General features: G+C 29.5%; 2 protein-coding genes and 1 pseudogene across 2 annotated transcripts; 2 read left to right on the top strand and 1 right to left on the bottom strand.

Moving 5' to 3' along the window:
* The first annotated feature begins 268 nt into the window (after window positions 1-268).
* LOC142317492 (E3 ubiquitin-protein ligase HERC2-like) lies at window positions 269-78,579 on the top strand (annotated as a pseudogene).
* Window positions 78,580-80,511: 1,932 nt separating this feature from the next.
* On the top strand, window positions 80,512-87,828 carry LOC142317491 (uncharacterized). Its single transcript, XM_075354055.1, has 3 exons — window positions 80,512-80,544; window positions 81,764-81,871; window positions 83,487-87,828. The coding sequence occupies exons 1-3, from the start codon at window positions 80,512-80,514 to the stop codon at window positions 84,093-84,095; spliced, it is 750 nt and encodes a 249-aa protein (XP_075210170.1). The 3' UTR covers window positions 84,096-87,828.
* Window positions 87,829-95,320: 7,492 nt separating this feature from the next.
* On the bottom strand, window positions 95,321-117,762 carry LOC142317490 (fasciculation and elongation protein zeta-2-like). The gene is made up of 4 exons (XM_075354054.1): window positions 117,511-117,762; window positions 112,234-112,309; window positions 105,295-105,363; window positions 95,321-95,884 (listed from the first exon to the last, which is right to left on the bottom strand). Exons 1-4 carry the CDS (start codon window positions 117,760-117,762, stop codon window positions 95,790-95,792), a joined length of 492 nt encoding a protein of 163 aa, XP_075210169.1. The 3' UTR covers window positions 95,321-95,789.
* Window positions 117,763-118,579: the final 817 nt, after the last annotated feature.

Here is a 118,579-nt window from a genome sequence, read left to right as displayed (position 1 = left end):
TTGTATCAGATTGCAAATTGATCCTTAACTTACTGATTGAAATGCTGAGTGATAGACTTTGCCAAGTACAGCTCAAAGGAAAGCCAAGTATTTTCTACAGCCTAGAAAATGGCCTACCACAAGGATCTGTACTGGCACCTCTATTGTTTAATATTTACCAGAATTGTGTGAATATAAAACCAGAATTTGCCCGTAGATGGCCCTAGATGTTAATGTAGTTACCATGGAACCGCATCATTGGCACCATTTTCTTTCTTTGATAGCTGACATGTCGAGTTTTGTACCTAAAAAGTACAATTTGAGGACAGCATTGATTTTACGTTACCTTTTAAAGAAAACTGCCCCAGAATTGCATCGAATGCTTGTCAAAGCTTACAGTGAGCATGCTCTTCGTAAATCACAGTGCTTTGAGTGTCGGTTTAGAAAATTCAAAAGTGGCAATTCTGATGTGAGAAATGAAGAGTGTGGAAGACCACTAAAAAAGTTTGAAGACGGCGAACTGCAAGCATTGTTGGATGAGGATGATGCTCAAATGCAACGATTCGCGGATCAATTAAATGTAAGATGAGAAGCCATCTCCATACGTTTGAAAGCCATGAGAAAATCCAGAAGATGAGAAAATGGGTTCCACATGAACATCAACAGGATTTGCACAAATCATGGTATCTGCAATAAGAGCCTGACCCGATGGGGAGCTGTGGAAAACCCACGATGCAACTGATGTGGAGCTGAAGAGTAAACGATCGCTCACATGGCCCTGGTTTGTCCTTTCATCTTTTAGAGGTTTGCTACAAAACATCCATGATCTTACCCCCAAAGCATTGCAAATGGCTGACCCACTGTGACCTGTGTTTGTAATAAAGATATGCAATAGATATAATACTGTTAAATTATTGTAAAAATTGTGATGTTTGTAAGTTCATTCGAATATATATATATATATATATATTATTTGTAAAATAAAGAATTGTTATTTTTTTTATATTTGTGTATATTTAAAAGGTTTTTAAGTTATATGTATATAAACTTTTTTAATATAATTAATTATATTACTCTCCAAACATATATAAATAATTGTTTTTTAATTATATTTTTATCAATTAGCTTTCACATTTCTTTGTACAAGTTTCAAAAATTTGCAATTGGTACTTTATTTCAGGTTTTAAAAATGATTATAAAAGTATAAATTTAAATAAACATCTAGTTATTAGTAAATCAATAATTTAAATAAAATATTTAATATTGATACATAATGTAACATTTATAATGTTACTCATACAAATAAAATAAATGTAAATGTATATATATATATATATATATTTTTTTTTTTTTTGAAAATTCAAATTCATTAAAATATTAACCACTGTAGTAATATTAAATGAAATTTAAACCACTAAAACACACTAAATAGAAAAATTAAAGTTGATATTAATTAGAAAAATTAATTGATATTTCTGAGAATCAATTTTTGCAGAATCCTGCGTTTTCAGTTGGTATTTAATTCTATAATTACATAAAAATAAATTATTTTTATAATTTTAGAATTTGACAAATTGTTAATCTTTTATAAAATGTTAATTTAATAAAAATAATTATATATATATATAATATAACATATATGAGATTTCCTATATCAGCAGTTATCTCAGTAATATCAATTTTGATCATCCCTGAATCCAGTTTGACTAGTTTTGGTGTGATGTCTGTATGCACATACATATATATCTCACAGAACTCAAAAACGATTTGCTGTAGGATGTTGAAATTTTGGATTTAGAACTGTTGTAACATCAATTGTGCATGCACCTCACCTTTTGATTGTAATTGACCGCACCAAAAGTTTCCAAAAAAGCCCAAAATCCAAAAATTTGGAATATAGACTTTTTCTTAACTGCAGTAATAAGTCCTTATTGAAGGCTTTTCAACGATATAAGCGGTACTTAATTGGTTCCAGAGTTATAGCCAAATACAATTTTAAGGTAATGAAATATTTGTTCTTACAAGGAGAAGGCACATTGGTTTGAATCCGACTTAATTTTCTTTTTCTTTTTAATTTTCTTTCTTTTTTTAATTTAAATATATTTATTTATTAATAATTATTAACCTCTGATTGTAAAAATAGTTTTTGCAATAAATAATAATTCAATAATAACATTAAAAAAAATATGAAAAAAAATCAGAAGTTATTAGTGGAATAAAATTTTTTATATTTTTCATTTAAAAAAATGTGTAAATATAATTTAACAGGCGTACAAGGAAGTCATGTGGTGTCCACATCAGATTTTTTCATTTGCATCTTTATGAATAAAAATGGGCAAATGAATTACTTTGTGATTCTTTGGCCGCTTTATTAGCAGCATGTTTGGATCTGATAATAAGGACTTAGATTAATATCCAGAAATCATGTAAGTCTGTTTTGTTGCCACTGAATTTGTTATATAAAATACATGAACAGCCATTTTTTATACCATTTAAGGTATATGAGAAGAGGAGTAATAAGCTAACATTTGATCTTGTCTATTAACCTTTGTCAAATCGTTTTTATTCTATGAATCATTTCATGGATGATTTTACATTCACCTATATTATTTGAAACTTCACTCCAACTCCTCTAAATTCATGGAAATGGTCCCTCTCCTTTCTTTATTATACAATGCTATTTATTACCTTATTCTTTTTAATTTTGCCTGTTACTTCGAGAAGATTACATTTTCGCTCCGGTAGAATATGTATCAGTGTCTATCAGTTCTTCCACTAAACAGATGCCATTATTTAGTATGATTTCCTTATTTCAGGATTCCCGACTCTTGTAATTGTTTAACCATTCTATTAGGCTTGGCTGCAACTAATAGCTAAATTTCTGTATTTAATAATTTCAATCCTCTTATATAGTTTAATCTCATATAGTTATAATATTATTGTTTGTTTTATAGTTATATTTTGATCTTATAATTTGTTCTCGTATAACTTCATTTCTCTAGTTTTTGATAATAAACTGTCTACAAATCTGTCAACATCTCCAGGTAGCTGTAGATTCATTGAGTTATAAAAATAGATTTTGTTTACTTTGTATTAAATTTAATCAATAGATGAGTTTTTTAATCAGTTGTTTAGTTTCGCTAAATCGCTGTATGTCAGCTAATCACTTTTAATGTATTGGATTGAAATAAAAACGAAACAGTCAGTGCATATTAAATTTAATCTTAACATAAAACAGACACTAAATGATGGTACATGATATTTATCTCAATGACAGTTTTGTTCAACATTGGTCTGTGATATGTGAAGTAAGACATAAGGCATAATAAGCAGTGGAAGAGGTGCTCACGCCATCAGGATTGTTCACTGAGCTCGCTGTGCCAGCTTTGCAACACTCCTGAAACAGTCTTGCTCGCTTGGCACCAGACATTGGAATACTTATACATGGCCCATAATCTCTCCTTTCCAACGATATGCATAATTTATATTTCTGGCTGGCTTTTGTGCAGGCTGAGGCTGACATATTGAATCTTTATAGTGTTTACATGTTTACTTTAATTTTTTTATACATAAATATTGTCCAAAATACACTATTATTACTTAAATTGATCTGTCTCGACAAACTTTAAACACTACACGAATCACCACACTATCACGTCTTAAGTCGTGAGCTACACTGAATGGAGATGAGTGAGAGCGCCAGTTTTGGCCGATTTGTGCTGTGCTCCCTTCCTGCCAACCCACTAGCCAGTGGTGCAAACTCAAAGTCATATCGGCGAGCTGACCATGTAAGTTATTAAATGACACCACATTTACATTTCTGAGACTAATAATTAGGGAGTTATTAAGGCAGGACGATATAGACCTTTTTGTTAATGCTATAAATGTCTGTTCTGGTACCTGTATATTTCGGTGTGATTTTAATCATTTCACGTCAAAATATAGCCTAACTGAGGATGTTCTTATACAAAGCAAAAAAGTAAGAAATAATATATTTAACAGTACTTTTTATAAGTCTTATTTGTACGTATTAATACTTATTTTGGGAATACAATTATATTAAATAATGATGTAAAACAAGTGATGTTTAATTTGTTTTAGATAAGTTTTATTTTTACTTGAAATATGTATATATGATTACGTTGTGCAAATATATAGGTTGTGTTAATAAAATTTGTTAATAATTGCAGATTGTTGATACAAGTGTTACTGCTTCATCACCTCTTTTAGATTGTGAAAGAACCCTTGGGTATCTTCTTGGATTACATGCTCATTGGCTAGCTGTTAGTAGTACTCCTACTCAGGTAATTGTTTTCAGTTGATGTTGATTTAAGTAGTTAGAAAAAAATTAAATCTTCCTTCTTGTCTAATTAAATTTGATAAAGATATTTTCTTCTCTTTGATTTATTTATTTGTAAATATGGTACAGTATTCAGTTTTTTTATAGTTATTATTTTATTTATAATAAAAAAATTATATTATAAATTAAATATTAGAGTTTATAAAAAAGGAAAATTGTATAATGATAAAATTCATTATTGAAGTAGAAGTAGAGAAGAGATCTGATTTTAATTATGTTATTCTTTAAAATGTTATACAGATAGAAGAAAAAAATATTTTCTTCTGAATTTCTTTGTTCTGGTGTTTCCTAATCATTTTTCTGATTTGTAGAATAAATACATTTTTTAAGTCTCAAACCATGTTTCTACTAAATTATATGCAGGAATTGATCTGCAGATAAAAGTTTTATAAATTTATACATAATAGCAGCAGCTCTGCACACTGAATAAATGCTAATATATATCGTACTTTTTTTTTATATTTTTATTTACTTTTAGTTATTATTATGGTTGATGTAATTTCATTTGAAATTATTTTTCTTCCATTACCTGGGATTCAAATATGATGGGTTTATCAAGAAAATATATATTTAAATAGGTTTCAAATTACACATATTAAATTTGTTCACATTAAACAGCAGATGTAAGGGTTCCAGTTCTTATCTTGATTACCAACTTTACAGCCAAATTATAGTTCATAACATTTTTTTAACTAGTGTTGTCAAACTTTGTTATTGTTTTTTAAACATCAAATCCCCCCACACATAACATTTGTCCAGGTCATACTTTCTTGGCATATATATTCACTAACGCTTCACACATGACACAAACTGTAAATCACAAAACGGAATGAAACCACAGTACATGCATGCACAATGAACATTTAAACAATACTGGTGTGTTAATTGTATGATTCCAAAGACTGCTGTATGCTGGCAAGTCAGAACCTATAGTAAATAAATTGTCAAGCATATACAATTACTGCCACATAATGTTTGTACTCTATTATTGTTTGAAATCATTTAAATATTCTTTTATGTACTTAAATTATTGCTAATAAAAATATTTAAAATTTTATAAAAGCAATACTTCAATAATGTTACATAAAAACTACGGATGACGGAAAAATTCTGATTGTATTTTTGTATTTTAAAAGTTAATCAGGAATACAATAAAACTTTTATTTGCCAAAAACTGTTTATTAAGTGTAATGTATAAAAATTCAGAAATTATGAATGCAAGTAAGGAAATATGTACTCGCAGATAAATCTCTGAATCATTGTGTTTGACAGTTTGTTATATGATTGTATAAAAATCATGGATCAGTGTAATAATGCAAATTACGAAACCAATTGGTAATGCATGCTTTTAAAATTGTTTTATAGTTTTCTGAAGAAGAAGCACCACATTGGTTAAAAGCAGAATTTCTCCAAGGTGGTCTCCATATAACAACACCTCCCAGTCCATTTGAAGAGAAAGGAGAAGCTCGAAGTGCTGGATCTACTCCTACTGAACCTATTACACCTCAGGCTCATGTCACTGATCTTTGTGCTTCTGCTATCGATTTGAAAATATCAGTAAGGGACCAATATTTAATTTGTATTTGTTAAAATTATCTGAAAACGTTTTATTATCTGAATTCATATTAAGTAATAATATAATATTTTCTTTTATTATGTGAGGGGCCTTTTAATTTGCTTAAGTTTTTTTTTTTTTTTTTTAAAAAGGAACTTATTAAAAGATATACTTTTATATCTGATTTTCTGAAGTGATTTACACCATACCTTACTTAAATATTATTTGTATACAGTTGGAAGATAATTTATGAAGCGAGATAATTATAACCTGTAGTTGACATTTTTTGTCCTTGGTTCTATCTTAGAGAAACTTAGTGCAAATTGCTTAGTTTATTAATCGATGGATGAAGCCTTTACATGATGAAAAGCCATAATGAAAGGAAATAAACATGTATTTGAGTTTTACAAAATTATGTAAAAAAAACACAACAGCTGTTTCAGTACACAGTACCTTCCTCAGGTGTTACAAATAGAATACAGAATGGGAAGGTACTGTGTATCAAAGCTGCTGTTATGATTTTTTAAATAAGTCTCTGAAAATCAAATATGTATTTGCTTAGTTTATTGATACAAAGTACACAGTACATTATTTAATATTCATACCAATAATAGTGTATTGTGTAGCCCTAGACATGTCGGAGTTTCTCAACTGGTCCATGGGCAGCCTTCCCACCAGTTTGATATAGAAAAAAAGTCATAAATATTTTACTGGAATTTTTTTTGGTGATGGCCTCTGGAGTCAGGGCCTTATTATTAAAAAAAATAAATTATGTTTGTGAACAGACATCTTGCACAGATGTAGTTTGAAAATTGTTACTGTTTAATACACTTACCAACTGCTGTATCTTTTTCAACAGTCCTATGTTAAAATTAGTAAATAATAGAAGTGGTTATTAGTAATTCCAGTAGGTGATTATCGTTTTTGTGGTATCAAATACTTTTGTTATTTACTGCTTAGTGGGAATTGTTTTATTTAATATGTATGGCTTTGAATCTTTCTTGTTTTATATTTCTTATTAACTGTTATAAGGGCTTTTGTTCATAGTAATGGTTAATTGTTCTGAAATATCAATAAAATTTGTGTTATTCTGCAAATTTTTTTTTAGATAGGTCAATTAATTTGCCAAAAACTGATTTAAAATAAAAAATCCTATATTGATTTAATGCCTGAAACTTAAAAAAAACATTTGTAGACGTTCACAGAATTACATTAAAAGTGTTTATTTTATTTTATATTTTAAAAGTGTTTAGTTGGCTATGGGTAGACTTGGTTCAATGAACTCACCAGGTTGGTCTAGTGGTGAATGCGTCTTCCAAATCAGCTGATTTGGAAGCCGAGAGTTCCAGCGTTCAAGTCCTAGTAAAGCCTGTTATTTTTACACAGAGTTGAATACTAGATCATGGATACCGGTTTTCTTTGGTGGTTGGGTTTCAATTAACCACACATCTCAGGAATAGTCGAACTGAGAATGTACAAGACTACACTTCATTTACACTCATACATATCATCCTCATTCATCCTCTGAAGTATTATCTAAATGGTAGTTACCGGAGGCTAAACAGGAGAAAAAGAGAGAGAGACTTGGTTCAATTTATTGATGTAAGTCTGAAAGTACAATATGTAACTATGTTTAACATCATATTAAGTTTAATATGAAAACATTTCTGTAGCTTATTATTCTGTTATGTAAGTGTGACCGTATATCAAAAACTTCTAGATATCCTTAAAAAAGTAAGTAACTGAACATAGTGAAAAAATAAACAATGAAAATCAGTTCTATAGCATTATTACTTACAACTTACAGAGAACTAAATAAATATGTGTAAATATATATAAGAGTACGTTATATATTATATATATATTACACCCACAAGTATATTTATTTAAGTTCTACTCATATTATATTTAAATTCTATTAAATAAACCATAGTGTTGTCAGAGGCCAAAGCAATATATTATTAGACTTTTGTTATGATGTATTGTGTTAATTACTTATAATCTTTTTATTTTATTAATGGAAACAGGTAAAGCATATTTTATAGGATATTAGAACATTTGTCATGTACTGTAATGTATTACATAAGCGATCTACATAGTTTGTTATTTTGTAAAAATAAGTTGATAGGTTACATTTTATTAAGTTTATTAATTTTATCTATGTTATAGTGGTATATTTTCTGATTTAGTTTTTGACATTTTTTATTATATACTTTTAAATTAAAAACAATAAAAGGTTACATTAACATACTCATATACCTACCCAACAATATTATAGAGGAAATTTCTCAGTCAGCAGCTATCAGATTATTTGTAAAATAATCTAATCTGATCAGTATTTTTATATTTGTAAAAATACTAATTACTTGGAATATTACTTTTTCATAAATAGATAAATTATAACAGTAATCAAATACGTCTTTTTCAGCATTTTTTTGAGTCATTCCATATCAGATCACTCAATCTAAAAACACGAAAAAGTTTTGTCAGAAAATATAATTTGTTTAGGTTTGGAATAAGTAACTTTATTAATTTATTAATAAAGCAGTGTTTCTCAACCCGGGGGGGGGGGAGGTGCCTCCCTAAGGGGGTGTGATAACAATAAATGGGAGACATGAGCATATCGAAAAGAAGATATTATTAAAAAAAAATATTAATTTATTGTAAGGAAAGCAAAGCAAAATACATTCTGACATAATAAATAATAAAATATATATTTACACTAAAATAATACACTTATAGTATTGTATCAGTATAGCACAATGTATTAATAATTAACTTATCAATACTAAATTAAAAACAAGTTTAATAATTATTAGTGACTCCCCCATTGGGGGGCCTGTCTTGCAGATCAAAGTTTTTTGAAGGAAGGTTTAATCTTAGAAATAGACACTCAAAATTTGGTTTCGCAAAGGTAGGATGTTGAAAATTGTAATAATGTATGAAATGCTCTTGTTATCAGTGCTTTTCAGTGCAGTTGCTTTTGTTTTTGTTGGGTTTGCTTGGTTTTGTTTTTAGTTATATATTCTCTTGATTGTTATGGTTTAACATTATGTTTAGTTTGGTACAATATTATGTGTTTTTATTTAGTGCTTTATTTTGTTAGAGTTTAAACAGATCAGAGAAGTAAGAGTAGATTTTCTTATGCAATTTTGATAAGTTAGTTTTATTCTGGTTAGTTTCAGGTTTATTTTAGGTTGGTTTAGATTTGTTTTATTGTGTTATTACTGGCTTAGTTTTTATTTCTGTGTTTTGGTTTGTATTAGTATCTGACGATTTTTGCTTAGATTATATTTATTGTTTGCTTGTTTTGTATTAAACAGGTTTTGTTCTCGGATTAGCATTTAGTTTGTATTTTCTTTAGAGTCTTGTTAGGTCTGTTTTATTTTTATTAGTTTAGGTTTATTGTAAGTTTGTTTATTTTATTGATTACCTTTGGCCTGGTTTTTCTGTGTTTTGTTTAGTTTACAATTTTATATTTGTTGTTCATTATTTGTTTTATGATTTCAGTTTTTGAAATATTTAGACTCTGTTTTGCATGTTGGGCTCACCCTCGCTTGGTTAGGATTGTAGGTCAGCTCAGTTGGATGATCCTGTTTAGGACCTATTTAAGACCATTGTTGCTTGGATCCACATTAGGTGTGATGTTGCTTTTGGCATTCACATCGGTGGCATCTTGACAGTGGCCAGACTGGAATATGTCTTGAGGCTTTTGAAGATGACCTCCAGTAAAGCCCCTAAGGGCTAGGTACGGAGGGGGTGGCATGACGGCCAGATCTGTTACATGGTGGTTGTCTTCCCTCTGTGGTCGTGATGATCATAGGCGTGTATCAACTTCGTTCTTCTGGCATAATACCTCTTCAGTCTGTAACCCTGAAGTCCTTTGGTGCTAATGCCTTCCGACCTTAGCAGTGCTAATGTGTATTCCTTAGCAGGAATACACCTTTTGGGAACCCTAGTGTTTCGAGGATGCAATGCATTCTGCTTTCAGGAGGGAATCATGTGTCCTGGCTGGGACATTTGAAAATTTAGATTGGAACAGAATGCAAGGATAGCGGGAGAGTTTATTATCTCCCTATTAATCGAAGAACCTGGACGAATGTTCCTTGCTGCTGTGTCTTTTGTTTATCGAGCAGATCATTATTTATTTAGTTGCAGTTACAGATTTTGTGTTTTATTTATGGACGGAATTGTTATTTGTGTTCCAGTCTTTTAGACCAGTGAGAAATAATTGACTGGGGCTGATCATGGAAGACAAGGCACATAAAAGCTTCGTTCTCTCAGTGTGATTCCCCTTAAGCCTGTCCCTGAAGTCTTTTTGGCCTAAAAGGAATATACCTTCCATGAGTTCTAGTGTTTGGAGGAAGCAATGCACTCCCCTCTCCTGAGGGAGTCGTATGATGATGATGTAAGTTTTGGAAAGGATAATGGGTATTTGGTGAGGTAAAGTTACAGTACTTTTTTCCCTCTGGCTGTCTTTCCTGCTGCAACATGGATGAGGGCTGTCTTTCCTGCTGCCGCCAACATGGACTGTAGTCCATGTTGGCGGGCCACTTTACCATTCTTTGTTAATAAATTACAGTTTGTAAACCTTGTATTGTCCAGTGGCCTTGAAAAGGGCATCATGGGGGGAAAGTACTCTATCATCATGGGCTCTCTCTCTTCTGGCTGGTGACTGCTGAGCTTCTCTTCCTCGTTCATCACTCTCTATCTTCATGAGATGGAGAAGGAAGTTTGGACCTTACAATATTATATAAAACTTTGCATTCGTGAGTGTTGGGGAACAGCGATCGCCTTGTTTTGTTTAATAGTTTCATGAAGTAAGTAGCTCAGTTGAAGATTATTCCTTGAAAATTCTTAATTTTAAAATCATCCAGACACACATGTTTCCAGAAAGGGTTTGGAGGGACTGCGAGGCTGCCGTCATTTTATTCTGCATCACCTGAAACTGATAGAAAACAGAAACAAAAGAAGCATATCCTCAAGTTAGAGAAAAAAATAGACAATTGAAAATTTGTTCTGCCATTTGCACTTTTAAAGGTGCCTGCGACTGGTGGGGCTACAGCGCCATTGTCATGGGAGTGTTGTGCAGCCAGCTTGTGAGAAGTGGTGCGCTTGTGCAGGTGTGTAGGTATAATGTACTCCTGCTGACATATATAAATTCTATTAAATAAACCATCTAGTGCAGAATATTGAAATAAGACACAGCTTACCTTAATTTTTCATGAAAGTACTTTTGTGTGATCCTGCATCCTCATTTATATGCCTTATCTCAATAATTTGTTCTAGAATGTTTATTAATAGAATTTAAATATAATTCACAGTACAAAGGAATAATTTAAAAAATTAATTTCAGTAAAATATATATGTATAAAGCTATTATTTATTATTATATATCAAGCTATTATATTATTTGTTTTATCAGTGGAGTAGGTGTTTTAAAAAAACATTTTTGTTATTGTGAATGTTTTCACTAATACCATTGATGAAATAGATGTCTGATGAGGAATTACTGTCACACCTTTCATGAGTTGGGAACAAAGTACCTGTTGCTAGCATTAGTTGCATGTCGTAGCAAACTATAGTCATGTGCTTCAGCCTTTACTTTTACTTTTTTTCGATCTGCTTTAAATATGAATATGAACACATCTCCAAGGAAAATCAGAGGGAATTCACTCTTGTACTCCTCCACTCCACCATCTTTGTGCAGGTAATTCTGACCATCATCTTAGCCTGTCATGCCTGTTCCATCTGGAGCATATTCCCCATAATGTTATCTGTTAAGCATGCCAAAATCTGTCAGGCATGCTTCTCTGTATGGCAAGAATCAATTGCACTGGGACATCATGTGGTCCGGTGATCTGAAAATGTCAAAATTTATCTAGAAATATAATAAAGGTTAGTTACCAGGCAGTAAATAGGATATATTTTTAAAAAACTTTTATTGCAAGTTTCACATGAGTCTTAAGCCTAGATAGGTTAAAAATTTCTCAGAAAACATATATTTTCTGTAGCTTTTCTTCAGTTTTTGAAAGAAAAATTTATTACAGTAATAAAATGAAGTTGAATAAATATACAGAAGAATGATTGGAGTAGTACATGAAGACCACCCTCTACATTTGACAATTGTTATAAAACTAGCTATTAAGATTTAAACGTACACAGCTCCAAAGACAAAGAATATATGTATAAAGACAAAGAAGGCTAACTGTATTTGCAAAAAAGGAATCATTCAATGAGTGTGTGTGTGTGTGTCTGTGTGTCCATCATATACCTATATGACTGATGCAATCTAGCAGAATGTTATGGAATTTATGCCAGCAAATTCATTCATATTTAAGATCCATCAGAGTTTATTTATCACTGAGGAACAGACACTTTTAAATTTTCCTATCAGAGTGCATAGTATACTGTTTTAGATGCTGCAGCTCTTGAAGGCTCTCACTGAAGAATGCTACTGTATTTTCAAACACACTTGTTTATGTGTACATGGTAGATCTATTCTTTTCTTAATCTATACTTGTACTCAGAATGTGTTAGAGTAAGTTCTATCATCCAAACTTATGCAGTATATCATCCCAAACTCCAAGTATTTCCTTACCTCCTTAAGATATCATTACCAAATTTTCTGCTCCATTATGTGGCATTATGTGAAATTCAGAATTTTATTTAAATGTTCTGGTGGTGAGATATAAAATAATTTAGGGGTGACAGAATTGTTTATCAAATATAATTTTAGTATATATGTTAAACATATATTATAATATAATTTTTTTATTTTCCTCATCTGTAAATACATGTATTAATGAAGTTGTATTTTATACTTAGATTATGGACATTAATGGTGTTGTATTTATAAACCTTATTGTAATGTTTTATTTATAATGTTATTTTATTCTTTTATCGTTTTAGGTTTTTGTTGTATGAAGTACGTCCAGCTACTAGCCATGAAATAAATGCACTAAGAAATCTTAAAATTCTTCATACAGAACATATATGGAAAAGAACTGTGAAGAAAATATTGTATGATGTAAAAAAGAAAAAGTGTTCAGCCAAACCAGATAACTTTGAGAATACCAATATGCAGGTCTGGTGTATATTTATTTTGTTTATGCTGTAATTATTATTTCTTATAATTTCTTGTTAAATGTTTTACTTAGTTGCCCAATTAAAAAAAATAACAAAAAACAATTTTTTTCACATGCATGAACCACTGAAATTTCTTATTAAAAAAAAAAATTGGTTTGTGTGAAACTACGTTTCGCACGAGATTTGAGCATGACAACGTCTTGCAAAGACGAATATCGCAGGTGCTTCGCGCCCATGATATTCGTTGACCTTTGATTGTAATGTCGCAAAAAAAAAACCCTTAATGACCCTTAATCCTTATGAAGCAAACACGTGTTTTTTGAGAAACTGGCGTTGGGCTAGATGAAAATACCAATTAATTAAATTCATCCATGATTTGGATGTTTTAAAAATTACTTGTTTAAACAAATTGAATCGAAGTGATAGTTTAATTAGCTAATGAAACACTTAATATTCCATTTTTCATTTCATTTAATAATAATAATAATAATTAATATTTAATAATTTTTGCAAGTTTAAATTGAATGATTTGTTCAAAAATAATTATGAACAATTTGTTGTAGAAATAAACTTTAATCAAATCAATGATGATAAATTGTCAATTTAAAACGATGAAATTGAAATCATAAATCAAATTCATGAAATTGCTGTTTTTGAAAAGCCCGCCAAAACCTGCTTGACACGATAGTATATTCCATTGCACGACGGTTAAGCGGTTCAACTTGTCATTAAACTTAAGTAAATTTAACTTAAGTAAATCAAAATTCTGGTTAAAAAACAGTAATATTCAATTTTTAAATATTATTTGTAGTTTTTGCAAGTTTAACATAAATAATTTGTTTAAATATAATCATGAATAATTAATTATAGAAATAAACTGAAATCAAATCAATGACAATAAATCGAGTGGAAGAGAGATAGATGCGGCACAAACTGAACGCTTAGGCCGATCGTGCCTCTCTCTTGCTCATATGCTTGGCTCAGGTGGAATGGAACAATGAGTCATGCTCTTTCGTGCGTGCTGCCGGCATTCATTGATTTATAAGACGTCACGTCAAAAATATATATATTTCAGGTTATTCAACACATTTGAATTGAGTGTTTTATGGAAATTTCATTTATTATATGTTCATGAGTCAGTGTGTGACTATTTATCAACTTTTTTAATGAATTTTTTAAAGAATCTGAATATATATTGGCATGTAATTACAATTATTATTCAAAATAACAATAATAGTAATAAATCTAATCCAGCTAAGTCGTTGCAGTTGATAAACAGAAGACAACATCAATTAAGCCTACTTAACAAAAAAGTAAGGAAATAAATATTTTTGAATCAAATGTTTGAAATAGTGCAATAGTCTGGTAGTAAGAACTTTCTCTGGATATACCAGGGTTGTTCGAAAAGTTCTCAGCCTGATAGAGAGATGCCACAAATTTGAGTAAATGATTATGGTATTTGTCAGTTATAGTTGTTTAGATTTCATGCTGCAAAATGTCAGATGATTGTGTTGTTTGTGGCAAAATTCTATTTTACACTAACTTCAGTCATGTGATCAGAGGTTTACAAAGTTTTTTTTTTTTATCTTATACTGAACCAATCACTAAAATAAATAACTGTCTTCACTGAAGCGCTCTCCTTCAACTCTTATTTCAGAATTATTGACAGCAACTGGACAATGTGATTTCATAGCTGATGTTACAATAAATTGTACTGGTCACATCAAGAGTGTCTTAATTCACTTTTTATAATACATAAATTCAGTATGTATCATTAAATATATTTTCAAAAATTAGCATGCAAAGCATCATAAAGTTTAACCTAGCACATACAAACAACTTTTTAAAAATTAAAAAAATTTGGTCTTGAATTCTTGAAGTATGAGAAAGTGAATTTTCAAAAAATTACAAATATCAAAAATGGCCATGCAACCATTTAATTTTAGATTGAGTGATTTGATATGGAATGACCCCAGATAATGCTGAAAAAGACGTGTTTGATTACAGTTGTAATTTATCTATTTATGAAAATGTAATTCCCCAAGTAATTAGTATTTTTACAAATATAAAAATTCTCTGATAGGTGACTGAGAAATTTCCTCTATAATATTGTCAGGTAGGTATATAAGTATGTTAATCTAACCTTTTATCATTTTTAATTTATAAGTATATAATAAAAAATGTCAAAAACTAAATCAGAAAATATACCGCTATAATAACCTAGATAAAATTAATAAACTTAATAAAATGTAACCTATCAACTTATCTTTACAAAATAACAAACTTTAAACTATGTAGATCGCTTAATGTAATACATTACAGTACATGCTTAAATATTTTAATATCCTATAGAATATGATTTACTTCTGTTTCCATTAATAAAATAAAAAGATTATAAGTAATTAACACAATACATCAGAACAAAAGTGTAACAATATAAGCAATCATATATTGCTTTAGCCTCTGACAATACTAAATTAGTCCCTTCCTGTTGCAGCTACAGTAACAACAATATAGTTTTTAACTACATGAAAGAAGGGAACTTTACATTTAATATCCATTGTATTAACTAGAAACAAATAACAAACTTCTAACAGAAACTAATAAGATCGCCAAAAACTAATTGGCAATGAATTATAAAAGCACAAACACCATTAATTCTATTTTGTATATCAACTAACAACATAATCTGAAACACCAAACAGCAAGCAGGCAGCCACAAAATGAAAATTCCCTACAGCAGAACAAAAATTCTCTTTGTTCGGATTAATTTATTCGCTTCTGTATGTATATATATTTAATACTGATTTATTTATTTTATATAGAAGGAGCAGGCTGATGATGCCCTACAGTTTTTTTTATTTAAGTTGATTTTTATAGTGTATGAAAAATACTAATCCTTAGCAGGATTAATATCCAGTAACTTCTATGTAAAAGATAAAGATGCTACAATTCAGTACATTTATAATTATTAGCACTTGTTCATGGGAAGTTTGTATAATCCTTACCAGTGCTTAGATATGATTGGAGGAGTGTATTTAATCCATTGTTAGAGAATAAGATGATTAATTTTACTACTTTACTTCAAAGTAGTAACAGCACTTCGCTGTTATTAAATAATTATTTATTTATTTCACACCATGGTAATTTCATGCTTATGGCCAATTACAGCTACCTGTTAGCTTCTTTTTTATAATGAGTAATTATAAAATAATAAGGCGCAGGTGCTGCCACTTTTCTGTGAAGGTCAGCATGTAGCATATATGCTTATTCGAATAAAAGTGAATTTTAGAAATTATTGTGTAAATCATATTGAGTATTTGTTTATTTTTTGTGCCGATTGAGTATTTGTTTATTCTTCAGAAAAATTTTGACAATATTCTAATTATAAGTCACTAGTTTTTTTTTCCAAATTTCTATTCCTAATGAAATTTAAGGGCTTATAATATAAAGCAATTTATATTGTGTTTCAGAGTCAGCCTCCTGAATCAAAACCAAAAAAGGAAAGTGAAGATAGTGTTGAGAAAAAAGATCATAGTAGTGACCAACTTCCTCTTGGTTCTGGTAAAATTATTTCTTTTTTGATAAATGTTAATGTAAATTGTAATAATTATACCTTAGTTTCTATCTTTTAAAGTAAAATTAATTTGAAGAGTTACTGGTATTAATAATTTATTTTTATGTAACAACATTCTTACTTATCCTACCAAAAACCCATAAAAACAATTTTTAAATTTCATGCCTTAAGTTTTTTATGTCTATATTGATCACAACTTAAATGGAAACTAATTCGCATTTTGGTGGATTATTAATAAGCTAAGAGATATTGATATTTTCGAAAATAGTCTAGTATTTAATCACAAAATATAGTCAGTTGATTGGCCGAGAAATTACTAATGATATATTATTGAAGGTCCTGCATGTGGAATTTCAACAAATGATTTGGGTGTATGTAAAGTAATTTAAATTTTTACCTAATTTGCTCTCAACTGAGGTAAAAAGAATTTCATATTAATGTAGCACAGAACAAGCAGAATGTAACACAGAAATACTGATTATAACTTTTTTCACACTGTAGAAACTAATGATGAAAGTTGAATGTAACCTAAAATCAATGCTCTATGATAACTGTATATTATTGAAAACATTGTAACTCTTGTAGGGCAAAGATAGCAAGGTGGGTTAACAACAGAGTCTGAATAAGCTTTACTTAATTTTTACTTGTACAAAGACCAAATCCATTCAACTGGAAATTTCTTCATGATAAATTTTCTGCCAATTTTTACACCTACACATAAATTTTTTTAACTAAACTCTTTGAATCCCTTGAAGGTTCAGTATCATCTTATTCTGGATTTGGGTATATGTGATTTCTGTTTATTCCTCTTTGTAACCATTATAAATTCTGACATAAAATACAAATTAAATTGAATTGGTGTATTTAAATTGGTGAATTTATTTGTATTTTATTTTATTGTAAATTATTTGTTATATGGATTTCCTAATACGTCAACAAATGATATTTTTTAAAAAAAACGTAAAAATAAAATTAATAGCAGCATGATTCATTAGTTATCAAGTTCCTTCTTAAAATAGAATTTTAAGAAATATGACATGTGAGTAAAAATGAGCAAACTTTTCTATATAAAGAGTATTACGTTTGTATGAGTACACATACTCACACAGACTTGGGCAATTCAGAGAAATAGTGGTGGGATAGACCTTTGACACCATCGAAAAGCGTCAGTTATATGCGGGACATCGTCGTGGTTAGATGAGTCTTGTGAGTATTTAAAAAAAAAAACCATCAGAAAAATCATAGACTGATTTGTGCAGAATACAGGTATGAAAATTTGATATCAAAGGTCACTCCATAAATACATTCATGGATTTATCAGAAGATTTCTTATCCATCGATTTTTTTTATAACATTAAAAAATATTGAAATTATAACATGTTAAAATGATAAATTATGTATAAAATTGAAATTAAAATTAATTTTGGATTGGCCAATTTCTTACTCCCATAAGTATTAATAAGATATTTTGTTAAATTTAGATGTATACAAGTAGTTATGTAATAGTGGTTCTACAAACTTTAGTAGACTAGTTATGGGACTTTATCACCATTTTTCTTTATTTTTATAAGTAACGTGTATTATCCATCGCCATTAGAAATATTCTTTGATGTGTTGAGTTATTTTAATTTTTTGTAAAACTCAAGAAAAGCATAAGCAACATAGCCCTAGTACATTTTTTTGCAAATCCCAATGTAGTAATTTTATTTTATTTGTTTATTAAAAATTTATTGTTATAAAATTATGTTTCTGTGTTTTATTTAAATTTGGTGTTTTACATGAAGCTCACATCTAGTGATAATGTCACTTAGCAGGTTACAATTTGACAAGTGTGTGGATATAAACACAATAAGACAAAATCAAATTTTCAGAAATTATGTGAACAACTGGAAAAGAGGTGGACTGTGTTCAGTGATAGTGTTCACATTTCAAAAGAAAGCTACAACTAAGTGTAAAGAAATATTGTTTTAATGCCCTAAGATTGTGTACATTTTAAATAAACCTTATATTTTCTTCTAATCTTCATATTTATCTTTTAACGTCGTAGTATCTTTTCACTTATTACAATAATTTAACTTATGTAATTTAAAATGTATCTTCTATGGGAAGATCATTTGGTTTTATTTTAAGTATGCTCCTTCTTTGTATAACTCTTTGCCAACTCTATGTATAATTCTTTAGTGCCTATATTTTTCCACCACTTATCCTATGTTGCTGTTATTGCTTTCTTTTTTATATTTGTTCATATTGTCCTTTACTTTTTATGTTACCTTTCTTAATTCATTAATTTTTCTGTAGAGCCTCTTACCTTTTTCACCCTTCCTGTTCTTGTATTTTCTTATGGCTTCAATTTTTTTCAGTCATCATTCCATAATTTGTGACCTTTTTTTCCTCTTCATGAAGTCTATTATTTGTTCTGTTGCTATTTTTGAGACTTTTTCATATTCACCAAAATTCATTTGCATTACATCCTGCATTGCCCTTCTCTTTAATAATTGAGGTAATAAATTTGATCACTATAAAATGTATCAATACACAAAAGCGCACAATAATAATAATGTACTAAATAAACAGACACAATTCAGTTATAAAACAGTTTTAAATTGCACATTAAAGATATATCTGCTTGATTAGGAAAAAAATAACATCAGTAATAACATCTGTATATTCCAGGATGAGAACAATGTCACCAGTTACTGAAGAGGTTCAGAGATAGTTTCCTTGTGTCACTAAAAAGTTAAAAAAAATTTTTTTCCATGACTGACGTAAAAAAAATTACTGAGTGAAAAACTTTCAAATTAAAGATTTAATGATTCCAAATTCTCATTTACTTCTATCAAAATTCCCGTGACATAGTTTTTGAATTGTTCTGAATGGCATAGCATTTTTCAAATCAAGTTTTATCTACAATGTTGCTGAAAAATAGGGTCTGGTTTTTTACATGTTTTTAATTAATTCTATCTTCATTGGATTGCTTATTTTAAGTAAGAATGATAATAATAATAATAATAATAATAATAATAATATTATTATTATTATTATTATTATTATTCTTCATAAATTGTAAGTGCACAATGTAGAACACTGTTAGATTGATTTAAAATATAATATAGCATAATAAATTTACTGTATTTATTTTGTATAAATTTACAATTATACACTAAAGAAACATGATGTAGTCTAGTCAGTACAAAATAAATAGTATCAAAAAATTTTTAATTAGATGATCAAGTTTTAAATTGTACATTTTTTATTTAAAAATGCTCTTGACATACTTCTGAATATTAAGGGTTGGTGAATTAGATTATTACATTTTTTCATCTTAATAAAGGCTTATTATTAAACACTCAATGCCATTCAAGGAAATGTATAGGGTTTTCCCTGCAAAAACATTTTTAAGAAACAAATTTTTTATGATGGATTCTTACTTAAATAAGTATTACCCTACTTTACTGATAAGTCAGTTTTATACAACCAATTTCTGAATGAGTATAAAGTACTTAATTTATGACCATATTATATGCATCCATAAGATAACATGATATGCTCATGAAGATCTGAATTTAGTTGAAATTGATTTCTCTCTTTCATAAAAAGTGTGATACATTCATAAACATAGTAAAGATAATAAACAATTTTTTTAAAATCTGTCTTCAATATCTATTACATTTCAAACCAAAAATCACTTGATTGCCCTTTTTCTGGATGAAATACTTAGTTCTTATACACCTATTAGCAGCTTAACTTCAAAATTCAGTTTTATAAATCAGTTACAGGAATACAGTAACTTTTTTCTATTTTTATAGAAATGCTGTATAAAGACTGTAATTAATATTTCAAGAGGGGTAAGATAGTTTTGCAACAGTGAAATAATGCACTGCATACAAATATATATGAATTTGTTTCACTTTATTAGTGAAATTTGTTACATTAAGTTGAAAAAACAAAGCCTCATAATTATAACATAAGATGTCTTAATTGATAAGAATATTTTTCTGAGATTTTGCCAAAAAAAGGTGTGTCTGTAATTTGGGTAGAACTGAAAAAAAGTAAAATACAATTTTTCATAAAATAAAACTGCATCAAAAAGTAAAAATGCTTTTTAATTTTAGAATTTTTTTTTAATTTAGAGTTTTTAAAGTCATTGCCAAATTGAGTGTTAGCAAGTTATTGGTAATTGTTTTTTTAATAATTTGATTCCAAAACTTAAAATTGGTAAGAGATGAAAAAGTTTTATTTTTTGTGTACTTTTTTAAACGTTTTATGTTTTCAGCCAAATAACATTAAGATTGAGGCCAAGACTCTCCTCAAACTTCCCAATCTGTCTATCCCTAATTGCTGATTTGATAACAATTAATGAGTTTATCATTTATTTCTCAGGTGCTGCGGAACGAATGTGGTGTTTGGAAAAATTAAGAGAGTTGATGTGTTCACCACTTGGAAAACTTCTTGATATACCTGCATTTCTTCAAACAGATCGAGTTGATTCATCTTCAGCAAATTTAGTACATAGTTTACCTCAAGCATTATTACGTCAGTATGAATATGAAGATCCTGCTGTGAAGGATGGAAAACATCTTATGCACAGTCCTTTTTTTAAGGTAAACATGTTATATAAATATTAAAAAGATCTCATGTGGATACCACATGACTTCTTTATACAGCTATAAAATTACATATACACATTTTTTACAATGTGTTTCTTAATCTTTTTACAATCTGAGGTTAATAATTAGTAATAAATCAATACATTTAAATTTAAAAAAGTTAAAAAAAAGGAGATAGTCGAATTTGGACCGACGTGCCTTCCTCTTGTAAGATCTAAATATTTCATTAATTAAAATTTTATTTGGCTATAACTCGGGGAACCAATAAAAATAAGTACCACTATATCATTGAAAAACTCTCAGTGATGGCTTATTGCTACAGTTAAGAAAAAGTCAAAAATCCAAATTGTTTGGATTTTGGGCTAATTTGAACACTTTTGGTCCAGTCGAAAGAGGAGGTGCACAACTAGATATTATAATAGTTACAAAAAACAAAATTTGAATATCCTACGGCTAATTGTTTTTGAGTTATGTAAGATACATTTATACGTACAGACGTCATGCCAAAACTACTCAAATGGATTCAGGGATGGTCAAAATGGATATTTCCATTGAAGTCTGAAAACCAAAATTTTTCAAAATCACAATATTTCCTTTACTGTACAAGGAAGTAAAAAATGTTGATCATTTAGGTTTCAGAAAGGTTTGTGCACGTTGGGTGCCAAACATATTAACGGAACATCACAAAAAAATCTGAACGGGATCTGCTTCAGAATTTTTGATGCACTACACAGAAAAAGGTTATGAGTTGCTTAATTTAATTGTTACTGGCAATGAAACATCCGTTTTGTATTACATGCCAGAGTGAAAATGGCAGTCAAGTGAATGACATCATCCTCAATCACCAACCAAACCAACAAAGGTCAAGCCACAGCCATTTGGACACAAACTGATGGTCACAGTCTTTTGGGATCAGTTTGGCATACTGCTGATTGATTTTATGCCATGTGGAATGACTATAAATGCAGAAGCTTACTGCGAAACTGTACCTAAGTTATAGCACACCATTCAAAATCAGTGATCTGGGCAGCTGACCGATGGCATCGTCCTGCTGCACAATAATGCATGTCCACATTTTGCGGGTCCGACATGTGATTTACTGAGAACATTGGATGAGAAATTTACAATCACCCACCACATAGGCCAGACTTAGCTCCTTCCGATTGTTTGAGAGATTGAAAGAATTTTTTAGAGATTTTTTTACAATGAAACGGTCTTTACTTTAGAGATAACCTCTCGCGTACTATGTGTAACATGAAAAAACCACTTAAAGTTAAAATTAAAATGTGTTAAAGGAAAGTTTTATTCAAAAAGTTGAATCTGTGGTCAAAATGTGTTTAATTCTTTGGCTTACTGTATTGGGTATTTTGTTGTTTTAGGAAAAAACTTTTAGGAAAAAAAATTCACTGTTATGAAAATTTCATTTTTTATGACTTTTTTAGTTCAAGAATGTATTATGAAGAAGACCTGCCTTCTACATTATAATACACTACAGTAGTCTCTTAACCATTTTTCATTCAACTGATCTCTCCGTCAGCCAACTTTTGTCTTTTAAATAGTTAATCAGTGGTACAAAGGAAATAATTTAATTATTCATTCAATCATCTTATATAAATCATACTGACCAACATCACTGATCGTGATTTGTTTTTAAAAAAATTATTAAATTTTATTAGTCAAAGGTCAGCTATGAATTATATTTTCTATATGTTATAGTGTTCAGATTTATAACAAATGGAATGCTTAGATTTAATTTTATTGTTTTAGTTAATGAGCTATTTCATTATATCATTAAATAGAGTGTATTATAAACAAATGGACTGTCTAACCTAACATCAAAAGAATCATTTGCATGTATTTGTTTTTTTGATGTAAAGAAGAATAGTGAATCTGTCTTACATTTTAATTTAAATCTCAGGTGATTAACTGAAAATGAATTCTAAAATTAAATATCCATCAGTCTATTTATTTCTGTTAGTAATTCTACATCGCTGGATCTAGTGGAATAATTAGACTAAAAAGAGATTTAAAGTTTTCTCTTAAATGGATCCTGAATGTAGATAATTAATATTACATTCATTGCATTGAAACAGTGTATATAACATTTAGGTCTAGTCCATATTCATAAATAAATAAATTTTTTAATCTGATTTATTAATCAGTCATATAACATATTCTGGCAACCTGTGAGTAGGGTAAGTTACTGAGATCAGACTATAAGCCCATTGTTTAGAAAAAGCTACCTTTAAAAACTTTAATTACAATTTAAGTTGATGATTAAAATTTCCCTTATCCATGGACCTTTCCTTCCTTTTTGAAAGACATTGTGATTTTTTTTTAAAGAACCTTAAGGAATACAATTATTTAATTTTAAATGCAGATAAAACTTGCACTGTGCTTCTCAAGAAACGAAACATTGTGAATTGCATAGTTAGATATTTCATTAATGGTAATGATTACTTCTGATGCCTGTAGCATGAAATTTCTTGTTATTGTTAGATGATAAATTTTCATAGGATGATCAAATCGTACTGTTTTGTTCTAATGCACATTAATTAAATATTTCATTTTTCAATATTATTTAATTGTATTTATATGTTTATAATAATAATTCACCTCTGAAAAATATCATCTCTTTCAATTTCTTTCAAAAAGGAAGAAGGAAGAATAAGGAAAAAGAATGAAAGGTAAGGAAGATACTATGCCCACAGAGAAACTACAAAACAACTAACAAAAGAAAATACCTCAAGCTTATCTCTAAAGTAAAGACCATTTCTTTATTAAAAAAATCTAATCTGCAAACTTAATAAATATTCTTTATTTCTCTTAGACTACATATCTTACACTACTTCTGTATATAATCACCACATGAATTAAGACATTTATTGTAACAATAAACTAGCTTCAATATACCCTTATCGTGTTTTTCTGTCGTTAGTCCATTTATCCACTGATTTACAGCATTCTTAAGTCTATCGTCACCTGTGAATTGCTTACCTTTTGACAGTGTTCTATCATCCACCTCTTGCAAGGTCAAGAGACATCTTAAGATACTCAGGCTGTGACTTACTGAACAGCAATATTTTATTGACTGGTTTATCTAAATCCTGCAGAATATTGATTTGATTATTTTTTAAATAGCCATCTGATAATCCTTGTTATTACCTGAATTGTATGGAGTTTTACCTATCCAGCTGAATCTTAAATACTGTCAGATCTCTTCCAGAGATTTATTTATTATTATTGTGTACAGTGTAATAAACATATTAATACATATGTTCATTTGTATTCGTTATGATAAAATAAATGAAGGAAAATGAAAATGCATATCATGTCAAAATGTAGCTGTTTACAAGTTAGTAAAAAATTTAATTCATTGGCATAGATAAAATAAACATTTCTTTCCGTGAGAATATTTTATGATTTTGCTGAGTTATCATGGTAATCATTAATATAATCCCTTTGAAAAGTAGCTATACACCTATATAAACACTATTGTATCATGAGGGATTGTATTCCATGTCCCTGTAAGTAGTTTTTTTTTAAGAGGTTGGTAATCCTGTGTTGTGTGCTTTGCTTATGCGGGACAGGATGCCAACCTTGAGATGAGAAGTATGTCTGGTTCTTTGTTGTACATTGTGTGATCATCCCCTTCGATCATAAAAATGTTATTAACTTTAGAACAGTGATTATTTCTCATTGAATAAGTCTTCCATGAGCATAGTGGGTACACATAGATAATGAAAGACCAGTTTTCCTTTAGATTTCCAGGTACACTAGTTTCTAATTGACATAGTGTAAGAACACTAATCAAGAAATTTTAGGAGACAGAATCGGTAAAGGACTGACTGGGTGAAGTAGCAGACTATCAATACTCAAAGAAAAACTTCAAGACCTAGCTGCTATGCAATGTAGTCCCAACGAGTCGTTTGAGAAAGTTGGCCCTACAGAATCTATTAGTGTTGCAACTGCACACAAGGCAGTTCATAAGAAGCTCAGTCTCATCCTATATAAATTAAAAGCGGTTTAAAGTTTATCTGCCACAGTCTTTGGAAAGAGAATTAAATTTGGGTAAATGGTTTCATGTGGTTCTTGAATTTACATGACCAAAAGATTGAGGAGCAGATTGTAATATCTGAAAAAAGAATAGGTAACCCAATATTCTTCATGGAAGCAATACAGTTCATTATTGTGAAGTCATTAATCAGTTGTGGGAGAGCTAACCAAGGACAAAGTTAATGCTCAGATTAAACAAGACAGTGCGACTGAGCATACAGCCAAGGCAGTCCATGAAATTACTGCAAGAGGTTTTCAGAAATAGAATCATTTGTAAGGCCTTATGGCCGCCTTATTCTCAAACTTAAGCTCACCAGATTTTTATTTTTGAGGTTATGCAAAACGTAATGTTTAAAAAGAAAATCCCCATAGCCTTTGAGAATTTCAAAATGCTATTCGTGATTTCACCAAGGTCAACAACTTTTGAAAGTCTTCCAGAACAAGAAGAAACGCTTGCAAGTATGTCTGGGATGTTCATGGTGACCATTTTCAACAACTACTGTAAAGTAAGTTAATGTTTTATATTGTTATACTAGTGCATGACAGGTGTATAGCTACTTCTCGAACACTTTGTACTTTTTAAAATTTGTGAGTCAGATTTTAAGTTATGAAGCAAACTAAGTAAAATCTAGAGATTGAAATTATATAGGGTTCAATGTTTTGCAAATTCAATACATTGTAGCAGAAATAAAAAGAAGCCTTTGATTAGCTATGTACATAGGGGTTTTTCTGGTTTTTTTTTTAAATTGTGTATTTGTAAATGTATGTAAGATTAATTATTTATTTATTTTTTTTAATATCTTTTTTTTCAGGTCCAAAAGAAAATATCAGAAGTTGCTCCAAGAATTGGTGATGTCAAGAATAATCATGAAAATCATAATTTGTTTAAACAGGATCATGATGAACAGCTTTTAATGTGGTTAAATAGGTGTGACAAATTGTTGATGATTTAGTTAAAATATTAATGTAATTATGATGGATTATTATAATCAATAACAATTATAATTGTTATTCATTAACTGTTAATAATTAAAAATAAAAATGTGTTATTACTGTATGAAGTGCATAAAAAATTTTTCATTGTTGGGATATTTTCTTTTGATTAGTGATAAATTCATCTGTAATAGTGTTTATAAATAATGTTCATTATTATAATTATGTTGATCACATAAGTCATATTAAAGATTTATTTATTAGAATAGATCAAGGAAAAGGATCAGAAATAGAATATAAAATGTAGTATGTTAAATGTAGAAAAAAATTGTATTTAAAATTCATTTTATTTAATATAAATACAGGTTTTCTTTTAAAAAAACAAAGCAATTAATTTTAAATTAAGAAATATACATATATAAAGCTGGATTCAAAATTGAATAGTATTGGAATTATCTGCTTATATTTCTTTTCCTATATATATTGCAATTTTCTTGAAGAATCTTGAAATGGCAGCAAAATAACTAAACTGCCCAAAAGAAATCGCAGAGAAAGTGGAGCTAAAAATCGTCAAAAAGATGGAATTCATGGTACATCAAAAATTCCTCTCAAGTCTCTAATTATAAAATGTAGAAAAATCTACAAAGCTAATAAATTTAAATATCTGGGATAAATAATCAAAATCAATGGATTTAATAAAAAAAAACAGTAAATCTTCATCTAAACATTGATTTACTGTTTTTTTTTATTAAATCCATTGATTTTGATTATTTATCCCAGATATTTAAATTTATTAGCTTTGTAGATTTTTCTACATTTTATAATTAGAGACTTGAGAGGAATTTTTGATGTACCATGAATTCCATCTTTTTGACGATTTTTAGCTCCACTTTCTCTGCGATTTCTTTTGGGCAGTTTAGTTATTTTGCTGCCATTCAGAAGCCAATCAAACAAGTATTACAAAAATTGACAAACTAACAAAAGATATTTACAACAAAAAGAACATCTCAATTAAAGCCAAAAACCAGCCATTGCAATACAATAATCAAACTAGAAGATGTGTAACTTATCACAATACATCTATAGTTGAAATCATGTGAAATATTTTAAAAAAAAAACAGGAAAATCTTTAGAAAAATCATAGGACCGATAAAAGTAGGTGAAAATGGGTATAAATTCAGAAGTAATAAAGATCTTTACAAATATAATAAAACTGAGAAAATGTCAGATTCTATCAAAAAAATAAGAACCAAGTTCTCTGGCCACCTCATGAGAATGAATGATAACAGGCTCACAAAACAAATCTTCAATCCCATTTGTAACAAAAAGAATGGAAATCAATGGACCTCAATAATTCAAAAAGACTAAAAGGAATGAAAATTTCTAAAGAAATAGTGCGAGGTAGAACAGAGTTCCGCAAACTTGCACAAGATTTCAAGGATTTCCAAGAGAAGGAAAAAACCATCTAATGTCTGGACAAAAGAGAGAATGCAAAAAACAAAGTAAGAGAATGAACTGTTGAAAAATCATTTAAGAAAACACCCAAAAGAAAAAGAAATTATGAAAAATGTTACTTCATTTGGTTTTCTGATGAAGGAGACTAAAAAAAAATGGTTAACTAACTATAACTTCTGGTGCATGCATAACAGTAAAGTGGACTTCTACATATATGTACATGTTTACACATATAGAATCGTATAAACGTCATATTTCTATAGATTATGTACATGATTATATACATATGTTTTCATCGATTCTCATCTAGTAAATTAGTTAATATTTTATAAATCCACTATTTTAAGCTTTTCAAGTTACCAGCAATATATTTAATTAAAAATAACTTTAAACATGAAATTTTTTACAAGTTCATCTTTTAAGAATTTTGAGTTGCTTAATGTTAAGTGTGATAAATTTTTCTTTTATATTATCATTTTTCACTTCAGACTTATTTGTTTATATATGCATGTTATTGTTAATTTATAGACAACCAGAAGATTGGAGTTTATCATGGGGAGGTAGTGGAGCTATTTATGGTTGGGGTCACAATCATAGAGGACAACTGGGTGGTGTTGAAGGAACAAAAGTTAAGTTGCCTACTCCTTGTGAGGCATTATCTGCATTACATCCAGTTCAACTAGTTGGAGGAGAACAAACTTTGTTGGCCGTCACTTCTGATGGAAAAGTGTACGCTACAGGTAATATTTTTAACCTTAATTCAGATGATTATTTTTTTATTTTGTATCGTGCACTTTTTTGTGGATTTAAGCTACTAAGCTACAAGTGATAAAGTTAATATGTTAACTAACCACAATATTAGAAAAAGAAAGTAATAATAATAATAATAATACTGTACCTTTTCCATTATTGGAAGTTATTATGACTGTTTAATATACCCAAAAAAATAAACTTATTTCCCTGCTGTTCATCAAAAAAAAACCTATACATTAAAATATTTGAAAGTATTTCTTTATGGTGCTTTACAATAAGGCAATAATCAATTTGTTTAACACATTCAGTGCCAAGGATGCACCTGTGGTCTAATTTCATAGTCTAAAATTTCAAATACATGACTTCTGCTACAGTATATATCTGTTGCAGCATGTAATTTATAGTATGAGGAATGTTAAGTAGATGTGCAATTTGAATTTGTGATAAAATTAATATGCTGATTGATAGTATAAATAGGCCCTCCACAACAAAGTGATGGCTAAATGTGAAGAAGAAGACCACCAAGTCAATTAAATAAACAAAATAAATATGGAGACTTAAACCAATGATTGTGATGGTGATATGGTAGGTGATTCATCAAGTAGCTTGGTTTCTTGTAAAATACAAAATACACTGTGACAATAAGTTAGATATTTTTGCTGATGAATTAATTCCATTCATAAGTGTGAGGCTTGTCTCTGGGAATGTGGAAGTGGAATTTTGTAGCATATGAAAAATGCCATGGCTGACCAAGATTCGAACCTAGGACCTCCAAACAAAAGGTCGAGATGCAGCCACTCCACCAAGGAAATTGGCAATCATTATTTTTATCTTTTAGCTAATGATAAATTTTTTGGACTTTCTTAATGTAAAAACAAATTGTTACGTTAAAAATTTGAAGAAGGAAGAATCACTATTTTATTGAGTATTTTTCTGTGATAAATTTTTACTTCAATAATCGTCATATAAGTTTTCACCACTCATCTCATCCATCTGCTAACCCCATGATCCTAGTTTTTATTTGTAGAACCAGTAACATCACTTACGGATCATTGGAAATTTACCTCAAACATGTTCACTTTGAGTTAACATATATGTATCTTAGTAAGAATACAAATCTCATTTGTATTGAAGAGAAATTACCTTGTTAGAAAGAATGTTGATAGAAGCATTTGACAATTGCAAGAAAAATGAAGGTGACATAACATAAATCTTATACTAGCCCTTTTGCATTACCTAAAACTTATAAAAACACTGATATTTTAACTGCACATGAACCCATAATTAGATTCAGTTGTGTAGACTAGTTGAAGGCCTTCTCTTTCAGTGTTGATTCATATTGCTGTATTCAGCAGTTGCATTCTTCAGTTTTAAGCAAGGCCGTAAATTTTTTTGTAATTTCTGGATAAAGTTACACAATTATAAATGTTCTGCAAAAAAAATGTTTCTGACCACTGTTCACAAAATTCCACACTAAACACCAACTTTTTGAAAAAGTATTGGACTTTATGATAAATTTGAGAATTTTCAAAACTTCGTACTCCATTGTTTTTGGCTGTTTATATATCTAAATGAAACCAAGCTTCATTTAATTAAAAAAGATTGAAACACCCACACCAGCTCAAATAAAATATTTGTTTGAACAACTGTGGGATGGGTAGAAAGTTTTGTTACACTGTAATAGAATCCAGCTTAATTGAACTCTACTACTGCCAATTCTTACCAGTGATATTGCTCACTGCTGCTGGGAAAGGTGGGGAGGATAAGCCATCGTGGGGATTGTCCAGTGTGTTCATTCATGGTGAGATAACCTTTATTGTAGTCAAGTGTGGAACAATGGCTGATACAAGTGCTTTCACTGTCTAAGAGCTTTTGTTAGCTTGTGTGTGGCTTCATGAATATTCACACACTGGTAAAACATTGAAGAATATTGTGACTGACTTCTTTGTGCATTTTTCAAATTAATAACCATCACAGCAAATGTTACTGACATGTTAGAAGAAGGTCTTTGTAACAGGAAGTGTTATTGATGCCCCATGCATTGGGAGGCCGAACACTCGAGCTGAGACATGTGCTGCTGTGGAGGCATCAATTCAACAGTCGCTGATGAAATCAATCTGCCAAAATTCTGCAGAGTTAGGGATTCCAAGATCAACAATGTGAGACCATATGCAGAAGGACTTGAAAGTTAAATGTTTTCATCCAGCCACAGTTAATGAGTTAAGTGACAATGACCTTGATCAATGTGTTTATGCATGTTAGTTATTGCTTGAATATTTTCCAAGCAAATTATAAAAAAAAACATCGTGTTCTCAGACGAGTGCAGTTTATCAAAGCTCTCTTAATTGAAATGTTTTTTTTTCTGGGTGAAAGACAATCCTCACTTTTTTGAGGAAATCAAACACCAACTGCTTCATATTATGTTTTTGGCTCAGATGACAGCTAAACATCTCCTTGTGGTCCTTATTTTCTCGATGCCACAGTTATCTGAGAATGATTGACAAGTAGTTGCTACTAAAATTAATGGCAAATGGATTGCTGACATCATTATGTTTAAGCAAGATGGTACTTCAGAGCATTTTGCTTTGAATGTCTCCAGTCACCTCATTAAATTTTTCCAACTTTTTTTTTTTTAATCGCTGGACGTGGATCAGAAGTGTTTCTGGCTCCATTGCCTTGGTCAGCAAGAATTCCTGACCTCACCATACCTGATTTTGTAAAAGAAGGTTTTGTAAAAGAAAAGAAGAGATCTAAAAATGCAGATATATCAACAATGAGCAGCCCCAAGATGCTGTTCAGTCAGCATTTGAAATGATCACTCCTGATATACTGTTTTGGATAATCAAAGAGTCATGGAGGCACACACAGCTGTACTTTGAACATGGTGGAACCCAGACAAACATTTTAGATCCGTAGAAGGTAAGCAGCACCTATCCTAATAATTTCATAACTAGTAAGAAGGGATTTCCCACCCAACCCATACAGTAGAGAAGTCAGGTTCTACAAGTTCTTCCTTATGAGTTTAATTTGAGTATATTTCTATCCTTGTTAACAACCGCAACCAGATGTCCAGTCTATTGAGAAAGTTTCTTTAGCGACTTTCCTAGAGAGTGTAAAAGCAACTGATTAATGTTTTGCATAAAATTATCTTCACGTAATACTGATATATGGCCACTGTTTAAAATCAGCTCATTTTCTGTTTCACAAAATTTAGCCAATAAATGAAAAATATTTGATTTATTTGATACTGCATAATTGGGAAAATTGCTCATTAAATCCTTCTAGCATTCAGAATAAGACTTAATGATTAAATGAGTTACATAATAAATATATGCCAGGCATGAAAATGGTAAATTTGTTGTACTGGTAGAAAACTACTAACACAGATTGAAGGATAATGCATCATGTAGTCTGTGTGTTTTGACCTTGTCTAATACAGCCTCAGCAAAATATCTGCCTTGCTAGGAACATGTAAAATAAACATAAGTGTAGGATCGGCATCTTTTAGACTGTCTGACTTAATGAAGTACTATATATCTATTCTCTAAAAGGTTTTGTTTTAATATATATGTATATGTACGTATATATATATATATATGCATACTTATTTATTGATTTTCATTAGATATTTGTTATTTAATTGTATTTATTCTTTCATAAATTATTACATTATTATAATCATGAACTATGGATGAAGGTACACTAGATATAAAGGAAAAATCAATCAAAACAATGAAATAAAAATAAATCAATCAAATAAAGCAGTAGGTAATTTTTTGCTGTTTATTTATTTTAAAATATCTTGTTTGTTATACAGGCTATGGTGCTGGTGGTCGTTTAGGTATTGGTGGAACTGACACTGTTTTAACACCGACATTGATTGAATCATTACAAAATGTATTTATTAAAAAGGTAAATTTACATAACCAAGATCATTTTTGAATTATTGTACAAGTGGTGTTTTTATGGTTGTATATTTTTCATTGTTTTTTGTTTTGTATCTCCTCTGATTTGAATGATTGATGTTAAAAAATGGAAGATCTTCGTCATACTTTTCTTTAAACTTAACAAACTTGCCGCAGAAAAAAAATCAGATGCTAACTAATGCTTTTGAAAAATAAACTTTCAGTGAGGCAGGAATATTATGTGCTTTAAGTATTTAAAATAGAGGTAAGGATGTAGAAAGAATTGATTAATGTTTAAGTTGATTGTGTACAATTATGTAAATAATTGGGAAAGAGTATGCAGTTGTCCCATCAAGTAAATAGGTGATTTGCTCAGACATCTCCAGAAAACTCACTAATTTCCTGGTTTGTGTAATCAGAGATTATGGTTGTCATTTGCTAATGTTTAATTGTGCTGAAAGTGGAAAAAAGTACAGTTCCAATAAATTACCACCCCAAACTAGATTTGGTTTAATATTCTGTACACATAAATAAAGTATACTTAAAATATGATTTTATCATTCTTGAACTTTTTTTTATCAATCTGGGTTGTATCACAGATTTTACAACTTATTATAATCCACATTATTTTATTTGATGTCTTTATTTATTTGAATTTAGGATTATATTTAATATTCAAATACATAAAGTAAATTTTAGTGTATTTGTCTAGTTAACCTTAGTTGTAAAGAAACCTTATTTATTAATTTGGATCCATGATATTGTGCATCTTGGTGCAACTTGACATTCAGCAACTCTTAAAGCACATTACTATGGAATATTTATCAGTTAAACTGTTATGAATAAAATATTAAATAGCAAAGATTTTAATTAAATTAAAGGTCTGTACAGATTTGGCAAGAAAATTAATTTACAAGAACAGCTTGATATTAAGATTTGTACTTTTATTATTATTACTGTTATGATTTGTTATTATTAATTTTTATATTCCCAATTTTGTACTTTGTTAGAATTCAAGGTTGTTAACATTTTACCAAATTATTTGTTAAGTACCTGCACTCATTATAATCATTGCTTCTAGTTAAATTTAAAGTTTTTTTTTGGATTTCAAAATAATATTGCATCAAAAATATTTTTGTTTACATCTATTACAGAAAGTATATTCATGGCACAAAAAATCACCCCAATAAGTATAGCACTCATGTACTGGTAACAAATGAATAAGTATCAGACTGTGTCTTAAGTACCGTGGTGCTGGTGATAGTTGTCTGACTAATTAAAATTAAATAAACATGAAGAACAAAAAGACAGCAATTACTACTTGGCAGTATGTACCTTTGCCACGCCACATGTTGTACACCAAGCACTGCCAATGTGCACTCACCAAGTCTACTGCCAATTACTGTATATTAAATGACTTGTACCTGTGTTGAAGTTGTAATGTATAACTTTACACTTTTAGTTATTACTTCTGTTTACTAGAAATTACTTTTTCAACATGATCATTGAAAAATTTGAAAAAAAAACATTTAGCCATTGGGTTAAAAATTGAGAACAAGAAACAATATCATTATTAAAAGTATGAAATCATAATCATTACTAATTATAAACAATACGTAATTAATGCTTTTATAACCTTTATTTGTAGTAAATTATTAATTTTTAATAATAAACAAAAGCTTACTTAAATTTCTTCATGCATCTAATTCAAACTTGTAGCAAGTTTACTATCCTCACTAAACGAATCACTATCACTGTCTCTTTCACTATCAGAGTCTACATGTATAATACAATGTTCTGTCATTTCATCTATCAGTGGTTCCATTTTTACGTGCTCTTTTTCAACATTTTTTACATTTTCACAGTAGGGTTTCCAGTCATCTTCATTCATGGAACTAATTTTCTCCGTAGTTAATTTTTTTAACATTTGTGAGAGAAAATGTTGTGTTATGACTCACCACATGTCTTTTAACGGCTGACCATACCACCTCATTCAGATTCAAATCAAGAGTCTAAAAACACGATGCCCATGTTTTTTCAAAAATTCATCCGTGATATTTTTGTACTTTTTTTTTATGTTACTTCACTAATTCATATGATTGTAATTTCAGCATTTTTTAACTGTATGGAATATGGGTTTTTTCATATCTTTTGGATATGGGTCATATCTTTTCTTCTAGTTAGAATTTGGCGCTTTATTAATACCTGTATTGATGTATTCCACCAATGTCTGTTAATACAGATTTGGAATCAATTTTTGATGTGCCCATTTCATGAAATTGTCTGTATTCATGTTGTCATGGCAGTTGCCACTTTTTGAACTGGCTTTACAAGTTTGTAATACATTTGGAATAAAACTGATTTCTCCTACAGCATGAATTGCTATTAAACGTTCACCTTTATTAATCAGCACATGAAGTCCCTCAACAATACCATCAGACCATGACTGTCATACAATGCAAACTTAAAATGTACGTTTCATCCAAATAAACAATTGTAGCATTGCTTTGTCTGCACTTAGCCATTGCCTGCAAATATTCAATTCTTCCACCTGATATTGGATTTCTCAATTAAAAGTGCCCTGTTATTTTCAATTTTACCCCATTTGAAACCTAACTCTTTCAAAATAACAGCTAAAGTTCATTCTCTGCCTTTAAAATCAATAGGTGACTGAAGTTCTTGCTTTTTTTAAAGTAGGTTATTCATTCTTCTTTGAATGAAATTCATTAACTAACTATTCTTTTAACTACACCTAAATCAAAACTGTCCAGTCCACTGACAGGTTTCAAATGTTGTTTATACTTTTTTGCTGAAAGAACATGTTGGGATGATGATTGAAGAATCATGTCTGTTTTTTCTCTTCTGAGTTTTTGAATTTGTGTTCTTGATATTCCACAAGCAGCAGAAGTTCTTTCTTCACATTTTTGAATGTCAGTTATATGTTTGTCATCAGTTAATTTACCTGCTTTTAGAGCTTCTTTTTTCATGAAATCATAAACATTATTGATAATTTCACGTGCTTGACTCCTAAGTTTTTTTTTCTTAACTGTGGATTTAAATTCTACCGTAACAAACTGCACTAATACCACACAAACAAAAAATAATATGTTACAAAAAATTTGCAAAAAACAATGAGCAATTATAAAATAATATGACTGCACAAAAACGCTATCCAAATGCCTTCATTGAACACGATATAAACTAGACTAAAGTTTATTTCTTTATACACACATTGTGTAATATGAATGACAGATCTAAATAAAATCATGACAAAAGACAACATCATTTCTAACTGCATGTATAAATTTTTATAGGCCTGTACATAATACCAATCTGAGCATTAGTCATTGGTTAAGGAATTGTCATTGTTTACAAGATTGATTCATTAAGCATTTTTATACATGTAATCAACTCAAGTGGAAAGAAGTGAACATACAGCAACATAAATGTATTGTTTGTAAGTCAAAAATTAAAAAAATAATAATAATTATGCGCAAAAATAATGTTTTGGAAAACAATAATATAATGAGATGTCAGCACATGACATTTTAAACTCATAGATTCGCTGGGGCAACTATACATATAAATTTTTTTTGTAGGTTGCTGTGAATTCTGGAGGTAATTCTACACATTACACATACTGTACTACATTACGTACTTACACATTCTGTGTAATTCTGGAGGCATTGACTGCAGATGGTGAAGTTTATTCTTGGGGTGAAGGGGATGATGGAAAGTTGGGTCATGGAGATCGTAGGTTTGTTTTATTTTAATTTTCCTATCACATTTTTAATTTCTGTTAACTGTCTGTTTAACATTTATTATTGTTTTTCTTCAAAATGTTGTTAGTTATAAAATTTTTTAAATGAATTGCTTGTAGTAAAAATTATGAATGAATTTATAAATACTGATTTTTGGTGATGTATAATTCTAATTTCCAGAACCATTGACTTTTTTTTACTGTGTTTTAGTATGTGTGACCGTCCTTGCTTGATAGAGACTCTGCGTGGCAAAGAAATTATTGAAATTGCTTGTGGAGGTGCACATTCAGCTGCTATTACATCACATGGTGAACTTTATACTTGGGGTAAAGGTCGCTATGGTCGACTTGGACATGGAGATTCTGAAGATCAGCTTAAACCTAAATTGGTGTGTACATTTTTTCTTCTTGATGACTTGTGTATTTTTTCTCATACTTTGTCTTTTAATTAATAAAAATACAAACATTGGTAACGAAGGTTCTTGTTGATAATGTCTTGTAGTTGTTTCATTATTTTGGTATAACTTGTTTAGAAAAGGTCACCTTCCCTTTCATAGAGTTCTTTCAAATCTCTCCACACTTTGAGTCTTGTTTTCTTGTGTTGTTGCATTAACTCTTTCAGGATGCACTTTGCACTTGTTTTGCTATACTTCAGCTTGTTACCGATAATGTTATGAATTGTGCCAACACTTACTGCAGCTGGTTTTGCTATATGTTATACTCTAATATGTCAGTCTTCATGAATAATGTCGTCACTGCAGATTTCAAGCGAAGGAATTGACACTTCAACTGGCCGGTCAGGATGTTGCTCGTCAGTCATTGAGATTTGACTGTTTTTGAACTGTTCTACCTACTTATAAAAATTTCCGTGGTTCATACAGCTTTCACCATACTGTAAAATCATTTGAGAAAAAATTTTTAGCTGGTTTTTCACCTTCAGAAAGCAAAAAACGGATCACTAAATGTTGTTCAATTAATTTGGAAACTTCAAGCGGACACACCATCGTTAAATGCAAGATTGACATTATAAACAAAGCTGTTCTCAGCTCATCCCAGTGATGCCAACCTAAAGTCATGACAGTACAAAACTCCTACAAACTGTTTCATTTCTACATCAGGTTGTCTCTTGTAATTATAGAATGTTTCCTGTATTTATGTTGTGCCACTGTAACATCTAATTGTTTATAGATTGTTTTTTTTTGTCTTCAATTATTTGAATGGTTTTATGCAGCTGTCCAAGATCCCCTATCTAGTGCCAGATGTTTCATTTCGCTATACCCCTTACATTCTATATCCCTAACAATTTGTTTTACATATTCCAAACATTGCCTGCCTGTACAATTTTTCCCATCTACCTGTCCCTCCAATATCAAAGTGACTGTTCCAGGATGCCTTAATATGTGGCCTAAAGTCTGTCTCTTTTTTTAACTATATTTTTCCAAATGCTTCTTTCTTCTTCAATTTGCCGCAACACCTCTTCATTTGTCATTTTATTCACGCATCTGATTTTTAACATTCTTCTATAGCACCGCATTTCAAAGGCTTCTAATCTTTTTGTCTCAGGTACTCCGTTTAAGTTTCACTTCCATATAAAACTATGCTCCAAACATATACTTTCAAAAATGTTTTGCTAAAGATTAAATTAATTTTTGATGTAAGCAAATTACATTTCTGACTGAAAGCTCGTTTCAGCTGTGCTATTTGGCATTTTATATATCTTGCTTCATGCATCTTTAGTAATTTTACTTCCCAAATAACAGAATTCTTCTACCTACATAATCTTTTCTCTTCCTATTTGTATATTTAGTGGCCCATCTAAATTATTTCTTATAGGTTGTGTAACTTAATAATATATCATAATTTTTTGATTGGATATTTATGACTATTATCTATTAATAAAATAAATAAAGTTTACAGAAGAAAATAAACAGAATTTTTGTATTCCTTGGAATTACTATCATATGACAGCATGCTTGTCCAAGTTTTGTAGTTCTATATGTTTTTGTAAGATATATATATATATATATTTGCACATCATAAATATTTGCATCTTCAGCCTACTCTGTCGAACCATTGAAACTCCTTTACATGAGAACAAAATTGTCCTAGATTTAAAATATTTGTGAATTCTACAAAAAAAAAGGATATTTTAAATTTTAGTTAGCAATTCAAATGATGATCTGAGTATTACAAAATTAAGTGTTACTATTATTTTCTGTTAGCTTGTTTAGTCTTGGAATGTTTGATTAATACTTTTTAGAATATAAAGTTAAAAGAAAATTACTAAACCTTTTTCATTAAAAGAGCATGTCTAAAATTCAAGATATAACCTTTTTTATCACTCTTTTTACTATGTTGCTAACTGATGTCTTTACAAATTTGTTTTTAAATAGTTTTATGAGTAGAGTTAACTTAATGTAGAAAAACTTAGTTAAGTTCTTTTTTTAGTAAAATTCTAAATTAAGTTAATATAAAATTAACTTAGTTTTGAGATAACTTAAGTTTCTTTTTTCTGATTAGATAATTTCCTTGAGTCTTTTAAAAATTCAGTACTCCACATATATTCTGTTTTTATGAACTTCTGTTGGTGCTAAAATTAAAACAAATGTACTAAAAGCTTCATGCTGTCACAATTGACATCACAAGGACAAGAAAATCTCAGTAATGGAGTTTATGTGATAATCACGTAGGATTTATAAATATTGTTCTGGAATGATTTTTATGAACTTCATCAAATCTTATTTGTTTCCCTTTTATTATTTTGTTCAGGTTGAGAGATTATTAGGTTATCGAGTATGGGATGTAGCATGTGGAAGTGGTGATGCTCAAACTCTGTGTATAACAGAGGATGATACTGTATGGTCATGGGGTGATGGTGATTATGGTAAATAGGTCATGGAGGTTCTGATGGTTGCAAGGTAAATATTATTTTTTTTATTATTTTCACTATTATGTGTTAATATTTAATGAAACTTTAAACAAAACTGTATGCGAGTCTTGTAGATTTTCCTGTAAAAAAATTGCATTTGAGCTTGTTAAAAATTTTTATGTTTTGGATTTATAAACAAAAATCTCTGATTTATAATTTGTTTATCATCAAATATGATAGTGATTACCACGCAAAACATACTTAACATAATAGCATAACTTTGATGCAACCAAGACATTGGATAATATAGAAGGACTGGGATAAGTTTTCAGAAACTAATACTTATACTTTGGATCAGGAATATAGCAAGAGCATTGGTGGTACAGAGGTTCACATTACTCAGTCCAAGATTCAAAAATTTACCTTGGATGAGTTACATTGAATCTTTGCAGAAGTATTCTGATACGAAGGCATCAAAAACCATCTATAGTCTTGTTTCGCCATCTTCTATCGTAGGACTACTGGTCTCTGTGTCTTAATACACATTTTTTGGTGATGTTTTCAAAATTATGGAAAATGCATTTGGTTTTCTGCATTAGCTCCTATGGTTTCAGAGGTACTAGTTGTGCAATGTACTAAATAAGTTTTCTGTTAAAAAATCATTAAATGCTTTGTTATATTTATATTAAGAGAATTATAATATGCAATAAAATGTTCATTTGTCAGTACTGCCCCTGGAAATGATAGCATTCTGTTCTGGCCCACCTTGTAAATTTTACTTGAATTTGTACAACATTTTTTAAAACCGTAGTTTTCCAAAGTAACTTGAGTTATATTTGATATCTGTATTAAAGCCTGAAAAGGACATTTTTTAGGCCACAGTTTTATCACCTAATTACATTTACAAATTCATCCAATTACAAGTAAGTTTTAGTTATGTATTGTAAATAACAGCTAGTGGGATACAAACAGACATGTGTGCTTAAATTTGACAGAGCCTTGTTAAGATTTTGATTGAATTATAGTTCACTGGTCTACTCTTCTCCCAGGCAGATAGTTCATACTGTTCATAAAAACTTCCTTCAACTTGCTATCAATGCATTCCAATCTAGCCCAATTGTAAGAATTTATTGGAGTTAGTGAGTATATCTGAAAATGACATCAGTTAATGTTTGATTATCTACATGTGTTATAAAAACATAACTTCAACATCACTTGTATGATATTGTCTACAGCAATAGGCTCAATGACCACTTTTTGGAACATCTACACTAATTGTTCCAATGAGTGTTTAATATGTACAGTATTTTCAATGTTGGCTCTCATCAAATTTGCCACCATTTGTTCTCCAACAGTGTGATTTTCTGTCTTGGACATTTCTACCACTCAATTTTCACCTTCACCTAATTAAATATAAAAAATTGGTACTAATCACTTGATGCAGCAGGAATTTTGCAAACTTCTGTCCATTCTGAATTAGGATATAATATTTACATTGATGGCTCTAAGCTGGATGATTATGTTGAATGTTTGTTTGTGGTTGTTTACATATCAGTCCACCTCACAATGCAGTGTATTTACTGGCAAGCTATGGCCCATCATCATGTCACAGGTAGATTCCACCATATTCTGAAGTGGCTATTTCAGTTTATGGTCTTCATGTACATTAGTTCATGTCTGATATTTTCAATACACATCCAAAAATCTGCTATATCTTAGCTACTATAGTACACATAGTTTCTGCTTTCTTCTTAGCTATACATAATTTGCAAACAAAGAAGAGTTCATTTAACAACTAAAGAAGCTTGCATTCAGCCGTCCTATATAAAACATTTATCATCTGATTATGATTATCACACAAATATATCCATTCTGATTATTATGCATGCTTCCTGAAATACTGGTTGAAGGATAATTAACAGAATGAGCGGTTGAATGAAACTAAGCGATGTCACATTAAAGCTTGTATATTACAAGGAATTAATCAGAGTGAGATAGTCTTTTAAGAAATAGTCATTTATCATTTACATTTGGTGCACATCAGGTTAATACATGAATTCTCATTCATCAAGCATCCACTGTGCCAATTTGATAACTTACAGTTTGTTATATTTTCTTTGTGTGTTATGAGAATTATGTTTAACTAAATAAAAACTAGCTATATGTTTTTCAGATGCCTACAATCTGTTTGACATTTATTTCAATTTTAATTGTTGCTTCTGGTAGTTTTCTCAAATAGTTTTTACTTGTAATATTTGCAAATGTGAATTTTTATATATATATGTATGTGTGTGTGAGTGAGTGATTGAGTGAGTGAGTGTGTTTGTTTGTGTGTGTGTGTGTGTGTGTGTGTGTGTGTGTGTGTGTTTGTGTTTGTTTGTCTTTTTTTGTATGTCTAAATATACATATCCAATTATTATTTCTGTTATTACTTGTATTTATTATATTTAGTTTTTATTTTTACACCAATCGAGATTGATCATTTATTCTTGTTATGTGGGGGTCCATCTCCTTACAACAGAGTATTGTTATTTTCTGATTAAAAATTGATTTTTTTTATCTTTTGTGTTAACTTTGGCACACATTTTCTGAAATTTTATATAATATTAATTGTGACACATCAGTTCATCTATAGAATAACATTTTGTGGTTAGTGGCTTACAGGCAGTAATAACCCATTCTGTTGTTTACCTTTAATAAGAAAATCACTACTTCTGTTTATCTCTATTTCTTCTTCCTCCAGTGTTTGCTTCTATTTTTTTTCCTCTTTCACCTGCACTCCCCTTCACCTGGTCATCTTATCTTCCTGATGGACGAACTGGTCTTTTACGGATACATTTTCTTTTGAATACTATTTGTTCCTCTTCTCCCTAGTCTATTCTGGAATGTCCCAAACTAAGTATTTCTCTGTTTTCCCAGCATGTATTATTTATTTATAGCAATATTTCATACTATATTCCCTTTTTTCTTCCTGCTATTATTTGTATGTTTTCATCTGTTTTACATAAAAGTAAAATCAGCCTTAAAATAAAAACGAATTTTTCATTTGTGCTTCTGACTCAAATATCAAAATACGTTTTAACATACTAAATTGAAAAATCATTGTCAATACTAGATTCTATTTATTTTATTCTTTTTTGTTTGTTTTTTCTCCTAAATATATCAAAAGGTAGTACGATGTTTACATTGTTTTAATTTAATATGAGTATTTTCCAAATATATCAACATTATTTATTCTGTTTTATTTGTTAGCCATCTGATTGTCTAGATTAGGTGTAGTCATTGTGGAAAAACTAGACATTATATGAAAAGAGGTTTTAGTTAGCAATTTTTTGGATTTCATCATTTGTGGAATCAATTTATCTGGTCACCCTTAATAAAAATCCAAAATTGTTAGAATAGATCAAAATGATAATTTTTGATATTTTTCTGTTACATTTAAGGGCAAGGGTTTTATAATACGTAAAAAGAAAATAATTACTTAGTATGTTTTACTAATTTCTTATTTTACAGTAGTTTCTAATTCTCTTTAGGTATAAGAATTTATGATAGTAATATTTATTACTGAATATTCAAGACTTTTTTCTAAAATAACATGTTATTGTTAGATTGTTAAAATAACATGTTATGTGAGAGAATATTTAGGGTTGACAATATTTTATGTTTCGTTTTATATTAATTTTAATTTGAGATCTTTTATTGATTTTTATAGGTGCCTATGAAAATAGATTCTCTTGCTGGACTTGGTGTTATTAAAGTTGAGTGCGGTTCACAATTTTCAGTTGCTTTGATGCGTTCTGGAAGTGTTTATACATGGTTAGCCTTTGTATATTAGTTTTAATAAAATTTAAAAATATGTTATTTAAATTTTATAAGTAATAACATTTTAAAAAATTGACCCATTTTAAAAAAAATCTTACTTTATAATGGCAGAAATTAAAGTAAAACTGCCTCACTTTATCTTTCTTTCCAAAAATTAGCAACATTTACAGTCAAAAGAAGAAACGGTCAAGTAAAAAATACAATTTTATGTTCTTACTTGTGAAGATAATGAAGTAGTAAAGTTAAAATAAACTCTTTAACAGACTATTCAAACCCATCTAATTTAGAATTCAACATAATTGGCAATTTTGAAGTTAATGCAAATAATAAAATTAATTCAAACTACAACTGTATAAGGAAGCTTGGGTTGGAAGTCAGACACTTACACTAAAAAATAACACTAGGTTTCTTGTAAGAGAAATCAGTTTCTTCAAAATGAATAATTCTAGAAAATATTAACTTTGAAAGCACAAATAGTGAATCAGAAAATGAAATTGATTGTATTCTATTTACAAAAGAAAAAATAATTATTATGTCAATGTGTCAGTTATATGCAGATTAATCCAGATAGTGCCCATAGAGTGATACAGTCAAGAAAAAGAAGAAGACAAAACTGGATATTTATAATTATGCTAATTATTATGAAAGAAAATACAACAAAATGTAAAAAGAAGTAAATAATGTAAATTAAATAAGCATAAGAACTGCAAACATAATTAAACATAAGTACGGAGGTATTGAAACGACTTCCAGTGTATTGTATGAATCCTTATTATGAGATGGCGAGTGTAAGAAAAATGAGGATAGATCAAAAACATGCATAAAATATACTGTCTAAAGATAAGAAATTTAAAAAAAATGTCAATTTGATTCTTTTATAAATGGGAAAAAAGATGAACCCATTAAGAAATTGGACAGGTGAAGGAGATCAAGAAATTAGATTTTTTAAGAATGAGTGGTCTGTGTTTAACCTTAATATTCTATAGAAAAGTTCCATCCAAAATTAAAGTCAGAGTATTTTAATCGGCCTTTTTCTGATTATAATTTACAGTCTGAAGATAAGTGTAGGTATTAATCAGCTTGTGAAAATAATAATAGCTTGTGAAAAGTGCCATAAAAATTGATGTGCTGAAAAATGCTGGTTATAACACTAAAGAACATTTCATTTTACACAACTTTTAAATTAATATAATGAAAAAAGTGAATGCTATTAAAGTAGTTTATCGAACTAATGTAAGTATTTAGCTTTTTATCAGAAAATATTAAAGATTAAGATGCTGTGACTTATTTGGTCACAGCAAAAGTAATCATGAAATTACTTTTTTAAATTTGAAAACATACATAAAAAATATATCTTTCCAGGATATTTGAAAACAGATTTAACGTTTTACAATATTCTGTTCAGTGTTATTTAAATGGTTCAAATTCATATCACTAGCATCAGAAAACTAGGAAACTAGAAAAATTATTTTGAGCTAATGCATTGATAGTTAATAACTGATTGCTGTTTCTAAATGTGTGTATTATATTTAAAAAGAACATGCTGATGCACATGCATGTTTCAGTATGTTTCTGTGCATCCTATTAGAAAGCTGAATCAAACATCACAACCTTTAAATATTACTTAGTGCTTTTCATTGCTATATATGATGCTTGTTTTTAAATTAAGGTCTATTTTGAATTTGCCGCCTATATATGGAATGTAAATTTAAATTCCTATGTAACAGAAAAACTCTGACATTGCACTGATTTGTAAAAAGAGATTGTTCTGTTAGTACGTTTATTCTTCATGAAGATGTAATTATTTTATTATAAAGCAGTACTTTATATAGTTATTTTTACATAGATGTTAAAATCTGTTTTGGTAGTAATTTTAAGATTAAAACAAAAGAAAATAATTAGGGATAAACAATTCTACTAGGATTAATGTATAACAGTGTAAAATAGGGAACTATACCTAAAATTAGTAGTTGAGATTATCCAAAATTGTTAAATGCTTCAAAACTTAAAAGCCATTTTGATTAAGTAGATTATCTGTACTATAATGATGACTACAATTTTATAAGTATCTTACTTGGATATTGAATTTCCAAATTAATTTTCAGATTTATTTTGTTATTAAATTTTGATTTTTATAAATTCCATTTTCATTTTTTAATCTTTTCCAGTTAACATCTTATTATTTAAATTTAATTAGATCTTATTATTTAAATTTAATTAGTGATAAGTATTTCACTTTCATTAACATTTAACTTCAAACATTTTCTCATTACTGGATGTCCTTACAACTCTTAAAATTTACTTGCAGGGAAGTGCATGCATTGTGGTATGCAATGGTATTTGAACGCATCCAGTTCATTATTGTTTACACATTTAAAAAGTACTTTATTTTTGTGTTGTATATTTTGAATATTGGTTTTGTTATTCTCCATGCTCATTTCTAAAAGTTTTATTAAGATTTTTCATAGTTGAGAACAGTGTTGTATTTTATTGATCATGTTGTCTGGGGGATAATAACTTGTCTAGTTCTTCACTTAGAAAAATATTCCTTCAATTTTTTGATATTTAAAAACTTTTTCCGTAGGGGAAAAGGAGATTATCACAGATTGGGACATGGTTCAGATGATCACGTAAGAAGACCCCGTAAGGTTGCTGCTTTGCAAGGCAAAAAGATAATCAGCATTGCTACAGGTATACATTTTAATGTTTTCATGAATGTTACTTTCATGATGCTTTTCGTGAAAAGCATCATCAGTTAGATCCCTTCACCCTGTTCTACATTATTTATTTACTTCTTATAGATTTTTTAATCATTTTTCTATTGTAATTATACAAAAAATCTCTTCATTATAAATTTTCACTATTCTGCCAAATATTTGAAACGTTTATCCTCACCATATTTATTTCTAAAGTAAATCAATTATCTTACAAACATATTGTAATGGTAGAAGCTATTAGTAATAGAAAGTACCAGAATAAGAAAGAAAGAGAAAATGAAGAACATAAGGAGACTAATAAATTGAAAAAGAAAAATCCAGAAACAACAACACAGAATTCTTCCTAAAATAGTGTAGAGGGTTCGGACAATAGAAACAGCTTGAAATGCTTGAACAAATAAAAGGTAGATTGGCGGCTGTTAGTACAGGTCAACCCCTAGGCCTGGAGTACCAGCAAACTTTGGTACACTGTGATAAATGTGTGGTCATTTGACTTGGTGTGTGAGAGCATTCAAAGTGTCTATCTCTTGTTAACTTTGTATTCATTTTAATTAGCTGTTGTGAAGTTCACAGTAAAATCAGAATTGTATTTTTAATTTATAATTTACTTATTTTGTTAATAGTAAGTTATCCTCAGTAAAACTCTGTGTGCTATCTCACACCAATAACACACAACAATATCAAACCAATGACATGCAAAATATTATTTAGTAGTATAATTCATTACAACCAATTTAATAAGTTTAAATATAAACTTAAATTTAATAAGATTTTATTTAATAAGCTTATCTTGTTAAAAATCATTTTGGTGGTTTATTAATGACTGTTACTATATTTTTAAATTAAGTATTTTTTCTACTGTTCTTATTTTTCTGTTGTTATTTTTAATTATAAAAAATATAATAAACTCTACCATGTTAGGTATCTTTAAACATCTAATAGATCATTGTATAAAAAAGCAGTCCAGTTTTGAAAAGATATAAAAATACTAAAAATAAATAAGATACATTTCTTTATTTAGTGTACCTACTTATAGAAATATAATTCTTTACCTTAATTATTGGTATTATATATTGATATATTGGTATTATATATAATTTATTTTTTGAAAATTACATTTGGTTTATATAGTCATTGTTGTTCAGTATTTATTGAGATAAACCTTTTACTCTATTCTGTTTTATTTTTTGGTAGTGCAATAATAACATGGTTAATAGTTAAATTGTCACAGAAATCATTCTCTGAACAGAGCATTTCTTGGATAGTTTACTAATTTCTTATGTCAGCTATTTAAAGTAAATTATTTTAATTACTTCTAGTCCATCAAATAATTTATTACTTTTGTCTGATGGTAAAAATATTAACTGAAAAGGAAACTTATACTTTTTATATGAAAAAAATATTTGTAGGCCTATGGTTGTTTCAATAGATTGAAGTTGGTCTTAGCCTGCATTTTCTACATTAAAAATGGCAAATTGTTGCTTATATGTGTTCTAGAAATAAAAATAATGATCATTGTTTGAAGTAGATTATATCTTAGTATTTTATATAGGTTCATTACACTGTGTCGCATGTAGTGAACAAGGTGAAGTGTTTACTTGGGGAGACAATGATGAAGGCCAACTTGGAGATGGATCAACAAATGCTATTCAAAAACCACGCCTTGTTGTTGCCCTACAGGTAAAGACATAACTTGTTTTATTTGATTTAAATTGTAATTATGGTGTAACTTATTTTAAACTAATTTCTAAAATTTGTATCGCATAAATGGGAGTAGCTGTTCAAACTATTCTATTCCCTTATTCAAATTACCAATCCGTTTCTTTAAATTATGATTATATTTTATTTTTTTTATTGTTGAACCTTAATAATTGTTTATTTCATTGTTTGAATTTTTTATATGTGAGCAATGTAACTTTACCAGCAAAATATTTTTTTTTTAGATGTTTGCCATTATTGTTCGTGGTGATGATTTGTTGTGTGATTATCATTTGAAAGAAGTTTTCTGTTTGGGTGGTAATTGACTTAATCCTTTGCACTCCTGTGTCCTGCATTGCAGTCCATGGTGTTCTGCCAATAGGGTCCAATTTGTTTAGGGTGTGTGCTGTCATTGGTATGACAAGTGGGTGCAGACCATACGAGCCATGCGGACACGTAAGAAAAATTTTGTTGGAGTCCAAAGGATTAAGGAAAGTATATGATCTCCGTACTAGAAATGATGGGCCAATATCTTTACTGATGTTTTTGTCATTGTTTTCTTGTCGCTTCAGTGTATTAAGAGATTTTAAAAATAATAAGAGTATTTCACATAAATGATCATCCTCAGTACTAAATTTTTATTTCATAAAAATTAGCTTATTTTTATTACTCATGTTGATTCTGTTAGTGAACACACTTTCTTCTTTCCATAAAGGTGATTAATTAATATTAAATTATTTAATGATAGTAAATTAAATAAAAATAGTGTCATTCACTGAAGTAAGATGGGGAAAGTATTATTTGCTTGGAGAATTTTGTATTTTTGAAGAAGAATTCATATAATAGTAGATCCAGGTTTCTATTGGAGCTGGTATTTATACCAGTTAATTCTTAGTATTTTGTAAATTTGTCAAAATTTCATATTAACAATATATATGATTAATAAGATTTTGTAAAGAAATAAAAATTATTTTTATCTTATTCAAATAAGATTTTCAGGTTGATTCCAATGTCATTACCATTCCAATGCCATTTTTATTAGATTGAAGTGTTTTATTAAATTACAAGTTATTGGGGGTCAAATTGATTTTATTTAAACAGAATCAAGAGATACTAATTTGCTTTTTAGCACCCTTATAAAACACTAAACTTATCGTTATTAAATATTTATTATACCCACATATATTCTCATATAAATTATAATGTCATCTCTTGGGGCTCTCAAAGAAACCTGAATGCATTTTTAAGTTTCAAAAATGGGCTGTCAGATCATTATCTTGTGCTGATAACTATGAATCGTGTTGACCTATGTTTAAATACAATAACTTACCTTTGTGTTTAGATTTATAAATGTGCAATTTTTGCTAAGAAGATTGTTGTTTTTGTGAAATTCAACGCTATACATCAGCTTAAGAGAAAAGTTCTTATTACGTTGTCATTTTTAATAAATTGCCAAACCATTTGAAAAATCTTCCAACCAATTTATACAATTAAAAAATTTACTTTCACAAAAACAATATTATTCTGTTGATGAATTTTTTAATAATACAAATTAAAAATAAAATCTTTCTTTATTCTGTTTTAACTTGTACATAAGTATGTGTTCAGAATAATTTTCATAAGTGCCATTTGAATTGTAGCTTATTTTGTAGTAATTTTTTATATGTATTTTTTATGTATACATGTATGTATGTATTTTTGTTCGACCGTAGCAGCTGAGTGGCTGAACCAGTTTATATATATGACCTTGCATTGGAATCCTTACATTACCAGAAGTGTCATAGGCTCTATATATAAATATACTATTTATGTAACAACAAAATCACAAATAAATTTACTATTTATATAACAACAAAATAACCAATCACCAAACACAGTAACAGAACCTAAAAAAACTAATACCAAAAATCAACTTTCACAGGATCCCGCATTGTCAACCTGTACAAAATTACATCAGATAAAAATGAAAAATAAATAAAGAAGATTTTGTCCTTCAACGAAAATATTTAAATGCAGTCTATGAGGGGAGGGGGAGGGGCTTGAATAGTAATTTTCCTACATTAAAGGAATGATTGGTCACTCATTACTTGATTTAATTAAATACAGCAAACTATGTTTAATCCTTTATTTTCATATCTTATTCTTTTTTTTGGTTCAATTTATTGTTATTTTTTGCATTTAAATAAGTATTTAGACTTTAAAACATTTATTTTTATCTTATAATTTGTTTTTATATTTATAATTTATCTTATGTTGATGTGATCTATACCTCAGTTTATCTTTAGTGTAATAGAGTAACCACATTGGTTTGAACAATTTTTATTCTATTTAAATCGATGTCTCTTATTTTATTTATGATTATGGACTGTCTTTAAACATTTTCATTTGTAACTGATATAATATATGTACTTTATTTTCAAATGTGGCTATAATGAAATAGCAACTGTTTATAAGTGTTGTACTTTTGTACGTTCATAATATAATCTTTTTCTATTTTAAGTTCATTAAATATTTTATAACTTCTATAATCCTTTAAAACTAATTATTGAAATCTCAGTAAAAGATTTTATATATTTTAAATTTAAGTGATAATTAATTATTTTCTGATCACATATAAAACAAGATGCATCTGTACACTTATACAAAATAATGATATCAAGGATCTGTTACACGCTTCTTAAATTTTAGTCCAATTTACATTATTTCAGTTTATTATATTACTATTACACTCTATTCTCTAACTTTGATTTAAATAAAATAAAAAAATTTCTCAAGTAGTTTATTTTTCATAGTAGAATAGGCAACATTTTACATTGGAACAATAAAATAACATTTCCTGTAATGTTATTGTCCAGTTTTATTAAATACTTTTTCCTATGTGGCAATGTAAATCCAAACATTTTATTGCAGAATACTCTAATCAAGGGCAGTTGTGTAGTTGATACTAGAATTTGGTCAGCTACAAAATTGTTTTTACCCTTTGTATTGTCTCTAATTTTATACTTTTTCTTCCTGTTTTAAAAATATATTGTGAACCAAATTTCTGTACTGTTTTAGATTTCTTCTTTAATATCTTCTTTTTTTAAAAATTGTTTATGACTCTCAATCTCTCATTTCAGAATATCATTTAATTAATATTATTAAAAAAAATTTATTATTATAATCAATTTCTTGATGCAAGTTCCAATAAATACTGAAAATTCATTTTGATGTTAATTGTAATAAGTTATTTTAAATGAGTTTAAAAATATCATAACAGTATCTCTAAACCATTCTTTTTTCAGTTAAATTGAAACTTTACTTGACTGTATCACTTTTTTGGAATCAATGATAAATAGTTGAACTGCTTGCAGAAAAAGTAAATATACTCTTAACAAAGTAGTGTGGTATATTTTAGTCTCATTTGTATAAATTTTTACTATATTTTTAGATTAGGTTTCGGAATAAGGTTTCCTTTTTTTAGAGGTATTGACCTATATTTATTAGGTAATAGAAGAAGCCAACAGTGTACAGAAATAATTGCACTTATATTACTAATCTATAAGATCTGGTTTGTTGAATGTGACATCAACTATTCAAATTATTGTTTTTACCTATAAATAAGATATTTTCTTTTGTAAAAATAAGATTGTGTCTTGATCATAATTATGAATATTGTCTAAAAGAGCTTTTCTTCATCAAAATAGTATTGAAAAATTATTTTAATTCATAACTAAATTAAATCATTTATTAGGTCCAATGCATATAATATAATGGTCTCTAATTATTTAAAATGATATTTGTGATTTAATGAGTACATACATGTATTATTGTTTTTTTTTTTTAATTTTTCAATGTAAAGGGAAAAAAAATAACAAGAGTTGCTTGTGGTTCTGCTCATACTTTGGCCTGGAGTACGGATAAACCATTATCAAGTCGTCTTCCACTCCGTGTACCTTTGGAATATGATGTTTTACGAGAATTACCACCCACATTATTACGAAGCAGGCTGGTATTACTTCACCATTTTTCTGATTTGCTTTGTCCTGTTGTCACTATGTTTCCACTTACTGGTGATGTTAGCCTAAATTCATCATTACGAGGTACTCTTGTCTACGCTACCAAAGAAGCGACATTCAGAAAGGTAATTAATAGTCTTTACTTGGTCATCTCTTTCTGTGTAAGTTTTATTTCACTGAATATTATTTATCATGACTACTGATTTATAGTGATGTAGTTTTTTTTTCAAATTGCACTGAATATTGTTAAATAAAGTTAAGTAATGTTAGTTAATAAAGATAGTAATGTTAGATAGAATAACCTAACATGGTTGTTCATAATTTGAGATACGTCATCCCAAAACGCAGAGCTATTCTTAAAATAAACTTCCAGTGTCAGACTTTTTATAAGGAAAGTTAAAAATGTAGTGTTTTTGTTGCCTTTTTCACTGAGACATACTTACTGTTGCCCAACTATAGGTATCAAGCCTAAAAAACTGCAAAAAATTTTCAGCTCTATAAGTGATATCTTGACTCTGTTCACCACAGGAACTAGCTAGTGAACATAATACTGCTTTATATGTCATAACTGTATAAGAAATGCTGAAACAGAAAGTTTAAATCAGCAAAGCACATTGAAGAAACACCCCTTGAAGAAACAAAACATTACTAATTTGTAAAACTTGTTTCTGTTTGATGGAAGAGAACCTTTATTTTATTTTAGTAGATTTCTACAACTAACATCATTTCTCAGCACCCAGTTTCCACTTATCTCGATCTTCTACATTCTCCACTGCCATATTTTTACCCTTCATTCCCTGTTTCACTTTATCCTTTATTCACTGTAAGCTCTTCTGTCAAACTAGTCCCTATCTTTACTCTTAAAGAGTTTTCTTCATGTAATTTCATGCATATACGAAGTTTTAATTTACTCCAATCTCTTAACTTCTTTCATAAATTATTTATGAGAACATTGTCTTATGCCTTTTCTAAGTTTATTGAAGCAATATGAGTCTTCTGCCACTTGCATCCATTTTTCTAGCAACAGTTTATGAGCAAAAAGTCTGTTGTTGATCTCCCTGCTCTAAGATCTACCTGCTTTTCCTTGAATACCAGCAGTTTCCCTCTCAAATAAGGTTTTAAAACTTTATCCGAAAAGTACCCTCTCCAAAAAGTAGAATACCTCCAAACTTCTATAATTCTTAGGGTCATCTGTTTTCACCTTTAAAGTAAAGATTTTGATGTTTCCACTCACTTCCAATTATACTGAGAAAAATTTGGATTAAGAAGACACTATTATTCACCACAGTTTGGATAGTATGAAGATGCATTTGCGTGAGCTAAAGTAAATATGTGAATATATAAAGTGAATATGAAAATTTAGTCACAAAAGCATTGAAACTATTAATCCCTTTCACCACATCTTACCTTTGTGAAAAGGTTTTTTCGTTTATCATTGCACTAAAAACTAAATGTAGGAATTATCTTTTATCACTTGAAAACAATTTGCTTTTGTGTGTTTCTAACATAGTTTCATGTATGGAAAAACTTTTAAATGAAAAAAAAAACATAACCATCTCATTAGTTTATTTTCTTTCATCTGTACTTATAAATGTAAGTAAAATGTTTATACGAGGGCTATTTTTCAAGGTCCAATCAGTCGCGAAATAAAAACCCGTGCAAAAATTGGGTGAACCTTTGCGCATATGTGTTGCGCAGCGTCTCTAGTATGGCCTTCAATCATGCTGCATCACTTCGTTTAGTTCTGAACATGCAGCTAGCACGTAAACATGTCTGCAACAATAGCATCTCCCGCCAAGTGTGAAGTGCGTGCGGTAATTCAGGCTGAGGGGTGTAATGCAGCTGAAATTCATCGACGAATAAGTAATGTGTATGGCGAAACTTCAATTAGTGACAGCAAAGTGCGACAATGGTGCAGGAACTTTAAAGCAGGATGTACAGATGTTCATGATGCAGGCGGTCAGGGAAGGAATCGGGTGTCAACCGATGATCTCGTTGAGCAAGTGGATGAGGCAATTCGAGAAAATCATCGGTTCACAATTTCTGTATTGAGTGATTCGTTTCAAGGTCAGCTCTCTACACTATTGTGAGTGAGAGACTTCAGTACCGCAAACTGTGTGCGAGATGGGTTTCCAAGATGCTGTCCCACTGTCACAAAACAATGAGAGTGGACGCCTCCCTAACGTTTCTCCAGCACCACCACAATGAAGAAGAAGATTTTTTGAACAAAATTGTCACAGGGGACGAGACATGGGTCCATTTCGAAACTGAATAAACAAAAGAACAATCCAAACAGCGGATGCATTCTCATTCTCCCAGTAAACCAAAGAAGTTCAAGCGAACCTTCTCCAACAGAAAATCTATGGCTACTGTGTTCTGGGACCGGAATGGAGTTCTCTTGGTGGAATTCATGCAACGTGGCACGACCATCACTACAGCCTCATACTGCGTGACTCTTCAACATCTATGAAGGGCAATTCAGAATAAGCAGAGAGGAATGTTGTCATCAGGCATGACGAGGGTATTGGAAAGTTTATACCACACTACGACAAATGCCTAAATCGGAGTGGCAACTATGTAAGTTCTTGTTACAAAAAAATTTTTTTTTTCACTGAGGTCTTAATTTCGTGACCGATCGGACTTGAAAAAAAATAACCCTTGTAATAAATGATTTTTTCTTATAAAATGACTTCATTATTGTTTATGTGTAAGGTTGTAGGCTAATTTCACAACCCCCCCCCCCTCATATCATTGTGATCCCCTAGGTTGAGAAATGCTGATTTAGAGTCTTACAGCATCCTGACATGTAGAGATACATCTAAACAGTTTTAAATCATTAGCTTGTAATAAAATCTTTGAATATTTTACACTCAGTAATTTCATTTATGAAATCAGAGAACATTAGTCGAAGGTTAGAACTCTGGAGCATACCTGACTATACTGTAAATTTAATAGAGTATGAACTTCAATACAATATAAATAGAGTCCTACAGACTAAATATAAGTGGTTGAAATATCAGCTTATAAGAAAACTCAGACTACAGTAAAATTGACGATCTACTTTATCAAACTCTTTTGTGAAATAAGTGTGAATAAAATCGATTTGTGAACATAGTTAAAAAAAAATCCAAAACATATTCAGAAAAGTTTATTTATGTTTGACATTTTAGAATGACCCAAAAACAAACCATATTGATGAATTGAAGTTTTATTTTTTGTATGGAAGAATATGAGCCTGTACAAAGTTATTCAAAAATTTGTTATGGGTGTAGAAAGAATGGAAACTCGATAATAATTCTTGATATCTTGTATATCACCCTTCTTGAATAACAGAATAATTTTTGCAATTTTCCATTCTACAGGAAAAATATCAGAACAAAGTTATGAATTACACAAACACATTAGTGATTTATAAAGATAGGTTGTATGCTTTAAATGTCTTGGACAGAATCAAGTCAAAGCCAACAAATCTTTGATACCAACTTATAGTCACTTTCCACTGGATGTTCTGTGACAAATGGAATTATCAGAAAAGAAGGTAATCAAGATAAAGCCTACAATAATGGCTTAGAAGGTACTGGTTAACTCCTCTACAATACTCTGCAAAAGTATTGGCATTATATTAACTCTCATTACACCAATCATTCAATAACCTTACTGCAAAATCAATAGTATAGTCCTTTTATATTTTAAAAATCAAAAGTTTTCTGATATATCAAGGGAAATTAAGTTTTCAATGTTATTTACATACAAATGTTACTTGTTAATCTGAATTTTTAATACTTTTTGAGGAAATAAAATTACTGAGTGTGTAAAATACTCAAAACATTTTATTATAAGCTGATTTTTTACATAAAAATGGCTTTTAAGTAAAATGTGTTGGCCTACTTTTTAAATGTCATTTGAAATTTATATTTTTTTCTGATAATAATAGTTCAGATGAAACAGATAGGACATTTAATTTGAAATCAAAATTTTCTTTTGGGTATAAACCGGTTTATTATTAAGTAAAAAAATTCATAAAAATAGGACTCAACTAAAGCTATTTAACTTGGTTCATATAAAGTATAATTTGATGAAAACCAATAAAAAGTTATACAATTTGCTTTAAAATTGATATTAGTTTAAGAGAAATGAGTATCATGAGATGCAGAATAGCGTTTTATATTAATGATACTAAGAACAGAATGATGAACAACTATATAGACAAATTTTTGACATATTATATCAATGTTACCAATTACCAAATCTAAGGTCTTATTATGAGTAGTATTTCTAATACTATATAATAATTTTAGAAATACTAACATTATTGTGATCTAAAATCTTCTACATGTTGTGATCTAAAACCACAACAGTTAAAAAATTGCAGCAAAGCTGTACAGGAAACATCACTTTAAAAGAGATCATCAACTGAACCAAAAATATACAAATTAAGATCATTTGTTATTATTAAATCTCCTTTACAGTTAGATGAATTGTTGAAATCTTCAAAATCACTGTACAAGCATACAGGTATTCAGCAAGCAGTGATTCAGCAAAATTGATACAACTAAAAAAGTTGACAGTCAGAGATATTTAACCCGCATAAGTTTTCCCCTATCAGCTCTAACTGATAGCAACTTTTGGAATAAAACTGTTATAAGCAGTTAAAATTGCTATTACTTCATCCATTTTTAATTTCTAAGCATACAATACTTCCTAAATACATTAAATTTATAACCCAGGAACAATTCAGATTTCGTAGCCTTATCAATAAGCCATATCTCAGTGGTACAAATAGTATCATTAACCAAAGATAAAATAATCATAGAGAACACTTCTGTCATCATCCTTTGACTTCTAATACTTTGATAGCAAATTAAAAATTTCCTCAAACAAATAAAAAATAATGAATTGCAGAAGGAAAAAATGAATGAAATAAAAGAAATTTAAGCAAAGAAGGTCCATTCTCACTAAATCTCACACAACTCACAATACAAGCATTGAAAATAATTTGTAAAAGTGAAGTCATTGTTTTTTTAAATTGAAAGAATTATATTTAAATTTTCATTAGTCAGAAATAATTGTTACAAACTTAAGTTGCTGTAGGAGTTGAGGTATTTGATTGTTGTATTTTTTTATGTTTTGAATTGTGCAGACATGGTCATTATTACAATGTATTACCCCTTTTGTGATAATAAAATAGCATTTTAGTTTTATAGACATTCATCATAAATAAAACTTTTTTTTCTTTTTTTTTAACCTCTGGGACCACTGTTATGTATTGCTTCAGAGGATGAAATGAATGACAAGTAGCATATGAAAATGCTATGCCTGGTCAAGATTCAAATCCAGGGCCTCCAGATGATGCTACCACTCGTGCCACAGAGGCCAACCATAAATAAAACTTGGATTTATATAAATATATATAATTTTTTTTTTTTTTTGTTCAATTACAGATAAGTCAATCTATACTTATATATTTATAGAAATTTAGAATCATATTTTTTCTTCAAAAAATTTTTTTTCTATTTTTCTCTAGGTTATTCATGCTACAATGGTTTGAGATAGACAGCATGGTCCTGTTATTGAACTGAACTGCATTCAAGTGAAAAGAGCTCGTGGTAAAGGTGGTCTTGCTGGGCCTGATGGTATCAAATCTGTATTTGGTCAGATGGTCAGTAAAGTTTCATTTCTTACTACTGAAGCTCTTTGTTTGCCACACCGTGTTTGGAAAGTGAAGTTTGTTGGTATGTAAATTCTAATTTTGAACTTCTTTTATTTTTTTTAATCTTTATACAAAACTATTTTTTAACATAATATTTTTAAAATCTTAGATCATAATGCTTTCAGTCACTTTTTCAACCATCTTTGTTAAGTATTTAATATTGTTTTTAATTGTTTGTGATTTCTCAGTTGTAAGGGTCTTAGCAGTCTTGACAATAGTATCACTAATTGCTAAACTGAATGTGATGGATTTGATGCACAGCTAGGATCTGGAATTCCATGGTGAAATTAAGCATGTTTCAAGGTCTCCCTTAAAAAAAAAAATGGTTCGCTTGGAATTACCTATTCTTATAATCATATGCTGTTAGTTGTTTCTTACTTTTTAATTTAATTCTTTCGGTTTATTTTTATATAATTTTGAGCAGATTTTAAAATCATTGACAAAGTAACAATTTTGAACGAAATTTTAAAAACTATGCAGTTTCATAGATAATGATTTTTTTTTTAAATCTAAATTTTTTACGTGGAATCTACTGATATACCGTTGTTAGACACTAAACTGTTTTTCACTGTTAAATATTGGCCCACAAAATCATTACCTCTATTGTATTAAATTGCTGAGAGTTCATTGTAACTTCAGATTGCTTGACTTGTTTCATGCTCACTAGTTAGATGACATTAATTACAATATCTTTAACAGTGCATAAAATTTTTCTTTGTTTTTTAAGATTACACATATAATAATTGACCTTACCATCCAGCCAGCTAATCAGTGCCAGGCTGCAATAGCAGCAAATTTAAAGTTCTTTAACATACACAATTCAATAAAATTGTACCCAGTAACCTGCTAAGTTAGTGATCAATGGAAACTAGTTAATTAAAAGGAATTTCAGATCTTTGTATGTGTAATTCTTACCTCACATCCTTAAATTTCTAGAATCCTACACTCAGAACACCCGATTTTTTCATATTGCTCCAAAAATTAAGTTAAATTACTTTAAGAAATAGCTGACACTTCTTTGAATTATGTGGTTATTTGGAGCTTGGTAAATGGCTCTTTTAAGGGAACAATAAAACTAGATTAATTCTCTTCCGTTTTACTTAAATTTTTTTTTGTAAACATTAAATAAATTCAGAATTATTTACATAATTTTCTCATTCGGTGTAACTAGTAAAATTGTTGTATCATTTCGTTTGTCTATTGTTGCCACCATGAAAATATTATAATTAAAATATAAAAAACAGGACTTTCATCCCATAGTTAAGAACATGTATCCAAAATCGAAGTGATCAAACATTTTTTCATATTCTTTTAAATTTTGAGATTGCAATTGTTTTTTAGTTAAATCTATTGATGGAGAGTAACATACTCTTCTCTGCAACACCTTTAATATGCCTTTGACAGTGCCTTCTTCAGAAATTAATGCTTTCACTCTGCATTTTTCACTGATCTCTTTTCCTCCAACTTCTATCTCTCATCACATCTGCATACTTAAACCCCTTCATGTTTATAGCTTCCTCACTTTTGCCAACTCTATGACCTTTTGTAAGTCTAAGACCCAAATATTTCCAATGACCTTCTTGCATTTACTATTAGTTCCAGTGCTGCATGTGGAAGTTGTTCCTCCATTATATAATATGACCAAACCTTTTCAATCTTCTTCACTCATCTGAGTTTCCAAGTCTGAACTCCTGTTTCCTTTCTTATAATATTCCTTATATGATCTACAATAATTAACTACAATTTATTAATATTGGAAATATACAATATTGTCACTACTGTTTGTCTTCATTCTTTTTTATAATAAACAATAATTATTTACATTAAAATTAGTTCATATTATAAGTTTTAAAACCATCACTTTTTTCTTCTTTGGTATTCCTTCATTTTCTGAATGTATTACTTATATACCACAAAATTAAAAACTACAATAAAATTAGGTGCTGTATGTTCTCATACATTTATTTTTATATATTTATTTTCATCCCATATGAGATAAGATAAGACTATATTACCTCAATTCGCAACAAATCTACACTAATATTATAAAGAGGAAAGATTTTTTTGTTTGTTTGTATTGAATAGGCTCCGAAACTACTGGACCGATTTGAAAAATTCTTTTTCCATTAGAAGCCGACATTATCCCTGATGAACATAGGCTACTTTTTACCGCATTATTTAAGCAACATATTTTAATTTTTCTATCTTTGTAATTCATTAACTAGCAACTATCTGTCATCGTTGTCGTGTCTCTCTTGACGCTCGTGTTCCCACCACCGCCTGCCTCTGCTCCCTCGCCCCGCCCACACCCCACTCAGCTAGCTAGGCAGCAGCATGTGACCTAAGCGTCACTGCGGTGCGGGAGGGGAGTTAATGTCACAAAATAAAGTGCCGTGCGGCTCATTCACGCGGTCGGCTTCCTACGCAGCGGTTGTGTGCGATATCGAATATTTTTCCTTGAAAATATTTTGAATTTTTTATAATTTTTTAATCACCACTTCATATACAGGCTAATTCCTGTTCAACGTGTAAGCGAATAATTTAGTATTAGTTGATGTAGTATTTAGTTTTTTTATCATTTCAAAATGCCCAAAAGATTAAGATCTCAACTTTCTAGAAATAGTTTACAGGCTAGGGCAATAAAAATAAGTCGTGATAGAGAATCTCTCATCAAAAACTGAAAATCGTCTTGCAAGTCAGAGAGAATACGCGTCGCAATCGCGTGCAAGAGAGTCAAGTATTGAGCGTTCACAACGGCTTGCTGAACAAAATTTGCGAACGTCTCAAGTCCGCACGCGAGAGTCTAGTATCGAGCGTTCGCAGCGTCTTGAAGAACAAAATATTAGAAATGTACAAGCTCACGCTAGGGAATCGAGCTCTTAGCGTTCCGAACGCCTTCGGAATCAGAGAGAAAGACAACAGACGTCAACGGCTAGAGTTCGCAATCGAGTTTTAGCTCACAGTAACAGATCGGCTTTCAGATACGATCCACAGATTGATTGATTGATTATGCTCAACAGTCTTCCGTCCAAATCGGAGCCATGAATAAGATCTGCTCTAAATGTTCTGCCAAAAAATGGGTCGATGAACCTAATGGTTTGTGCTGTGCTTCTGGAAAAGTCAGTCTCCCCAATATTCAGGAGCCTCCACAGCCAATAAAAAGTCTTTTGACAAATAATCATCCACTATCTAGACATTTTTTAACCAACATATGTAGGTACAATAGCCTATTGCAAATGACTTCGTTTGGCACGAAAGAAATTAGAGAACAAAATTTTATTCCCACTTTTAAAATAGAGGGCCAAGTTTATCATCTTATAAGTAGTCTTTTACCACCATCAGGCCAAAATCCGCAATTCTTGCAGATTTATTTCATTTCAGACGCAGATCAGAAATAATACATAAAACAACAAAAAAAAAAAAAAATACAAAATATACTGAGAGAATGAAAATAGGTGTAAGTATATAGTATATAGTAGCCATAGGTAAGCACAAAAAAATTACAAATATAACAAAAATATTTGTACTGTAGATACGCGCATAACTCTGAACGACTGCAACAAATATCTTATTTTTTTAAATGGGTACACCAACCGTGCAAAGCCGGGCCGGGCAGCTATATTCTATAAATTAAGTGATTCCGACGCGGGCGAAGTTGCAGGTTTCAGTTATGCATCATATAGTTGTTAATTTTTGCAAATCAATTTTCACAATGAAGTACTATTTGTAACTATTGAATAAATCCCACGCGGATGAAGTCGCGGGCCACGGCTAGTTATACATAATCAGGTATTATGGCTCGTCCCAAGTACCTTTTTAACTTTATAAGTATGAATACAGATCTCTTTCCAACTGATTGAATAGTATTAATCACCTGTTAACCTTAGCTGGATCTGAAATTGAAACATTTAATTAAATTGAATCTTTGCTACTGATTGCCCTTCACTTAAAATTTTATTAAATTAAAAAATAAAAAATTTCTGATATATAATTGTATTATTTCTAACCTAACTGTATGTTTATTTATAATATTTCAGGGGAGAGTGTTGATGATTGTGGTGGAGGTTATAGTGAAAGTATTGCTGAAATGTGTGATGAATTACAAAATGGTTCCTTACCTCTTTTGATAACAACACCAAATGGTCGTGATGATACCGGTACCAATCGAGATTGCTTCTTACTTAATCCAACAGCAAAATCTCCACTGCATATGTCTATGTTTAGATTTTTAGGTATAGCTTTTTATGTGTTTAATAAATATATTTCTATTTTTATAATAATACAGTATCTTTTTTACATATAGCTATTACTTGAAGACCTTACGAAACAAAAAAAAAAACTTAATGACCGACTGTTGAAGTAGTAGATTAAATCATTATTAAATTGTTATTACTTGAAAAGCATAAAAGTTCTACATATCATTGTTTTTTATTAATAGTTATTTATTTCTTGATAATGCTGTAAGGATGTGAGTCTTGTTTAAATATTATTTTACTTTATCACAATTTATTTGTCAGTCATATTAAGTCGCTTAACAGATAATAAATTTTTCATTTTGCTTCAAAGATCACTGTTGGAGATGATAATGTTTGAAGAAATATGGTGAAAAAATAATTCAAAAAAAGTTTTGTGTAGCATATTCTGAGTGATAAATTCTGTCAAGGAATAATCAGAAGTTTGAGTTTCAGTAGCAAGTTGCTGAAGAATACTTTAGAATGATTTGAAAAAACATCATGTTTGTTTCCCACATTGTCTGATGTTAATAGCTTATGATTTGATGCTGGTGAAGACTTGTAACTTGTGCAGCCCAGAGTAACATCACCAGTACAACTATCATATTGTGTTGTCTTAAGTTAGCACCGATCAACCAACTAATTTTTTGTTTTCTTCTCACTTGAAAATAAAAATTCTGTGGAGGAATCTTTGATGCTACCTCATTTATAGATCAGTAATTTATAGTGATATATTTTGTTTTGTTTGTAGTATTTTAGATTTAATGCTGATGCTGATATTTAGTAGCTGCCATTTTATTAATCTTGTTTTAGGTATGTTGATGGGAATTGCTATTAGAACCGGAAGTCCTTTAAGTTTAAATCTTGTTGAGCCTGTATGGAAACAATTAGCTGGCATGCCATTGACACCTGCTGATCTTACTGAAGTAGATCGTGATTGTGTTCCTGGTAATTAACAAGTTTAATTCATTTTTAATCTATGTCTAATGTTATTGTAATTTTTTTAAACCCATTTTAAATTAAAAAGAGCCCTTCAATTGAAGCATCTGTGTATATTTCTATAATTATTTTCAAAACCAAATATTTGCAAATATTTTGAATAGAAAAAGCAAGGAAGTAAATATAGGTGTTTAGGAGAAAAGTTTTGGAATGCATAGTTTTATTTAAAATCATCCATTTATTGGTCATTTTTGAATAAATTTTATCTATTTATATTAAACAACCTGCGGCCTTCAGTATTTTTTTAATGCATGTAGTTTCTATGTATTACAAATCCCCCATTGTCATCCGGTATTCACATTCTACTGGTGTGTTACAGGACATCCGTATCATGTAAGTTTTTGCCTCGTCTAACACTATTTGTTTGTCAGTAATAGAAATATTTATAAATTTTGTATTGAAATGTTGCAGTATCGTTTACCCAGGTACAGATTTAATCTTTATAATTACTCAGTATGACAAAAAAAAATAATAAATGGTAGAATAGATAAGAAATAGACCTGATATACAGATGGAAAATTGAGGGGAGAATAGGATGCCTCACTTTAAATGCTTATACAAGACGTAGTAACCAGTATCAAAGCCTGTGTGTTAAAATGAGAAAATACTTTTACAAGTAGCTCTTTTTTTTAGCATACACTTAAGTTTATCACCAGAAAGGTAGAGATAATCTAATAGGAATCAATTACAAATAAAATTTAAAAAGTTGAAAATAAATCAGAAAGGATATTTAGAAGCGACATTCTTTGAATTCTGTTAAATTCATTACAAGTAAATAATTGGTTTGTAATAGTTTCAAAATGCAAAATTATGTAATTATATCAAAGGAATTTTTTTGTCAATATAGTTTTGTTAGTTCATTTTAAGGTACCCATATTTTTTTTTTAAGAAATAGTATTTTTTCTCTTTTATAATTTCTAAATTTTAAGTTTTATTTCCCTGTTCATTCCATAGAAGTAACAGTTTTCATTTGGTAATTTTCAGTGAAATTTGGAAAATAGTTATAATAATAAAAATAGTTAATAAATAATCATTTTTTTTTAAATTTAATTAAAAAAGATGTATTACTTATGAAGTATGCAATACTTACTTATTACTTAATAATATGTTATATATAAATTACAATAATTATAATAAATTTAATATTAAGTATTAATTGTAATGGTTATTTATATACAAAGGAAGAACTGTGTAAAATAGTAAATGAAACAAAGTAGTACTAAAGCAGTTTATTAAAAAATTATTTTTCCAACTGAAATTAATTGACTATCTCAATTGTTGTATCATCAAATGACAATAAAAAAGTAGTACATATCTAAAAAAAAAAGCTGACAACACAGTTGTAGGACTTTCCCGTCATACGGCTTCTTTCTGATGCATAGCTTACACACACAACTTAATTTAAAATATTTCTAATTTCATTTAAATATAATATTTTTTGTTTATTTAATTAAATGATTCCAATTAAAACACGCACGCTTACTATATTTCATTCATGCAGGTGTGACGCAGTACTAGCAATCACTTTAAGTACTTTTTTACACTTTAAATATTGTTCATTTATTTAATTGTACCACTCACCTGTGATGTCACAACATAGCAAACTACAGCAGCTGCATATCAGTGCTACACTAGCGCTTTTTGTGATGAGAGGAGGCACTAATGACACAGTATATCCAGTTAGCCACTAGTTCATTTAGAGAATTTTTTGAGGTGGACATGCGGTTTTGCTAAAAAAATTTTAGAAATATTATTTTTTAATTGTTAACAAATGCGCCTAAGAAAAATAAGACCTTAATTAGCCGAAATCTTGAGATACTGAGAGTGACCTTTCCTTATAGTCTCACCCCCTTGTGACCTTTTAAGTTGAGAATTTAATGGCATCAGTGCCCCATACATAAAAGTAGTCTGACCAAGTTTGGTCAAAATTGGTCAAGTAGTTCTGAAGATATAAAGTGATTTAGAGACACACATACTTCTGAACATCCAGAAAATTTCCATCTGGTTTTTGGGTTCCTTAGGTGTCAAAACGTAAATATCCAGTTAAAACCACATATGCCCAAATTGGACAGATTACTATACTTTCCCTTCTAAAGCTATAGCACTTGACGAGAAAGTAAAAGTAATAATAAAAAAATGATAAAGACAATAGAAAATAATAATGTATAATTAATTAATAAATAATACTTATGAAACATGACATGATAAATATTTCTACCCAGTGCATAAAAATAAAAAATAAAAACAACTTGACCAAAGAGTAAGATGTACTGTTTTTTGATACCAATAAAAAGTGTAAAGTTAGTTTAAAAAGTCTAAACAACTGAAACCTCCAAATCAGATTGCTGAGCACAACTTAAATAAATGTGCTTAAGTCATGTACAGCAATCTGAGTAGCAATTTTCAGTTGATAAGACTTTTTAAGCTAACTTTAAGTTTTTAACTGGGATCATCAAAAAACAATACACTTTGGTCTGCATATGTTTTTATATTTTATTTTATACACTGATAAAAATATTTCTTTATAGTACTTCCTCTATGAATCATGAGACCTTGCCGTTGGGGAGGGGGCTTGAGTGCTCAGGGATACAGAGTAGCTGGACCGAAGGTGCAACCATATCGGAGAGGTATCTGTTTGAGAGCCAGACTAAGGAATGATTCCTGAAAGAGGGCAGCAGCTCTTTCAGTAGTTGTTAGGGGCGTGAGTCAGGACGACTTAAACGGCCGTATCAACATCACTCAGTCCTCTGAGTACTGCGCAGCTGAAAGCAATGGAAAACTACAGCTGCTTTTTTTTTCCAAGAAAATGTGGCTCTGCATTTTCACATAACAATAATGGAGGCGCCTTCCTTGGTAAAATATTCCGGAGGTAAAATAGTCCCCCGTTCGGATCTCCGGGTGGGGACTACTAAGGAAGGGGTCACCAGAAAATTAAAAAATAACATTCTACGAGTCGGAGCGTGGAATGTTAGAAGCTTAAAAAAGGTTGGTAGGCTAGAAAATTTAAAAAGGGAAATGGATAGGGTGAATGTGGATATAGTAGGAATTAGTGAGGTTCAGTGGGAAGAGGAAGGCGACTTTTGGTCAGGTGATTTTAGAGTAATTAACTCAGCGTCAAATAATGGGCAGGCAGGAGTAGGTTTCGTGATGAACAAGAAGATAGGGAGGAGAGTGGAGTATTTCAAAACGCATAGCGATAGAATCATTGTAATAAGGATAAAATCAAAACCTAAACCGACAACGATTGTTAACGTTTATATGCCTACAAGCGCCCATGATGATGATGAGGTAGAGTGTGTATACGAAGAGATTGATGAAGCAATTAAACACGTAAAAGGAGATGAAAATTTAATAATAGTTGGAGATTGGAATGCAAGCATTGGAAAAGGCAAGGAAGGAAATATAGTGGGTGAATACGGGCTGGGCAAAAGGAATGAAAGAGGGGACCGACTTATAGAGTTTTGCACGAAGTATAATTTAGTAATTGCCAACACCCAGTTTAAAAATCATAATAGAAGAATATACACTTGGAAAAAGCCAGGCGATACTGCAAGGTATCAGATAGATTATATCATGGTTAAGCAAAGATTTAGAAATCAACTCGTTGACTGCAAAACTTACCCTGGAGCAGACATTGATAGCGACCATAATTTGGTGATAATGAAATGTAGATTGGGGTTTAAAAACCTGAAGAAAAGGTGTCAGATGAATCGGTGGAATTTAGAGAAGCTTGAGGAAGAGGAGGTAAAGAAGATTTTTGAGGAGGACATCGCAAGAGGTCTGAGTAAAAAAGATAAGGTAGAAAATGTAGAAGAAGAATGGGAGAATGTTAAAAAGGAAATTCTTAAATCAGCAGAAGCAAACTTAGGCGGAATAAAGAGAACTGGTAGAAAACCTTGGGTTTCAGACGATATATTGCAGCTGATGGATGAACGTAGAAAATATAAGAATGCTAGTGATGAAGAAAGTAAAAGGAACTATCGGCAATTAAGAAATGCTATAAACAGGAAGTGCAAACTGGCGAAAGAAGAGTGGATTAAAGAAAAGTGTTCAGAAGTGGAAAGAGAAATGAACATTGGTAAAATAGACGGAGCATACAGGAAAGTTAAGGAAAATTTTGGGGTACATAAATTAAAATGTAATAATGTGTTAAACAAAGATGGTACACCAATATATAATACGAAAGGTAAAGTCGATAGATGGGTGGAATATATTGAAGAGTTATATGGAGGAAATGAATTAGAAAATGGTGTTATAGAGGAAGAAGAGGAAGTTGAGGAGGATGAAATGGGAGAAACAATACTGAGATCTGAATTTAAGAGAGCATTAAAAGATTTAAATGGCAGAAAGGCTCCTGGAATAGACGGAATACCTGTAGAATTACTGCGCAGTGCAGGTGAGGAAGCGATTGATAGATTATACAAACTGGTGTGTAATATTTATGAAAATGGGGAATTTCCATCAGACTTCAAAAAAAGTGTTATAGTTATGATACCAAAGAAAGCAGGGGCAGATAAATGTGAAGAATACAGAACAATTAGTTTAACTAGTCATGCATCAAAAATCTTAACTAGAATTTTATACAGAAGAATTGAGAGGAGAGTGGAAGAAGTGTTAGGAGAAGACCAATTTGGTTTCAGGAAAAGTATAGGGACAAGGGAAGCAATTTTAGGCCTCAGATTAATAGTAGAAGGAAGATTAAAGAAAAACAAACCAACATACTTGGCGTTTATAGACCTAGAAAAGGCATTCGATAACGTAGACTGGAATAAAATGTTCAGCATTTTAAAAAAATTAGGGTTCAAATACAGAGATAGAAGAACAATTGCTAACATGTACAGGAACCAAACAGCAACAGTAGCAATTGAAGAACATAAGAAAGAAGCCATAATAAGAAAGGGAGTCCGACAAGGATGTTCTCTATCTCCGTTACTTTTTAATCTTTACATGGAACTAGCAGTTAATGATGTTAAAGAACAATTTAGATTCGGAGTAACAGTACAAGGTGAAAAGATAAAGATGCTATGATTTGCTGATGATATAGTAATTCTAGCCGAGAATAAAAAGGATTTAGAAGAAACAATGAACGGCATAGATGAAGTCCTACGCATGAACTATCGCATGAAAATAAACAAGAACAAAACAAAAGTAATGAAATGTAGTAGAAATAACAAAGATGGACCACTGAATGTGAAAATAGGAGGAGAAAAGATTATGGAGGTAGAAGAATTTTGTTATTTGGGAAGTAGAATTACTAAAGATGGACGAAGCAGGAGCGATATAAAATGCCGAATAGCACAAGCTAAACGAGCCTTCAGTAAGAAATATAAGTTGTTTACATCAAAAATTAATTTAAATGTCAGGAAAAGATTTTTGAAAGTGTATGTTTGGAGTGTCGCTTTATATGGAAGTGAAACTTGGACAATCGGAGTATCTGAGAAGAAAAGGTTAGAAGCTTTTGAAATGTGGTGCTATAGGAGAATGTTAAAAATCAGATGGGTGGATAAAGTGACAAATGAGGAGGTATTGCGGCAAATAGATGAAGAAAGAAGCATTTGGAAAAATATAGTTAAAAGAAGAGACAGACTTATAGGCCACATACTAAGGCATCCTGGAATAGTCGCTTTAATTTTGGAAGGACAGGTAGAAGGGAAAAATTGGGTAGGCAGGCCACGTTTGGAATATGTAAAACAAATTGTTAGGGATGTAGGATGTAGAGGGTATACTGAAATGAAACGACTAGCACTAGATAGGGAATCTTGGAGAGCTGCATCAAACCAGTCAAATAACTGAAGACAAAAGAAAAAAAAAAAAAAAAAAAATAGTACTTCATAAAAATTATTTATTCATTTTAATTATGTACTATTATTGCTTTATTAAAATTTTTTAATTTGTTTTTAATTTTATTTTTTTATACATATTATTTCCGTATTTACTGATGATGGTTTTATTCAAAATGGTCATCGAATTGAGATTTTAATCATTTTTTATAAATAATCTAAAAATGTTCTTTTTTACCAGTCTATTTTAATAATTTTATTAATTATAGGCTTACCATACGTTCGGGATGAGACTGGACAGTCCTGGTTGTTTAATGCTGTCCGGGGTTTGAGAATTTTATGATTGTCTAGGATTTTTTTTTTAATTTTAGACCTATATGTTCAACATCACATTTTTAAACATTCTCTTACAGCCGTGTATCTCTCAGCCAACTTTGGAGCAAGTGTTGACATAGATTTTGACGGAGGTGTGGCTACTGTTCTTGCCACAACTTTTACTTAGTCATTTAGCAACACAACTGGGATAACGTGTTTATTTTGTTTTCATGTGTGAAGAAACTCAACTACTTGTTTTTTATCATTTTATCTCTATTTGTTTTTTTGTCTAATCTGTCTCATCATTTAGCAATGGGCAAAAGAAAGTGTGTGTTTAATGTTAACCAGCAACAGGAATACAAATTTTTGAAATTGTGTGTTGACAGTAACAATGAATGTGTTTATTGCACACTATGTACTGGAGAATTTTCTGTTGCACATAAAGGAAAGGGTGAAATGGTGATATTGAAGACCATGTGAAAACAGCTAAACATAGGAGTGCTATTAATGCTACTGCTTCAGCAAAGAGATTTTTTTAAAGCCAAAGAAGCGAATAACAGTAATAGTGATTTGGAGTGTGCTGCTAAAGAAGCTACATTTTCATACCATACTCAAATTTTGACTCTATCTTTGTCAATGTGTGAAAAAATACGAACTTGAAGAAAAGTTCGTTTATTATACTGCTGATAATACTAACAGTAATTTTGGTAGTGTGAAGAAAAAGGAATGAAAATGTGTTCAAAAAATTCAAATTGATTTAAATAGACCTATTTTCGGAATTGGTTGTTCATCCCACATTGTACATAATTCATTACAAACAGCATGTGATTCTCTACCCCTGGACATAGAAGTTATTGTTTTAAAAATTTATAAATATTTTCACATATATACAGTAAGAGTAACAAAACTTAGAGTTCTGTGATTTTGTGGAAACAAATTACAAAAAAGTACTATCTCAAAGCAGCACAAGGTTCCTTAGTTTGTTACCTGCAATAGAAACAATTCTTTCCATTTTTGATGGCCTAAAATCATACTTATACTTATAATATATACTCATAATTGTACTTATCATACTTATCTTGTAACAAATGCCCAAAATTATTATTTGATTTTTTTGTAATCTAGGAAGTGAACTGTTATTGAAATTTTTATATGGCACTGTACAGTTATTTAATAATGTAGTTATAATGAAATGTATTTAATAATGAAATTGGAAGCTAATTAATTCTATACACCAACAGAAGCATTTCAGACATATTCTGAATTAATTTGTAACTTCAGGAAAGAAAAACCCACAAATTTATACCATCTTCTGCCAAAGAATTGCTATGCACTCTAAAAGAAAATAATGATGTGGAGAGCCAATTTTTATAAAGCTAGTAAGTCTCAGTGGATAAATTTAGCAACTGAAATTGCCTGGTCCGATTTAGAAGAGAGTGCACAAGTTGTTAATGAAATTATAAAAGATTCCATAAATATTGACCTGTTTGATAAATGTACATTGTTGAACCAAGTAATTCAAAACTAAAGGGTAGGTTGTGGTTCAAGTTCTGAAAAAGTACTAGATACTATTGAAGAGAAGTGGAAAGTAATTTTTAAGGATTTCAAAAGATTGATATTTCATGTTGTAATATTTCTAAAATGGTTGAGTTGGCAATGTCTTTGCCTGGGATATCTGCTCCAGTTGATAGTTTTTTTCAATTACAGGTAACATTTGGTCTGCAGAAAGGGGTAGACTTTTAGTATCTGCTAAATTTTAAAATTAATTCAGAATTTTCTTGTTGTGAATTTTATGATGTAATTAAAACAAACAAACCATTTCTGAAAAAAGTCGTCTAGTGAAAAATATAACTGAATAAATAAAATTGAATGTTTCAGTAAACTGTTAAGACTTTTAAGTAATTTCAAAAATATGTCTTGGGTTAGACCCAAAAAAATATGGTAAGCCTAATTAATTATAATTTTTTATCATAATTATTTTTAGTAATTCTTATTTCTTTTATAAAGTTTATTTTGTAACTTTTCAATGAACTTTATCCAGATTTGTCTTTTGCAAGTCAGAGATCAACTTGCCTGATAAGGTATTGAAAAGAATTTTTTAATTCTGTTTTTTGTGGTTAGAACATGATTTTATTTGAAGATTAAAGATGTTCAAACAGCCCCAGTTATTATGGGGTGGAGTTCTGTAAAATATTCTTTACAGTCATTTGAATGATGTAACTTTACTTGGCATTGAAATCTGAATAAATTAATTAAAAATCATAGAGGTCAACCAGTTTTTTCTTATTTAATTTTTTTATTTTCATTGGATGGATAAGATGGTGTCAAGATTAGTTTTAGAACTAGTAAAAACAATTTTTTGTGTAGTTAATAGTTGTTTGTTCTTAGAAGAAATTGCAGTAAAAATAACAAATGATTTTTTTTCAGTTCTTTAAATATTTTCTTTTGACTACCACTTTCAAATTAAAAATTTAGCAATCATCTACAACTTAAAAATCTTAAAACTTAAAGAACAGAGAACATATTGTTTGTTACTTTTTAGTATTTTTTAAATATTATATATGTATGTTAAAGAAATTTGATTAATTCACTTATTATGCATAATTCACCTCCAGTGTTGAAAATTTTAATAAATAATATAAGTATTATATAACATAATAAATTTATTAAATATACCATTCATTTTATATATCAAAATAACTCAACTATAAGCAGTAATTACTGAATTTATTATTTAAATAATCAAAACATTACACATTAATCAACGTTAGCAAGCGTAGGTTATGTTTGGTTTGATTGTTGATTCTGTGTAGTGAATATAATACATGGATTCCTGGATTGTAAAACTCTGAACAAACTATGAGCTCAATAATTTGTTTGATTCTCAGCAATCTTTACTTATACTTATCAAAGATACATAGATCTATGTATCAAATATCTTACTCATTATATTTACTCTTTTCATTTAGATCATGTTAATCCATTTTTTTTTTTTTAATTTTGTATGAAAATAGTTTGAATATAAGAATGACTTCAAGTTGACATTTCTCTACACTATAACAATTTGTTACTAAACAGTGGACAAAAAATCAATAATATTCAAATTACATACATCACTTGCTTTAAGAAAATTTTGTAAATTGATGTGGAAGAGACTTTTATCGGACCACCCTTGGAGCTTAATAAATGTAATCTTCAAAATTAGGTGCATTTGGTAAAAAGTAAAACTTGAGGGTATGTAAAAAGATCTTTTTTTAGTTTGTTAATAAAAATAATTAAAAAAAGGAAGTTAAGTTAAAAGATAAGAGTAATTCTTTATTAATTTTTTTTTTTTTCAGTAAGCAATATTAATAATAATAATATAATAAGCAATATTAATACCTATTAATATTAGTCATATCTAACAAGGAATAAATTACAGATGTATTATTAGAATTATTGTGAATTGCATGATCATTAATTCAGTATTTTTGTAATTTATTGTGATCTAGGATTACTGTGCATTCGTGACATGAATCCAGATGAAAAAGAATTTCAAAATCTTGACATGCCATTTTCTACACCATCTGCTGCTGGTGTAGATGTGCCTTTGTCATCATCTCACAGACGAATAACTTACAAAAATCGAAATGAATATATAAGACTTGCTCTTCAGTATAGGTATTATTGTTTGTTTTTTTTAATAATATTAAAATTACCACATTATATGTCATTTTTATTGTGTTTTTTTATAAATAAACTAACATCTGCAATAGTTAACTTGTAGCTTCACTATACTTCACTATATATTTAAATAGTTGATTGCCTACATGGTAAGAAATCAAGAGTAAAGCTGTCACAACATGTTCTAATGTGATGTGTAACAAGTCCTTTTTGCTCTTTCAGGTTTGTAGGAAGGAAGTCATTTTATTAAGCACTACATTAGAAATTCTTACCTATGCAGCCCACCAGTCTATGTTGATTTGCTCACTATAACATTTTTGTTATGTTGTGTATCCTTGTTTGGATAAATTTGTTTTATTTCTAAATATAGATTATTTATGTATTGAAAATTCTGTTTACAAAATAAACACAATTTCAGTTTATGGATTTCAGTGTATGACTAGGATTATTTCTTATATATTTATATAATATATTTAAATAAATAATTTGATCGATCAAGTACAGAATAAAGTTAAATTAGGTAGGATGACACTTACCTTATATCATTAAATATACATAAAAGTACTTTCACAATTTTTTCCCACCTTCAATAGATCCATCCAGTCTTTTAATTGTTCACGCAAAATTACATATTATAATTCCATGTATAAAAATTTGACGTCAAATAAAAATATTAATTAAAAGTTAAAATGATAAATATGTTTAAAAAAATGATATGTGTGTGTGGTTTGGCTAGCCAATATTATATTACTGTGTAGGATTTTAAATAAATTAAACTAAAAATTAACAATGTATGATAAAGTTCTGCTATCTATTGCAGTCTTTATAATCATGTCATCGTCATATTCTGTTTGTTGATTGATCAAGCTGAATCCATTTTTATATTTATATATATAAAATCTCTCTAAAATGTCTAAACCCCTATTATTATTATTCATATTAGATTTTTTAATTTCTAAGTTAGTATAAATATCAGATATTGAATATTTATTACGAATAAGATGGTCAGAAACATTAGAAAACCCCAATTTCCATTTTTGTAATATCTAAAGTGTTCAAAAAATCTGGTTTTGAAAGATCTAGTGGTCTTTACTATATAAATATGATTACAGGCGTTACATTCTATTTTGTAAATTCTACCCAAATTATATACAGTTTGTGAATCAGTATGTCTAAGGTTTTATTATGTGATTGTTTGTCTGGAATGCAAGTTTAAACCTATTTTTGTCATAAACCTTTGTAATATTTTCAACTATGCTATCAGTATTTACATATTTTAAATATACATTCTCAATTTTTTTTTTTTTTTTTTCATTTATTGGTATTAGACATGTATTATTATTAATTTGTAATATTTATTTTTTTGTATATGTTATCAGTTTACTGTAACCATTAAATATAACAATTTGTTTTATACACAATATAATGAAAATAAAAATAAATTAAAGAATAGATATTATAAAACAAATTGCCATATATAATGGTTATAGTGAATTTTTGATAGATAATAAATACAAAAAACAAATATTGAAAATTATCAATAATACATATCTAATACCAATAAATGAAACGCAAAAAATTGACACGGTATATACTGATAGCATAGTTGAAAATATTACAAAGGTTTATGATAAAAATAGGTTTAAACTTGCATATCAGACAAACAAACCCATAATAAAACATTTAAAAAACATTAGACATACTGATTCACATACTGTATATAATTTTGGTGGAATTTACAAAATAAAATGTAACGACTGTAACCATATTTATATAGGAAAGACCACTAGATCTTTCAAAACCAGATTTTTTGAACACTTTAGATATTACAAAAATGGAAATTGGGTTTTTATGTTTCTGACCATCTTATTCATAATAAATATTCAATATCTGATATTTACACTAACTTAGAAATATTAGAAATTAAAAAATCTCATATGAATAATAATAATAGGGGTTTAGACATTTTAGAGAGATTTTATATATATAAATATAAAAATGGATTCAGCTTGATCCATCAACAAACAGAGTATGAGGATGACACGATTATAAAGGCTGACCCTGTAAGGGAAGCACCCCTCCATTCTGAACCCTTATGGGCTTTATCAGAGTTCATCTTCAAAACCTCGACTTTTGACATATTCTAGTCCGCCTTGGCCAGGATTCCACCAATGCGAATGCCATGAGTGACATTCTCATCAGTATCCTACACTCAAAACAAAACACAATACATCTCACAGAGTCTTAAACAAGACTGAAAGAACCTAACTAAATAATGGAATTGTACTACCTACCCATAGAAGGTGAAAGTGAGTTCAGCACACAACACAAAACAAAAACTAAACATATTACTATTTAATGTAATGAATATAAAGACTGCATGCAATAGATAGCAGAACTTCAAATATTGTTAATTTTTAGTTTAATTTATTTAAAATCTTACACAGTAACATAATATGGCTAGCCAAACCACACATACATATTTTTTTAAACATATTTATCATTTTAACTTTTTTTAATTAATATTTTTATTATTTGACATTTTTAACTTAACTTTAATTTTATCTCCATTTTGTTTTGCATTGATTTTAAAGTTTATATCCAAGGTTTTAACAAAGTTTTATTGTATTTATCAAGATTTTTTTTTGTTAATGTTGTGTATTTATAATATGTATTTTACATAAACAATTAAAAGATTGAATAACTGAAGGTGTGAGAAAATCGTGAAAGTACTCGTAAGTATATATAATGATATAAGGTAAGTGTCATTCTACCTATTTAATTTTATTCTGTACTTGGTGGATCAAGTTATTTATTTATATTTGTATAATAGTACAGAGGAATATGAGTGTTAAAATTGACTTTAAAAAAAATATGTATATTTATGTGTGTTTGCATGCGTACCCATATATAATGCTTTATTATTATTATTATTATGCTTTTACGGCCAACATGGGACCACTTAAGTCAATTTTAGTTGGATCTTTTCTGAGAAAAGCGTGTTATTTTACTCTTTCGAGCTGCCCAGTATTTCTTCATCCGTTCAGATCTTGCTTTCTTTTCTTCATCCGTAAACACCCTCTTCGTTGTATTTTGTCAGTTGTCTGTCTTTTGTTTAAATCTAATGCTTTTATCTTTTAGCTTTGTAATTTTTCCAGTTTTATTCTGTAGGTCAGTCAGGGAAATTCCCAATTCTTTCATATCTTCTCTAATTTCTTTGATCCATCCTACTTCTAGCTTTTGGAACCAGAGCTTTTCAATGATATTTCTTGACAGTCTTGTTTGCGGTGTCCTAATGAGATGACCGAAGAAAGAGATTCTTTTTTTCCGCATAGTATCAGTAACAGGCTCTATTTCTCGATACACCACCTCGTTTGGCACAATCCACCATCGGCCTTCTTTTTGGTGTTTTTAATCGATACACGTTCTGACAATTCTCCTCTCTATTTTCAGAATTTTTTCAATTCGGTTTTTCTGAGTGATTTTGAAAAGGGTCTCGCTTCCGTAGGTGACTTCTGGCTGTACTACAGTTTTATAATGTTTAAGTTTTGTTTTAGCAGAAAGGCATTTTTTGTTATATGTTGACCGAGTTAATTTTTGGGATTTAATCATTTTATTTGTCCTGTTTTGCCATGTCACTTTTTCATTTAAATTATAAGTTATTATTTCCCGTAGATATTTAAATCGTTTTACTATTTTAATTTTCTGATTGTTTACCGTAATGTGCTCTATTACCAGAGGATCTATGGCCATTAGTTCAGTTTTTTCAAAAGAGATATGAAGCCCTATCTTTTGTGCTAGGTTTTGAAGGCTCATGATTTGTGTTTTGGCTTCTTGAATATTATTTGCTAAAAGAGCGAGGTCATCTGCAAATCCTAGGGAATTTAGTGTGATGGAGTTTTTCTTAGTACCCATTTTTATATTTTTGGGATTTATTTCATACCATTTTCTCATGACAAATTCGAGGGCGCAGTTAAAAAGGAGTAGTGAGAGGCCGTCTCCTTGCCTCAATCCAGTTTTTATGTAGAAGGGTTGAGAGAGTTCACCTCTGAATTTCACTCTGGACTGGGTATTGGTTAAAGTTAATTTTATCATGTTTACGAGTTTAGGGTGAAGGCCCAGGTTTCTCAGAATAATCAGCATGGATGGTCGGTGTATACAATCATAGGCCCTTTTAAAGTCGACGAAGGTGATTATTAGTTGTTTTTTCCATCTTTTATATAAGTCCATCATAAGTTTTAGGGATATTATTTGCTCCGGGCAACCTCTCCATGGCCTAAATCCCCCTTGGTATTCCCCAAGTTCCAGTTCAAGTTGGTCTTTGCATCGGTTGTATATGATTCTCGACAGGATTTTGTATTAATTTAAGACATTATCAAAGATAGTTTTATTTTACAGTTTAAAAAAATAAGTCAAAGATAATTTTTCGACTTTGTTTTTGATTTAATCATAAAATAAAGATAATGTTTTTATCTAAATTGGTCAGAGAATATAGTAATTTCAGACTAATTTAGACAACATTTTATAACTTTATTAAAAACGGTTTTACTACAGGTACGTAGATGTACATGAGTTAATCGATTCCTGAAAATAGAATATACAAACCAATTTGGGCTTCCTGATTACACTCTTCCTTTTTATTTTGTATTTTTATTGATTTTTAGGTTTTATTATCCAGTTATAATGATTTATAAACAAACTTTGAGCCACATCCTACAGTATTATGCAATGGACAATGATAATCATTGACTGTTGTTCAGGTTTTAATAACGGTTCACCTGAGTAATTTTTGAACTATTGAAAAATTATATAAAAGTATATTTCTAAATTTTTTACCGGTAGGTTTAAATTTTATCCCAAAATTGAAATTTGATAATTAAAAATGTTTATATTATAGGTAATATTTTATACATTATATGTACGAGACATATTTTTATGTATTTCAAATAAATTTGTAAGAAATATTTCTGTGATGGTTGTTGAAAAAAATAAATACAATGTCACTCTTCCAAAACTTTATTTTTCTTAATGAATATAATGATTAATATTTTTATATAACTCGTTTAACTATGATTAAAAATATACATAATGAAATCTATTTTATATACTAATAAATAGTAGAATTGTAGAAATAGTTGGTGAATAAAAACAAAAGGTAATTTTATGTGTTGAAATTTTTTTTTTTAATACAGGACACCTATTTGTTTAGATTATTATTATTGTTATATTTAAGAATGTTGATATAACAGATTTATGAAATCAGTTGCCATTATATTTAATGTGTTTGTTGTTCATAAACTACATACAATGGTGACTTCACTTGTCATAAAGTACTTGTGTAGCTATTTATAATTATTATTGCTTTACATCTATTCTCAAACTTGAATATTTTCTGGATCTATGGAAAATAGCTGAAACCAACCAAACTAGGTAAACCACCTAATGATATAACATCATATCGGCCAATTAGCATGCGAGTTGTGTGGTGGTAACAGGCCCACTAGACACAAACAATATAGTGCTTGCTAGAGTCGTGAAGTAGACTATCATCGTGAAGGCAATCATCTGTCTGTCATCTGGTGGGTGGTTGTTTTTTTTCATGTTGCTGGATTTTGGAATTGAAATCTTACCTCGAGTTTGTGGTAATTTAATAATCTTTTGATGTACTTCTATAATTTTTCAATTGTCTTTGGCGTTAAGGCTAATTTTCCATTTTTATCCTCAAGCAAAGGGCTGGGTAATTTGTATTTGAATCGTTGGATAAAGATTTCTCAACGAAACAGTATAATTAAAAAATAAATCTTTGTGACTAACAATATTACATATACTTTGTTCTTAAATAATTCTTAATTATAAGTAGATCTATATTGTTTTTGAATCTTATGGAAGTTTTTATTATTAATAATTGTGATAATAAGTTATCCGCTGTGATAACCACTTTGAAAATTAAGTTTTTTTATAAATATTTTTGGTACATGATAATCAACAATATTGTTAATACATAACTGCAATTCCTTAAAAAAATTTGTTTATCTGTGGTTAATATCAAATCCCTTTCAGGCATGGCATTTCTTTTATGCTACAAAATTCAGTTTCCATGTTCCATATACAAACTTCAAGGTTATGTGGCAATATAAAAAAATAAGTATTATTTACAATCAAACTCTCATTTAGTAAATCTTGAATGTTACAAAATTAATATTTTTATATCTGGTAAGATTTTATGGGGTATAAAATTAGAATTCAAAATCTTAGATGACGTTATCTCTAAGGTAAATGATATTTATCATGATAAAAAAATTTCAGCATAGGCAATATTAACATTAATATGAGTAAGATTAGAAAAAACAAAATCATGAGAATTACCTCAAGAGTTTTATCAATTATTTGATTGTAAAAGATTACTATTTTTAAAGAATCTGTAAGGTGAGTAGCAGTATTTTTTGATAACACGTAGAAAAACCCGGCGTCTTAACGTCACCTAATAATAATAGTAATAATGTAACTGTGGCTGCACTATTTATGTAAGTGTTAAGCGATTTATTTTTATTTCATAAATTATATAAACGGTCATAAACATATTTACTTTCAAGCATTCATATTTTGCTTTTTGTTACAGCAAGTAGATTTACTGCAGCTGGAAGAGGAACTGCTTGATGTTAGTAACTGTGATATTGACAAAGATCCTTTAGCAGTTGAAGAGACTGACTTAGTTAAATCAGAAAATTTAAAAGTTGAAAATAAAGCGGTAAGAGTGTGGGATTTTACATACAGTGGAACACCAATTATCCAGATAGACCTGGCAAAGCCAAATCTGGATAATTGAAAAGAGTAATTTAAAAAAGTTTTATCATATAAACTGCACTTATAATTTTATATTTAATGGGTAAGACATAAGCAAAAAAAAAAAAATTAAATGGAAAAGTAAACATATTTAAGAAGAAATTTGGAAAATGAAAATACAGTGTTCAACGTAAGAAAAAAGATGTATAGTAATATGGTACAAAAAATAGTATAAAAATTTACTTTTATAATTAGTTCTACAAAGGCCAGTTATATATTTTTGCTAAATTAATTGCAAAAAAGGCAGTTAAAAAATCCAGTATAAATATTGATAAAAATAAGTGGTATTAAAGCAAGGATTTGCTTGAATAGTAATTAAATTTTTCAAATAATGTACTAGTTTTAAGTTCCTTTGTCTGGATTTTAAGCAGTCCAGTTATCATCTGGAAAATTGGTGTCCTAATGTATTATCTTTTCATTACTATTATTATTATCTAGTATGTAAATTTTGGATTACATCCGATCCATTTCTTAACTCATATGTATTATTATTATTATTATTATTTCTGATTATTACCTTTTAGGAGAGCATGTGAACTTAACCATCATGGCTCTACTTCCTTCTCTTTATAAAACCTCTTCATCTGTTCACTATGTTTCTTCTTCCTCTCCTCAGTCTATCTTCCTATTGCTTGTCGTTTTTGCTCTTGTTCAATCTTCCTATTTCTAATTTCATCCCTAAATTTTCTTCTGTGCTTGATTTCTTCTTCTGAGATTTGGAGTCGTTCCAGGTTGTCTTGTGTTTCTTTCATCCAAATGGACTTTAATTTACTTGGCTTGATGTTGAAAATTTTCTTAGCGAGTTTATCATATTCAGTCATCCTGCTTAAGTGTCATGTGTGTTTTTGTTAAATGAATTGCAGAAAAGTCAGTTGAAAAACCCAGTAAAATAAAGATCAATAAAAAATGTCTTATTGAAGCAAAGATTTATTTCAATAGTGTTTAAATTTTTCAAATAATGTATTACTTTTTTTTTTAAGTTGCCTAGTCTGGATTCAATTAATCACCAACATTCTTACCACTGTGCCAAATAACCTCAAATAACAAAAAAATAATCACCAAACATAATAACAGAACCCTAAAAACCTAATATGTAAATTTGACTTTCATGGGATGCTGCATTGTCAGTCTGTACAAAATCCTGTAACAGAGCTAATCAAAACTAAGGAAGGCAAACTTAAGGGTAAATTTATAATTATAGTCATAACATTAATACTAAGATTATTTAACATGTTTTTGTATTATTTAAGTTGTTACAAAATAGTGTTAACAACATAACAGATATAACAGTATTTTTTTACTCCAATTTATACCATATTGTAACAATACCGGTATAGTGAGGCTGAGTAAAGGATTCCTACCGATTATAAAAGTAATGTTAAGTACAATTTCAGGAATCCAGAAAGGGACCATTATTTTTGTAAAGTATGGTCGTTTAACAATTATCCTTTGTTATACTGCCTGTTAACATGCAGTGAACACCTGTTTTATGGTGAGAAGAGGCCAGGTTTGGAATTCATGGGAACAAAAGCCTTGAACAACTGTCTTCACACTATGAGTTGGGTCCAGTCTGGTAGGTAAAGTGGCTAGAAGTATAAATAGCCCAGTAAGACCGGCTAAAAGAGAGTTGTATTAGAACCAGTCTGCAAGGTGTTACGACGTCAGTCCCACAAGGGCAGTTCAGCAAGGAGAGGCTGCGAGTTGTGTGAGTTCGGTGGAGTTTTGCAAACCAGTCCAGCGAATGAGAGTCACAGGTGTGTCTGCGAGATGGGAGTGCAAGACGTCAGTCCAGCAAGGAGAGTCTTGAATCCAGTTCGATAAGACTAAGATGATGCCATGAGTAATTCCAGTAAACAAGAAATACTATCGGTGAGTTATAGTAACACTATAAGTGTATAAGTGGAAGAAATAATGCGATAAACTTTAGGTAGATAGCAAGGGTATTTGCAAGTGAAATTTATAAGATCGTTTGTTAATATAAGACAAAGTGTTTAAAAAGGGTTAAAACTAGCAGTTTCTTTTGTTAATGAGTTGATTCTAGTTTTGTTTTTTCTACCTGGAATAAATTCTGAACGATTTTTTGAACTCTGTCCTATGTATATAATCTGTATTTACTATTGACACTTATGACTATTTGATGTGTAATATTTTGATTGTTATTCTTTGTTGATTACATTATTTATTTGGATTTGTTAGTGACACGTACTATTATCATTTACTACTATTATCCTGATTATTATTGTGGTTGTAATTACTATATTAATAATTGTGTTCATTAATTGTTTTATTATTGTCAATTATTATTATTAATTTGTCTGATTATAATTATGAACATTTTAAACCAGTAAGTTGTAATTATATAAACATTCTAAATTGTCAACCTCTCAATATTCTGATCGAGCCACAAAACATTCGACAATATACTAAGCATAAAAGTGTACAACACAATATAAATATTATTTACTTCATCATCATATTCTTGTTTCTTCGTCACATTACTAAATCTAGAATGTTGAATTTTAATAATGAGTATGGGCAGTCATTTGTTATAGTATTATTATGTTTAATTATTTTTATTCTTTTTCTAAGATAATAAATTTAAATTTTAATTGATCTCAGTCTTTAACAATATATTTTTTTGTTTATAAGAATTGATGCATTTTAGTAATTTGCTCTCTGAATTGAAGAGGATTGTACTTGCCACCACTTTTCTTTTGTAAAACAGAGCATTGAACATAGTGATATTTAAAAGTTGGCAGAACTGCTTTTATATGAACCATTATTGTCTTTTCTTTCGAGTGGGTGTGTGCTCAGCATTTGATCCATCCTATCAACTCTGTCCATAAATATATAATCGTTGACAACGTTTGGAAGCATTGCCTTCTTTCATTCCTTACTATTCTATGCATTCTAATTTGTGTTTAGTTGTCTAACACAAGACATCTCATTTATCTTGCCGCTTCACTATCATTTATGACGCACTGATTCAATTTCATTACTTAATTTTAAAGTAGATTTATATTGTTTTTGAAGCTTATGGAACTTTGTAATTGCGATAAAAGCATTTATGTTTTGGTTTTTGTTACAGCAAGTAGATTTACTACAACTGGAAGAGGAATTGCTTGATATTAGTAATGGTGACATCGAAAAAGATCCTTTAACAATTGAAGAGACCAATTTAGTTGAAAATGAAGTGGTAAGGGTATTCGATTTTTCATACAGTGAAACACCAATTATCCAGATGAATCTCTTTGCTAGGCCAAATCGGGATAATCGAAAAGGATAATTTAAAAAAGGTTTATCATATATACTGTACATATCATTCTAATGTTAAATGGGTAAAACATTAAGTAAAAAAATTAAAGATAAAAAGTAAATGTATTTCAGTAAAATTAAGCAGAAATTTGGAAGGTATGTACAATAAAAGAAAAAGGAGATATAGTAATATGGTACAAAAAGTACATTATGTAGAAATTTGCTTGTATAATTAGTTTTACAGAGGTCGGTGTAAAAAGCTACCACATTTATTATTCAATGGCTATCAGTTCCATCATATTTCTGATTGCAGTCATGTATGCCATTCTCGGAGGGAACCTTTTTAAAATTATTTTCAAAGGGGTGGAACTCGCCCTCTCCACTATACCTATTCCAATTCAAAAATCTTAAATGGCAATAGTAACATTTAATTACATTAATCGACAAACTGAAAAATATAATGAATTTTGGTGAAAAGAAATCCAACCCTCCCCTTCGCTCAGTAGGTGTGAAAACCATTTAGGTTGTACTTTATAAAATCCAGTCCAACAAACTAACTATAAAGTTATTGACATTACTTCTTAAACCATTTGAAATTATGATTATGATTATAATCTGTAGATTAAAACTTTGAAAATTATTTTTCAAATTACCAACACAAAATTTTGCTCTTAAGTATTCTCAAAATTTTTTAGGAGTTGAAAACTTATTTTTTTTAAATGAGACAATGTAGGTTGTGATACCTCATTGGAAGCCCCTTTGCATGACAAGTAATTTTGTACAAATAAAATAAAAATTGGTTCACTGGTATTTATGTTATTATTAAAAATGTGGTTTTTTTAGTGTTATGTTGAGATACAGTGTTACTGACCCAAAGCATTAGGTCTGAAGTCATCCATTCTTGTTAAAAATATGGGTTTTAGGTTTCTCCATTATTGATTAAACGTACCAGTAAACACAGCATTAAAACAAAAGTTAAACATTCAAAAAACCAATAATAAGGTACCTTATCTTTGCTAGTAACATGCTAAACAATCTATTACCAGATAAACTTAATAAATAATTAAAAAGTAATTCATAAATGAATAATAGTTAATCAAAAAATAATGTTTTAATTATTCTTTACTTAATTATATATATATGTATATATTGCCTACAGCAATTTTTTGTTTTAAATTGTACAAATCTCAAACTTTTCTTTGTTACAACTTGTAATATAATCCCAAACAAAAAAGTCCAAAAGACTGATATGTGGGAGATCTAGTTGGCTATGCAGTTGGACCTCTCATCTGATCCAACATCCAGGGAAGCCTTGTTCAGAAACATGGTAACATAAAAGTGTGGTGAAACACTATCTTGTTGGAAACTGTATCCTGCAGGAATCTGAGGAACAACAAAGTTTTCAAGCAGTTGAGAGGTACATTTGCCTTCAAACAGTGGGCTCCATGAAAAAACTGACTGATGGTGCCAATTTTATTCCGTCATAATCGTACATTGATTTTTGATTTGTCTCTTTCATTTGCAATTGTAATTATTAATTATTTTTGATTTTACAGGTTACTATCGATAAAGGAAGCATCAAGGGAAGTATAAAAATATCCAATGAATGTAAGTGTGCATATGGTGATGTAACAACAGAAGAAAATTTAGTGGAGAATATAAGTAGTGAAAACGTGTTATTTTTCCAGAATGGGAAGAAATTGGTTTGTGAATATTGCGATGAAAGATTCCGATGTAAATGTTATTTAAAGAGACCCATTAACTTTCTTTGTAAAAAAAAAAATAATAGTAATTTTTGTCAAAAGTCTCTTATTCATGATAACGATTTAAAACCCCACCTTATGCATAATGAAGAGAAAAATTATATTTGCAACTTTTGTCAGAAGACTTTTAATCAAAGTGCTAATTTAAAATTACATTTAAATATTCATACAAAAGAGAAAAATTATGTTTGCAACTTCTGCCAAAAGGTTTTTTATCAACCTTCTAATTTAAAGAAACATCTTAATATTCATACAAAAGAGAAAGATTATGTTTGTAAGTTCTGCCAAAATGTTTTCAGTCATTCTTCTAGTTTAAAGAAGCATCTTAATATTCATACAAAAGAAAAAAATTATGTCTGTAAATTCTGCCAAAAGGCTTTTACTTATCTTTCTAATTTTTAAGAAGCATATTAATTTACACACCAAAGAAAAAATTTGTTTGTAACATTAGTCAAAAATCTTTAATGAGAGTTATACTTTAAAAAATTACTTCTTTTTGTTGTAATGATTATGTTTGTAAGGCGGAGGTTATGTGTGTTCTCAATATTGTACAAAATAAGTTATACTTAAGTTTACGTGAAGATATTGGTGCAACTTTTAAAATTACTTTTCCTGATAGTTGTATAGTGTCAAAATTCCAGCTTGGCGCTATTAAATGCTCTTGTCATCAATCATGTTCCTGTACTGTACTTTGATGGCATTCTGCAAATACACTGGACTAATAATGACAAAATATTTTTCAAGTAAATATTAGTAACGTTTGTTTTCTGTTCTAGTTTTCTTATCTGTATTACTTTTAGTTTTCCTTTAAGTTTTGATCATACATATATTCTTTATTAAATTGAAATATATGTATCTTAATGTTTTTATGCAAACCAAGTTATGAAATATAGTTTTCTTTTTACTTGACAAAATAATGTAGGCTAGTTTTTGTGAAAAAGTTCAGCAGTTCTATGTGTGTGCCAATTGTTTTAAAATTTTAAAAAATTGCTTTAGTAGCTTTTATTTCTTATCTGTTATGCAAAAAACTTATTGTATTTTTGTTATTTTTTGTTTTGTACTTTACAGTGTAAATTACTGAAACAATTTATCACAAAAATTAGCCAAATTTTAAATGTATATTGAAAAAATCATTAAAAAATGAATTTAATAATAGAAAAAAAAGTGTAAGTTGGGCAGCTACGGGTACGGTAAAGACTGCAAAAAAAATAATTTATGTACTTTGCAGAGTAAAGTACCACAGCTGCTCATTGGAACCGGCTCACCTAAGCATACTGGCACAGATGGGCTGTCCACCCTTCCCTACGCTAAAGTCCACGGCATCTCCCTTCAGCGCCCTTACCGCGTAACACCTTCATAGCATACGTGTCAAAGGCCCTTCAGTTCTCTTTTGAGGACAGCATGAAGGACACCAGGTTTTCAGGTCTTGATCTGTCGATGTCCGCCAAAGGTGCCATTGTGCACACATAAATATGGTGTGCTCAGCTGTGTCCTCTGTTGCAAAACATGCAGCACGGAGTGTCCCATCTGCCAAATCAATTGAGGTAATGTTGAAACATTCCTTGGCCGTAGAGCAATTGTGACGTATAAAAAATCTATATTGCCACGTTTCCTTTTTGTCCATATGTCTAAGTCTGTGATACATCTCCTTGTCCAGGCTGCTTCATTTCCAGTCATCTATCTTTCATGCCATGTCTCCATTACAGTAGCCTTGTCCTCACGCTTCCCCATACCATCGTAGCAAAGCTCTTGCACTCTAACTTGAAGGTCAATTGGCAAAGCTGATGCCAACACGCTCACCGCACTGTATGACGTAGTTGTATAACACGCCGTAACACCCAACAACGTTCACCTGTGGACTGTGTAAACGTGCCCAGTTCCTTTTAATCATTGACATGATTAATCGGCGTTTGGAAGCCCTTGGAGCCGACTGAGTAGTGATCAACACATTCAGTGATTTCAAGATTTTTTAGGTCCTTGTAGAACTGTCTACTATGTGTTGACTAAATTTACATGATTTGTTGATCTGTACCCCAAGGTACATTATCATGTCTCTCGTAGCAACTGACCACGTAGCATGAGGTTTATTCTACCCATCATTCTTCTGCCTGTTAGTGTAATGTAATTTATAATATGTATTAAATTTTATTACATATAAATATTTTTTTTTAAATGTTCATGTGTTACCAGTTTAATTGACTTTGTAGATGTGTGTTTCACTTAAATAAAAATACATCTTCATTAATAAAAAAATATATTCATGAATAATAATGTTTAGTATATAGACAAGTTTCAATGATAGGCAAAATAAAGGCTTTTTTATTTTTGGATGTACTTTTTTTAATAAAGAATGCTGCTCTTAGTTTTTTAGCGAATAAAACATGTAACGACATAAGATATTTATTGAATAAGTTATTAAATTTATATTTGCATTTGTTAATATTGTTTAATGCAGGGAATCTACATTGGATCGCATTAATGTTTAATAAACAAAATTATTTTTGCAGCACCTTTTAAAACAATAAAAAAGTAATTATATTTGACTTTATCTGTTTTACTGATGTGATTATGTGTTTTACTGTGTCTCATAAATCTTCATGTTTAATCAACTAAGAACAAACACAAGTTTTTAAGTGTGCTTTCAACATGTTTGGTTCTATAAAATATTGAAATAGTATTACGCAAGATTATCATTATTAAGATTATTGCCCTTAGAAATTGCAATAGAATTTGAAAGATCATATATTATAATGCTATAATTTACATCCTTGGCTCAGAACATCAAGCATTCGTATCTAATTCAAAGAATTAGGGCTTGATACAGCTACCCTTTTTACTGGATTTCCATCACAGTCCTATGTTAAAGAACAATTGCCATGAAAGCTTGAGCGTTACGAATAATCCAGTCTACAATAATTACATTAACATTATTAAAAATATCAGCTATTAAAAAATACAAACACCTTACATTACAGTTATATTCAGCTTCTCGCATTCAGTCTATGAGAACCTATTTATTAATTGTCTCTGCCATTACCATTTCATCCTTACTTCACACCCTTCTGTTTCCAGGATGCTCTGTCTGGACGTTCCAGGTGTGATGGAACAATCGGTTAGTTGTAAAGGATGTAGTTTACCTTCAATATTTGTAATTAAAAAATATGTGCTCTTAGACTAAGAATAATCTGATCTGATACTATTTATTCTAACATTATGACACGGTGCAATCGATCAACAAAAACAGTGTTGTACCTTGTGAACTAACTCCTATAATTGCACTCTGTTCACCAGATGAAATATCCACCGCCTTATCCTCTGGATATATTGGTACTTTGTATTTACATGACCAAAGTAGCACTGTCTCATTGATATATGCCCACAGAAACACCCGCTTCAAATGTTTTCTGAGGGACATTCAGATTTTATGCGGGTGAACAGAATGTAATTAATTATAGGTCGGTTCACAGTGGTTCAACTGATGTTTGTTGTTCTAATAATTTGTTGCTGTTAAGATTTTTTGAGAGTCCTTCAATTTTTTGTTTAGCTGTACTGTAAAGGTACAAAACTGAGATCCCGCTTAAGAGCGGTTTTGTCGGATAACAAATTTGAATATTTGCTTTCTTTTTCTTTTGCAACAGAATTTATTTTATTATTAAATAAGGAAAGTAATTTTGTGATAATTTATGAATGCTGGAATCGCATATTTTTTTTACATTTTGATAAAAGTACTGTTTTACTATATTTATGTAAATGCTATTTGAGTTTTATGACAGCTGATTTTAGATTTTTTCTTCAAAAAGTGACAGATATATTTGTTAATTTACTTTTACAATTAAAGCAACTATAGGCCAATGCCTTAGCAAGTACAGGCTTGTTTACAGCTGCTTGTGGATGTCGAAATTGTAGTATGTAAAATAATAACGTGCTTGGATGAGTTCAAACCAAAAATTTAGTAGATTTAAATGTGATACTATAATATATAATGTTTCAATTGCTATTAAACAATAATTTTTATTGAATTTTGTTAATTATAATTAATTTAAGAATCATTAATTAATGTAAAAATTATATTCTCGAAACTCCTCTGTAAATAAACTAATTAAAAAATGTTTTTTCACGCTGATTTGACTGCCTCTGCAAGTAATATTTTTCAAATTCATTTTTGCATTTTAGTAGTTTTCATAATAATTTCTATTTTTTTATCTTTAATTGCTATTGGCAGTTCATCGTGCTATAATTAATTAATATATAGAATATATTAATTAATTTTAATTAATTAATAAATTAATAAAAAAATAATTAATTAATTATTGTATATATACAATTATTTTCATAAAAACTTAATGAAAATAATTGTGACTATATAATAAGTTTTTATATAATAATAGTATTAACAAAAAAAATTAAATTGTAAATGATATTTTTAGAATATTAATTAATTTATGTAGGCTATTAGTAAAAGGGGGCAGTTTAAAGTAATGTATAAGTTACAAGGGTTATTTTTTTCAAGGTCCGATCGGTCGCGAAATAAAAACCCGCGCAAAAATCGGATGAACCTTTGCGCATATGTGTTGCGCAGCGTCTCTAGTATGGCCTTCAATCACGCCACTTCACTTCGATTAGTTCTGAACACGCAGCTGGCAAGTAAACATGTCTACAAGAATAGCATCTCCTGCCAAGTGTGAAGTGCGTGCGGTAATTCGATTTCTTTAGGCTGAGGGGTGTAATGCAGCTGAAATTCATAGACGAATAAGTAATGTGTACGGTGAAACTTCAGTGAGTTACGGCAAAGTGCGACAATGGTGCAGGAACTTTAAAGCAGGATGTACAGATTTTCATGATGCAGGCGGTCAGGGAAGAAAGCTACTGTCAACCGATGTTCTCATTGAGCGAGTGGATATGGCAATTCGAGAAAATCGTCAGTTTACAATTTCTGTATTGAGTGATTCGTTTCCTGAAATTTCAAGGTCGGCTCTCTACACCGTTAGTGAGAGACTTCAGTACCGCAAACTGTGTGCGAGATGGGTTCCCAAGATGCTGTTCGACCGTCACAAAACAATGAGAACGGACGCCTCCCTAAAGTTTCTCCAGCACTACCACAATGAAGAAGATTTTTTGAACAAAATTGTCACAGGCGACGAGACACGGGTCCATTTCAAAACTGAAGAAACAAAAGAACAATCCAAACAGTGTATGTATTCGCATTCTCATTCTCCCAGAAAATTAAAGAAGTTCAAGCAAACCAACAGAAAGTATATGGCTACTGTGTTCTGGGACCTGAATGGAGTTCTCTTGGTGGAATTCATGAATCGTGGCACGACCATCACTGCAGCCTCATACTGCGTGACTCCTCAACGTCTACAAAGGGCGATTCAGAATAAGCGGAGAGGAATGTTGTCATCAGGCATTATCTTTCTCCATGACAATGCTTGGCTGCACACTGCAGCTGTAGCAAACAAACTCCTGCAGCGTTTTCGTTGGGAAGTGTTTCATTACCCACCATACAGCCCGGACACTGCTCCATCAGATTTTCACCTCTTTGCTCTCATGAAATGCCAGCAAGGAGGACAACATTTTGGCACAGACATTGAGCTGTAGACCGGCATAGAAACATGGCTGAAAATACAGGCGGCTCCATTCTATGACGAGGGTATTGGAAAGTTGGTACCACGCTACGACAAATATCTAAATCGGAGTGCCGACTATGTAGAGAAATAGCGTAACTATGTAAGTACTTGTTACAAATAAAAATTTTTTTTATTTTCATTGTGGTTTTAATTTTGTGACCGCTCAGACCTTGAAAAAAAAAACCCTCGTAATTGTGATATTTTTACTATAATACATAAACTTGATTGGACTTAAGTAAAATATTAGTTATCAAGTTTGTTAATAATGCTATTATTGCATGAATTTGATGAAAATATGTAATATTACTGGTTATATCTATTTAGGATTTAATTATGAGTTTCTGTTTATTTTTTTGAGATGGTTGGTGTGGTGACCTTTAAAAATTAATTATACTGATAATTGAATATATCATGTATGCTTTAATATATTTATTGTTATTTATTTATTATTGATAATGTTGTAAATTGTAAAAAATAGTGTTCCAAAAATAAAATATTAAAACGTTTATTACACAATTACTAATTCATTTTTAATTTCATTAAACATTGCTCTCAATTTAAAAAAAATTAATGAAAATCAATCTTATTTAGCACAGATATAGAGCTGAAATCAGGGTGAAATCTAGCTATGTTTATATGAATTTTTTTCCATTATTTTCACCAGTAGAAACTTTCTGAAAGTTTCTCCATATCTCCATAGGCAGGGACACCCTGCATATATATATATGCAGGGTTAAAAAATTTACCCATTCATTACAATGAATTTGAGAAGAGATTAATTTCTATAGGGTTTGCTATAAAGTACAGGCCTCCACTACAGCTGTTAGTAAAGCAGCTCTGATTCCATTTATTTTTTATCAATTACATTTTTAAGAGTAATTTCATTATTACATACATGATTCATTGTTCAAAATAATAACTTAATAATAAATTCATTATTGAGATAGCCTGTTTACCTTAAGATTTTATTAGATTTATTGATTTGATGTAGTTTTTTTCATTAAGTGAAAATCCAACAAATTAGTCAGTACTTTCATTACTTGTTCTACTAAAAGATTTTTCACGTGATTGTGTGATCCCAAGTAAGATTGATTTAATCAATTTCAACTAATTTTCTATAAATCTATAGATTTTTACATGTTGAAAGAAAATATCCCCATAGATATAAATATACAGATGAAATGGTAGTTTTCTCAACCAGAAACGAAGAAAGTGAATTACACTTTCTAAAATAATTTTATTAAATTGAGATACTGTTCTGTTGCAGAGGTAGGTGGATTATTGTATAATAATCCACCTACCTCTAATAAGGATATTTTTGATGTTATGTGTATATTAGAAAGTATAATTCTTCCATTCTGCCAATGGTTGGTGATGGTTTATACGGGGCTATAGAATGAAGTATGTGATCGCTATTAATTTTGTTTGTATGTTATGAAAATAACAGAAAAAAAATTACATAATGAGAGTTTAGTCTTAAAACATATGGTTGTTTTCAAGACCTGTAAATTATTATATTATTATGAATCGGTTTGCAAAAACGCTCTTTTAGTTTTTTTTGGGACAGTTTTGAAAGGAAACAGAGATATATAGTATTTAGTCTAGCATCACTTTTGTGCAAGTCGAACATATTTTTAAAAGATGGCGAGAAATAAACAAGAACAGCCACAAATTAAAACTTGTTATCTTTCAATAAATAATAATGAATCGGATCATCAGTGTATGCTAATTTATTTAAATAAAAACAGATATAGAAGAATGCCGATTATCCAGCTGAGTGTAATAAACACATTGTAATTAAAATAATTCTTTACAGTAATCAGAATGAGAGTAGATAATAAAGGACCGGTTACTGTCATTGTAAGTGTGATTCGAGAGTTCTCCACAGAAACTTTTGTCTCCATAGAGACTTGGAAGTTTATAAAACAAGTCGATTACTACAGGAGAAAAATAAGAGGCTATTTATTTCATCATTGTTGGACTGGGGACAATTGAAGAGGCTTTGGATCCAACTCGGAACAGAAATTGAAAGACCGATTTTGCAAAGGTTGGTAGTGATACACAAATTAGACCCATCAAACAAACAAATGTGAAAAAAGGATAAAATTTGAAATACATCTTTGAACCTCTATATATAACGAACTTTGATATTACAAATTGCTTTTCCACTGTGACATTTTAATAAGACTAAGTATAAATTTACCTCTATTTAACAAAATTGTGACATACTGCATATTAACATGATACAGTATGTAGTAAAATCAGTAACTTTTATGAAATGTTTTTTAAATTTAATATTTTGGACATCTCTGTGAGTTTAAGATAGTTATTCTTTTAATTTCTGCACTGAAATTATAAATGTATACAAACACAAAGTATTCTTGACAATAGTCAAGAATGACAAGTTATTTTTACTGAAATGGTAAAGCAATAATTTCCAAGATTCTCTTGTAAGCCATTAACAATAAAATCGTAACAAAAAATTTAAACATGTGTTCTGCAATTACTGTCTGCCTAGTAATTATTAAAGTACCGGAATTTCCTGAAATCCATTAACTAATCCAGAGCACTAACATTATTGTGCAAACCTTTATTCGTTTATCTAAACGAGACATTTGTCTACATTACATAGACATAACAAAAAAAATACTTAGAAAACATTTACCGCATAATCCCTCTATTGTTCAGTGCGTACATATATGAGGGCGGTTCAGAATGTTTGCGACCGAAGGAAAATAACAAAATTTCTTACCAAATTTTTTTTATTTTTCAACATACTCACCTTTTAAAGTAATAAACTTAGTCCATCGTTTTTCCAGCTTATTTATTCCTTCATTAAAATACAATTTCTCAAGCTCTGCAAACTAAGGCATCTGTCTCGGCTATGACTTTGTAATTTGAGGCAAATCTTCGCCCACCAAGCCATTTCTTCAGATTCAGGAACGGGAAATAATCACTCTGAGCTAAATGTGGAAGCAATTTGAAGCGCAGTTTGTGAATTTTAGCAGCAACAACAGAAAATGTGTGCGCAGGTTCATTGTCAAGGTAAAAAAGCACTTTTTTCTCTCCTAAATGTGAACGTTTGGTCTTTTAATGGCCTCCTTCAATCGCTTCAACAATGATGAATAATATTCTCCGGTGATTGTTTTTTTCTTTTTCCAAGTAGTCAATGACATTACACCATGAACATCCCAAAAAACAGTGGCCACGACTTTCCCGCAGGTCCAATACTTTTTGCCTTCTTTGGAGCCTTCCATCGGTTTCGACCCACTGTTGCTTTGTCACAGGGCAGTAATAATGAATCCGCTTTTCATCAGCAGTAATGAAACATTGCAAAAATTCAGTCGAGTTACGGTTGAACATGTCCAAACACTGCTGAGAAATGTTCATTTGTCTGCGTTTCTGATCAGCCGTTAAAAACACGCCACCCATTGTGCCGATAGCTATCTATATCCAAATGCTGGTGTAAGATGCGAATACGGTCTACTGATTTTTTGCAAACTCTTGTATCTTCAACCGTCAATCTTTTAAATCCGCATTGTGGATTTTTGCAATGCTTTCATCGGTCATGGTGGTTGCAAGGCAACCTACAACAGAGTATAAGAAGCTTTTAAGTATAGCCTACAAACATTCTAAGTACGAGGTAAGTTCTTACCTGAGATACATGCATTTTATACAGAATGTATAATTAATATGTAATGCTAATGTATAATTAATATGACATAAAAACTACACTTACATTTTTTCTATAGTACTATTAAGAAAAATAACTATTCAATTTTAATTCATTATAAAACGGGATAAAACATTCATAAAAAAAATTAGATTGAATTCTTATTACCTCTAATGAAAACCTCTATTTAACAAATTTTTCCTGGGATTCTCGATTTCATTATATAAAGATTTGACCATATATGACAGCATAGCACAGTTATATGACAGCGTAGCACTCTTTGGGTAAAAAGAAAATAGAAAATTATGGTTATGATGAGAATACTCAGACAGCTCAGTTTTTACATGGATTTGAATACTAGATCGTGGATACCGGTGTTCTTTGGTGGTTGGGTTTCAATTAACCACACATCTCAGGAATGGTCGAACTGAGAATGTACAAGACTAACACTTCATTTACACTCATACATATCATCCTCTGAAGAATTATCTAAACGGTAGTTACCGGAGGCTAATCAGGAAAAAGAAAGACAGCTCAGTTTCTTGTAATTGTTTTATAAAAACAGAAACCAATCACAAAAACTAAAAACCTTTTGTTATACGCAAAAGTAAACGAAAGAAAAAAAAATAAAAAAATTGACTGATATAGTTCCAAACATTTTTTTAAATGTTGGAATATAATATACACAAATTTAACAGGATTAGCAATGAAAAAAAATAACTTTATTGGTCCCTATGATTATACACGTGTTTAAATTATGCGGTTGTAATATGTGGTATTTAATAAATTCTATAATTCAAGCTTTGAGTCCTCTACTACCTAATCCTCCCAAACAGTATTTGAATGCGGGAGGTAATAGAGAGAGAACTAGTACAAAACTTTCTGCGAGACCTACCTTAAAACTCTCAAAATTGTTGGCCAGATCAGTTCTAATCTAGATAGTTTGCAGCCACCTAACTGTTTGTACAAATGAAGAACCGACTGCAAAAATTATACAGCGAGTTAAACTTTAGCAGAAACATTGCAGAATTTAATAGATTCAAGTTATGACTGAGGGGTGGAACTCTGTTTCTTTACAGATTGATGCTGGGACTTCTGAATGTTGTGTTGCTACCACTGGTTTGCAATGTAGGTGTTCAAATCGGGTTTTGAAAGGTAATATTTATTTACAACAAGTAAGAACAGCATGCGTGATTTTAATTGTTTGTATTCATTTAATTAAGCAAAGATCTTTTAAAACCTAATTCGAACACTAGTGCCTTGTCTAGAAGCAGAGCTGGAACAATCCAGTGGCAGTCTCTGAATTAGCTTAATATAGAGCAAAAGCTAGATAAGCAAAGCTAAAATTTTTAACAATTTTTCCTGTACAAACAGCGTGCAGTTCTAAAACAGTTTTCATTTCTTAAATTCAAAGATTTTCTTATAATACCCAAAAGCCATAAAACAATTCCAAATATATCGACAGTAACCCATGATGATAGGGCAAAAACTTTGATATTTTGAATTTCCAAAAGCTCTTAGCATGAAAGTCATAGAAATTCTTTTGGACCTTAAGATTTTTAGTAAATCTGATAAAATTTTATCGAACTTTATCAGAGTGCTTAGTAGACTCCAAAACATCATATTTCTGCAAGAGTGATCTTAGAAAAAAAATTGCATTGCACCATTGTTTTTTACTCCAAAGTTAAATATATATATTTCTAGCCAAATCTCCTTCCTTTGGAGAATATCCATAAGCCTGAAGTATCTGAAGTTTTATGCAAAAGTGGACTGCCAAAAAAAAATTAAATAAATAATTTTTTTGTTGTTCATCTCCTCCTACTGCTGCAGGTGTCCAGGACATCCTTGTCCACATAGAGGTATTAAACAAAAGGTGCAGTAGGAATGTTTTTTTTCTTGTCTATAAAGATTCAGTAATGCAGAATCACATGTAAGTCAAAAGAGAACAAAGCCACTGACTGGTAAATAACCCTAAAAAACTTTCACATTTTGGTAGGAAATCTGATGAGAAAATAATAATACCTGATAATGACCCTTTCCAGATGAATCGCACAAATGAAATTGATGCACATCAGTTTTTAAGCCCTGAAATCAGGACCGCTAAAAAATCTATTCTTTGTATCTATCAGTACACAAAGGTATTGGTATATAGTCCCGCCTTAATTTTCTTTTGTAACACAATATATTTAATTGAGAAATATCTTGAAAATTTTTGTACAGCTTTCTAAGTAAAGTAAAAGTGCAGGCAACGGTCCTAGTTCTTGCGTCGAACAAATATAATTTTAAAAATATTTTTATCAGGTTAGTTTCAATAATTATAATAAAGATTAAGCGAGCATAATTTATTATACAACATACATGCGATATATACATTACAAGCATTATGTAAATCTCCATAGAAGAAAATACATCGTACGTAGATAACATTTACCGTTTAATAACTTTATCATTATCATAACTTCTACAATATGTCACTGAAATAATTTAAAATAAACATGAATTATTAACACAAGTAATCTGTCTTTATCATGATATGAAAAATAAATTTTAACTTAAGATAAATTTTATACATATTCTTTTCTGACAGAAACACTTCTACTTAAAAATATTAAGTGTGTGTGTGTTATATATATATATAAACAAAGCAAAATCATTTAAAAAATTATATAATTGTACTCAGATACCATCATGTGGAATTACATTCAAAATTGTTATACACTTTCTGTCACTAAATGCATTATTCGAATTTACAATAAAAACCTTTGAACAACTAAGTTTCATTAAAAATATTTATAATTATTGACTGTTTGGTGGTGCTAATACAGGTACTGTAGGTAAAGTTGAATTCTTCAGCAGATTAGCGGTTAACAATAATGGCATGCTTGATATTCCTGTAAATAAAACCGTTGAGTTAAAGCTAATTCATGAACACAACATAAGTTATAATAAAAGTAGATGCAGAATAATAGATGTATAAGTAAATAAAATAAATAATTATACTATACATGTTCTTTGTATTCCATATTATTCTTAATATATTAATAATTGTTACAAAATATTTTGTTACTTAAGAGTTTGTTATAGCACTTTTTAAGAAAAATGCTATAACAAAATAAATATATATACTGTATGGAGCTGACATCCTGTAACAGGTGTTGTTTTGTTTACTACAACATTTGCTAGTAGTCCGTCCGTGTGTTGCTGTATTTGTTTATTAACATTGCAAGTACATGTATTATTTTAATACCAGTGTTCCTGTGTTATTTTGATGTGTATAATGATTTTTATCTGTCTGTTAGTGTTTTATGTATATAATTTAACTGAACTATGGCTGGAAATTTAGCTGACAGATTGAGTGAAATTGACAGACAGTTCGATGCTTCACTACAGACATGATAGATCAATGGCCTCAGAAATTTCAAATTTTTTTTGATGATACCGATGTGGACCCCACATATATTCCTGAAAATGATTTGGAGTCTAATATTAGAGACATTTTGTTTACCGATACAGATCTTATGATTGACCAGCCTTCTACTTCAACATTTATAGTGAACTTAATTTTTCACTTAGTTATAATTTTTTTTTTTTTTGTGTATTATAGACTATGTTTGGAATGAAATAAAACAGTTTCCCACCAATAAATCTTTCTTGTTTTGTAGGTAAAAATTTTCAAAATAATGTTTTATTTATACATTTTATATTATTTCTTTATTTTTAATCTTTTAAACATAATTTAATGTATTTTTATCAATAAAACAACGTCTTTTAACATTTTGACACCTCTACTATAACAATAGCACTTGTCTCATCTTCTAACAGAAGATGAGAAATTAATTTTGATGATTAAAGCACAAAGTTTAGGTAAAAAATTTTAATCATCAAACTTTTGGACCGGGGTTCAAAGGGTTAAAGGTTATAATAATAATTAAATTATTAGAATTACTAATACTTTTAATACCTTTAATTGTATATGCCATTTTACAAAATACTTGAGCTGAATTTGATGACTGATTGGAAGTAGATGGTTTTTTTTATCTATAGTGCGATCTATTTTAGTCATAAAATGCAACCTAGCAGTAGCTTAATATCAAACTAGAAAACAACTAAGGACCCCATTAAAAGTTATTATTTCAGATTTACTATTATTGCAAAACATTTGACCTTTAATACTTAGCATTTATTATAATATTAAAAAAAAAATGCTAAATTGCACTTAAGTAGTTTTCCTGTGGTACTGATATACAAATAAACATACGTATTCAAAACAAATAACGTTAAGTAAGTTTACCAAACCAGATTAAATCAAAAAATTATTTTCAGTTAATTCTGAAATGAATTAACTGAATTTATTTTTGAAGTGAAAACTTCTTTAGGCACATTTTGTCAGAATTTTTTTATCTCTATGTTTTCATACAAGTAATTTTGTTTTTCGTGTTTTTTTTTTCTTCATCAGACATTTCTGATTGTGAAGAATTGCTCTTTTGCCTTTCTCTATATCGCTGAACACGCAATCTTGTGTTAGAATGTTTATTTTTTGGAGAAAATGTTCTGTCATGGCTTTCTCTATACCGCTGGTTACGTAATCTTCTTAATTCTTTTGAATGTTCATTTTTAACCATTACTTTGTCACTATATTTTCATAATTTTCTTCATTATTACTGTCATTCTCTTCATGATTTTCTTTTTTGAATATTTTATAAGTCAAATTTTCATCGTCAGTACCTCATTTGCGGCTATTAATTGAACTATAACAACTATCTTCATTTTCCACCATAACTGATAAAATATGTTTTTAAATTATTATAAAGCTCGGTCAGAATATAGATACTACAACCTATTATAATATTTTACATGCGCGATTCTACATGAATTAAATGTGTACAAAGGAAATTTTTATTATGTATTAATTTATTAAATTTAAAAATACGTGGAGTGTAAAAGAAATTGTTTGAATCTGCTGAATTTTAAAATGTACAATATGCATAGTGCTGGTCTTGGTTAGCTCTCTTAAAATGCAAGCGATGGCATTGATTGATGTGAGATTATTTGAATTGAATTAAAAATTATTAAGTAGGTATTTATTTAATTAAAATAAATTATTACTGCTAAAAATAAATATTTTATTGATTCAAACTAATTTTTAATTGTTAAAAATTATTTCAAGTTGGTTTAATTAGCTGAAACGAACAATTTTTAAAAAACCTATATTAAACTATTTTAAAGTATGCGGTCTCACATCAGCACCATCTGTTGTATTTTGTGAGAACTAACCCACTTATATATGCTTAGCATCTTGCGCTATGTTACAGATTTTGATTATGAGTCAGCAATTTTTTTTTCCCATGTTCATTTTTTGTACATTCGATTAGATGGGTAATTCGTATGTACAAAAAATTCTGACACAACACGCCCAAAGAAGTCTTCACTTCAATCATATAGTAAAAAGTTACTTTTTAATGAAATAAAATCAATTTTTCTTTGTAAGTATTAATAAGTTTTACTACTTCAAGATAGCAACTGTACTTTCTTTTCATTTTAGTTCAATAAACAAACATATTTCTGTTTGAAAATAAATAAGCTATTGTGATTTTTAAATATGTTTATATTTATATATTATCTTTAGTTACAGTTTTTTCAATAAAATGAACAGAAATAGATTTTTGTTACATCATCATACCTAACACATAAACCAACTATTTATTTTATTTGACTGCTTTAGTTCTGATTAATGAGAGCCAACTTTAATGCAGTAAAGTAATTTATTATTAATAAACACTGCACAATTTGATTACTTATATCTAATTAAAAACATCACTAATTTATCATTAATGATACAAATTACACATGAAATTTTTGTTTGTTTTAAACACTAACATAATTAGAGAAATATATTCACATTTAATAGCATTATCATCTATACATTAGCTTCATTAATCTAGCCTTGAAATATCACATTTACATTACCATTAAAAAATTACAATATGTTATTATAGATAAATAAAAATTATTTTCTTGTTAAGCCTACTTTCTTATCATCAAATATACTAATTACAAATACATAATTAAAGTATGTATGATGAAAAAGGTAAACAGACTGGTAACATAACAACAATAAATAAACAAAAATGAATAAATTAAAAATTTTCTAAGAAACATTACTGTACATAAATTCATAAAATATAAACAATTGTTTAATGAAAAAAGCAAAAAATATTATGCTTGAAATGGAATACAATTTTACCTTTATAATAATGTACATATTTTTGGTCTACTTATTTGTATTTATCTCCTACAACATGTAAATGTATGTATATTTTAATAAATACATAATTAAAAACACTGATGTCAGTGGCAGCTTCAAATTATTATATTAAATAACGGTGTTAAGAGTAATGTAATAAATTCAAAGCATTTGTTTTAAAAGTAACTAACAAATTTTTATGAAATAGATTCTATAAAATTTTCTCTGCATTTTAGGAAAAAACCATTATACATTGCTATAATGCAATTTTCTTACACAGTTTTTACGTTTTTTATTTTAATTATTATTTACATGTCAAATATCTTCAGCCTATATTTTGACATCCTGTTTCTTGGGTTGATTTCTACTTAAGATACCACCTTCTTCCTCAGAATAAATTAAAAAAAAAAACAACAAATAAATAATAACGATATTAGATTTAGAAATTGAAAAATCAAAAAGTGATCACTTTCAAAATTAAAAGTTTAATGATTACCATATTTTTCATATTCTTATCCACAATGTTTAAAAAATAATAATTGATGAAATGCCCAACCAATTTTAATAATTCTATTTTATAAGATAATGGGAGATAAAGATAGCACCTATAAGTTAAAAAATTACTTAGATTTAACCCTTTTACCCTTTAACTTAATCAGCAACTTCTTCATGCAGAGTAGTTCTACCAAACACTGCTAACTTTTTTTTTTATTATTGGTTTCAGAACTGATTTTCCATCATGAGATCCCTATTTCCTTTACATAATTGAATATTTAATTACTTAAAAACAATTTTTATCTGTTACAGGCACATATATACATTTATATGATAAATAAATTCAATCTTTGATTACCATCGTAATTTAAAGATGTAAACCGGATTCATTTCAATTTATTTATCACTTGAATATTTTACTTTACAAATAAAGCATACACTAATCACAACTATGCACTCATAAAATTGTAAACAACTAACTTATTAAATTAAATATTATACTGACAAATTAATACAATTCAATTATAACTTTAATTAATTAATTTATAACTTTAATTAACTACCTATGATAAGTTAATTTTTCATACTATGAATTCATCACCATCTCATGTAGCAACTGTTAACTCTGGGCCTAAGCCTATAGTTGTGAGCATTGATAAATATTCATGAATCACACTAAATTAGCTGCCACTGTCACAAAGAGTATAGTAAAAACAAAGAAAATATTATGCATAATAATATCATTACAAAGATACGAGCATTTATTATACTTAAATTTAATATTGATTTAAATTAGACAATTTTCTTTACATATACAGTACAGTACAGTACAATACAATTATTAGCCTATAATTATTATTATTATTTATTATTGTACATGCATTGTATTTGTCATTGTATGTTGTAAATATATATGTTACCCATTTAACGCCGTTTTCATATTATTGGAAGAAACTTTTATTACATCTGAGTTTTATGTTGGGCACAGCACTGTAAATAAATCAAAATATCAAATTAATTTATATTTATGAAACACTTTTCATAAAAAAATTAATCTTTTATACACATAAAACAATATTAAATTATACTCCCTAATTGTATATTACATTTTTAATTTTAAAAATGTAATTTAAATTTTTTAAATAATTTTTATTTTAAAACATGGATATCTTATTCAAATGTTAAGACAAAGCAGCAATCAATGCAATGGCGGCATTCATTATCCCTTGAAGTTTAATGAAAAAGCTTAAGGCTATGGTTTTTTGAGACGCCGAAGAGAAATTGCTGATTGAATTTCTTGAACGTGGAAGAACAGTTAATACCGATATGTACTGTAAAACGCTTACAAAACTTACACATTCAATTCAAAACAAAAGGCATGGGGGTTTAAATATATATATATATATATATATGTTATGTTCCACTTTGCCAATGGGTGCTGCTACCTAGTGAGGGCTAGAGCCCCCACGGCAAGCTTGGTCAGGCGATCTGATCACGCCATGTCCTATGTCATAATACCGCAGGGAGTGGTCATTATGAGGTAGCGACTTATTTATTTCATTCAAGCTCGAATCTGATCCAAGGCAGTCACGTCATACTCTTAGTCCGGATGAACTTCATTCTTTGTTCGGATGAACGTTAGCTTTAATGTTGTATTTATTTTATATGTCAAGTTATATGTTATGTTACAATTCATTTCATTAACTGTCAAGACAACAATTCATTAAACCATTATTCAGCAAGCAACAAGGCACTGTCTTCATTCATCACCTATGAACATACAATCCAACCCCGATCTAAAATCTACCACAACATGTTAACGGTCTTCAGGCGAGATCGTTCATAACAATATATATATTTATATTGTTATAATAAATATCTCCTTTTTGCTTATTTCAATTTTTATATCAAAACGGCCCTTACTTAAACAAAACATGCTGTGTGTGTAAGTGTGTGTGTGTGTGTGTGTGTGTGTATGAAGGATGTTAACAACAAAACTGTGCAACAACACTATGCTTTATATACGAGGTCTGTAAATAAAGTAATGAACTAGTTTTTATTGGCAGCCTCAGTGGCAACACTGTAAAGTTACTAGTAAACATATGGTTATATGAACAGCTGATTTATATTAGGTATTAATATTTTTAGTCTACTGTTACCACATGAGATGTAAACAAACTTTTCGTGAAACGAGTTTTTGTTGTGCATTATAAAAATGAGTGATACTAATTATGAGCAACGATGTGCAATCAAGTTTTGTGTTAAACTTGGTGAGAATGCTACTGAAACTTTTTCAAAATTGAAAAGGGCCTATGGAGATGACACATTGTCACGAGCCCAAGTTTTTTGATGGTTTAAAGAATTTTCAAATGGCCAGGAGTCAGGACAATCCACACTCTGGAAGACCGTTAACGTCAAAAAGTGATAACAATGCTGAGTGAATCAGACTTGATACAGTACAACCTGCAATTAACTGTGAAAATGGTTGCAGAACAATTGAATTTGAACCATACCAAATCCATCAAATTTTGACAAACAAATTGGACATGAAAAACTTTTGTGCAAAATTGGTCCCAAAAAACCTCACTGTTGAACAGAAAAACAAAAGGATGGAAGTGTGTTGCGATCTTCTAGAGCGAATTGAAACTGGTCCGGATTTTCTCTGGATAAATAATAACAAATTGTTATTATTGATGATGAATCTTGGATATTTGAGTATGAACCAGAAACAAATTGCCAGAGCAAGGAGTGGCACACTTCAAACTTATCACGTCTCAAAAAAATAAAAATGAGCAACTCAGAAATCAAAACCATGCTAATTTGTTTCTTCAGTAGTAATGGCATTGTCCATAAAGAGTTTTTGCCTACAGAATAGACTTTAAATCAATATGTTTACTGAGAAATTCTTGAAAGATTGCAGAAAAGACTTGACCACATGAAACCAGCCATCAAATACAACTGGATGCTGCAACATGACAATGCACTTTGTCACACTGCACTCTTAAAAACTCAAAAAATTCAAAACAAAACCTCTCAGCAAAAACAATTTTCTTGACAGAGTTCTGGGATTCTAAACACATGAATGAGACTACCTGGATAGCTGATTGCCTATAAATTCTGTGCAGTACATAGAGGCGTTAAAACTCTTAAAGAGGTGTTCATTTAACAATCCACATGGATTGCTGAACATTCATTAGACTGAAACTTGAAAGTAATTTTGAAACTTGTTAATTAGAGGGGTATTAAGAAAATTCATTTTACTATGTAACTGAAAAATGCAGTGAGGTTGTAGATATGGAAAGATTGCCAGCATTCTTCATTGACGGAATGAGAAAACTGGTTCACAACTGGAAGAAATGTGTACGTGTAAATGGTGACTAAGTAGAAAAATAAATGTAAATTTTTGTAAAACATAAGATTTAGCAGGAAGTAAAATGTAATTCTATATCATATTGTTTCATTTAACTATCTCTAAACATTTGTGAGTTATGAGCGACTGTACATTACATTTCAGCCTTGTGTACGGCAGACAAGAAAACGTTTTTCATCAAAATGTTGGAAGTAATCTGAAAATTAACTTACCACATGCAAAGAAAATGTATGTATTAAATCAATATATTTAAATAAAAAACCGAATCATTAGATTCAATACAATAGCAAACCATCAATAAAACCTGCCAGGAAAATTCCAAGAAATTGGAATCACCAGGGGTCAAACACGATTGTAGCAAAAATTTATTTTATATATATAAAAAAATCTGAGTCGGGTATCACATTTATAAACATTCTTTCAACTTCTACTTTACTGAATAACCAAAAACCATATCTGAAAAACAATTCTCAAGCCTAATAAAAATAAATACTCACAACAAAATATCCCTCAATTTTTGGCATACCCATTTTCTCACTGTAATTTTAGGTAATAGGTATAGTTTTTATTTTTACAATTAGTTACAGGTTGATGGTGGTGAGATCACACCACCCTAGCCAATGTTAACCCTTGATTTTTCCATAGAAGAGATTAAATCAGATCCTTCAGGTTATAATTCCTATTACAGGTTTATTTACCACATTTTATAATAATTTCATAGGTTATCAAGTGATGATAATTTTGTGGATTGAAAAATCATTGAATTATAATAATAAAACAAGTCGTTCAAATATGGATTTATTACAAACTGTTTCATTATTGATTTCAACCCTTTGATGAAAGTTTGTTTTTAATTCAAAGTTCAGCTTAATAATTAAACGATATCCTTAAAAAAATAAATTATAGTGCTTTATTACATTCTATAAAAGTCTGATGGTAAAAATTGAAGAATAATTGACATAGTTTTGTACAATAAAAGGAATAGTGCTACAAAGATATAGAAAGAGTAACTTTACTATTTATCCACCCTATCTGTGTACAAAATTTGAGAAAGATCTATGACGATAACCATTTCTACTGAAAAAAAAAAAGAATTACTATACACATCATATTTTCAAAGCCTTTTATTTTAAAAGTGGATCACCAAAGTTATGTTTTTGTCTGGCTCTGTTTGAACCATCAACCAAACACTTCTCAACATCAGGAAAATCAGCTTCTCTTTTTGCTTGCATTGACTTGTTTAAAAACCTCTCTGCCTCATTCTTTGAAATTGTGAATAAAATACTAGACTGGATGTTAAACTAAACAACAATGTCCTTTTTTCCTCTTTCCCCTGTATTCACTGCTTGAATTAATTAAAATTTATGTTTGATAGTTAAATGTTGACCTTTCTTTTAGGACTTAATGCACTATACTTAACTCCAATAAACTGTACACTCACACAACACCACAACTGAGAATATGCTATATTGACAGTTGTCAGCAGTAATCAACAAGTTACAATATGTTTGTTTACCGGAACAGGATTCCAGATAGCAAGCTTCATAGCAAGAACTTTGAGATAGAGAGGTAAGGTTTGTATAAAAACGTAAAGCTGTGTAAAGTTTAAATTTAAACATAGTTCTTTGTGTTATAGAGGTAATCATTTGATCACTTTAACTTGTAGAGGTACAATTTTCCACAATAATTTTTTCAAGTTACCCGTGGATTTTTTTTTTAAGTAAGGCAGGCTTTTTTGAGGGAAACAAAAACAAAATTGCATTATCAAGGTTTGTTACCAAGAGTTGACTGTGTATTCATTACTTTAAATTATCAGTGTAGAGTAACTCATCAAAAAATAGATACTTGTTCACTTTTTTTTTTTATAATAATATTTATAAATATTGTAGAGTTGGTGTGAATTATAAGTATTTAAAATGGTTTTAATATTTTAAATATTAAATAAGATGTATTCTTAATAGAAGCTGAATAATGGAATAGTAAGTGATCAAACAGTATATTTGTTTTATACTTTGTTTGTTAATTTTATAATATGTTTTTATCAACATGCTTTGTTAATATAGCCTCAAAATTATTAACAAAATTCAACTTGAAACAATATCAATAAAAGGCGGTAAATAAATTAGTAACTTTTTAAGTAATCATTGATAAATTCTCGTTTTCAAAATAATAGAAAAAAATGAATACCTTACCTTTAAGAATATAATCTGAATATAAAAGTGTTGGAACAGTAGGACTGTCTTCATTGATCGCCTTTAAAACTGAAATTAAAAATAAACAAAAAATTATGTAAATAACTATTTTTTTTTATAAGCATACAAAATAATATTTATTTCATTTAAAAACAAGATAAGGGACCTTTAATTATCTCAATGAGGGTTTCCTTAATTTCATTTTATATATATATATATATATATAAAATAGGAATACGTATAATTGGAATATCTGTAGTATGTATATCAAGGTAACCTTCCATCGAAATATGGTGTGAAATGAGACTGGATTTTTTAAAACTGTTTCAAATTATGGCTTGTGATACGTTATACCAAGCTTGCGTCATAAATCTGATAGCTCTAAAACCGTCATTTGGAATTCTTTTTTTTGTCCATGTTCTCAATAATTTTTAAAAGCATTAATGAACTTTAATGTTACGTAATTCTGTAATGACCTTTAAAACTGTGAATAACCCCCTTATCCATCAGCTGCAGTTTTGCTGTAGTATTAGGTGGTAAAAACACAGGATTTATATTTTTTTAAATTGTGCAGTGATGGGTGAGCGGGGCAAATATCGATCAATAATAAAATTTTCCTGTTTTTTTTTTCAATTCCAATCCCATTTACGAATTTCTTGTACAAAAATTATTGAAGTCATCCATACTTTAGAATTAGACACATAATCGATAGAAAGTTTTTTTACATGCTTAAAACATTTTGGATATCTTGATTTCCCTATTACTAAGTTTCCCAGTCAAATTTCAGCATAACAAAATCATTAGCCTGACTGTTTTCCACCAATACATTTTTCACCTTTAAATTTAAAAGTTTTGTCACGGGTTAATTTATAAAACAAGCCGGTTACATCAACATTAAAAATTTCCTCTTCACTATAACCCAATTTAAAAAGTAGCCAATTATCATTCACCCAATTGCTCACAATTGAACTGTGTATGCTATGTTTTAGTCTATGTTTTTTGCAAACATTTGAATTTGATAATCCTCGTTCTAGTTCTTATATAACTTGGATTTTATCATTCACAGACAGTTGTTTCCTTTTGACGCCTGAGATCATTCATTACAAATGAACCGGCGTTAATAGAGTATACACTTTTTTAAAAATATACTGTACAGTTTTTTTAGCAAGAAACACTAAAATCAAATGCATTCACTGGCGCGACTACAGTTTTATTGCACTGTATTTGGATACTGGGTATCCGATCGATCACTTTAACGTGCAATTCTGTTTGTTTAACTTATTCTATGGTATAGTACTGTATTTTTAAACTAAAAATTATGACTACTGAATTTACCTGTGGGGATAGGACAGGTAAAATTTATCTTTAACCACGCTCCTCTTCAAACTTTCACTTAAATCGTTTAAAATAAGCTATAGAGTTTGATGAACCTGTTTGGATGGTTTTCACGGATCATTGTTTGGCCCCAGTCTTTCCTGGAATTTTGCAAACAGAAAACCCAAGAAATTAAAATAACTACCAACCTTTGTAATACCTCAATGGAATTTATACAGTATGTACTGTACTTGAATTGTACATACTGTACAACGTCTTGTTACAAACCTTTTGTTCACCCTCAGACCTGAGTTGAACAGGCCTAAGATAAAATGTCACATCCTTACATATAAATCGTAAATGTACATTTTGTTAATGAAGAAATAGAATTTCCCTTGCATTGAGATTATTTGGTTAACTTTTTTTGAATTGCAGTATTTAAAAAAATGAAAATACTTGTAATAACCAAGTTTATGATGCATCGATAACTTGCTAAAAGCAAATTAATTTAACATTAATGTGGTAGAATACAAACAAATCTCAGAATTTTGTACGTTACAACTAAGTTCTTGTTACAAGTGAGCTCGTTATTCAAGGGTTCCACTTATTTTTAAAATAAATAGTAACTAAAAAAACCTACATAAATAAATGAAAGTTATTATAAACAAAAAACAAAATTAATTGTTAAAGAATGAGATCAATTAAAATTTAAACTTATTATCTTTTTTCTGTTTAGCCTCTGGAACCACTGTAAGGAATCATTACTTCAGGGATAAATGAGGATATCCATGAATATAAATGAAGTGTAGTCTTGTACAGTCTCAAGTCGACTATTCCTAAGATGTGTATACGTCCCATTTTTACCATATTTTATTATACTATCTACTCATTTTTCAAATTACAAAAAATTCTTACAAAACATCTATTAAACTTAAATATAGTAATGATAAATATAAAGTGAAGCTATTTATATAGAGTATGCCATTACATTTTCATGGTAACATACAAAATTTTATAACTTCTGGATAGATTATATATAATGCATCTTTCATGACCGAAAGATTACTGGTGCAATAATTTGATCCTTTACACTATCATCGTCTTGCCTTAATGTACATAAAGCATCTGAAGAATAAGTTACACCAGTCAGGATTCCTTTCTCTCAGAATATTAATGTTCACTGTATAGTATAGCATGATGGCATTAGTTGTTGGGACTGAATACCAATGCATTTTGATTGGCTTAGTAAATTCACAGTTAACAGAAGAATGTAACCACTTTTTATCTAATCAGTCTCATGTAGAATTGTTGAGAATGGCTATGCCATTTTTCAGATATTACACATTTCTTAAAAAAAGGTTAAGTGAAATTGTTTAGTTATGGTAATAGACCTTTCTGTAATAGTAAACGACATGAAAACCTACAATAAAATAAAGTTGTATGTGTATTCCAAAAGAATAGAAGATGAGGCAGGGCAAAGAAAATACTAATTCAGTTCAGAGAGAATGAAAGAAAACCATCATAAAGATTATTAGTAATATATCTCATTAGCTAATTCAGAACTATTACTCCAGAAGATGGTGGGCCTTGCAATGCTTTTTTTGTTATTACCACTAACTGAAGAATAGTTTATAATTTATTAGGTAAAAAATTTCAGTACAGTAAATACTATTGAAAATGTTTTTATCACTTTAAGATATGTTTCTAGTAGAGAGACATAGTGAATTTTTAGAATAAATTATTTACAAAAAAATTAAAACCAGTGTGTCGGTGCATTGAGACACTACAGAAGTGAAACTTCTTTACGCAACATTATATGACTTATTAATGATACAAAGTATCAAATGTATCATTAATGATACAGCTGAAAGCAATGGAAAACTACAGCTGTTTTTTCCCAAGAAAATGTGGCACTCCGCATTTTCACATAACAATAATGGAGGCGCCTTCCTTGGTAAAATATTTCGGAGGTAAAATAATCCCCCGTTCGGATCTCCGGGTGGGGACTACTAAGGAAGGGGTCACCAGAAAACTAAAAAATAACATTCTACGAGTCGGAGCGTGGAATGTTAGAAGCTTAAAAAAGGTTGGTAGGGTAGAAAATTTAAAAAGGGAAATGGCTAGGTAAATGTGGATATAGTAGGAATTAATGAGGTTCGGTGGGAAGAGGAAGGCGACTTTTGGTCAGGTGATTTTAGAGTAATTAACTCAGCGTCAAATAATGGGCAGGCAGGAGTAGGTTTCGTGATGAACAAGAAGATAGGGAGGAGAGTGGAGTATTTCAAAACGCATAGCGATAGAATATTGTAATAAGGATAAAATCAAAACCTAAACCGACAATGATTGTTAACCAATGACTAAACCGACAATAATTGTTATGATTGTTAATGATTGTTGATATGCCTACAAGCGCCCATGAGGATGATGAGGTAGAGTGTGTATACGAAGAGATTGATGAAGCAATTAAACACGTAAAAGGAGATGAAAATTTAATAATAGTTGGAGATTGGAATGCAAGCATTGGAAAAGGCAAGGAAGGAAATATAGTGGGTGAATACGGGCTGGGCAAAAGGAATGAAAGAGGGGACCGACTTATAGAGTTTTGCACAAAGTATAATTTAGTAATTGCCAACACCCAATTTAAAAATCATAATAGAAGGATATACACTTGGAAAAAGCCAGGCGATACTGCAAGGTATCAGATAGATTATATCATGGTTAAGCACAGATTTAGAAATCAACTCGTGGACTGCAAAACTTACCCTGGAGCAGACATTGATAGCGACCATAATTTGGTGATAATGAAATGTAGATTGGGGTTTAAAAACCTGAAGAAAAGGTGTCAGATGAATCGGTGGAATTTAGAGAAGCTTGAGGAAGAGGAGGTAAAGAAGATTTTTGAGGAGGACATCGCAAGAGGTCTGAGTAAAAAAGATAAGGTAGAAAATGTAGAAGAAGAATGGGAGAATGTTAAAAAGGAAATTCTTAAATCAGCAGAAGCAAACTTAGGCGGAATAAAGAGAACCGGTAGAAAACCTTGGGTTTCAGACGATATATTGCAGCTGATGGATGAATGTAGAAAATATAAGAATGCTAGTGATGAAGAAAGTAAAAGGAACTATCGGAAATTAAGAAATGCTATAAACAGGAAGTGCAAACTGGTGAAAGAAGAGTGGATTAAAGAAAAGTGTTCAGAAGTGGAAAGAGAAATGAACATTGGTAAAATAGACGGAGCATACAGGAAACTTAAGGAAAAGTTTTGGGGTACATAAATTAAAATCTAATAATGTGTTAAACAAAGATGGTACACCAATATATAATACGAAAGGTAAAGTCGATAGATGGGTGGAATATATTGCATTAAAAGATTTAAATGGCAGAAAGACTCCTGGAATAGACAGAATACCTGTAGAATTACTGCGCAGTGCAGGTGAGGAAGCGATTGATAGATTATACAAACTGTGTGTAATATTTACGAAAAAGGGGAATTTCCGTCAGACTTCAAAAAAAGTGTTATAGTAATGATACCAAAGAAAGCAGGGGTAGATAAATGTGAAGAATACAGAACAATTAGTTTAACTAGTCATGCATCAAAAATCTTAACTAGAATTCTATACAGAAGAATCGAGAAGAGAGTGGAGGAAGTGTTAGGAGAAGACCAATTTGGTTTCAGGAAAAGTATAGGGACAAGGGAAGCAATTTTAGACCTCAGATTAATAGTAGAAGGAAGATTAAAGAAAAACAAACCGACATACTTGGCGTTTATAGACCTAGAAAAGGCGTTCGATAACGTAGACTGGAATAAAACGTTCAGCATTTTAAAAAAATTAGGGTTCAAATACAGAGATAGAAGAACAATTGCTAACATGTTCAGGAACCAAACAGCAACAGTAACAATTGAAGAACATAAGAGAGAAGCCGTAATAAGAAAGGAAGTTCGACAAGGATGTTCCCTATCTCCGTTACTTTTTAATCTTTACATGGAACTAGCAGTTAATGATGTTAAAGAACAATTTAGATTGGGAGTAACAGTACAAGGTGAAAAGATAAAGATGCTACGATTTGCTGATGATATAGTAATTCTAGCTGAAAGTAAAAAGGATTTAGAAGAAACAATGAACGGCATAGATGAAGTCCTACGCAAGAACTATCGCATGTAAATAAACAAGAACAAAACAAAAGTAATGAAATGTAGTAGAAATAACAAAGATGAACCACTGAATGTGAAAATAGGAGGAGAAAAGATTATGGAGGTAGAAGAATTTTGTTATTTGGGAAGTAGAATTACTAAAGATGGACGAAGCAGGAGCGATATAAAATGCTGAATAGCACAAGCTAAACGAGCCTTCAGTAAGAAATATAATTTGTTTACATCAAAAATTAATTTAAATGTCAGGAAAAGATTTTTGAAAGTGTATGTTTGGAGTGTCGCTTTATATGGAAGTGAAACTTGGACGATCGGAGTATCTGAGAAGAAAAGATTAGAAGCTTTTGAAATGTTATAGGAGAATGTTAAAAATCAGACGGGTGGATAAAGTGACAAATAGATGAAGAAAGAAGCATTTGGAAAATATAGTTAAAAGAAGAGACAGACTTATAGGCCACATACTAAGGCATCCTGGAATAGTCGCTTTAATATTGGAAGGACAGGTAGAAGGGAAAAATTGTGTAGGCAGGCCACGTTTGGAATATGTAAAACAAATTGTTAGGGATGTAGGATGTAGAGGGTATACTGAAATGAAATGACTAGCACTAGATAGGGAATCTTGGAGAGCTGCATCAAACCAGTCAAATGACTGAAGACAAAAAAAAAAATGATACAAAATAACAAACACACAATAAAATTTTTATTAATAAGAAATTTTAACTAGCAATGAAATACACATATAAAAAAAAGAATGTGCATATACGCATTAGCTGTCTATAAAGTAAGAGCGAGTGCGTGTTTACATAACTCGTGTGTTTGTATCGACACATACAACTAGTGTATGACATTTTTTCGTGACACTCTTTTTATTTCAGTTGACTGAAATAAAGCCTGCATTAAGAAGCTTTGCTTCAATAGTAATTATTTTAGATTTAAAATAAATCTTTTAATCAGACAAACTGCGTGAAATGGACAAACATAAGTTTTACAATTGCATAAATAAATCAAAATCAAAAGAAAAAATTAGTTTCATGAATTTCTATTGAGTTTCAACCAATGTTTTTTAGTTGAATAATGAGCAAAGAATATAAACTTGATTACTACTATTAAATCATTATCATTATTGCCTTAAAACCAGTATTGTAGAGAGAAAATTCACTTTACAATTGTTACTGACATCAATAGAGGGAAAAATATCTGAGAATACAATAAATATTATTTCATTGAAAAAAACATTTAATATATGACCTGCAGCAGCATCAAATTTAAATAAAAACATTTTCAAATCTACAGATTTGAGTTTCTTCCTAAAAATTCTCAGGACATAAAATTACTGAGAAAGAGGTTGCATAATATAATCACAAGCGTTACTATTAAAAGTTTACAAAATGTTTGAATTAAGTATAAATATAATTAAATCAATATTAATCATAACAATTATTATTTTAATTTATAATAATATTTAAATTAATACTTACTTTTAATAAGGACTTGTAAAGCCTGGTTGTTCAATGGGCCACTATCCAAATGGTATGGAATTTCAGTGGTGAGATACTGCAATGTAACCAAGTAAATCCATAAATTAAATTCAAAACAATAAAACATACATAAATTTTTTATCTTATTTTATCAGTACATAAGACAAAAAAAGTCTCTGGCTTTACAATAGATCTATTTACTTAAGTTTATTACATTTACTGAAAGTCACTGCACTGAAGTTGGCAATTAAAATAAAACTATAAATCTTTCTGGTATAAAAAAGGAACAAATTGACCTACCAAAAATGGTCTGATCTTAAATTTACTGGTCAGTCTGGTACAAGTGACTTTTAATCAATCAGACTTTAATGAATGTATATTTCCTCAGGTAAATGCAAGATAATCAGGGAAGTATCATGCTCATTATTAATAATCTATCAGAAAATTTTAGTCATGTTCTTGGTAAATTTTTTTATTACGCAGCACGCATACATTGTATCCTGATAAAGAAGTGCTATTAAAATTAAACCTTATCAAACTTGGACACCATTTTAAAAAAGAACTGGTTCAATCTTTTTACTTAAACAAAAACAAGTATATATTTAGATTACTGAAAGCAATCAGATAATGTTGATCTACCTGCACAAAAGTAAATTTAAAGTTAAATTTTCACAAGAAAAACCTACTTCATTTCTATAAATTTTGACTAGTTCGCTCTCATCCATAATTAACATTGGAGGACAAACTTATCGTATACAAACAAATGACTTTTCCTGCTATCTTTGAAAATTTTGGTGCCTAAGACAGCAATCTCTAAACGGTCAATCACAAAATCTATACAAACATTTACAAATGTACGAATAAGTTAACTGAAATCAAATAGGGTAAAAATCATAAATGAATCTAGGATTGATAATCTTCTGTTTTCAGTACAAAGAATTCTGAATGAAAATGCCAGAACTGACAGCTTCTGTACAAGTTCAATCAACAGCCTGTAGTACATCACAAGATTCTCCTTTAGTGTTTTGGACAGGATACTTCACCCACTACTTTATGATGATACACAATCAATTATCATTTTAAAATTAAATCATGTTTATTTTAACTGTGTTTATTAATTAAACTGCTCTTTGATATGCTTACATATGATAATGAGGCAGACTAGATCTCGGCTCAGGAAATTAAGAGCAACCGAGTCTATGTTCCCCAAAGTACTTCTATTAATGTTGGGTGAAATACCACTAAAAGTTGTTTTAATCTGTAACTTCCAGTTATCTCAACACAAACGCACTTGCTAGAAATTTTAATTAACTCTGAGAAATAATAAGTGAAAATCACCATCTAAGGTTACTTAGAACTAGTACTGGGAATTCCTTCTACAGTACAGATGTAGTCATAGTCATCATTATTCTGTAGCGTGGTAAGTTCTATACTACTTGGCAAGTCACTATGAGTATTGTGATGTAAGGCCATTAATTTTTTGCAATGACTTAGTGAATGGTCTGTAATTAGTTAAGATAGATGCTCAACAAGTCCAACAGTTTAACCAAAGTCCATTCATATATAAATTCCTCTGTACTGTTACATTATATTTAAATTTTATTAAATAAACCATCTAGTACAGAATATTGAATCAAATCTTACCTTAATTTTATCTCAATATTCTGTACTTGATGGTTTAATAGAATAAATATATATATAAAATCTGGGTTCACTCAAATTTTTAAAATGTGATTTTTCCTGACTCACTGACTATTTTCAGAATCTTCCCTGATTCTAAAAAAACCATGATATACATGAAGTTTAATATTTTTCCAAACAACACTTGTTTATAACTGAAAAGTTTATTTCAAAAACCCGTTATGTGCAATGATACTTATATGGAATGTAATGGATTTTTGAAATAGACAATTCAATTATGATTTTTCAACTTGGAAATTCAAAAACTGGTGATATTTTCCAATATCATCAATACAAAATTTCAATGTAATATGAAAAAATCTCTCTCAATAGAAGTATTGTAACTTTATTCACAAATATAATTGGGAATGGAGAATAAAAGTCCTAAAATATTTCTCTGTAAAAATGTTTAAATACTCATTCTCTAGCTGATTCTAGAATACTCAACTTGACTCAAAAACTTCAAGTACTTAATCATTGTGGAAATTGTTATACATATTTGAAATTTGCAGTCTTTCTTAAAAAAAATCCATTAAATCCAATCGATTTCATTTTAATGGGATCTGGCCAGAATAAGAACTACAATATTATTTTGACCTTCGTCTAATTTGAATAAAATTTGGTTGGATTTAATTTCTATGTTTAATACTGCCCCCTTCCTTAGCTTTATTTTTTACTTCCTTGTATAAAATAAAGGAAGTATTGTGATTGTGAAAAATTTTGGTTTTCAGATTTCAATAGAAATATCCATTTTGAACATAACTGTATCCATTTTACTAGTATCAGCATTACATCTGTACATATGTCTCGCATAACTCAAAAATGATTAGCCGTAGAATGTTGAAACTTTGGATTTAGAACTGTTGTAACATCTAGTTGTGCACCTCCCCTTTTGATTCAATCAACAGAACCAAATGTGTCCAAAAAGCCCAAAATCCAAAAACATTTAGATTCTGGACTTTTTATTAACTGCAGTAATAAGCCCTCATTGAGAGCTTTTCAATGATATATCATAAATGGTACTTATTTTCATTGGTTCCAGAGTTATACCCAAACAAAATTTTAATTAATGAAATATTTGGATCTTACAAAATTTTTTAATGTTTTTTTTTTTTTTTTTTCTAATTTAAATATATTGATTTATTAATAATTATTAACCTGTGATTGTAAAATAATTTATTCAATAATAACAATTAAAAAAAAATATATAAATAAATCAGAAGTCAGTGAAATGAAATTTTATATGCTTTTAAATATGTGTGTAATTTAATAGCCATTATTAATTTGTGTTTATGTTATAGATTTGGTGAAACATCTGATTATTTAATATTAACTGAAAATTATAATTTTTAAATTATTTAGTGGATTTTTAGTTTAATTTTATCTACATTAAAGTTAACTACAGAGTGACTGAAAAATAGATCCTCATAAGAATGACATATACACTGTGGCATATATGCCCAATCTTTAATAAATTGCAAAAAATTCTTATCTTTTAGTTCACTATTCCTCTGATACTGTTAGACAATATTCTCCCTAAGTCGAAGTTGATCATCATTTCATTTATTTGTTTTTTGTTGCCAATCGTTTAATCGCTATTTGATTTAATATAATTCTTCTGATCTTAATTTGTGTACACGTTCTGTAGTTTTTTTAATGTTCTCTCTCTTTATATTCATCATCCTCCTCTCTTCATCTTTTTATTCTTTCTTTGGTTTTAACATTTTCTTCCTCTTAATATTTATCATTTTCTCTTAATTTTTTTATTCTTCTTTTGTTCTTAACATTTTCTTTCTCCTCATATTCATCTTCTTGTCATTTTTTTTGAGAAATATTTCTTTGTGTATATTTATTTTTCCTGTATGATTGTTTCTTTTTCATTTTTGACTATTCACCAAATAATCCAATAATGAAAACTGAATATTTTACACCATAAGGTCAAAATTAACATTTGACAGTTTACAGGACGGACTTCACTAAATGGAATTGTTTAATTATTATTAACTTTTATTTATACGACACACCAGATATCTGAAATCACAATAGGAATCTGTTTTTTGTTAATCAGCAGCTCACAAAAATATAAATAATAAACTGATCTAGTAATACGAGTAATAAAGGGACTTTTACTCTACCCTAATATCTCATGTAAGATTGTTGAATTAATTGTATAATTATTTGATGTTAATAAAAAATAATATTTCAGCAATTGTGTAACTGGTCACTTTATTAAAGAATTGGAGGATCGTATCTTACTTTTAATGAAACAAGTTTAAATGAAGTGCAGCAAAAAATGTGTATATGTAATTTAATAGACGTACAAGGAATCATGCGGTGTCCACATCAGATTTTTTATTACTTGTTGACATGTTTCAGAACCACTCTACTTTTCTCAAATTGATAAGTATATTTTTTAAATATTAATGCATACAGTCTTTTAATTTTTCTTCCCAAATAAAATTTTTAAAGTTTTCCCTCCCATTTTACAAATTTCAATAGAATTCCCTGACTTATAGTGATTTTTCAAAACCTTCCCTGACTGAATCAAAATTCCCTCACTTTTAAGGCCTGGGAGAACCATGCATATATATTATTTAATTATATATATATAATTCTATGATTGCATTCAAGAATTTTAAATACCCACTGAAGATGCAGGATCCTACGAAAATCAATTCATAAAATTAATATAAGTTTAACTTATCTATTTACTGTGTTGTTTGGTTTAAATTTAATGTAATATTAAATTTATTAGGATAGTGGTCAATACGGTAATGAATTATTTTAATTAAAAAACGGAATAAAAAATAAAAAATATATATGATCTGGGCATCAGATATATTCCAATGAAATCTCTGAATTCTCAGATTTCAATTTATAATTCTCTGTAACTGTGAAAGTCAGCATAGGGAAAGTTGAAGACCAGTCATTTTAAATGACAGGATGTTTTTCAAATTGAAAAGAAAGAGAGTAAGTTAACGTAATAACAGAAATTAAAAATAATAGTGTTACATATTGACTGGGAAGATTAATATTATTCCTCTTTACTGTTAAATTACATTAAATAAACCACTTAGTACAGAATATTGAGATAAGACATATCTTACCTTAGTAAGATATGTCTTATCTCAATATTCTGTACTAGGTGTTTTAATATAATTTAAATATAATATTTATGTGTGCCGATGAGGAACAAGATTTACAGTTCCATTGTAATTGCGTTATGAAAAATTATATTAAAGTTATAGTGCACAAGGAATTAAAAATATATTCTTCAATGAAGAGGTTGCTAGAAGATTTTGATAAATTTTCTTAATACATTTCTGATCTCTGTTTTTATGAACGGGTATGGTTTTTATATCATATTGAATCATGTCATTTTTGCTATTATTTCTTGTGTTAATGAAAATGCCAAGATAAATTTTATCTATCCAACTTTAAGACGAATGGAAAATTTTTTTAATGAAAAATGATTAAGAGAATGCACGGTTATGCATTTATCACTTTTTTTTATACACTTGACAACTACTAAAAAATGCGGGGGCTATTAATGCCTAAGAAAAACGTTTAGAATTATAAATTATGCAGCCTACTCACTTTAGATTCAACAGCTGGTTTGTTTGCACCAGCTCTTCCCCGTTTCTTTTCAACATGATGTTGTCTTCGCCTATTTTGCACGGCTAATAGAAGTGAAATAAATGAATTCTTCAGTTCGTTCTCATATTCAAGTTCATCACGAAGAGCGAGTTCAGAAATTAAAGTTTCAGAATAGTCACATATAAGTAATTCCAGTTCAAGGTACAATTCGTTTAACTGGCATACATTCAATGTCTTCAGTTCTTGAAACATACAAAAAAATAATAGATATATCATTATTACAAATTATGTAAATATTTCAAATTAAAAAAAAAGAAAGAAAAACCATCCATATTAATATAAAAATTAAACTTCAGGGAGCAGGCTCAACCAGTTGGTGAATGTACAATTCCCATTCATCACAATACAGCACTGTCACGAAACTTACACGGTTTTAACACTTAGTATCACCTCTACTTTTCATCCTAAAATTATGAATAAAACATGTCTGCAGATATTAATCACAGGTTTGGGAAATATAAAAAATAAAACTACATTAGTTTTTACTAAAAAACAATATATAATAAAAATTTGAATAATTTGGTAGCAGAGTGCGTAATGGAATTTTGTTAGATAATAGATTGTATGCCTATTCCTATGAAAAAAACTAAAAACTGCTTTTCTTATAAATAGTAGTTTGTTGACTCTAACTGTTATATGGAAAAGAACTCAAAATTAATTTTTTACTTTTGGTCAAAGAAGAACTTTTTTTTTAAATACATTACCAGTTATAAGAGAAACAATATTGAAATTTTGTAAAAAAATATAAAAATAGATTGTTATAAATTATATAGTAATGAATGTAAATAAATATATGATTGTTTTTTTTTTTTTTTAATAAAATTTTAGGATGCTTGACAGCTAAACACAGATTGTGTAAACAAAGTAATGTTAAAATAAAAGACTAGATGCTGCCACATATGGATAATTACAACATTTAGACTAGTGATATTTAAAGGAGATCAATAGGATTAAAAGGATTATAAATTGAAAATATTCATTTCAATTGTGGTGATCAACATGATTGTAA

Source organism: Lycorma delicatula, chromosome 1, assembly GCF_047948215.1.
Source record: "Lycorma delicatula isolate Av1 chromosome 1, ASM4794821v1, whole genome shotgun sequence".
NCBI lineage: Eukaryota > Metazoa > Arthropoda > Insecta > Hemiptera > Fulgoridae > Lycorma > Lycorma delicatula.
Note: the sequence above shows the minus strand (reverse complement) of the source record. Positions and strands in the feature narration are given on the sequence as shown.

Bases quoted from the DNA above. Each gene is read 5' to 3' on its own strand.
- LOC142317491 (XM_075354055.1), top strand. From the start codon at position 80,512: ATGAGTAATTCCAGTAAACAAGAAATACTATCG. The intron at 80,545-81,763 runs GTGAGTTATAGT...TTTTTGTTACAG, and splicing joins GTAAACAAGAAATACTATCG to CAAGTAGATTTACTACAACT. The intron at 81,872-83,486 runs GTAAGGGTATTC...TTGATTTTACAG, and splicing joins ATTTAGTTGAAAATGAAGTG to GTTACTATCGATAAAGGAAG.
- LOC142317490 (XM_075354054.1), bottom strand. From the start codon at position 117,762: ATGTTTCAAGAACTGAAGACATTGAATGTATGCCAGTTAAACGAATTG. The intron at 105,364-112,233 runs GTAAGTATTAAT...TTTTAATTTCAG, and splicing joins TTTACAAGTCCTTATTAAAA to TTTTAAAGGCGATCAATGAA. The intron at 95,885-105,294 runs GTAAGGTATTCA...TTTTATTTACAG, and splicing joins TTCAGATTATATTCTTAAAG to GAATATCAAGCATGCCATTA.